Genomic DNA, 144,179 nt, shown 5'->3' with positions numbered 1-144,179 from the left:
CATTCTGCCAGTACCCTACGAACAGGCTGCAAAAATGCCAGTACCTTACGAACAGGCTGCAAAAACTGGTATGTTTTTCAGCCTCTTCAAAGTCATGCGAGTCAGATACCCATGAGCACAAGATTGCCTTCAATCCCAGAACCATGTCCTTCCCACCCGAATATGGAGACAACAGCACCCCTTGTGATATCTACTTTCTAGCTGGAGTTGTGAAAGATTTTTTTCTCTCTCTCCAGCTCAGTGCTCTGATAGCAACTGCAGCATCTCATGTTGCTATTGTGGCTCAGAAACGTGAAGAAGAATACAGATTAGATCTACAACTTTCCAGATCTTTATGCCTCGTCTTGAGTGACTTTGTCCATGAAGTCCCTGTCTGACCTTGTATTTTTCCGTTCAGTGTTTTCTGGCCGTCACAACACTGAACTGTTGTGAGTTAATTGTCTGCGTGGTTTCGACATTAATTATTGCCTCTATGGGAGCTATATGCCATACAACATCCAATGCCTGCACAACACAGATTTATCATTCCTTCTGCCCGGCACCTCTTGTTCAACCTGTCAAATTGCCTTTAAAAAGGGGAGATGGTTGACTGCATCGTGAAGGTGGATGCTTCCTATTACCTTCACTTATCGCAAAGTATTTTGTCGACAAAGTGATTCAGGACAGAAATTGGGAAAGGCGAAAATGATTTGCTTTGATTCAATATTGAGATTCCATTCTCTGGATCAAATTGTGAGCCCTGATAGCTGCGGGGCAGATAGCACATTGCACATTTTGATGCTGCTTGACACTGTTTCATGTCAAGGCCCCCTGTACATGTGGATTATCCATGGTGAATCTAAAGATCACTAGGGAACGAACAATAGGGCGTGCTAAACCCTGCTGAGGAAAATGATGACATTTGTCAGATTTATTTTGCCCTTTTCTCTCTCAGCTCCTTAAAGCTTTAACTCTTTCTTTCCACATGCTCCGGGCGAATAAATTTATTTGTGTGCAATACGCAAGTGGTAATTTTTCATGTGCGAAATGAAACATCAATGATCCAACATATGTCTTCAATTTGTGTTAGACTGAGTTTTGGCACAATTGAGAGGGAAATTTGGGTACAGAGCTGCAATGCCTGTCTTGTGCCTGTGGTGCGCGACCTTCGGTGTTCACATTCACTGAAATGAACATCTCCTGTTTAGCTCTGTTCTGATGGTGTTAAAAGCCTCTTTCTATATTAAGCATTATGCAGCAGTTAATTTAACGGACAGAGTCCTGCACTGATAAACGAAAGAACGTGAGTTTATGTCCCACCATAACTAGTGAATTATTAAGTTCAAGAAAAGCACAAATACATCGATTTAACAAAAGTTGGGCCTGCTTCTAACTTTCTGAGGACAAATGTGTGCGCGAAATGAACAAATTTAAATTGCGTAAAGTGAATTCTGCATGTCTCCCGATGCTATCACGCATGCGTGCAATATTGAGGTCGGAGGGTGTACATGTGGATCTAATTAAGAACATTAAGAAACGTATTGTAATTATTTTAAGCTGGCTGAGCATTTCTTCGCTCATCGCACAGGCAAAGTGGGTCCGTGCCCAGCACGTTTTCAATAATTGGTCAGGAGAATGTAGGATAAAAGGCCTCGGGAGCACAATCACATGAAGTTGATTTGCGAGTTTGTTACTGACATAGTTCAGAGTTATGCCTGATTTCCTTTTGATTTTGTGGCCTTTCAAGCCTGCCTAACTGTATTTGAGGTTCTCATCTTCTCTGGATGTTTTGCGTGAGGCTTGAAACACGGTGCACTGTTAGATACAAAGTGCAGGTCTTTGTGCATCTCACATAATGAGTGTACTCAGATGGTGGGATTTCCTCAGAAGTGAAAGAGATGAACAAGAGAGAGAAGAGGCCAGGTGTGCACAGGCAGCATCCCAGGAAGAGGCCTTCGAGAGGCGAGGCACAGGCTCAGTAAGTGCAGGGCTAGCAGGGAGGTCAAGACAATAGGGTCTGCAAATGACATCATTAATCAAAGGTTGTAGTGTACAGACAGCACTCCAACTACCTCCAAATGTCCAAGGTCCAGTACTGAAGGATTCTCCACTTCTCTAGGGAGACAGCGAAAGCAATATGCCAGATGATTGGGCCACAAGTCACCTCCAACTGCATGGGTAAACACCCCATTCCACTGGTTTTGTAGATCAAGGTGGCCCTCAACTTGTCCTCCACTGGTTCTTTCCAGGGTTCAGTGGGGCATCTGTGTCTATCAGCTGCACACGGTTTTTTAAAGTGCGTCACTGGCACTATCTTTCAGATATGCCCTCACGTTTATCCATAACTGGACAGACAAGACTAGCTCAGCAGAGAGCGCCAGTGATTTAGTTGTGATTGCTGGGATCCACCAGAGAATAATAGATTGCACTCATGTGGCCATGAAGGCACCAGTCGGTGATTCGGGAGCCTTTGTGAACCGAAAGGTCTTCCACTCAATAAATGTGCAGATCATCTGCGACTATAGGACTCCAGTCATGAATGGTGGTGGACTATTAAACAATGTAAGAGAACAGGAGGTTCCACAAACATCCAAATACTCAATAATGGAGGAGCCATCACCTTCAGTCAGAAGTGCCAAATGAATGATCTTGGTGATGGTACACCTCCTCCAGAGGTCCCAGCATTAGAGATGCCAGTCTTCAGCAAATTCAATTCATCCCACATGATAGCAAGATATGGCTGGATGCTTTGGATACTGCAAAGGCTATGGCCCTGGCAATATGCCAGCTGTGGTACTGAAGATTTGTCTTCCAGATGTGCTCTCGTCATAACTCTAGCCAAGCTTCTCCAGTACAGCGATAACACTGGCACTAAAACTGTGAAAAATTGCCCACAGATGCCTTGTCCACAAAAACGAGGACAAATTCAATTCAGCTAATTACTGTCCCATCAGGCTAACCTCAATCATGAGGAAAGTGATGATGACGTCGTCAATGTAGATGTGCACCCCTTCGATGCCCTCCATCATCTGTTTCATGATCCTGTGAAAGACCTCGGATGCCGAGATGATGCCAAACAGCATTGTGTTATAGCAGAACTTGCCAAAGGTGTTGAAGGTGCACAGCTTCCAGCTGGGCTGGTCCAGTTGGATCTGCCAAAAACCCTTTGAGGCATCCAGATTTGTAAAGATTTTAGCCTGGGCCATTTCGCTCGTGATCTCTTCCCGTTTGGGTATGGGGTAGTGTTCCCTCATTATGTTGTTGTTCAGGTCTTTCGGGTCAATGCAGATCCGGAGTTCGCCAGAGGGCTTCTTAACACACACCATGGAGCTGACCCATGGTGTAGACTCCATGACCCGGGATAGCACCCCTTGGTCCTGGAGATCCTGCAGCTGTTGTTTGAGGCAGTCTTTGAGTGGCGCTGGGACACTGCGAGGTGCGTGAATGACCGGGGTGGCGTCCAGTTTGAGTCGTATTTGAAGCTGTGCTCTGAATTCTGCATCCGGGAAGTCTGATGTGCCTTCTGGAGACAGAGCGTGGACCCGCTGCACGAGGTGGAGAACCTTGCATGCCTGTGTGCCTAGCAGGAGTCCTTTGATGATCCGACTATTTCGAAGGACAGTGTGTGTGTTGTGTGTCACCTGGAGCTGGCAGGATCCCATGGCCGGGATAAGGTTTCCATTATAGTCGACCATCTTGCAACGGGATGGCCGAATTGGTGGTTTGACCTTCATGGCGTAGAAGGCTGACCATGCTATTAGGTTGGCGGAGGCATCAGTGTCCAGACGGAATGTTATCGGTGATCGGTTGACCGTTAGGGTGGCACACCATTTATCACCCGAATTGACACTGTTCACTGGCATCGGCTGGTGGGTCCTGTCTGGAGACATCCGGTTCCTATCAATGACCGCAACACGAAAGGTGTCCCGGTCGTCTGTGTCACTGGGTTGGATATCGTCTGGGCACGACTCGTAGTACGGAGGCTGAATGGTCCGCACGTCCCTGCGAGGTTGTCGGAATTGGGGAGCATTGGCAGGTTGAGCTGCTCGACAGCAAGCAGCGTAGTGTCCCATCTTGCCACAGCGGATGCATTGTCGTTTTTTTGCCGGACATTGCCGCTTTAAATGTGCGGCTCCGCAGTTGCCGCACGTCGTGACGTCATGGCGTTCGTTGCGCCACCGCGCATGCATAGTTCGGTCTTGCGTCGAGCGCACCTGCGCATCACATCCCTCTGCGTCGACGTCTTTTTTGGTGCGCACAAACGCGGGAGGCCGCAGAAAGCGCGCGAAATGGCCGCCCTCGTCCGGGCTGCGGGCCGGGAGGAACCCGATCGCCTGGACCCGTTCGGCCTCGTAGGACTCCTGCCTTGTCGATTCGGGTGCGTAGGACCCCTGCCGCGCCGATTCGGCCGCCTGAAATTGGGAGTAGCAGCTGGTCGCGCTTTCATGAAGGACACAGGCTTCGATGGCGGAGGCTAGGGTGAGACCTTTAATTTTGAGGAGCTGCTGGCGTAGGGCGCCCGAGGTGACCCCAAAAACAATCTGGTCCCGAATCATTGAATCGGAGGTGGTGTCGTAACCGCAGGACTGCGCGAGGATATGGAGGTGTGTAAGGAAAGATTGAAAGGGCTCATCCTTACCCTGCAGGCGCTGCTGGAGGAGATACCTCTCGAAACTCTCATTTACCTCGGTGCTGAAGGGTTGCTCGAGTTTGAGAAGGACCGTCTTGTACTTGGTCTTGTCCTCACCTTCCATGAACACCAGGGAGTTGTAGACATGGATGGGGTGTTGCCCTGCCGTGGAGAGGAGGAGGGCGATTTTCCTGGTGTCCAAAGCGCTCTCCCTTTCGGTGGCTTCCAGGAAGAACTGGAAGCGCTGTTTGAACAGCTTCCAATTGAAGCTGAGTTTTCCAGCGATTTGTAACGGCTACTGCATGCGGACGGTGTCCATGGCGCAGGATGGCGTATTCCTGAGGATTCGTAGGTAGGTCTCACAGTTACCAGGTTCCAATCCTGGTACTATCTCGTGTTGGGTGCTCTGCTACACAGACGAACCAACACGGTTGCGGATGGTACAACTCAGTTTTATTACTAACAATATTTACAATGGTAAACTGGTTACTGTGGTTCGTTCATTACCCTTGAATCTGTGGACCTATCCCTAACACTATCTTGGAGTGGCACTCAGCACATGGTGGATGTCTGAGTGGCTTGCTGTGAGCTCTGTGCCTGAGCTGTCCCCTGCTGGAATGAGCGGGAAGTGTCGTGTTCCCCGTTTTATAGTGTGTATGCTCTTGCCTGTGGTGTTGTGTGTGTATTAATTGGTCCGTTGATCTGTCCATCAGTATGTATGTATGTTTGCACCATGATGTTTACCTGAATATCATGACAGATATGATGGAGACATTTAAGGGGCGGCTTGACAAATACATGAATAAGATGGGAATTGATTTGGACCCCGGATGTTTTTAGATTAGATGGGCAACATGGTCGGCTGAAGGGACTGTTTGTGTGCCGTACTTTTCTTTGTTCTTTGTTTGGCATTTTGCATGCTGGTCTATCCCAGTGCTCTCAGTGACCCTTGATCCCATTCACCCTGGCTCGTGGCCCAAACTGCTCGACCCAAAATCTGACAGGCTCCGAAATCTGGCCTGGCTTTGATCCTGAGGTTTGACGGTTTTGAGATATTGCACTTGCAGGAGAATGATTGCCTCAGATTATATTTTCCCTCCCGTTCATTGGCATCATCTCCCTCAAAAGGCTCCTCTGAATGGTAGTCCAAGCAAGCCCAAGGTACTGTGAGACGTTTGAATGATAAAAGTACAGGATCAATGTGAAGGATGATTCAAACTTTTCAGCATCCTATAAGCTTTGGACTGCTGAAGCAATTTGTGCAAAATGAAAAATCATTTGGTAAGACAGGTTTGGTGGAAATAATATTAATTAAGCACAGCATGCAAGCATGCTAATTCTTCATCAATATAAAAAGAGACAGTAAACACTTTCAAATGTTGTTCTTCTCTTGATTATTTGAGCTGGGGTATGAACCAATATGGCTTAAATGGGTTGATATTCACTTTAAAATAGTGTCCAAAGGAATATTTTGCAAAAATGCATTGCCGTTCTTCCTCGACTATCAGTGGCAGTTCTTTCTAACCTTCAGTTCTTTGACTGAATTCTTAAGTAGAGGATTTCTCAACAGTTATCAGAGGATGAAGATAATTCCTCAGGTAATATTTCATTATGTACTCTCCTATCAGCTGGTGCTATGGTTGGTTTGTTATGCAGTGACTGATCTTGCAATTGTTTGGGCAGCTCAGCACTCGCGCAGGGACCTGTTAGGAAATCAATAGTATTCCGGGGTGATGTTTTCCCATTATTAATGAGCTGTATCTGGCGACAGAATATTAATGTGCTTATGAAAAGCACTAGTGCTGTGTTATTTTGCAGCCTGGTGGAGGAAACCACGCTCATTTGGAAGATCAATGCACAATCTCCTCACTTACTATTCAACCTGAGGCCTAGATGGCTTCAACTCCCAGTCCTCATTTACACTTCTCTTCACTGTCCCCCATTTGAAGTAGGTGGGGATGATGTAAGAGTCAGCAAATTGGCAGTGGGAAATCTGGCAGGAGGCTGACGCCTCTGGGGAATGGTCTGGAACCAATCTAAGTAAGGAGGCTGGAGTGTCTGGGCAGTTCACAAAGCGAGAGAGTAGGGAGAGCAACCATGAGGAGAGTAGACCCAAGGTTTTCCTGTTGGACCAGGAGAAGCAAGTCTACGTCCACCTGGACTGCAAATAATGTTTTTAAAAGTTTAAAAACAAAACGTACTGTTGTGATAGTCTAATTGTTAGTATGTTAAATTAAATAATTTAAATATATATTTATGTCATCACCAGAAGTGATGCGATATCACATGATTCAGTTCTCTTGCGCAGTCTTAACATGGGCACCATCCATGGGGTGACCCAGTCAGAAGACCAGAGTAGTCAAACAGTTGGGCTCCCGGGGCAGCACGTGGCACGGTGGTTAGCACTGGGACTACGGCGCTGAGGACCCGGGTTCGAATCCCAGCCCTGGGTCACTGTCCATGTGGAGTTTGCACATTCTCCCATGTCTGCGTGGGTTTCACATCCACAACCCAAAGATGTGCAGGTCAGGTGGATTGGCCACGCTAAATTGCCCCTTAATTGGAAAAAAAATAATTGGGTACTCTAAATTTATTTAAAAAAAGAAAAAAAAACACTTGGACTCCCATGGGATTGGTACAACCTCCAGAAGTTGTGCCAGTTTGACACAATTGGGAATTTCCATGAGGACGTGGCCCTATATCTTACAGAAGGTACAGACCATGAATTGACCCACCGCAAAAATGCAGCATGCACATTCGAGATTAATTGAGGATGGAGTTAGATAGAATGAAAAACAAGGTATCATTTGATGAGTGCAACATCACATGGACTGGTGCATTACCATCACCACTGCAATTAAGAAGGATGGTTTAAATAAATAGCGTTATGGTTGTCACAGGACTCTAAGGTTGCTTATTCAGCTGGGAAGACAGCCGTACTAACATCAGTGTCCTTGAAGGAGCCAAGAGCACCAGCATTGAGGCCATGATCATCCAAAACCAACTTCACTGGGCCGGCCATCTGCTTAGGATATCAGAGGCGCGACTGCCAAAGCAAATCTTCTTTGCCCAGCTGAAGGGAGGCTTCCAAACAAGAGAAGGACAAAGGAAGCACTTCAAAGACACACTGAAGGCTTACCTCAAGAAATGCAACATCAACATCAATGCAAGTGATCGCCGAAGAAGATTAATATTATACTATATGAGGGTTGTTACGCAATGGATTGAAATGTTGGATGTTGTGATAGTGTATTAGTTAGTATGTTAAATATAACTTTTTAAATATACGCTTATGCTAATATGTTTGTCATCACAGGAAATAATGTAATATCATGTGATCCAATTCTCTTGCGCAGTCAGTTAGCACATGTAAGCTGAAGTAATAAATCTCTTTCAAAGCCCGATGTTCAATTTCTATGCCTGCTCTTCAGCTATGTTTGTATTAATCTGGAAAGAGATAGTACAACATTGAGCTGGGCTTCTTTTACTGCACGCTATTTACGGGTTGCTTGCCTTGCAGGTTCAGCGCCATGCAGGCACCCTGATGGTGGGAGTTAGAATGGCGTCCATGTCCTGATGATGTGTGTTCACGGTTCAGATGATGTCCTCACTCCTCTGGGATAGGCAGCCTTTTTGTGCTTGATTTCAAGTAAGTTAATGGATGGTTTGGAAGACCCAGAAGGAAAAAGCAGTAAAACTGGTAAAATAATAAAACTGAACTGATCTTTTATATTTTAAGCTATTTGTGTTGTCTCACTTGTTGGGTGGTTGAGATTGTGTGAGGACTGACACTCATTTAATTAACTTGCGTCAGTTCAGACCCTGACTGAAATAATTGACAGAATAATATCAGAGAAACTGCCAAGCCAGCAGTCCTGGTTGACGAGTGATTCACGAAGATGAATACCTTGTTATAATCAACATAGTCATTGTTCCCATCAGGTTTGCTATGGTGGGCTATAATAATATTGATATTCTACACCATTAACTGTCTGTGTAATGCGGACATTAATTGTTGCCTCTGTCTCACTAAATGCACTGCATGAAAGCTGATGCCAGCAGATTAAAGATTTATTATTGCTTCTTCATGAACTCTCTGTTAAATTGGTTTGAATTGACTTCAAAATGGCTGAACGATTGGCTGTTCTGTGGAACTGGACACTTTCCATCATCTTTATTTAGAGTCATTCACACTGGGCCTGCCAAAAAACAAGGACATGAATTGTGGATGGCAGCAGATAGATCAACTTAAAGCGAAGAACATATTCTTTGATTCACTCCTGAGGCTAGGTTCTCGAAACTGAACTGCAAATTGCACCAGGCCACTGATGTGGTGGGTGTTCTGGATCACAAACAGGTCACCAACACTTGAAGTGGTGCAACTCTATTTTATTACAAGGTTAACTATTTAAACATACTTGAACTGTGGGTAAATACGACACCAGCTTTAACTATAGACCTTTGCCTAGTCCTAACCAGGTGATGCACTCAGCACATGGTGAATGTCTGTGTTGCAGGCTGCGAGCTCTGTGCTCCTTGCTGGCTGCTACTCGAATGACCGGGAACTCTGATGTCCCCTGTCTTTATGGTGCGTGTGCTCTCCCTGGTGATTGGCTGCGGTGATGTGTCTGTTGATTGGTCCCACTGTGTGTCCATCAGTGTGTGTGTGTCTGCACCATGATATACTGGTGTATATTATGACAGCCACGGGATGGATAGCACAATGCAAATGTTGATGATGCTTGACACTATTTCATGATGAGGTCTCCTGTACATATGCAATTCTCTTGCATTTTCATTCATTATCAGCGCAAGAAGTTTTATTTTTATCATTGTTCTGAGGGAAACAGTCATTTATATGTCAAAGGTAGTTGTGATTTCTCCCCCCCCAGGCTGAATTTTCCTGACTTTAAAAATATTCGAGAGGCAGGACTATTTACAGGTCCTGTTGCTGCTGACTGCTGGGGCATGTCGACCTGCTTAAACGTACAGGAGGCAGCCAATTAGCCGACCACCTCATGTTCGCCTTCCAATTAGGGATGGTGGATGGGTTCAGGAGGCTGGAGGTGAATACAGTGCAGGCCAAGTGACGGTGCTGCTGAGGGTAGAGCAGCAAGAACAGCAGAGGAGTAATGGAGGCACTGTTATTGTCAGGGAAATATGTGCCAATTCATTAGTCCTACGATGATCAGAGACATCCAGCTCGGGGATATCCTCACTCAGCTGTACGGCTGTGACACAGGAAGACAGCAGCCTTGTCATTTTCTGCCGGTAACCATTAAACCTTCATCAGTTCTCACACAGTTTCTGCATTCCACAGTAAAGCTGCCTTGTCTTAGCCAATGGGATGCTGGCGCACTGAGAAGCATAATTGCCACTTGATGTGAAGTTTGCCCTTAATAAGTCCCAGACAAATTTAATTGGTGTCCAATGATGGACATGCGGGATCCCACAGCGCAGGAGACCATTCGGCCCTTTGATTCTGCACCAACCGTACCATGAGCACCCTACCTAGGCCCGCTCCCCTGCTCAATGCCGTAACCCCGTGACCCTGCCTAATTTGGACTTCTTTGGACATCAAGGGCAGTTTTTGGATTGTGGGAGGAAACCGGAATGTCCAATAGAATGCCGACATGGAGAGGATGTGCAAATTCCACACAGACAGTCAACCAAGGTCGGAATCGAACCTGGGTCCCTGGCACTGTGAGGAAGAAGTGCTAACCATTGGGCCACTGTGTCGCTCGATGCCAGTGTCAGATCCAGCCCATCAAAGGGAAAGGTGGCCGGAAACTGAAACTCAATGTCAAACTTAGCCGAATGCCATTTATTTTTCAGAATTAGCTTGCCCCCACCCCACCCGGTCTCCAGCGGTCTGGAAAAAAATCAGCCCAGAGATGCTGAGGTTCATTATCATACCTGACTGCCCTGCTACCCCCTCAGTGAGACCAGCTTGCTCGGCAACTGACAGAGATCAAGGCAAGTGACATTTTCTGATCTAAGTAACTCAGCGTGATGCATTTGCTATCTGAGGAGATCTGAAATTAACCTTTCCTCAGCCCTGTTCATCTCCACGCAGCCAAGTAGCTGAAATTTGTTTTCAATTCATGCACAGTTTTTTGCTTCCCATTGCAATTTTGATCATGTAATGTCACCTCTGGTACTGAGAGCCTCAGCCCAATAAAATCGAGATTTGGAATGATTCATTAGCTATGAGCTCTAATCCATTATTACTAAATTAACTTTGACTCTTCAGCAAGCCCAGAATCTGATTGACTGAGAAGCCTTATTAGCTCACAATTTGAGCACGGCAGTGGCCTCCTGCTGTGTTGCGTGTGGGATGAAAAGCAGTTAAGGCTTTCAGAAGTCAGTTGTTGCTTAGCCCAGGTTGTATTTGGAAAATGAAAGCTGCACAGTTAGTTCTTATTGAAGTGTTATTTGAGTTCCCATGAAAAAAAAAACTCGCGATACAGAGAGGCTTCCACATCATAAATTTCTGAAGTATTTTCACTGCATCTTGCCAGGAATTTCATTCAACCGAATCCCTGCTTATGCTCATAGGCAGCAGTTAATGCATACCCAGTCAGGATATGCCTTCTCCTCTTTATTTAATCAGTGCTCATAGCTCCAATTACCTGGCTTCTGGATCATAGAAAACACTAGATTTCAATACCATGCCAGCTCAGATATTTAACCGTGCTTAATCAGTATTGACTTATTAATCTGAACTTTTAAAAGCCAAGTAATATTAGACCTTGGTCTAATCTGAGAGAAGGGAGGGAGAGGGGACAATTTCTGCAGTTGGGAAACCCGGAAGAATTTATTAGCGTGTCCTGACCTGTCTCTGTTTCCCGATTACAGCTAATTAGATTGAGAAGCCGATTGACTATCCGGCAGGTAGATCATTGACATCAAGTTGCGACTGGAGAACAAGGAGGGAGGGAGAGATCAGAAAGGCTGGGGAGGAATACAGGCCCGAGTGGAGCCTGGACATCAGGGTTGAGTGAAGATTGGGGTTTGAATAAGGGGAGTTCAGAAGGGTCGGGTGGATTGTGGGGGATGAATGAAGCAAATAAACTGGATCTAGTAGGCTAGTGGAAAGGCATTTACCCTACTAGAGCCAGCAGTGCACACCTCTCTTTGGCAGCTGTGCTTTCTCAGGCCAGGGACGCAACCCCCAAGAAAACCAGAAATGGGCAGTTTGGGAGCAGGAATGGATGGAGTCAGGTTTCAGATTCGTAACATTCTTACTCAACCTACCCATTTTACAACACCAGGTTAAAGTCCAACAGCTTTGTTTCAAATCACTGGCTTTAAGAGCACTGCTGCTTCCTCAGGTGAATTCACCTGAGGAAGGAGCTGTGCTCCGGTAGCTAGTGATTCGAAACAAAGCTGTTGGACTTTAACCTGGTGTTGTAAGACTTCTTACTTTACTCACCCCAATCCAACGCCGGCATCTCCACATCATGGCTACCCATTTTGGGCAGAGAAAAAATTCCCTCACAGCCCTTATGTTTTGGAACGGTTCAGATAATAAGGGGATTATCATATTAAAAATGATTTGTGAGCAAAGTGAACTGATATCTCAAATGACCAAATCGATGGGGAAGGGAAATCGGTGGAGAAATCTGTGCTCTTTGACCTCAAGGGCCACCTCAGCGAGTAATAGAAAACTAGAGGGTGCCTGAAAGGCAGTGGATAAATTGAATACTAATCTGGGCAAATACTTCCATGAACAAATGGTAAATCAATGGGATACATTCCACTGGGAATCGGAGCAGCAATTACTTTTGATTTATTCCATTGCAAATCAGTGAGGTTTCTTCCATCAAATTTTGGGATACAGTACATGAGCTATTTCAGGTAAAATATGTGTTAAGTTTAGCAAGCTAGGAAGGAATAGATTACTTTGCCGTCATATGGTTCCACTGAGTTTTGATTGGATCATCTTTGTGTGTGTTGTAAATTAATTAGTCGATATTGATACCTATGCTTAGTAAACAGCTCCATTATTGTTCTATCACCGTAGATGGCAAACTCAATTGGTCCTGGTCTTTCACATTAGCCAATCCCTATGTTCCTATCACTGCAGTTGGTCAGAATACAGACCTTTTGTCTCTGAAACCTGGAAGGGCATGCAACCTTGTCTAATGAGCTCAGAGTATTCCTTTTATGACACATGTAAACATTTTGTGTGAACCAATTTTGGGCAGTTCCATATGAGAGAAATAGAAGGGTCAGATATTAATATTAACAGTGACTTGGTAGTACTGAACCTGAATCTTGCTGAAAAGGCAATATTGTCAAAGCTTATTGTCTTGCACTCACCAGGACAAATCCAAGAATACCAAATTTCAAACGATCACAACAACTGATACGACAAAAGTAAAGGTCTGATTATGGCCAAGACATTGCCACGAGAACTATAGGCAACTGCAAGATCCCTGGTAATTAAACTAAGGGTATGATTCTCTGGAAAGAAAGTGACAGAGGCATTAGACCAAACGCACCCCCCACCCCCAGACCTCACCGCCCCCATGGGAGCATCCGCCCTCCAACTCTCCATGCGACCCTCTAACCCTCCCTCTACCCCCCTCCCCTTCAACCCCCCAACCCTTCCTTCCTCCACACCCGCCCCTACTACTACTGTGAACCAACCATGTGGTTAATGATGCCCTCTCTGTGTCTCCTCAGGAAAAATTCTCCCACAACCGTTGGGGAGGGCCCAGACTGGCGGTGGTGTGCCGGACATCAGAATCCTCACTTCCTTCGAGGAGCGGCCCTGGAGGTGACCGTTGTGGCTGAGGACGGAGCGGTCACCAACGCAGAGGCTGGCGGACACCGCAGAAGTGAGGAACCACCGGACCTCAGCCGGTGGACCTGTCAAACATTAGGTGTTATTGCCTTACTGACTGACCCATCTCTCCCACTGACCACATGTTCACTGTCCCGCAGGACCTCCAACCGATGGTGCTGGCCCAGTCTCCCATGAGACTGCCTCGGAGGAAAGCTCCAAGAGTGTGACCATAATCGTCGCATCACAGCAGTCATCCCCACCCTCCACCAGCACAGATTCACACACCTCGTGAGAAATGTTAGTGGTCAGGCTTCTGGGGCACAATCTGGTGAGCAGCACACTGCTGCTGATGCACATCAGGTGGAGGCAGGACTTCAGTCAGAGGTCTGCTGCATCCCAGGATCCCTGGACCCAGCTGGTCCTAGCCAGATGCTGAGCCTGTGGACGAGGTCATCCCGGACTGATGGAGACATTAGGGCGCGGCCGGGACATTCAGAGGGAGATGTCTGCGTCACTCCAGCAGATCCACAGCCGCTTGGAGGAGTCCCAGAGGCAATGGGCGCAGGAGATGGCACCGGCAATGAGTGGCACCGAGACCAACAGTGCTAGGTGGTGACTGCAGTGGAAAACCTGGTGCACGACGTCGGCACCATTAGTGAAGGTGTCCAAGGCATCGTGCAGTCAGTGACGGCCATGGCTGAGGGTCTCGGCAGAATGTCTGACTCGCTGGGAGATGTCACCCAGTACCAGGCTGACCTTGGTGAGGTCCTGCAGGACATGTCCCGCTCTCAGATGGGAATGGCCAGACGCTGCGGTGCTTGTCCCAGTCGCATGTGGGTATTGCCAATGCACTGCAGAGCGTGGCCCAATCACTGAGGAGCATTGCCGGGGTCATCAACATGATGATGCAGAACATGGGGAACCGCCAGTGCTGGCAGAGCCAGAGGACGCAGGGGTAGCAGGAGTGCGAACCAGCCCATCCTCTGTCCCAAGGTGAAGCCAAGGCCCTATGGGCACCGAGTGGGAAGAGGTGGCGCTGAGTGCCAACCTAGACCAGTCCCATGGAGTGGCAATGGTGGCCACCAGCTGTCTCGTATTCCGTCCCTCTGGTGAGGCCACGTCTCGCAGCCAGCAAACAGGACAGGCAGCTCGGCTGTGCATGTGTCGCCAACAAGTGAGCCAGGGCCCTTTGGCCCCAAAGCCCCCAGAGGACATCTGCCAGGGGGATTGAAGGCCATGGGACAGGGTAGGCAGCTGGCTGCCTCCACCTCAGAAGTGCATCCTCGGGAAGCACCGAGAAATAGCGGTAGAGGTAGGAAGGCAATGCACATCGAGGATTACTGAAGGCACCAGTGGAGGTGGGGTGGGGGGCGGCACCTTAGGGAGAGTGGGGAATTGTAAAACACAATAAACAACATTGTGCACAACCAGTCTAATGCCTCTGTCACTTTCTTCCGCAATGTGGGCCAACCTCCGAACCCTTGGCCTATCTCTCCAGGCATTCCCCTCACCTCCCTGGCATACTGCGTGTAGGTGATGGGTGTGAGCAAGCACTCAGCAGACAGGCAGGGGTCAGACTATGGCATAAATTGAGGAGAACTGGTTCTCAGCTCTCTGCGGTTATCGTCAATCCCCTGTCCCCACTGACGGTGCCGACACAATCCCAGCACCCCGGAGCAATGTGACACATACCCTGGGAGGGTGCGAAATGGGAGTGAGGGGTGACAGACCAGGCCATGTCCAAAGTCAATTGGGCGAGTTTGAGTGCCTCCCTGGCCCTCTGGGCTTGCTGGACCTTCACTGCTGCCGCCAGCCTCTGGCTGATCCTCAGGTTCCTCCCCGGCCTCATCCACTAGTCCCTGCTGGTCCGGTGCCTCATCATCATTGTCGTCCTCCTCGGGGCCACATGTTCCTCATCACCAACCTCCAGCTCGTCGCCCCACTACTGTGCGAGGTTGTGGAGGATACAGCAGACCACCACAAAGCGGGCAATCCTCCGGGCGGTGTACTGGAGTGCACCACTGGAGCTGAGCGATTTTGGAATCACAACCGCAACTTGAGGAGTTTGATGCACCGCTCAATCACAGTCTGGATGGCCACATGACCTTCGTTGTACCAGATCTCCGCTTCAGTCTCCGGCGTCCGTATTGGAATCACTGGCCAGTTCCTCAGTGGGTACCCCTTATCTCTCAAGAGCCAGCCACCCATTCTGGGGTGGTCCTCAAAGAGGCAGGGGATGTCCAACTGTCCCAGGAATAACGTTGTGGACACTCCCCGGGAAACGTGCACACACGTGCATTATCTTCACCTGGTGGTCGTACATGAGGGAGTGGAACCCCTTTCTGTTGACGTAGGGCATTTCTAGATGGCCCGGAGAGCGCAGGGCAACATGTGTGGCATCTATTACCCCCTGGATCTGGGGCATCCCGGTAATGGCAGAGAAACCTGCAGTCTAGGCATCTTCCTGGGCTTGGTCCAGGTAAAAGATAATGTAGTTCTCTACCCAGGCATACAGGGCATCGGTGAGCTTCTTTACCTGTGAGCGAAGATGGCCATTCACCTCCTCAGCTCCCCATGGAAGCCCTTCTGCCAGGTTCACGTTTTTAAAAAGGAGTACTAATTGGTGCCAGCGTGACCACTTGCTGGGGAGGCCAATGAAAAAATGTAATGAAAATTGCTTATTGTCACAAGTAGGCTTCAAATGAAGTTACTGTGAAAAGCCCCTAGTCGACACAATCCGGCGCCTGTTCGGGGAGGCTGGTACGTTAATTGAACCCGCGCTGCCTTGGTCTGCTTTAAAAGCCAGGTATTTAACCCTGTGCTAAACCAGCCCTAATGACAGGAGGCCGTTAGACACGTAGTGGGTCCCGTTAATTGTATGGAAATAGGATTTAAATGGTGATAATTGCTTTCTCGCCACCCTACGGGGAGATCCCAATTTCGGCTAGGGGAGCGGGCCGATTGCATCGCAAACTGTTTGGCGCCTGGCGCGGTTCTCGTTTTTTGACTACACCTGCTATTCACCAGCCTTGTTTCGCTTGAGCAAGAGCACACAAGGCCGGAGATGCACCCTGAAGGTGCAAGGCTTGAACACATTTCGAACGTATATCGCTTTAGCAAGCATAATGCACGGGATTCTCCATTTAAAAATTAAGTGTTGACACCGGGACTGATTAGATGGACTTATATGACCACTAAATAGGCACAGGTCCCGGAGCAATCCATGATCCGTTAATGGGCTAGCATCATCGCGACTTGGAACTCGATCAATTCCAATGAAAAACTGGAGTCGGGATTGCCGCTCGGGTGGCCGACAAGCTGCAGCCACATAAGAGCATTACACTCCCCACACACACTCACCCCAGCCAACAAGATGGCAGCAGGAAGAGCAGTACCTCAGCTCTGGATGCAGGGCTCAAGACACTGGATGCGGTGGAGGAGAGGCAGGCCACCCTGTTTCCCGAGGTGCGACGGAGGCTGCCACCTGGCGCCCCACCACCAGGATTGACAGCAATGCAGGAAGAAGCTGCATGACTTTCTCAGGTTGGCCAGGGTGAGTCGACAGCAACCTGTCCCTGGCACCAACAGCCCATCCCACACACCCGTAACCCCCCCCTCCCACTGGGTTGCCCTGTTCAGAAAGGCCACCAGCTGCCCACCTCCCCCCACCGTGCTGCACGCGTCTGTGGTAGTCTGTGTAAAGGTATTATGGTACCTGGTAATGCTGGAACACCATTGGTAGATATTGTATGCTTCCTATTGGTCAAGCTTTATGGTAGCTCTGCGCTGCAAGGCAGGGTATAAGAGCCCGTGCCGCCCCAGCAGCCTTCATTCTGTACCTGAGCTGCTGGAGGAAACATCTAGCTTATTAAAGCCATCAGTTGGACTACAACCTCGCTTTAGTGGTCATTGATCATGCATCAATTTAATAAGCTAGATTTAAAAGGATGGAGCTCTGAATCGAGCTGGAATGTCTGCAACTCAGCCCCCACGCGGCGAACTCAGCGACAATCCTCAAGCACTGGCTGGCGTGTTTTAAAGGATATCTCGGAACGGCCGAAAACACACCCATGGGAGAGCAGAAAATGCAAGTCCTGCACTCAAGGGTGAGACGGAGATTTACACCCTCATCGAGGAAGCGGAAGACTTCGATGCAGCAATAGAGCTGCTAAAAGGACATTATATTCGGCCGGTAAACCAGGTCTACGCCTGACATCTGCTAGCAACGAGGGGAATCGCTGGAATAATTCTACCGGGCACTCCTGGTGTAGGGGAGAAACTGCAGCTGCCCGCACGTTTCGGCGAGCGAACACACAGAACTCTTGGTCCGGGACGCTTTCGTGGCAGGTATGCTGTCCTCCCAAATCCGCCAGCGATTGCTGGAAAAAGACACTCTAGGTCTCAAGGAGGCATGCGCCCTTGCAGGCTCCAGAAACGCCCGCACTTATGTTCCCGACCGCACGGCAGCCCTCGAGGCAGCGTGGAACTCCTCTGCAGCCGATCCCGAGGCATCCCCCATCCCCCCACAAGCTTGTGCTACAAGGCAGCCTGGCAACCCCGGGGGGGCCTCGCTGCTACGTTTGCGGGCAGGCCAAGCACCCCCGGCAGCGCTGCCCGGCCCGTGCATCCACCTGCAAGGGATGCGGTAAGAAGGGCCACTGCGTGGTGGTATGCGAGGCCCGTGACGTCGCCAAGTCTCCGGCAGCGAATGCGGACCGCCACCACAAACTTCGCCACGATCCCCAGGCGGCCAGCGGGTGCCGCCATCTTCCTACTCCAGGGCCACGTGCGGCCCCCGGGCGCTGCCATCTTGTCCCGCGGACGCCACGCTCGATGGATGGGCGCCACCATTTTGTGCTCGCCCAGCCATGTGCGACCAATGGGAGCCGCCATCTTGGATGGACTCCCAGGACCCCAGCTCGGCTGACCAAACACCGCCGAAAGAGAACACTCAACTGCTGAGATTACCCTCGGTGACCCTGGATCAGTCCCGGCCTCAAACACTCTCAACTGCTACAATAACTGTACTTATCAACGGCCACGAGACGTCGTGCTTAATCGACTCTGGGAGCACGGAGTGCTTCATACACCCCGACACGGTAAGGCGCTGTTCTCTCCTTGTCCACCCCGTTAATCAAAAAATCTCCCTGGCCTCCAGTTCCCACTCAGTTTAGATCAAGGGGTTTTGTGTAGCAAACCTCACAGTCGAGGTAAGTGAGTTTAAAAATTACCGGCTCTACGCCCTTCCCCACCTCTGCGTGGCCACACTCCTAGGTTTAGACTTCCAGTGTAATCTCCAAAGTCTAACTTTCAAATTCGGCGGCCCTCTACCCCCCCCTCACTGTCTGCGGCCTGACCCGCCATCCCAGTTTGTGAACCTCACCCCGAATTGCAAACCCGTTGCCACCAGGAGCTGACAATACACTGCCCAGGATCGGAACTTTATTAGGTCAGAGGTCCAAAGGCTACTGAGGGAAGGAGTAATTGAAACGAGCAACAGTCCCTGGAGAGCTCAAGTAGTGGTGGTAAAGACCGGGGAGAAACATAGGATGATCATTGACTACAGTCAGACCATCAACAGATTTACGCAGCTGGACGTGTACCCTCTCCCCCGCATATCCGACCTGGTAAACAGGATCGCGCATTACAAAGTCTTCTCCACGGTGGATCTTAAGTCCGCCTACCACCAGCTCTCCATCCGCACTAGTGACCGTAAATATACTGCCTTCAAGGCAGATGGGCGGCTCTATAATTTCTTAAGGGTTCCCTTCTGTGTCACCAACGGGGTCTCGGTCTTCCAGCATGAGATGGACCGAATGGTTGACCGGTACGGTTTACGGGCAACATTCCCGTATCTCGATAATATCACCATCTGTGGCCACGACCAGCATGACCACGACACCAACCTCCGAAAATTCCTCCAGGCCGTAAAGATCCTTAACCTTACATACAATAAGGATAAGTGCGTGTTTCGCAACGACCGCCGAGACATCCTTGGCTACGTAGTGCGAAATGAAGTTATAGGCCCCGATCCTGAACGCATGCGCCCCCTTATGGAGTTTCTCCTTCCTCACTGCTCCAAGGCCCTGAAGCACTGCCTCGGGTTTTTCTCTTACTATGCCCAGTGGGTCCCCAACTATGCGGACAAGGCCCGTCCCCTGATCCAATCCACAGTTTTTCCCCTGTCGATAGAGGCCCGTCAGGCCTTCAGCCGCATCAAAGCAGACATTGCAAAGGCCACGATACACGCCATCGACGAGTCCCTCCCCTTCCAGGTCGAGAGCGACGCATCTGACGTAGCTCTGGTGGCCACCCTCAACCAAGTGGGCAGACCCGTGGCCTTCTTCTCACGTACCCTCCATGCTTCTGAAATCCGCCACTCCTCAGTCGAAAAGGAGGCCCAGGCCATAGCAGAAGCTGAGCGACATTGGAGGCATTACCTGGCTGGCAGGAGATTCACTCTCCTCACTGACCAACGGTCGGTCGCTTTCATGTTCGATAATGCACAGCGGGGCAAGATAAAGAACGATAAGATCTTGCGATGGAGGATCGAACACTCCACCTACAACTACGAGATCTTGTATCGTCCCGGGAAGCTAAACGAGCCTCCTGATGCCCTGTCCCGCCGCACATGTGCCAACGTACAAGTGGACCGCCTTCGAGCCCTCCACAAGGACCTCTGCCACCCGGGGGCCACTCGCTTTTTCCACTTTATCAAGACCCGCAACCTGCCCTACTCCATCGTGGAGGTCAGGACAGCCATCAGGGACTGCCAAATCTGCGCGGAGTGCAAACCGCACTTCTACTGGCCAGAGAAAGTGCACCTGATAAAGGCTTCCCATCCCTTTGAACGCCTCAGCAAGGACTTCAAAGACTCCCTCCCCTCCACCGACCGCAACACGTACTTCCTGAACGTGATTGACGAGTACTCCCGGTTCCCATTCGCCATCCCCTGCCCCGACATGAACGCAACCACCGTCATCAAGGCCCTCCATAGCATCTTTGCACTGTTCGCGTTCCCCGCTTACATACATAGTGATAGAGGGTCCTCCTTTATGAGAGACGAACTGCGTCAATTCCTGCTCAGCAAGGGCATCGCCTCGAGCAGGACGACCAGTTACAACCCCCGGGGTAACGGACAGGTAGAGAGGGAGAATGGAACGGTCTGGAAGACCGTCCTACTGGCCCTACGGTCCAGGAATCTCCCAGTCTCCCCGCTGGCAGGAAGTCCTCCCGGATGCCCTCCACTCCATCCGGTCACTGCTTTGTACCACAACCAACCAAACACCTCACGACCGTCTCTTTTTCTTCCCCAGGAAGTCCTCCTCTTGGACCTCGCTCCCGACCTGGCTGGCAGCTCCCGGACCCATCATGCTCCGAGAACACGTGCGGGCGCTGAAGGCGGACCCTTTGGTCGAGAGGGTCCACCTTCTCCACGCTAACCCCCAGTACGCCTACGTGGCGTGCCCCGACGGCCGACAAGATACGGTCTCCCTACGAGATCTGGCGCCTGCCGGAGCCCCACGCGCACCCCAGCCACCAGTCCCACCCTCCCTCCCACCAGTGCACCTTACAGGAGGAACGGTCCTTCCGCCGGCGCCGTCTAGGCCCCCCCACCCACCGACGCATCCCGCAGACGCTCCCTTCCCAGGTCAACCGTCTTCCCCACCAGCACCGTCTAGGGGTGTTGAAGCTGCCACAAATACTGAGGCCACGCTCCCGGTGTCACAGATGCCCGAGCCTCCACCGGAGTCACCGCCGAAGCTTCGACGATCACAGAGGATGACCAGGGCCCCCGATCGACTGATTGCTTCATTTTAAAGTATATATTTAATTATAAATCATAACTTGTAAATAGTAATTAGAATTGTAAATAGTTACAAAATGCTGTACGGAGGTATTACGGTACCTCCATAACTATAATTTCTACCACGTTACCATGTTGTGATATCAGGCCACCACCCCGCCGGACTCTTTTTTAACAGGGGGTGAATGTGGTAGTCTGTGTAGGGGTATTATGGTACCTGGTAATGTTGGAACACCATTGGTAGATATTGTATGCTTCCTATTGGTCAAGCTGTATGGTATCTCCGCCCTGCAAGGTGGGGTATAAGAGCCTGTGCCGCCCCAGCAGCCTTTATTCTGTACCTGAACTGCTGGGGGTAACATCTAGCTTATTAAAGCCTTCAGTTGGACTACAACCTCGCTTTAGTGGTCACTGATCGTGCATCAGCGTCCAACTGCCTAACACTGGACTTTCTGTGTGCATGAGGGGCTGTCAGCAACCATCCAGCGCCTACAGTTGCAGTTGGAGGAGTCCAATGGCCTGCAGGGTCAAGCGACTGTGCCAACCATGCATGCTACCCAGGCCAACACTGCAGGGGTGGGGTCCATGGTGGAGGCCTTGGGGGTGAAATTGTCGGCCATGAGTCCAAGGCCTACGGCACTCTGTGAGGGTGGACAGGGCTGTCCTGTCACTGGCAACTATGTACCAGCGCAACCTGGACATTACAGCGGCACTCCAGAACTTGGCCCAGTCACAACGGTTTATGGCTGAGGTGTCAATGGCATTTCCACGGCACTGGCTGACCTGAGCCAGTCTCACAGGGAAGTGGCACAGCCACAGAGTAATGTGGACTGCACTGGAGCTCTGCCAAAAGAGACACTGTGACACAATGGATAGCCCTGCTGCCTCACAGCTCCAGGGACCTGGGTTTGATACTCACTTCGGATGACTGTCTGCGTGGAGTTTGCACTTTCTCCACATGTCTGCATGGGTTTCCTCCTGATGCTCTGGTTTCCTCCCACAGTCCAAAGATGTGCAGGATTGGTCATGCTAAATTGCCTGTCAGTGTCCAAAAAGGTTAGGTTGGGTTACGGGGATAGGGTGGATGCATGGGCTTAAGTAGGATGCTCTCTTCAAGGGCTGGTGTTGAATTGATGGGCTGAATGGCTTCCTTCTGCACTGTCAATTCTATGAAAGAGACAAAAATCAAACCTTTATTAATCCAAATTAAATAGATATCTTTGGAACAGTTTAGTTCAAGTGTCCTGCATTAAAATGTGTTGCTAAATGCTGTGACATCACAGGGATTCATCTACTGTTGAACAAACTCTATGTTTTATGTGTTGGACTTTAATAGGGTTAGTTTAGATTGCTTATCAGATGGCTATCTTCAAGAGCCAGTGCTTTATATATATAAAATTTAAAATTGCAGTATAATTGTAGAATTATACAAGTAGATAGCAAACTATGCCTGGTATTTCTGCTAAGGTGAGACACTGAATATGCTGCCTGCGTCAAAAATCTAATCAGCAATAGGGTCATCACAACTCTACTTGAAGTTGAAATAAAAGAAAGTACGTTGTAATATCTAGCGGGTATTTTTTTAAAAATTCAGGTCAGATCTTGCGGGAGTGGAAATTATAGGCACACACTTTGGTAGATTTTATTCTGCATCTTTCAGCTCCAAATTCTTTTGTGCTTTAAGCTGGAAGTGCAAATGACAATATTTGACAATGGGAATAGTGGAACCAATGGCGTGTCTCTGTAACTCATGAGATTTGAGGATTGCAGGAAAAAACCCCACAGGAGAAACAGAGAAGGAAATGGGATAAATTAGGTTCAAGTAAGCCACAGAAAAGGAAATGAATAGAGGGAAAGACCAGATTAAATTTTTTAAAAGACATGAGGCAAAAAGGAGAATTAAGAAAAAAAAATTAAATGCTAAATTTTACAATTTATGCACCTTAAGTGATCTATTTCTGGGCCAGAGACATTGATTGGCATTGCATTAACAATTACCATGTGTTACACAGGTAGTGACACATTTAATTACCTCATGTAACTTTCTGCGGTAAGTCTATGAGCAATTAATTTGAAAATCTATCAAAATTCTTAAATGGACCAGGGAGGCAAATGACAATAATAATCGCTTATTGTCACAAGTAGGCTTCAATGAAGTTACTGTGAAAAGCCCCTAGTTGCCACATTCCGGCGCCTGTTCGGGGAGGCCGGTACGGGAATTGAACCCGCGCTGCTGCCGTTGTTCTGCATTACAAGTCAGCTATTTAGCCCACTGTGCTAAACCAGCCAAGATGCCATTTATAGGAAACAAACCTTTGAGTGGCATATACTGACAGAAAGTTCTGGATGTTTGTTGCTCTCAGTATATACCATAATCCTCCCAACACACTGGCCAATTTTCACATTTCTAACAGTGACCATTGTTAATACATTGACATTTTTCCAGCAAAGTCCAAACTATTACGAATCACTGTTGTGCAGAGCTCCGTGGATTGTGTGTCTCCATAAAGCAGGTATGCAGGATAATAGCTTCAATAGGTTCTCACTGTTAGCAAAAGTGTTCTTGTCAAAAAGTTCAATATGTACGTCTTGCCGATGATATTGTAAATGAACCTCCTGTAAAATACATCTTTCTCAGACCACCTTCAAAATATCTGTTATTAACTCATTGTAATGATGCATTTTCACAGATTTCATTTTAAACACAAAAGACATTTATTAATTAGAAGGACTGTACAGCAGCCAGCAAAACGGCACCTAGTCCTCTCCATGTCTACTGCCGAAGAGAGGACTCTATCCCCTGAGGTGTTTCTGATCATGTGACAACATTTCTTCTCTTTCCAGCATTTCAATTCAGCATCTTTTTCACTCACCATTTTAGGAGATTGGTTCTTGTGCTTTTCCATTTGCGTGATCAGCAATCTTGTTCTGCCGTGCAATCTCAGTTTCTTTCTCTGTCTGAATTACTGATTCTGCTGCCAACATCAATGTTTTATGTCTTCAGTTAATTTCTCATTGCCAAGCTTCATTCTTCAAGCTCATATTCTCCTGATCCAATTCTTCACTGGACCTGTCCTTATTTTCTGGTTGATTTTTCATGGAGTTCAGCTTATTGTCTCATTAGTGTATCCTTCTTCTGAACTTTACTTTGTAAATGTTTGCAACTTTCTTTTCAAGTTTGCTGTCAGTCATTTCATCTTGCTGTTTGTCTTCTCTACAGTTTAATTCTTTTTTGCTGATTTATCCTTATGTTCAATCGTTCCTAGTTTATTTTGAAGTCTTTAATTTCTGCATTTCTTCCGAGGGGAACCAATCAAGTTCTTATTGGACATTTACATTTCACAATTGTCCACTTGTCTTAACTTCAGCCAAACGCTTTTGCCTTCATTGATTGTCAAGTTTCTGACGAAGTGTTGACTTGGTCCCATTCTGCAATTCTCTCTTAATCTTTCTTGTTGGGTCTTTCATTGCCCCCCTTCTGGGGTCTTTTAGTACCCTCATTCTGGAGTCTTTTAATGACATTTTTCTGAATATTTTCAGCTGTACTTGATCCGAAGTCGCAGCACAAGTGAATTAACCAAGAATTCTTAGAAAAAACCCAAAGTCTTTGGCCCTTGGCTGCCCAATAATTACAGTCACCAGGTTTGTGAATGTAAACAAAATTACCTTTTTTTATTAATAAGAAGAACTATAATTAAATATGCAGAGAATACAACTGGCTAACTACCATATAATTCCTAATTCTCCGCTTAAACTTGCCCCCACCCTCTCCACATGCACAAAACACAGGCAAACACAGAGAGGCAGAGAGGGGTAAAAATCATAAGTAAAAGGAAAAAGAATCTTTGTGTCAGATGGTTGTATCTAGCACCTTACTCCTTTTCAAACTTAGTTTTCAGTTCAAAGTCTTCACTGTAGATTCATTGAGGTGTCTGTAGTTTCAGAAATGCAGCACTCACTGTCGTTCTGGAGAGAGAGCGAGATCAGAGAAGAGAAGAGGAAACGGGCGAAATTCTCCCCCAATGGCGCGATGTCCACCGACTGGCGCCAAAAACGGCGCCAATCAGACGGGCATCGCGCCGGCCCAAAGGTGCGGAATGCTCCGCATCTTTGGCGGCCTAGCCCCAACATTGAGGGGCTAGGCCGACGCCGGAGGGATTTCCGCCCCGCCAGCTGGCGGAAATGGCGTTTGTTGCCCCGCCAGCTGGCGCGGAAATGCGGCGCATGCGCGGGAGCGTCAGCGGCCGCTGACAGTTTCCCAGCGCATGCGCGGGAGCGTCAGCGGCCGCTGAAAGTTTCCCACTCATGCGCAGTGGGGAGAGTCTCTTCCGCCTCCGCCATGGTGGAGGCCGTGGCGGAGGCGGAAGGGAAAGAGTGCCCCCACGGCACAGGCCCGCCCGCGGATCGGTGGGCCCCGATTGCGGGCCAGGCCACCGTGGGGGCACCCCCCGGGGTCAGATCGCCCCGCGCCCCCCCCCAGGACCCCGGAGCCCGCCCACGCCGCCTGGTCCCGCCGGTAAATACCAGATTTGATTTACGCCGGCGGGACAGGCAATTTCTGGGCAGGACTTCGGCCCATCCAGGCCGGAGAATTGAGCGGGGGGTCCCGCCAACCGGCGCGGCCCGATTCCCGCCCCCGCCCAATCTCCGGTACCGGAGACTTCGGCGGGGGCGGGGGCGGGATTCACAGCGGCCAACGACCATTCTCCGACCCGGCGGGGGGTCGGAGAATGACGCCCCAGAAGTCAAACAGCTCCCTGAGGTCTCATAGAATCATTCCACTGGGATAGGATCCAATCACCACCTGTTACCAGGCAGAGCATGGCCTTTTGACCAATTAATTGGCCACCAGCCGATCAATCAAACCAAATACCACCCCATCTCTCGCTCTGGTGCCAAAAAGTCTGAGGTCTCTTACTAGCAGGTTCAAACTAGCAGAGTGTTCTCTCCTGTAACATGTGAATCCCTCACTCGTCTAACTTCTGAATTCCTCACCCGTCTCTGCTGCTTAGCTTAAAGACACATGTCCAATAATCATCCATGGATCAAAAATAATAATGTCAAAATAAAAGAAAGTAGAAATAAGGGAATGAACGGGAATGACGCTTCCAGAGGTCTTGCGTTGCCTCTTCCTTGATGTCTTCATTTCTTAAGGACCCTTTTTGAGAGTAACCCTCTATCTCGAGTCTGCTCTAATTTTCCCATCCATAGTTATTTGTTCCTTCCAGTGCATTGCCACTTAAAATGCATTATCGCTTTAAGACTGACTTTTTTTACTAGCTGTCAGCAGCTTTCTTTCTATGTTGTTCCCATGTTTTTCATGTTTTGACACAAAGCTGGCTGCTCTTTTATGAATGTTTATAGCTTCTTTTCCTAAGAGCAGGATATTTCAGTGACTTCGGGAGGTTTTTTCTGTCTGTTTGGAGACTCCATGACTGGAATTCTCCGATCCCGCAGCCAGGTTCTGACGCCGGAGTCAAAAGCGGCGCGAGCGACACCGGTGTCAAAGTGCCTCCAGGCCCAGGCATTCCCCCCTTCCTAGGGGGCTAGTGCGGCTCCAGAGTGGTGTCCGCTTCTCTGACGCTCGAAATTCGGCACGCCACAGCCGGCGTGGGTCCCCGCATGCGCGTGGGTTGCCGTCTCCGCGCCGGTCCCCAGGCAATATGGCGGAGCTCTACAGGGGCCCGGCGCGGAGGAACATAGGCCTCCCATGGAATTAGCCCACCCACCGATTGGTGGGCCCCGATCGCGGGCCTGGCCACCGTGGAGGCACCCCCCGGGGTCGGATCCCCCCACCTGGACGGCCGCCGCAGCCAGAACTCCAAGGACCCGCCGGGTAGGACCATGCGTAAACCACGCCGGCAGGACTCGGCTGAACTCGGCGGGCACTCAGCCCGTCGAGGCGCGGAGAATCGCCGGAGGGGGGGGGGGGTTTGAAAGCGGCCCCCAACCGGTGCTGCCACGACCCCGCGGGCTGGATTGGCGCCGATTCTCCAGTCGCCAGAGAATCGGTATCCCGGCGTCAGAGCGGCGTGGCGCAATTGCCAAGCCCCCCCCCCCCCCCGGCAATTCTCCGACCCGGTGCAGGATCGGAGAATCCCAGCCAATTTCTTTCCTTCTTTTTGAATTGCTATTTTGTTTGTCAATTTTACTCAGCGACCGAGTGTTCTTGAGGTCCAACAGTCTGCTGTTTCCAAAATTTGTTGACATATTTTCATTTTAAACAGGATGAAAACTTCTCCTCTTGCTTGAAGTCCATCAGTGCAAGGATTGCTTTCATGAAATTTCTGAAGGCTCTACTCTGACCGGGAGCATATCAGTTTCAACCTTTAGCTTTTCCCATGCTTCTGGACACTTCGCTGCAGCTTACTTGGTGCAATTTTTTAAACTTAAAACACTGCTTTCTGTGTTCCCTTTTCTTTTTAAAAGAACTTTGCAACACACTTTTTTAACTTAAGTTATATATATATTTAAACTTAAAGCTATAGTTCTTGCTTCACAGACTTATTTTCTCTTGATTTTGTGTTCTATATGTTTCTAAACTTTTTGACTCTTTCAGCCAATTCAGGTTTCTTCTACATCTGTCACTTAGCTGCTCCAATGTACTCAGCCTTGCAGAGCACATCACCTCCTCATATACAATGTAAGTGGAGGTATGTTTTTGCATTTTGCTCACCCTTCTAGTGGATTCTGACCCATGGATCTTGCTGTGCTCACTCCATTACCCACAAAGCTTAGAACTGTGCATCTTTTCTGATTTTGCATTACTCAGGGTTCTCAACATCACAAACTCGGAATATCTCTTCACTCAAAGAGAAGCTTTCGGGTGAGATCCTTCTTTCAGACCTCATAGGTGTTGGGTCAGAGGCAGTGTCATAATAATTTTATCTTTATCACCAGATGCACTTTCGCAAGCTTCTTCGGAAACACAAAAGGCATTTATTAATAAGAAGAACTGTAGAGCAGCCAGCATAGCTGCACCTAGTCCCCGACATGTTTGCTGCCTAAGAGAGGACTCCACCCCCTGGAATGATTATCCACTCTGAATCCCAATTGGTTCTCCAAGCCAGGTGACTCTTACTCAGCTGTGTTGCCCTTAAAAGGACAATCACCATCAACCACAACAGCCATTTAACATAGTGAACTACTGTCCCATTTCTAATCTTCTATCCCTCATTCAGATTGTTGACAGCATTGTCATCTCCAACCTCTGTGTCCATTGCTTCCAAAACTCCCCTGCAGAACCCTTCCATCCTGGCTCGAGTTAACAAGCAATATTCTGGGTAACTGTGATAATGACACATTATCCCCTTCTTGTCCTTAAGCATTTGAGCCAGCAGACCATGAAATCCTTTGCCACCACCTCTCCTCCATTGTCTATCTTCTTGGGACTGACGTTGGGCTGGATTCTCCGCCACCTGCCGCTGAAAGCAGCATTCCCGATGTGGGGGAGAACACAGCATCGGGGAAAAAAAGGGATCAGTGCTTGTTCCGATGCCCTGTTCCCCCACTGGTGGCAGCATCAAGGTCCACACCCCACGCCAGCGGGAGGATGCAAATGGGTCAAATGTGGTCGAAGACAGTTCAGTGCTTTCTGCAGAGAAAAAGAGGAAGTGAGAAGACTTGTATGTGTTTGATATTGTCCAGGAGCTGTCAAACATAGCCAGATGATTATAAATATGACAGTTAGTTTCACAGCTGGCTACTTGAAATCCATTCATGAGTGAAGGGAGATGAATTAAACAAACCAGACAGTTGGGTGTGTGTGGAAGCTGTCAATCACAGCCTAGTTCAAGCAATTTCACATAGATATGAATGAAAGGCTTTGAGATATGAAAGGGTCTCTGATGGGGGTCTCTGTAATGGAGGTCTCGCTTATGGGGGTCTCTGGTGGGGGTTTGCTCACCCTCGTACAATGGGGGCGTGACTCACAAAATCCCGTGGTGGGGGAGGGAAACGGAAATTGCATTGTGGGGGGAGGGGGCCCAGCCGCCGGACCTCAGTACCCCACTGGCAACTCAAATTGGCTAGGGAGTCCTTACAATCCCCGCCATGCATAAATTTGAATGACAAGGGATAGTGAATCGCCTCTGGATTTCCACTCCCAGTGCAAACACAAATCAGAGATGATTCCTCTCTGGCAAGAGAACCTCGTCCCTAAATGGACAATTCTGCCCCTTATGTGATTCCAACTCCAGCTACTTGGAAACGACTGTGGCATGTGAACGATAGCTCCTGATTCCAATGCAGCACTTGACCTCCAGGTTGTTCCAGAGAGGTGGACATACCCAAACTCTTTTTTGTTTACATTTTGACTTGTAAGCTCCTCTGCAAGAAAAGGTCAATTGGTCAATGGGCCACTAACCAAAAGGTCAATGTGTGTCTCATATCTGGGGCGGGATTCTCCGACCCCCGCCGGGTCGGAGAATCGCCGGGGGCTGGCGTGAATCCTGCCCCCGCCGTGTCCCGGAGTCTCCGCCGCCAGAGGTTCGGTGGGGGCGGGAATCGCGCCGGTCGGTCGGCGGGCCCACCCCCGCCGATTCTCCAGTCCGCGATGGGCCGAAGTCCCGCTGCTGGAATGCCTGTCCCGCCAGCGTGGATTAAACCACCTTTTGAATGGCGGGACAAAGCAGCGCGGGCGGGCTCCGGGGTCCTGGGAGGGGGCGCGGGGCGATCTGGCCCCGGGGGGTGACCCCACGGTGGCCTGGCCCGCGATCGGGAACCACTGATCCGCGGGCGGGTCTGTGCCGTGGGGGCACTCTTTTTCTTCCGCCTTCGTTATGGTCTTCACTATGGCGGAGGCAGAAGAGACCCCCTCCCCTGCGCATGCGCGTGGATGCCGTCAGCAGCCGCTGACGCCCCCACGCATGCGCGGACCCGCATCGCCCGGCGAAGACCATTCGGCCCCAGCTGGTGTGGCGCCAAAGGCCTTTCCCGCCAGCCGGTGGAGCGGAAACCACTCCGGTGCGGGCCTAGCCACTCAAGGTGAGGGCTTGGCCCCTAAAGGTGCGGAGACTTCCGCACCTTTAGGGCTGCCCGACGCCGGAGTGGTTCCCGCCACTCCATTACGCCGGAACCCCCCGCCCCGCCGGGTAGGGGAGAATCCCGCCCATGATGCCCATCCTCACTCCCTATAATCAGTTTGGTGCCGATGACCACCTGTTGTTAGGCTCCAATGTTGCTTGACCACATGTCTACCACAAACTCATGGATCAATCATCGCACCTTAAGGAGACTTTAAGCCACCATTTCTTGCATCTGCAATAAATTGCATTATCTGGCAATTAATTCCATCCAGCTCCATGCGGAAGTGTGATGCATGACATCACCCCCACTTTCAATATAATGAGGCCAATATGCTTCCTGCGTCGATAATTTAAAAACACCCACTCACCAGAGGTCTTATTCCTAGAAATTCCTATAAATGCAAGTGAAGCACAAAAGGGACTTGAACTATATATGACTGGTCTCCAGGCTCTTTGTCCATTGTGACAAACAACAGAACTCGGCACTCTCCAGATGATAAGTAAGGAAATATCAAACTTCATGGACACCCTCCATGGGCAGCACGGTAGCATTGTGGTTAGCACAATTGCTTCACAGCTCCAGGGTCCCAGGTTCGATTCCTGGCTTGGGTCACTGTCTGTGTGGAGTCTGCACGTTCTCCCCGTGTGTGCGTGGGTTTCCTCCGGGTGCTCCGGTTTCCTCCCACAGTCCAAAGATGTGCGGGTTAGGTGGATTGGCCATGCTAAATTGTCCTTAGTGTCCAAAATTGCCCTTCGTGGTGGGTGGGGTTACTGGGTAATGGAGATAGGTGGGGTTACTGGGTAATGGGGATAGGGTGGAGGTGTGGGCTTGGGTAGGGTGCTCTTTCTAAGAGCCAGTGCAGACTCGATGGGCCGAATGGCCTCCTTCTGCACTGTAAATTCTATGAAAACCCTCAAAGTGAGACTATTCAAGTGTGCAGGCGTGTGTCACAGCAATTCCTCCATGCTCCTACAAGGTGCACATCAGCCAATCGAAGGAGGTTCTGCTGATTCGAGCAAAACATTGTGCAGTAATAAATCACCTTTCTTCGAACAATTACTTCATATCAGTGTGGTGTGAGCATCAAGAGAGTCAGCAAAACCAGACTCTGTCAAGCATAGCTATTAACATGGAAGGCGCTCAAGAAAGAGAGAGACATGAGTGCCTTGAATGTTTCAGTGATTATCCAATTAGTGAAGCGCCGACTTAAATAATCTCACCTCCAGTGCTTGTCCCAATTTTCTTTGCCAGATATTTCAGTTCACAGACATACCCTTTTGGTTCACAAGTCATTGGATCATGGCGACAGCCCTGGATTTAAATGTGGAGATCTCAGGGCAATCCACCTGTGGAAGACATTGCTGTTCTCTCTTGCAAATTGTCAAGTGTCTGCTTAGCATCCGTTAAGATCAGTGAAGGGAATTGGTAAGCTTAAGATCAATTGAAGTAAAACAGAATACATTGCAATGCCTGTGAATTGTTACCCTTCAGTGGTTCAATCACTCGGTTCTGCTGAATCAAGTACTGAGCAATTGTTGCTTTGTAAATGTTAAACATGCCATTGCCGTTCTAAAAGTATTAGCTCCTCTCTTGAAAAGTGCAGTTTGACCTTCAGAGATTCCCACTTCTTGCATTCTTCCTTTGGGGTAGAAGGTAGTTACTTGAAATTGTTATGGCTTAAAAGAAAATCAATAATGATTCAATCATGATCGTCAATGTCCCCTCAAAATTTAATTTTAAATTCAAATAGAATCAATGGATTTCCCTTGACATCCATGGGGAGTGATCTGAGACCTGAAGTGTCATGGGCATTGTGCTATTGTGTCCTGCAGCAGCCTACGTGTGAAAGCAGACTGTTCAATGCAGCAGTACAGTAAGTTTACTGAAGCAATATATTGCATGATTGACTCAAGGTAAAAAACTGCGCACACCCTTGAAACTGGAAGCTTACAGGGCTTGCAGAAATAACAATTGTCCACGTTCAAAAGTATGCTTAAAATGCAAGTAACTTTCCTTCTCCCTCTAAAAGCTCATCGCCAGTTATCCACATCATCGGTTAAGGAGTAAAGTGACAGCTTTTGACTTGCTGCTGGTACAGAGCTTAAGGCAACAAGAATATATCTCAGGAGACTGGGTTTGGAACTTGTAAGCCTACTTTGCAGCCTTACAGCTTTGTGAGGGACAAAAAGCAAATCCAGGGTAGCAATGTTCACCTTCGTAGCATGGGTATTTAACTGGTGGAATGGATTGGCCACACTTTGTAGAACACACCCACTCTCAGCCCACCCCATCCCATCCCCACAACTGTGTGAGGAGATTGTGGAGGCATTGGCGGTGATCTATCAGGAATCACTGGAGGCAGGGAGGGTCCCAGAGAATTGTAAACTGGCTAATGTAACACTCCTGTTTAAGAAGGGAGGGAGACAGGAAATGATAGGCCGGTTAACCAGACTTTGTCCATTGGTAAAATTTTAGAGTTCATTATTAAAGATGAGATTGCAGAGTACCTCGAAGTGCATGAGGCATGGTAGCACAGTGGTTAGCATTGTTGCTTTACAACGCCAGGGTCCCAGGTTCGATTCCCGGCTTGGGTCACTGTCTGGGCGGTGTCTGCACGTTCTCCCTGTGTCTGCGTGGGTTTCCTCCGGGTGCTCCGGTTTCCTCCCACAAGTTCCAAATGACGTGCAGGTTAGGTGAATTGGACATTCTGAATTCTCCCTCAGTGTACCCAAACAGGCGTCGGAGTGTGGCGACTAGGGAATTTTCACAGGAACTTCATTGCACTGTTAATGTAAGCCTACTTGTCACACTAATAAAGATTATTATTATGATAAAATAGGACTGAGTCAGCACAGCTTCGTCAAGGGGAGATCATGTCTGACAAATCTATTAGAATTCTTTGAGGATGTAACAAGGTGTTAGACAAAGGAGAACCAGTGGACATGTTCTATTTAGATTTCCAGATGCCTTTGACAAGGTGCTGTGTAGGGAGGCTTTAAATAAGTTAAGAGCCCATGCTGTTAAGGGTATGATCCTGGCATGGATAGAGAATTGGCTGACTGGCAGAAGAGAGTGGGGATAAAGTAGTCTTTTTTCAGGATGGCAGCTGGTGATTGGTGGTGTGCTTTAGGGATCAGTGTTGGAACCACAACTTTTCACAATTTACATTAATGATCTGGAGAAAGGAACTGAGGAGACTGTTGCTAAGTTTGCAGATGATACAAAGATCTGCAGAGGAACAGGTAATATTGAGAAAGCAGGGGGCTGCAGAAGGACTTGGACAGGCTAGGAGAGTGGGCAAAGAAGTGGCAGATGGAATATGATGTGGAAAAGTATGAGGTTATGCACTTTGATTGGAAGAATGGAGGCATAGAATATTTTCTAAATGGGAAAGGCTTAGGAAATCAGAAGCACAAAGGGACTTAGGAGTCCTAGTTCAAGATTCTCTTAAGATTAACGTGCAGATTCAATCGGCAGTTAGGAAGGCAAATGCAATGTAGCATTCATGTCGAGAGGGCTAGAATACAAGACCAGGGATGTACTTCTGAGGCTGTATAAGGCTCTGGTCAGATTCCATTTGGAGTATGGTGTGCAGTTTTGGGCACCATATCTAAGGAAGGATGTTCTGGCCTTGGAAAGGGTCCAGAGGAGGTTCACAAGAATGGTCGCTGGAATAAACAGCTTGTCGTATGAGGAACGGATGAGGACTCTGGGTCTGTACTCGTTGGAGTTCAGATGGATGAGGGGGATCTTATTGAAACTTAAGGGATACTGAAAAGCCTGGATAGAGTGGGCATGGAGAGGATGTTTCCACTAGTAGGAAAAACTAGAACCAAAGACCATAGCCTCTGACTGAATGGACAATCCTTCAAAACATAGATGAGGAGGAATTTTGTCAGCCACAGGGTGATGAATCTGTGGAACTCATTGCCACAGAAGGCTGTGGAGGTCAAATCACTGAGTGTCTTAAAGACAGAGATTGATAAGTTCTTTGTTGATAAGGAGATCAGGAGTTATGGGGAGAAGGCTGGAGAATGGGGATGAGGAACATATCGGCCATGATTGAATGGCGGAGCAGACTCATTGGATCAAGTGGCCTAATTCTGCTCCTATGTCTTATGGTCTTCTGGTTGAAAAATGAATGAGTTCATATTAGTCAAATAACCATTCAAATAGTGAAGCCAAAAATCTCCATGTGCCCGGCACACCCTTTCCAGTTCAAAATTGACAATATGTGCCCATTGTTACATGAGTCACTGCAACAGATTCAATATGTCTCTGGGTACCTTTCTGGCACTCCCACATAGTGGAACTGTTTGCTCCATATATTTTCTTATTTTAATAAAGAATTTGCATTTATTTAATATCAAACATACCCGTGCTTTAATATACCTTGTAGTGATAGCTTCATGACATCACTGGAAGGGAAGTGCACCATGTGATCCAGTTTTCGATTCACTTTTTCTTTTGATCAGAGCAGACGCACACAGCTCTACTGCTGAGGCTTCAAGCCTTCTATTCATGTATAGAGCACGATTTAACAGAACATTTTAAAGTATGATAGCGAGCGGGAACTGCCGTGGACTTCCCGATGCTTGACCCGGCAAGCCCATCTCCGCTATCAAATTGGTCCACTAAACAAAGTCCCAAGGGCTTCATGCCGCAAATTATGGTCCTGCCTGCTGATTCGCTGGGACCGTGCCCGTTAGCTCCCGGCTAACAATGGGGAGCTACGCTTAAAATGATCCCAAAGAGCAAACCCCGCACAGTATGCAGTCATACCACCGACGAGACAGCTCTTGGGAGATAAGAGGTACCCACTGAGGAACTGGCTAATGACATCAGTAGGGCAGCCAGAGACTGAGGCAGCAACCCGATACAATGAGGTCCATGTGGCCTCCCGGGCTGTCATTGAGTGGTGCTTCGGGCTGCTCAAAATGTGGTTCCGATGCCTCGATCACTCCGGTGGTGACTTGCAGTACGCTGCCCGGAGGGTGGCCCACTTTGTGGTGGTCTGTCGCATCCTCCACAACCTGGCGCAGCAGCGGAGGATGGCCATTTCTGAGAAGGAGGAGGAGGACGAGGATGATGCACTGGACCAACAGAGGCTGGATGACGATTCTGGGGATGAACCGGAGGACCAGCCGGAGGCTGCAGGACAGGCGGCAGGGGCGAGGGTCTGGCAAGCCCGGAGGGCCAGGGAGGCCCTCATACCCGCCCGATTCACTTCGGACGTGGCCTGGTGCATAGTCGTTACCTTCCCCGCCATCTGCCCCTGCCCCCTCTCCCCACATTTCCCACCCTCCAAAGGTATGTTTGACATCACTCCAGGGTGCTGGGACTGTGACAGCACCATTAGCAGGTCACTGTCGAGAGCAGGGGGGTGATGATAACCCGCAGAGAGCTGAGAGCTGGTGCTCTTCAATCTATGCCAGAGACTGATCCCAGCCTGTCTTCTGAGATCTCGCTCACACCCATCACTTGAACGTGGTGTGTTCGGGGTGGGGGTGGAGGTGGGGGCTGGGAATAGGGGGTGATGCCTAGAGAGATGGGCGAGCGGTTTGGATTTCGGCCCAGTGTCCAACATTGCCCCAATCTCCCGATGGTGACATCCCACTCTCCCCACCATCCCTTCACCTGCTACCCCCACCCTTACAAACCCCCCCTCCCCGCTGCCCTCAGATGTCCCCAAAGCTTAGCCTTCCTTGCTACTCCACTATGCCTAAGTCTGTTACCAGGATGCACATCTGAGATGGAGGCAGCCAGCTGCTTACCTCGTCCCATGGCCTCCGATGCCCCTGGCAGGTGTCGTCTGCTGGCTCTGGGGCCGGAGGGCCCTGGCGCACTTGTCGGCTCCACAGGCACAGCTGTCCCGTGTGCTGGCTGCAAGACATGGCCTCATCAGAGGGATGGAACCTTGGGGAGCTGGTGGTCGCTACCTCCACGTCATGGGTCGGGTCCGGGTTTGCACCCAGCGCCCCCTCCTCCTGGTTGGCAGACATAGGGCCTTGGTGTTTATATTGGGATGGAGGGGCAGCTGGTTCAAGCCCGGCTGCCCTTACGTCATCCGGCTCTGCCAGCCCTGGTGGCTCCCCGATATCTGCACCATTGCGCTAATGCCCTCGGTGATGTTCTTCGGTGATTGGGCCATGCTCTGCAGTGCCTCGGCAATGCCCACCTGTGACTGAGACAAGCTCCGCAGCAGCTAGGCCATTCCCATCTGAGAGTGCCTCAGCATCTCATCAATGTTAGCCTGATGCTGGGCCAAGTCCCCCAGTGAATCGGACATTCTGCCGAGACCCACAGCTATGACCGTCACCAACTGCGTGATGGCTTGGACGCCTCCACTAATGCTGCTGTCATCATGCACCAGGCTCTCCACTGCGGTCGCCATCCTAGCAGTGTTGGCCTCGGTGCCACGCATTGCTGGTGTTCCATAGGCTCAGCATTTGGCTGGAACCCAGTTCGGTCCTGGGATCCAGCAGACCTCCGACAGCTGTCTCATCTGGGTGTTACTGCCTCCACCTGATGTACATCAGCAACTGTGTGGTGCTGACCTGATTGTGACACAGAAGCCTGACCACTCATATTTCCCACTGAGGTGTGTGCACTCTTTGGTGGAAGGTGGGGATGACAGCTGTGACGTATTGATCGTGGCTTCGTTGGAACTCTCCTCTGAGGTGCTCTCATGGGAGGCAGGGGAGGGCGCCACCTGAGATGGGCCAGCCCTGTCGGCTGGAGGACCTGTGGGATAATGGACATATAGTCAGTGGGATGGATGGGTCAATCAGTATGGGAATAACAACTCATGTGTGACAGTCCATCTGGTTGGCCCGGTGGATCTTCACCTCTGCGGCACGCTCCAACCTCCACATGGGTGACTGCTGTGTCCTCAGTCACCTCCAGGGCCCATTCCTCAACGACCATGAGGATTCTTATGTCCAGCACCCCTCCGCCAGTGTGGGCCCTCGCACAGCAATTGTGGGAGAGTTTCTCCGGTCGAGACACAAAGAGGGCATCGTTAGTCGCACGAGTGGTTCACAGTGTTGGGAGGGAGGTGGTGAGGGATGGGTTGAGTGGGGTTGAGGAGAAGGGGTGAAAAGAGGGTTGGGGGCCACATGGAGGTTTGGAGGGAGTGGATGCTCGCATGCAAACAAAATAGTCTCAGGGAGGAGCACTTGTGACAACTCACCCGTGCTGCCCGTTGTAGATCGTTGACCTTCTTGCGGCACTGGAGGCCAATCCTCCTGGTCGCGCTTCCCGAGCATCGCTGCCACTTGCGAACTGAGTGGGGTTGGCTGTGCAAATGCCGTTAAAGTGCTGCTTGACGTTGTTAGCCAGGGGACTGGTGAGCGCGGTCCCGGTGATTCAGCTGGCGAGCCTTCATTTGCGGTGAGAGGCCTGTGGAGTCTCATTGGGTGGACCAATTAAGGTTGAATGAGCCTAATATCTGATTAAAATATGCTGATCTGAGTCAAGCCCAGTGAGGGAGAGATCCGGATCATGACGTCTCGTGCCACATCTTGAGCGTCGCAAATCCCGCGAGAGGCCTCTTGCAATATTCAATGGCCTCGTCGTAACACCAAGTTGGGAACGACGAGGCCATTTAATCACGCCCTATTACAACACAATGGTGCTGGGATCCCTCAAAGTGTCTCTCAGCCAATGGAATGCATTTGAATTGTAGCTGGTCTTGCTTTGCATGTAAATTAATTTGGAAACAATGTTTTACAGATTGCAAAAAGTTAAATGACCAATTGACTTGCTTTTGGTGATGTTAATGTGATAAATATTGGCCTGGACACTGGGAAATTTTCCCTTATCTTCCATGAATAGTGCCATGTGAAAGGAAAGGGTTAACCAAGATCTCGAGCATTGTTAATATTAGTCACCATAAAGACTTGCTTTGTTTTACACGAGTTTAATATGGATGCAGTGCAATAATCTGTTTCTGTAAGGACCTAATATTCAAAAAAATAGTTGTCAACAATTTTCACCGAAGTGTCGACATAAAAGGAATCAGTTTGTTTGTTCAGTCAAAGGAAGAAGATCACGAGATCTTGAAGGTAAGGCTTTGTCTAAGAATGACCACAGGAGAGCTAGGAAAGTAGTTAAATTATATTAATATACTGAAAGAAATAACTTAAAACTAAATTTGCCAAGTGACAAACTCATTAGAATTCACCTCCTACAGAATTGTATTGGACCATGGCATAGTTTGTCACACAGAAGAGTTGGCAAAAAGGTGTTAAAAGCAAACCTTGGAATACATATTATGGCTAAGGCCTGACCAATTAAATACACTGAGCTCAGAATTGTAATATGTTTGGGTTCCAGACCTAAACCACAAGCTTTGTCTTAAGTACTCTTGTTTATGTTTAATCATTAAATGCTTAATAAACCCATGAACAATTAATGATGCGGACACTATTATCTTGAGAAGTGAATTAGAAGTAACAGCCCCTTCCCCCTGCCCCCCCACCCCCCACCCCCCGCAACACCATGAGATCTTTTGTGTGTATCTACTAATCTTACCTGAGGAGGTAGACCAGTTTAATAGCTCATCTGAAAGACAGCACCTCAAAAATGGAGCACTCTCTAAGTGCTGGACTGAACATAGGTTCACATGCTGAAATAATAGAATAGAATCGATTGGAAAAGACCTTCATAAAAGTAGGAATTTGTCTTTGGCTTCACCCCCTCTGTAGCATAGAGGTTGAGCCTCCCTTTTACTAAATTTCAAAAACCGAAAAATTCTGAAATCCACACATTTTTCCGAGAGCCGATGTGACGTCACGATTGGGAAATCTCACAAGGCTTCTGGGGGATGCACAGTTCCCAAAGCACGCTGAACAAGCGCAGTTCCCAACGGTCCACTCATGCACAGTTCACAACCCATGCCACACATGCACAGTTCCCAATGCATGCTGCACATGCGCAGTTCCCAACGTTCCATTCATGCACAGTTACAAAGGCACGCTGCACATGCGCAGTTCCCAATATTCCACACATGCGCAGCATACTTTGAAATCCGAAAAATTCTAAAATCCCTTAAACACCCGGTCCCAGGCATTTTGGATAAGGGAAGCTTAACCTGTATAATCATAGTCATTAGTTAAAAACAGTAAATATTTCATGTAAACCTACATTCATATGGGTGCAGATATCACACACATCCAAACCATACCGACATAACACATTGCACTCTGCTATTAAATACTTACTGCAGCTAAAATAAATGAGAACAGCAAGTTAAATTTACAGTGTTTCAGTAAATTAGGCAGTACTTGTGGAAGATAGCGAGGAGGGTCGTGCTTTTTCAGCTCAATGAGCACAGTCAGAACTGAAGAGGATCAAAGGAGGACAAAAAACAAAATAAGGAGGACCGGGAGATAGGAAAGAATGGCCAGTGATTAAATAGGGGGACTAGAACTAATTAAAGACAGATAATGTGAGGGATTCTCCGCCGGGTCAGAGAATCCCCGAGGGGAGGCGCGAACCCCGCCCCGCCGCCTCGACGCAGGCTGCCGTATTCTCCGCCGCCGTTTTTCGGGTGGCGGCGGGATTCTTGCCACACCGGTTGGGGGCTGTTGACAGCGGCACACCCCTCCACCCCCCGGCGATTCTGTGGGCCCCGATGGGCCGAGCGGCTTTCCATTTTTGGCCAGTCCCGCCGGTGTGAATTACTCACCTCACGCACGGCAGGACCTGGCAAGTGAGTATGCCAGGTGGGGGGATCTGACCCCGGGAGGGGGGGGGGGGGGCGGCAAGGTAGCCTGCCCACCGATCTGCGGGCAGGCTTGTTCCGTGGAGGCACTTCTTCCTTCCGCACCGAGCCCCTGTAGAGCTCCGCCATATTGCCTGGGGACCGGCGCAGAGAAGAGAACCCCCCGCGCATGCGCAAAAATACGCCGGCCGCTCCGCACATGCACAAACACATGCCGTCCCTTCGGCGCCAGATGGAGCAGCGCCAACCCCTCCGGCGTCAACCTAGCCCCCTAGAAAGGTGAGAATTCCTCACCTTGGGGGACCATTGACGCCGGAGTGGTTGGCGCCGGTTTTCCCGCCGGCGTGGGGACTTAGTCCCCAAAAGGGAGAATCCCAGCCAATATTTGTGCATGCACAGGAAAGATGATTTCTCATTACTGATGCAGAGGAGCCTGCTATGCATTTGCAGCATTTTAAATTCTGAGTTCCAGCATTATTCTTCTAGCTGAAATTTTAAAGACTCTGCCTACTCTATTAGGTGGGTAATAATTCCACTGTACCATTTCAAAGAAGAACAAGAGAACTTGTTATCCCTCAAACAACATCAACAAAACAAATCAGATAATCTGGGCATTATCACACTGCTCTATGTTTGAGTTTGCTGTGCCCTGTAATCAACCTTATAACAGTGACTTCACTTCACATGTATTCACTGAGTGTACAATGCTTAACATTGAAACCATGACCAGTATGATATAAATGCACCCTATCCACCCCCCCCCCCCTGACCACTCCACTCTTTCCTCCCCCTATTCTCTTTTTCTCTCAACTTTGGAACTCTGCTTCAGAAGGCAGTGGAAGTGGAGTCATCGAATATTTTTATTTCAGTGGTAGATGGACTCTTGTTTGGCAAGGGAATCAAAGGTTATCAGGGGTAAATGGGAATGTGGAACTCGAAACACAGATGGATCAGCCATAATTTTATTGAACAACAGAATAGGTTTAGAGTGCCGAATGGTGCTATTTTGTATGTTTCTAAACAATTACCAGTGCCTCCATCATGATTGCATCGCACTCTGCTCTCAAATATACACCAAGACTTTCCGACGGCAGGGCAACGGGCTTTCCCACATCGAATGTGGCATTGCACTTAAATCGCCGTTCACTTCAGCGGGATTGGAAGGTCCTGCGACCTGCAGGGGCCAGAAATCCACAGCCATCAGCTCTTCTCAAGGCTCCACATCATGGAATCAACATGGTGAGAAATATGTGAATTGCAATTTAGGAATCATCGAACTTACAGTGCAGAAGGAGACCATTCGGCTCATCGAGTCTACACCGGGCCTTGGAAAGAGCACCCTACTTAAGCCCCACACCTCCACCCTATCCTCGAAACCCAGTAACCCCACCTACCCTTTTTTTGGATACTAAGAGCAATTTAGCATGGTCAGTCCACCTAACCTGCACATCTTTGGACTGTGGGAAGATACGGAGCACCCAAAGGAAACCCACGCAGACACGGGGAGAACATGCATACTCCGCACAGACAGTGACCCAAGTTGGTAATCGAACCTGGGACCCTGGCGCTGTGAAGCAACCGTGCTAACCACTGTTCCACCGTGCTGCCTATTTACATCCATTTGAATGAGTGCAGAAAATAGTGGAAATAACCCTTCCATTATTTTCTATCATTTAATTCAGACTTTTCTTACATAAGTTAGATTTGCTGAAATGCAATCAAGTGAGCATTTAGATTTCCTCTATTTTCTGATAAATTTACTCATGTCGGAGGAGCTGAGTTTAATTTTCAGAAACTGTCGGGTTAAGATTAAAACTTTCCAATTTTTGCCCCCACAAAGGATTGGTGGCTGCTTTATTCAGCGATGAACAGTCTTCTAAAGTCAAGTATATGTGTATCATCTCCTGCCAACACAGTGGCTGAGGAAGTTGTGCAGAGGATCTATTGTCCTGAATTATTAGCTCATTATATACTGACCAGGCACCCTTTCCAATCTGATTGCAATACTTGCATGGTTCAGCTACAGTATTCATTCAGAACACCTCGTATAGGTGTTTTCTAGGTCATTTTCTTTGCACTGTGCAAAGATATGTTAATTGGATTCCAACATGATGCTTTCCTGAATGTAATCAGAAATATTTTTTGCCTGAATATTTTAATAGAATGAATTCCTGAAACTCTAGAGCAGCAAGAATTTAAAACAGAATGGCTTAGCTACAAATTCGTCCTCAACATGGTATGATTTCTGAGCAGCACGGTGGCGCAGTGGGTAGCACTGCAGCCTCATGGCACTGAAGTCCCAGGTTCGATCCCGGCTCTGGGTCACTGTCCGTGTGGAGTTTGCACATTCTCCCCGTGTTTGCGTGGGTTCCGCCCCCACAACCCAAAAATGTGCAGGGTAGGTGAATTGTCCATGATAAATTGCCCCTTAATCGGAATAATGAATTGGATAATCTAAATTTACAAAAAGAAAATGGTATGATTTCAATTCTTCAGCCAAAGCTGGCACAGGGGTGTGCACAATGTGTTTTCTATCTCCACTCCCTAACTATGTGAGCCGGTGTTGCACAATTTAAAAAATATATCTATGCTGAAATTTTACCTTAAGAATATCAGTGAGGCTAACAGCACTCACCATGTTTGTGTGATAAATCAGGTACTGAATTCTGGAGTACACACATGCAAAGCGAAACATGACAATCCGGAAATTGCAATACCCTTCAATAGCCTACTCTGGAATCATGCCTCACCAATGAATTCTGGGTTGAAATCCATGAGTTAGCATACAGTTTCTGTTATCCCATTTGTTACTCACTAAACCTGCCACAAAATTAGAAGGCTGGTGCATTCAGCATGTGTTTTTAGTTAGTGTGATAAGTTACAATTACTACCAACAGCCTCTCTGGCACTGATAATTTTATTATACGACCCAGTTTTATATCAAAAATCAACCCTGTTTATTCAGTGGGCTGAACACACAGAATAAGTTTTAAGGAAAGACCAAAATGGCTGAATATTTACATAACTGTGACATTATATAAATGTACAGCATGTGAAGAGTTAATGTTATGTTAAGCCTAGCAAATAGGGGAAGCTAAGGGACAGTACTATAAATAGCACTGGCTCTTGGCTGGGGGAGGAGATTAGATCTGGAGCTGACAACAATAAGATTTATAGTGTTTTGCAGAGTTAGTTAAGAGATAATTGTTATAGTTAGCAGATAGAGATAGTGTTAGTGTGTGTAGTTTAATTCTTACAAGTATGTTTGCTATTCAGAATAAGTGTCAAACTCAAATTGAATAGTGTTAATAAAATTAGTTTAGTTCTTCAAAAGAGCTTTATGTATCTTTGTGATCACAACGCCTTCCATCCTGGAAACCCCTCACAAAGATCACCACAATAACTACACCTGACAATTTACAAAGGGAGCAGAATGGAGATGGGAGGTGGGATTCTCCGCCGGCGATATTCTCCATTTTGCCGGCGCCCGGGAGTTTCCTGACGGCATGGGGCTGCCCCACAATGGGAAACCTCATTGACTGGCTGGCATAACGGAGAATCCCGCTGGCGGGTCGAGGCAGAAAAGTGGCGCGGCAGGGTGGCAAATCCAGCCCGGGCTGTCTGGCGATAGCTCATCCATGACAAGCTAAAAGGAATGTGAATTGCCATCTCCTGAACTACTCCAAAGGCATTCAAACATAATGTAATTATTCAGGTGAATGAGGCCCAAGCATTAAACTCAGTCCCTCTGGAAAATGGACCCTGATTGAAATGGTCTCACCAACCATCGTGTAATCTGACCATTTTAAACCTGAAATTAGCTTGTTTTTTTAAATATAAATTTAGAGTACCCAATTCTTTTTCTTCCAATTAAGGGGCAATTTAGCATGGCCATACCACCGACCCTGCACATATTTTTGGGTTGTGGGGATGAGACCCACGCAGATACAGGGACAATGTGCAAACTCCATGCAGACAGTGACCCGGGGCTAGGATCGAACGTGGGTTCTCGGCGTGTGAGGCAGCACTGTGCCATCATGCCACCCTAAATTTAGGTTGTTATGACCATGTACGGTAACTGGCTAGTTTGTGAGAGAGGTCATGTGATAGCACGCTAACCCTTTATGGAAAAAGACACTGATTTCTGCGGTCAATACCGAAAGACTATGAATTGGGAATGGAAAGAAGAAGGTCCCTTGTGCTCTCTCTCGCCAGCCATTTTGCAAGTGTACTCTGCTTATATTTTGACCAGGGAAACACCACAGGCAGCATCTTTAATGGTACATAAATTCCTTTCGTATCCCTGACTTTAGTCAATGGTCCCGGAATTGTGGACGTACGGACCCATGTTGGATGCGTGCGGCGTTTAAACTCCCTGTCTGTGTTTTTAACCAGCTTGACTTCATGGGCTTTGCTGGTCGCATGTATTAAAAATACAGGGATAGTGCTGTCTTGATCGACGTACTCCAATGTTTACCCTTATTTGTGCTTTTTTCCCTCGGTCCAGGATTACCAAGAAGACAGAAGACAGCGGGATCCATTTTTTTGGTAGATTAATATTTTGATATTATTAGTGTTTAGGGGCAGCACGGTAGCACAAGTGGATAGCACTATGGCTTCACAGCGCCAGGGTCCCAGGTTCGATTCCCCGCTGGGTCACTGTCTGTGCGGAGTCTGCACGTTCTCCCCGTGTCTGCGTGGGTTTCCTCCGGGTGCTCCAGTTTCCTCCCACAGTACAAAGACATGCAGGTTAGGTGGATTGGCCATGATAAATTGCCCTTAGTGACCAAAAAGGTTAGGAGGGGTTATTGGTTACAGGGATAGGATGGAGGTGGGGGCTTAAGTGGGTCGGTGCAGACTCGATGGGACGAATGGCCTCCTTCCGCGCTGTATGTTCTATGTTCTAGAGTTTATGAATATGTTTAAAATGCAAATAAAGTGAAAGGTAGACTTTTTTTAACTTTAGTTTATCATGAGGCTGTTAATGTCATTAAAAATGTATAAAGTGGGGGCAGAGCGGTGGCGCAGTGGTAGCACTGCAGTCTCACGGCGCTGAGGTCCCAGGTTCGATCCCAGCTCTGGGTCACTGTCCGTGTGGAGTTTGCACATTCTCCCCGTGTCTGCATGGGTTTCGCCCCCACAACCCAAAGATGTGCAAGGTAGGTGGATTGAACATGCTAAATTGCCCCTTAATTTGCAAAAATGAATTGGGTACTCTAAACTTCATTTAAATTTTTTTTTAAATGTGCAGGATAGGTGGATTGGCCACGTTAAATTGCCCCTTAATTGGAAAAAATAATTGGGTACCCTAAATTTAAAAAGAAAAAAAAATGTATGAAGTGAGTTTGGAGTCACAGAAAGTGGAAGAAAGATTTTTTTTTAAACTTTGGTTTGTCATATGGATGTTATTCCATTAAAGGAATTATAGTGTAATCTTCGGCGATCACTCGATAATGAGTATGTTTGTCCACCTAAGGTACTCCATGCTACTGGTCACGGGTCCTTGTGTGGCTGATGAGCCCGGTCCTAGGGCCGCATCGTCAACCAAACACTTGGCAGGAGTTTTCAAAAGGTGGCATCGGTCCTTGGACGCTAAGTCGCGGGTAATCCTTTCTCAGGATCCTTTTCCGGGCTTCCTCTTGCCGTCGGGTATTGTCGAAGAATTGTGTGCCTTCAACCAGGAGGTTCCTCCAAATCGGTCTCTTCAGAGCAAGGATCCCCCAGGCATTGACGCATTTGTTCCATTTCTTGAGGTTAACCTTCAAGGTATCTTTGATGAGCTTCTTTGTCCTCCCTTGTTCAGGATCCTTCCTTGAGCTGGGTGAAGAAAATTTGTTTTGACAGTCGGACCTCTGGCATCCGCAGCATATAGGCAGCCCAGCAGAGTTGGATTTGGATGATCATGGCCTCGATCCTGGTACTATTGACTCTTTCCAAGACACTAATGTTAGCATGCCTGTCTTCCCAGTTGATTCAGAGTTAAAGTAAATTTTGCAATGTATTTTAAGCTTGTAAAGAGTCTCCCCTGCTGTAATGTTCATCCTTACAAGTCTCAGTAATTGCTTCAAATGCTTTAACAAAGTTTAATGCCTTAGTCGACATAGGCACGTTTCCTGTAAGCTAATGTGAACCATCTCTCTGAAAGGTATCTCATAATCCAGTGCAGATTCAAATTCTGTGGTCATGCTCCACGTCTGCTGGGGCATCATCCTTATAGCTTGGCTCCTTAAAATCCTTGAACTTGTTTTGAGGTGTCGACGCATGTGCAGGGATCATTAGAGAAGCGTCAGGCATCATCTTCACCTGGCTGAGGAAGCAAATCAATTATTCAACCCTAAGACTGTACAAAGGACATCATATGAAATTAGATGTGTGCCAGGAGACTGCGCTTCAGCAAGGAAGCAGGAGGACACCTTTGTGAAATGCTGAAGGTAGACCTGAAGCCAAACTCTAACTGCCACACTGCCTTAACAGTGGAAATGATACTCATGACAATGCTGAAATTTTTTGCATCTCCATCCTTTCAACATGGCATTAATGACATACGTAACATTTCACAGAATCCTGCGAGGACCTGCATTCCCCAGGTAATGAATGCAAATAATCTGTTAGAATCTGTTTCAGTGGTGGAGTAGCTTCGATGTGCCGAATGGCACACTCCTTTTCCTGGTCAGGAAATCAGTCCCAATCGAGGAACGCTACATAAATGCATTAATTCTGAAAGGATTATCACAAGTTCAATGATAAATGTAAGTCAGGCACACTCTCTTTTTGGTTATTTGAACAATGTAAAACTGAAGAAAGGTATTGGGAGGAATTCTCCCCCCCCCCCCCCCCCCCAACCCCCCCACGCCGGGTGGGAGAATCGCCCGGGTGCCGCGCGAGTCGCGCCACGCCGTCCCGACGCCTGCACGCGATTCTCCCACCCACCCCCAAACCGGCGCGGTGCGAATCACGGCTGGCCGCTGGGAGAATCGCCGCTTGCCATTGGTAATGGGCGAGCGCCGATTCTCCATCCCGGATTGGCCAAGCGGCCTGCCCAACACGACAGGTTCCCGCCGGCGCCATCCACACCTGGTCGCTGCTGCCGGGAGCTGCGTGGGAACGCTGGGGGGGGGGGAAGACTGTGGGGGCCGAGGGGGGTTCCTGCACCGGTGGGGGGGGGGCTCAGAAGGGGTCTGGCCCGCGATCGATGCCCACCGATCGGCAGGCCGGCCTCTCTGAAGGAGGACCTCCTTTCCTCCGCTGCCCCGCAAGATCGATCCACCATCTTCTTGCGAGGCGGCCGTGGGGAGGATGGCAACCGTGCAACGGTGACGTCATTTGCGCGGGGGACGTCATTTACGCGGCGCCGGTCGCGTCATTTACGCGGCGCCGCTTTTACGCGGTGCCAAGGCCCGGCGCGCGTAAATGATGCGGCGCCGCTCCTAGCCCCCCGGGGGCGGGAGAATAGGGGCTGGGAACGGCCTCTGACGCCAGAATGAAACACTCCGGTTTTCACTCCGCCGTCGGGACTTAGTTTCCCGATGGGAGAATTGCGCCCATTAACTTTTACGATGTTTACGCTAATCTACTAATTAAATCTGATAGTTTGCATTTGGCTTCACGAGACAACTGCTCGCATTTTTCCCCACTGTCAGTCTTCCCATTTTGATATATTCTGTGACTCACTCCTTTATTAATTCATAAAGCAGCAACCAATATCAAATATTCAAAGCCAAGCAATACTGATGTTTTACAAGCAAGGGGAGATTGAAAGCCATAAATAAAGTTGTTCTGATTTAATGAGTTGCTAATTCATTCAAAATTCCAAACAACATGAATTGCGAAAACAGAAAGAGTGCTTGTTCCTATTTTCTCATGACTGCTTGACTGCTTTCATGACTTCTCAAGTGGATTTAAAAGATCCCATGGTATTATTTGAAGAATAACTGAGTTCTTTGCGGTACCTCACCAATATTTGTCCCTCAACCAACATCCTTGAAGCAGATTATCTAATCATTGTCTCATTGCTGTTAATGTGACCATGCTGTGCGCAATTTTAGATGTTAAGTTTCTGACATTACAATGGCGCCTGCACTTCTGAAAGTATTTCATTGGCAATGAAGTGATGTGGGACCACTTAAGAGCTAGGAATACATAAATGCGAGTTTTTCATTCTATCGTTCTATCGATGCTTACACTACGAATTGACATTCCATCCATGCTGCCAAGTTGCTGAGGTTCAGGTCTGACCTTGGTGTAGTCACTGAGAAAATTGCCCAGTCAAATCACTTGAGCAGGATTGGGGATGAGAATACTTGGGAGAAAAGAACGTTTTTCCATAATTTAACCACAATGGCAATATAAATTGGGAAGAAGCTTACATTGCAGTTAAAATTCATGGCGACCAGCAGGATAAAGGCTACACTATATCCCTGCCTATCGCTGTGGAACAGAATTCCAAGCTCCATGAAAGCTTGTACATGTGATGCACAAAGCCCTGCTATGCTATATTGAATCAACCTACTTCCTTCCCTTCCTTTGAAGTATTTTACAAACCCATATTGATACCATATAGGAGTGAAATCCGATATTCTCAAGCCGCAGATGTCAATAGATAGCATCTGTCAACGACTCTCATGACACTAGAAAAGCAAAAGACTGCTGGTGCTGGAGATCGGAAATAGAAACAGAAAACAAGGGGGAAACTCAGTCCAAAATACTCTTCTTTGGAACCAGAGTCAGAAATGTCCTCGGTCTAATCTGTTGCAAAAAAAGGGAAATGGTCACGTGGAGCAAAATAGAAGGCTCGCTGAGCAAAAGTAAAAGATGTCCCCCACCTCCCCTCCATCCCACCCTGGTTGACAGGGCCTTCAACCACATGCAGTCCAGTTCCCAAACTTCTGCCTTCACCCCTGCACCACTCTCCCAGAACCACAATCGGGTTCCCCTCGTGCTCACTTTTCACACCACCAGCCTTCACACTCGAAAAATGATCCTCTGTCATTTCTCCCAAAGCCAGTATGAAGCCACCACCAACACATCTTCCCCTCACCAGTCCCTCTTTGACATCCTGGTCTCCTCCTTTACCCTGTTGCCATGCTCAAGCTTCACATTCACTGACAGGAGGACTCACCCTATCCCTTTAACTCTTCTCTACTCACCGGCCAAGCATCCAACCACTCCTTCCAGGCGAAGCAATGATTTTCTTGCACTCCTTTAAATTTAGTCTGCAGTAATCACTGCTCAAAATGCGGTCTCCTCTACATTGACGAGACAAAATTCAGACCGGGTGACTGCTTTGCAGAACATAATAATAATCTTTATTAGTGTCACAAGTAGGCTCACATTAACACTGCAATGAAGTCACTGTGAAAATCCCATAGGCGCCACACTATGGTGTCTGTTCGGGTACACTGAGGGAGAATTTACAATGTCCAATTCACCGAACAGCACGTCTTTCGGGACTTATGGGAGGAAACCGGCGTGCACGGAGGAAGCCCACGCAGACACGGGGGGGACACCGCACAGGCAGTGACCCAAGCCGGGAATCGAAGCCGGGTCCCTGGCGATGTGAAACACCAGTGTTAAACACAGTGCTACTGTGCTGCTCATGTTCATGGCACAATGGTTAGCACTGTCACTCATAGCACCAGGGACTCGGCTTTGATTCCAGCCTTGGTGACTGTCTGTGTGGAGGTTGCATGTTCTCCCACTGTCTGGGTGGATTTCCTCTGTCCGGGTGTCACGGTTTCTTCCTACAGTCCAAAGAAGTGCGGGTTAGGTGGATTGGCTAATATAAAATTACCCCTTGATGTGGAGGTTAAGTTATGGGGATAGGGTGAGGAGGGTGGGGGAGTGGACTTGGGAAGAGTGCTCTTTCAGAGGGTTGGTGCAGACTTTGGGTGGCAAAGTGGTTAGCACTGCGACCACACAGCGCAAGGTCCCGGATTTGATTCCGACCTTGGGTGATGGTCTATGTGGAGATTGTACATTCTCCCCGTGTCTGCGTGGGTTTCCTCCAAGTGCTCTGTTTCCTTCCCACTGTCCAAAGATGCGCAGATTAGGTGGATTGGCCATGCTAAATTGTGTCCCCTAGAGTCCAAATGTTTGGGTAAGGTTACGGGGATAAGATCGGTGCAGTCTCAATGGGCTGAATGGCCTCCTTCTGTGCTGTAGTGATTCTATGAGTCCGCAATCGTGACCTTGATCCTCTAATCCCCTGAAATTTCAATTCACCGCCTTGCTGTCATGTTCACATTTCTGTCCTCGGCCTATTACAATGTCCCAGAGAAGCCCAATGCAAGCTAAGGAACAGCATCACATTGTCCAATTAGACACCTTACACCTTTCTGGTCTCAACATTGAGTTCAACAATTTCAGACAATGAACTCTGTCCTCCATTTTGATTCCACCAACCGCACCCCCCCCCATCCCCCCCCCCCCCCAATTGCGCGCCACCCCCCCCCCCCCCCCCCCCACACACACACACACACACTTCCTAGCCGCCATCCACCCCCCAGGTGCCAGTCTGTACTGTGTTCTTTGATCCCAGACAGTGCTGACCTTTATACAGCTATTAACACCTACTCTGCACCAACATGTCAGACTTTAATACTATCTTTATCACTCTCTTTGTCTTTTGTTCCATGACGTCTTTGTAATTTCATCTCGCCTGCCAATTATCCAATCCCTGACCTTCTATTTTGTGCTATATGCCCCACCCCCTTTTCTCAACAGTCTTCAACCCTTTACATGTCTTCCTCTCTCCAGGTCCAAAGAAGATTCATATCAGACTCAAAACATTAACTCTGTTTCTCTCTCCACATGTGCTGCCAGACCTGCTGTGGTTTCCCATCATGTTTCGTTTTATTGCTCTCATACCATTGCTTGCATTATGTCCTGACCCTGAACTTATGTTTCTTTTCTCTTGAGGATGAAATTGAAATATAAACTACTTCAACACAGTCTGGAAACGGTGTGCATAGTTCCATTCTTTGCATTACAATGTTTAATATCAGTGTGTTATTTTTTAAGTATATAACCATGAAGACATCTCATAGAAACCACAGAATCCCTACAGAGCAGAAGGAGGCCATTTGGCCCTTCGAGTCTGCACCGACGGTACGAAAAAGCACCCTACCTCGCCCCACTCCTCTGCACTATCCACATAACCCCACAGAACCTGCAGATCTTTGGACTGTGGGAGGAAACTGGAGCACCCAGAGGAAACCCACATAGAGACGGGGAGAACATGCAAACTGCACACAATCAGTCACACAAGGCTGGAATCAAACCTGGGTCCCTGGTGCTGTGAGGCAGCAGTGTTTTCCACTGCACCACTGTGCCACCCAAAGCACTGTGCAACCAATGGACTACTTTATTTAATGGAGAGTTGCTTTTGGGAATGGAGTATTCATCTGAACGGTGTTTCTGTGACAATTGGAGGATTTTAGGAATATTGTGAAATTACACGCTGGAGTGTTTGGAATACACAGTGCTTGGAATGCACTTAACTCACTTTGATGTGGTCAATGTTTACACATATTGCGGTTTCACCACTTAGGCCACTGGACCGGGAAGGGAGATGAATGAATCAAAGTTGTAGATGGTTGGTAGAAGCTGACAATCACAGACCACTACAAAAAGCTATGAATGATTTGCAGCTAATTGATCTGTGGAACCTGGGGCGGGATTCTCCGACTCCCCGCCGGGTCGGAGAATCGCCGGGGGCTGGCGTGAATCCCGCCCCCACCGGTTGCCGAATTCTCCGGCACCGGATATTCGGCGGGGGTGGGAATCACGCTGTGCCTGTTGGCGGGCCCTCCCCCCCCCGGCGATTCTCCGGCCCGTGAAGGGCCAAAGTCCCGCTGCTGGAATGCCTGTCCCCCCGGCGAGAATCAAACCACCTCTCTAACCGGCGGGACAAGGCGGCACGGGCGGGCTCTGGGGTCCTGGGGGGGGGGGCGCGGGACGATCTGGCCCCGGGAGGTGCCCCCACGGTGGCCTGGCCCGCGATCAGGGCCCACCGATCCACGGGCGGGCCTGTGCCATGGGGGCACTCTTTTCCTTCCGCCTTCACCATTGTCTCCACTATTGCGGAGGCGGAAGAGATCCACTCCACTGCGCATGCGCGGGGATGCCGTGAGCGGCCGCTGACGCTCCCGCGCATGCGCCGCATGGCAAAGTCAATTCCGCGCCAGCTGGCGGGGCACCAACGGCCTTTCCCTCCAGCTGGCGGGGCGGAAATCTGTCTGGCGCGGGCCTAGCCTCTCAAGGTGAGGGCTCGGCCCCTCAAGAGGCGGAGAATTCCGCACCTTTGGGGCGGCGCGATGCCGGACTGATTTGCGCCGTTTTTGGCGCTGGTCGGCGGACATCGTGCCGATTGCGGAGAATCCCGCCCCTGATGCAGAACGCAGCTGTGTTCCTTCAAGGAATGGACACGTGGAGCTGCAAGGTAAGTGTTACAGCTATAATTCTTCTCACTGCCCCTGGCTGGACTACTCTCTAGCTTCCAGACAGGGGTCTCATGTCTGGGGGGGAGCGTCTGTGTGGGGGTGGTCTGTGGGGGTGCCCCCCTATTAAAGGGGTCTCTGTGGTGGGCACTCCTACTACAGGGATACCTGGAGGGGGTAAGAGTCAGGTCATCCTCCGTATTTGGGGTAGAGTGAATGCCCAGGCAATCAGGGTGTGCAGGGCTGCTGAGCGGTGTGGGAGACGGAGGACGCGGTTTTGCGGTCGATCTGTGATGTGAGTGGGTGGCCGGCAGTGGAACCTCACTATCGTACCGCCTGCTCGAAATGGTGGCCCAATAGCAGGATTTACTGCAAATCCTTCATATTTGCTCCACAGAGGGATTGTACACCACCAGCCGGTGGGAGAACATAGGAGCTGAATTCTCAGTTTCAGTGGCTATGTGCCGGCTGAAATGGAGAATTCCCGGGAGTTTTACGCTGGCAAAATTGGCGCCGAACCCTCACCGCTTCTGGGACCAGTGAGGGGCGAGCAGTGGCACCGCGTAAAACCCCAGGCTCCCGCGCCAAAAATGGTTAGAGAATGTCCGGGTCCGTGGCCGTGCATGCGCACGGTGACTACCTGCAGCGGTCACACCATACAACATGGTGCCGGCCGTGCGTGTACCTGACCTGCCAAATACTGTCCCAGAGGACACGCCCGGGCCACCCACCACTAATCCCCCCAGCCCTCGAGGAAGCCTCTCCCCCACCCCACCCCCCCACCCCCGGCCAGTGGCACGGCTCCTGGCCGGCAGTGGCGGCACTGGACACTGTCAGCGGTGGCCACACCAGGTTCCCGAGCGCTCAGACCATACATCAACCATGCAGTCGGGAACTCAGCCCATCAGGAGTGGAGCATCTAGGGAGGGCCTTCAGGTGACGCGATGGCGCCATTCCAACGGCTTGCGGTGCACGATGCGATAATGTCATTTTGGAGGGGGCAGAGACTCGACAACCGGCGTCAAACCAGCGGCACCCCCAATTTGGATGTCGAATGTGATTCTCCGCCCGCTTGCCGATTTTGATATCGGCGTCAGGCAGCGGAGAATCTCGCCCATAGTCTCCAAAATGGAGAATCCAGTCCAACATGTTTTCCATTTGGGGAGATGAGGAGACAGAAAGGCAATGACTTTGGGAAGCTTTGAGAGGGAGAGGAACTGAGCTTTGATCCGTCTAACTCTGAGTCTACAATTCATTCCAATTGGGAGAGTTTAAAAAGAGAATAATAATATTTTAAAGCAGAGCAGTCTTGTATGAAGGCAAGGAACAGGCTGAAACAACCTAGTTGAAGCCGTTATTTGAAGATATTCAGCCAGTCTGAAGGGACTCTAAACAGAGCCAGATCTGTTTTATAAAGCAGGTGTTACTCTATGCCCTGCTAATTTTAACATGGATTAAGAGTTGTATGTTTATTTTCAAGGATAGAGTCCCCCTCGTTCTCACATTTCACCCCACCAGCCTAATCTTCCGCCATTTTCGCCAACTCCAGCATGATGCCACCACCAAACACATCTTCCCTTCACTCCCTCTGTCAGCATTCTGCAGAGACCGGTCCCTCCGAGATAATTTAGTTCACTCCTCCACCATACCCAACACCTCTCCCATCACCCATGGGACCTTCCGATGCAATCGCAGAAGTTGTAAGACCTGCCCCTTTACCTCTTCTGTGCTTAACATCCCAGGCCCAAAACACTCATTCCAGGTTAAGCAGCGTTTCACTTGCATCTCTTCCAATTTGGTTGATTGCATTTGCTGCTCCCAGTGTGGTCTCCTCTATATCGGAGAGACCAAACGCAGACTCGGTGATCGCTTTGCTGAGCACCTTCGGTCTGTGCGCATTCAGGACCCTGACCTTCCCGTTGCTTGCCATTTTAACACAGGACGCCATGCTCACATGTCTGTCCTTGGCCTGCTGCAATATTTCAGTGAAGCTCAACACAAACTGGAGGAACAAAATCTCATCTTCCTGTTAGGCATGCTACAGCCTTCCAGTCTCAACATCAAATTCAACAACTTGAGATGATTAACTCGACCCCACCTCGACCCATTTGTTTTCATCCCATTTCATGTTAAATGTCTTTTACCATTTCTTTCTTCCTCGTCTTTCTTTATATGGGGACGGGGGGGGGGGTGGGTGGGGGGGAAGGTTATCCGATAATCAGCATGATGGCCGGAACCCGGCGCCAAAAATGGCGCGAATCACTCCAGCGTCGGGCCCTCTGAAACAGCGTAAATTCTCCGGCCCGGAATGGGCTAGCCTACCCAGGACATCACTACTCAGGACACCCCTAACCCGGACACCGCTACCCAGGACACCCCTACCCACGACATCCCTACCCAGGACACCCCTACTCAGGACACCCCTAACCCGGACACCGCTACCCCGGACACCGCTACCCAGGACACCCCTACCCAGGACACCCCTACCCAGGACATCCCTACTCAGGACACCCCTAACCCGGACACCGCGACCCAGGACACCGCTACCCAGGACACACCTACCCAGGACACTGCCACACAGGACACTGACACACAGGGGACGGGTGGACAAGGACCACCACGCCAGGGGACCATGGACTTTGGGTCGGATGGCGAGCATGACACAACACCACTGCTATCTCTTACACCCTCCACCATCGCAGAGGCACTCACCTCGGTTGGGCACTTTAGCGATGAGGCCTCTGGTACACTCACTGGTGCGCACAACACAGCCGTACCGGTATAGCAGGTGGAGATAGGAGCAGCCGAGGGGCCGGGCGGTTGGAGGGCAGGCTGGCCCCAGCAACCATTTGCCGCCCAGATGGATCCCGGGTTCCTGGAGTTACCACACCCACCCATAGACCCGATGCAGTCACGGACCCGTGGATGATCGAAGGGAGTGACGGCCGGCTTGCGGCAGCTGCAGACGCAGGTGGAGCAGTCGCCCCCGCGTCCAGGAGCAGCGAGTGGTGCCGGTCATGCGTGCCACCCAGGCCGAAACCGCAAGTGTGGCGTCCGTGGTGGAGGCAATGGGTGCGATGGTGTCAGACATGGGGAGCAGTATGCAAGGCCAGGGGCTTTCCGTGCAGGTGGCGTCTGCGGCCCAAGGACATGGCTGCCCTCTCACAAGAAGCCATGAGCCAAAACCAGCGGCAGATCGCAGAGGCGCTCAACGCCGTGGCCCAGTCTTAGCAGGCCATGGCCCAGTCTCAGCAGGCAGTGACCCAGTCTCAGCAGGCCATCACTGAGGGCATCGGCGCCATTGCCCAGGTGCTGGCCGGCATCGCCCAGGCACAGACAGGGCTAGCCAACTCCCTGAGCTATGTGGCTGCAAACTTGCAGACCCTTGTTGATACCAGGGCGGGCCTCCAGGACTGGCATGGCCAGGTGTCGGGGGGGGCGTCGGATGGTTGGTCCGTTCGCATCCCCGACCCATGTAGAGGCCCGGGGGCCATCGGGCACCGCAAGGGAGGAGGAGGTGCTGGGGCCCGTTCCGGGTCCCCCTGTAGAGGAGGGCCCGGAACACCACGACACCTCGGACTCCCCCCCCTTCCGTCCCAGGTGCATCTGGTGGGCAACGGGCAGGACAGGCTGGCAGCTCGCCATCCCAGTTGTCTGAGCCACAGCCTGGCCCATCTAGGCCGGGCCGCCCCAGGAAACGGCCGCCAAAGGGATCCCGAGTCACTGGGCAGGAATCACAGGAGTCCACCTCCAGCTCTGCTGTACCATCTAAACGTAGTCATAGGGCCCGTAAGGCCAAACAATTAGACCCTGAGTAAGTTGGCACGGGAGCAGGGCACAGATTAGTTCTGGGGCTAGGGCACGTGTATGAACTGTTTGTTATTAAAATCACTTTCACACCTACAGAAGCTGCTATTGTGCTCTGTCCGATGCGTGCGGGAGTGTGGTGTGAAGTGAGCGCCCGTGTGTGTGTGAGGGGTGATAGAACGTCGGCCTCAGGTGAGTGTGCCCCCCTCCCCCTGGGTCGCCCTCGCCATCCCACCGGGGAGACGACGGGACCATGCGCTGCAGTGTCACGGCCGCATGAAGGGACGGTCCGGGTGGAGGATGGTACTGTGGCCATGGGTCAGACATTGTCCAACGATGTGGAGCCCAGAGCTCATCGCAGGATGGGTTGTCATCATCCTGCATGGCCTCCAATGGACATGCTTCCACCGGCGACCGTGTGAGCCCGGCCCGTTGTGCCGCAGGTGGATGTGCAATGGAGGGATGGTGTGCATGCGGGTGGGGTGCGGGTGGTTGGTGGTGGGTGGGTGGCTGGGTGGGGTGAGGGTGGTTTGTGGTGGGTGGGTGGGTGGGGGGGTGAGGGTGGTCGGCTGGTGCCGTGGTGTGCAGTCTGTGCCCATGCTCGGCGATTCCCACGCCCCCTTTAGTCTGCGACCCGGGTGGCTATCAGCCTGTCCCGTGCCCGCTGGCCCAGCTGGTATTGGTGGGCAGCCTCCCGTCCATGTCCACCCTGTCTATACTGACCATTGCCCCCATCCTCCTCATCTGAGGAGGTCTGCGTCTAATCTTGCTGCTCCTCCCCTTCCCCTGCCTGCAGCACATCGCCCCCTGCTGGGTGATGTTGTGCAGGACGCAGCAGACCACAATGATGCAGCTGACCCTATCTGGCGGGTACTGGAGGGTGCCTCCAGAGTTGTCCGGGCACCTGAAAAGCATCTTTAGCAGCCCAAAGCACCTCTCTATCACACCCCTGGTCGCTGCATGGGCATCCTTGTAGCCGATCTCCACGTCAGTCTGTGGCCTCCGTATAGGTGTCATCAGCCACGACCACAACAGGTAACCCCTGTCGCCCAGCAACCAGCCCCTCAGCCGGGGGAGGCGTCCCTCGAACATGCCGGGGATGAAAGATTGCGCCAATACGAATGAGTCATGTACACTGCCCGGGTACTGGACGCAGACGTGCAGGATCATCATGCGGTGGTCGCAGACCACCTGGATGTTAATGGAATAGGTCCCCTTCCTATTCGTGAACACGGCCCTGTTATCCGCAGGTGGCCGCACGGCAACGTGCATCCCATCGATCACGCTATCCGAGCATCCTGGCTGGCCCGGTCCACAGGGAGCTGGATGTAGCGGTCCGCAATGGCATATAGGGCATCTGTCACTGCACGGATGCACCGGTGCACCGATGCCTGCGAGATGCTGGACAGGACCCCACTCGGTGCCTGGAATGATCCCATGGCATAAAAGGTCAGGGCCACCATAACCTTGACAGCCACGGGGAGAGGCTGTCCTCCCCCAGTGCCAGGCGGTGCCAGGTGTGCCATCAGGTGGCAGATGTGTGCCACGGTTTCACGGCTCATCCAGATTCTTCTCCCGCATGCCCGGTCCGGAAGGTCCTGGTACGACGAGCGGGGCCAGTACACACGGTGCCTTATCAGGCGTCTCCGTCGCCGTGGCACCACCTCTTCCTCCTCCTCTCCCTCCTCGTGCTCCTCTTCCTGCTCGTCCTGTCGGGCGGGCGGTCCTCCAGCCTGTGCGGCTGCCACCTGCTGCCCTGCAGCACGCTCCTCTGGGGAAGCCTCCGCCGCCTCCCTGGCACGCCACTCCTCCTGCTCCCCCAGGGGCAACATGTGGAAGAGCGGCTCCCGCCACGGCGGCCAACATCACTGAGTGATCACCAAACATAACGGCCTGCAGGGGGTGGGGGGTGGGGGATGGATGACATGTCATCATTGCCCCCCCCTGCCCCCAACCTCCCTCCCCCGCAGCCAGGTGCCATGGGCTGCATGGTCGCAACTGTTGGAAGCTGGCACCTGGCCAGATGGCTAACCTCCCCAACCGCCCCCCCCCCCCCGCTCTCCCGTCCCCGGCACTCGCCCTCCCCCATTCCCAGAACAATGCCCTCCCATCCCCGGCACTCGCCCTCCCCCATCCCCGGCACTCGCCCCCTCCTCCCCGGCACTGGCCCCCTCTTCCCCACATTGCCACCCCCCCTATTCCACCCCCCCCACTTCACACATACCCCCCCCACTCCACACACACACACCCACTCCACAGCTCCCCCACTTCACACCCCCCCCACTCCACACCCCCCCACTCCACACCACCCCCCACACTCCACCCCCCCCCATACTCCACACCCCCCCACTCCACACACACACCCCCACTCCACACACACGCCCCCACTCCAAACACACACCCCCACTCCGCACCCACCCCACTCCACACGCCCCCCCATTCGACCCCCCCAATCCACACACCCCCACTCCACACACCCCACTCTACAGACACCCCCCCACTCCACACCCCCCCATTCCACACACCCCCACCCACACAAAACACACACACCCCCACTCCACACCCCCCACTCCACACACACACCTCCCCACTCCATCTCCCGCCACTCCACACCCACCCCACTCCACACACACGCCCCCACTCCAAACACACACCCCCACTCCACACCCACCCCCACTCCACTCGCCCCCCCATTCAACCCCCCCAATCCACACAACCCCACTCCACCTCCCGCCACTCCACCTCCCGCCACCCACACCCCTCGCCACACACACACACCCACTCCATTCACCCCCCCCCCTCACTCCACACACACACACCCATCCCCACCAACTGCGGCCGCGGCGTCGCTTCTTCTGCGGCCACCCCACGCTGAGACCTACCACTGCGCTGGCCAGCGTCAACCATCACAACTGGTTGACGCCGTTAAATAGGTGGTTTAATTTACGCCGACATGAGCCGTCGTCACGTCGGTGGGACTTCGGCCCATCCGGCCGGGAGAATTGGGGCAGCCCCGGGGCCCATAGCGTCGCGCCGGTCCCCGCCAATCTCCGAGGCGGGCGGTGCGATTCACATCGGGCCGAATTTTTTGGGGGGTCGGGAGATTCGGAGGACGGGGGGGGGCGGCATTCACGCCGACCCCTGGCGATTCTCCGACCCAGCAGGTGGTCGGAGAATCCCGCCTATATATTTAGCCCCCCCCATCTTATCCACCTTTCCTTACCCTTTCTCCCCTTTGCTTCCCCCTTCCCCTCTCCCCACATCTACATCTGTCACAGTTTACCCTCTGATGTTACTTTCTCTGCAGTTTGACCTTTCACACCTTTTGTTCTCTCTGGGGACTGCCATTAGCACTCTTTCCCCTTGGTTTTTGTGGATATTCGCACCCCGTTTCCCTGGGTTTCTGTGGCTATGACTCATCTTTCATTCTTACTCCACAGTATAAATATTTCCCACTTTCTCTGTCTTTAGCTCTGACAAAGGGGCACCTGGACTCGAAACGTTAGCTCTTTTCTCCCCCTACAGATGCTGCCAGACCTGCTGAGATTTTCCAGCATTTTCTCTTTGGATGTTTATTTTCTTGTTGTTTAACAGGAAATTGTATAGTTGTGCTAAGGGATAATTATAACTGTTCCTTCCGGATGTGAAGTTAAATGTTTACTATTGCTTTCTAAGCAAAGTTTTGTTTTAGAAATACCAAAGCCCTATTTTTTCATGCAATCTCTCCTGGAGCGAATCATTCTTTACGCAGTCTTGAAATAAACTAAAATGTTGTGGTTTCAATCCAGCATCCTAACCATTGTTGGGGTCTGGTCTGGGATCGTAATAATATCTCACAATATTAAAATGTTAACATCAGTCGAAACATCTCAAATGTTTTGAAATGACACCCAACTAGACTCAATCTTGACCTTTGTACATCCTTCATCCGACCTCCATAGCAGGGCAGCGCCCTTGCATTTCCCACCTGCTTTGCATTGAATTGGTGGTGAAATGGAGGGAAATTAAGGGCAGTTGCCTATCTTTTTATGAATTGCTGCTCAGTTGTGGTCGAATGGCCAATGTTTTATCAGTGCCATGGGGCCAGAAGTCAAATTGGTGGAAGAGTTTCAGTCCTGTTCAACCAACTTCAGGCACCATATTTAGCCGCTGCAGGGTGAGGTTTTATTTTCATTTCCACCGACTCACCTGCCTTAGATGTGGATATAGCTGTTACAGTAGTTCATCGTGTTTGTACCTAATAAAGTCAAGGATTCACATAAATGTACAGCCCAGAGACAGAGGTCCTGCCAGCCAACACAAATGCCAGTTTTTAAGCAAAGCACACTCGTACTGCGGATTCAACTAATTACAGTATGTTATCTATCCTGTTCCTGCAAGCTGTGCCAACCATGCCAGCTGCTCCTCAATTATTCGGGGGTCAGACTCTTTTACAGTAATCCTTTGTACCTGGAAGATGTAAATAATGAGCTGGCTAGTTGGAGCTGATCTGAACGAGGCATAGCCTCAATGACACAATCACACATCAAGGATACACCAGAGGCTAAGGCTCATTCAACAATTATAAAGCTATTTGTGTGATATTCTTCTCCTGTGTCATCAAGGCGGCATTTCAGTTCACCCTTACGAAATACATCAGAACTGCCAACAGTCTGTTGAGAGATTGTGGAGGTTTAATCTTATCTCTCTGCCCAGTATGTTCAAAAATCTCTATTTTCACATCAATCAGGTTCAGTTGAAATAAACACGCGTTGTGTGATTGACAAGCATCAAAGTCTTTCTTAGTCCCGTGCCTGGGCATTTTGTCCAACCTGTTTGCCGATGCTCTCAGAATACTCAGCTGTCTACCTTACCCACATGCTGTTCAGATTTCCTGTGCATGCTCTGCTTACCTAATGCAATCTCACAGCCTGTTTCCAAAATGCCTTGACATGAGACAAACATACAGACACCAAGAAGAAATCTTTCTCCTGCACAATATGTTACCCATGTTAAAATAGTGATTAGAAATAAACTTTGAATCAGTGCAAAATGTGTTCGAATTCAGAAAGGTTGGAAGGATTCGGAGCATTGTGTCTATTCGAAATGCATGATATGCCATTTTCAAAACCATCTCCGATGCATTTTGACCAAGGTTGTGATGATCAATATGTATGGCATGGTATGACAGGAAAGCTGTGCAGCAAAATAAAATCATAATGTTGACAGTCAGGGCGGTATTTTCCTCTGGTTGTAAACTTCACTGACAAATTAATCCTGGTAACCAGAAGAGCAAGACTGGGAGAACGTGGTGACAGCCAAGACCACCATTTCCACTGTTTTGCTTCTGTTGCATAAATGTCTCTGAAAAATAGCCAAAAGATTTGATTAAAAAAAACTGCGAGAAACTCAAGCATTCAGGCCTGCGAGTTATCTGAATGAAGCAATTTTTTTTAAAAACCTCAGATCTAACAGGAGTAAATAATATGTGGCACATTTGACAGTGGAGATCAATGAATAAATAACCTTAATGGGATACACTAATGGGTTTAACAACACTCCAAACTTAGGATCCTCAACAGCTACGAATGTCTCATTTGTTCCTTTTGCATAGTGCGATGACGCCGATGGGTGGGGGAGGCGGAACTGAGGATTGCATAGATGGGGTGGAGTCCTCTCAGTTCAATAACACAGTTAACCAGAAACATTACAAAATTTATATTTATTTATTGGTCTACAGACACTCACCAAAACTAAAAGAAAGGAAATAAATACCTAGCTCTTTCTTGAGTCTAACTTTACACACAGTCCTGCACACAGTACACCCTGCACACATGAATGGTGGTGCGGGTTCCGGGGTTTAGATGTTTCAGTAAGCTCAGGGAAGGTGGTAAAAGATGCGGCGGTGTGGCATTGTTAGTCAAGGACAGTATTACGGTGGCAGAAAGGACGCTTGGTGAGGACTCGTCTACTGAGGTACTATGAGCTGAGATTAGAAACAGGAAAGGAGAGGTCACCCTATTGGGAGTTCTCTATAGGCCTCTGAAATGTTCCAGAGATGTAGAGGAAAGGATTGCAAAGATGATTCTGGATGGGAGCGAAAGTAACAGGGTAGTTGTTAGGGGGGTCTTTAACTTTCCAAATATTGACAGGAAACGCTATAGTTCGAGTACTTTAGATGGGTCAGTTTTTGTCCAATGTGTGCAGGAGGGTTTCCTGACACAATATGTAGATAGGCCAACAAGAGACGGGCCACATTGGATTTGGTACTGGGTAATGAACCAGGCCAGATGTTAGATTTGGAGGTAGGTGAGCACTTTGGTGATAGTGACCACAATTCGATTACATTTATTTTAGCAATGGAAAGGGATAGGTATATATCGCAGGGCAAGAGTTATAGCTGGGGGAAAGGCAATTATGATGCGATTAGGAAAGACTTAGGATGCATAGGATGGGGAAGGAAACTGCAGGGGATGGGCACAATTGAAATGTGGAGCTTGTTCAAGGAACAGCTACTGCTTGTCCTTGATAAGTATGTGCCTGTCAGGCAGGGAGGAAGTGGTCGAGTGAGGGAACCGTGGTTTACTAAAGTAGTTGAATCACTTGTCAAGAGGAAGAAGGAGGCTTATGTAAAGATGAGACATGAAGGTTCAGTTAGGGTGCTTGAGAGTTACAAGTTAGCCAGGAAGGACCTAAAGAGAGAGCTAAGAAGAGCCAGGAGGGGACATGAGAAGTCCTTGGCAGGTAGGATCAAGGAAAACCCTAAAGCTTTCTATAGGTATGTCAGGAATAAAAGAATGACTAGGGTAAGAGTAGGGGCAGTCAAGGGCAGTAGTGGGAAGTTGTGTGTGGAGCCCGAGGAAATAGGAGAGGCGCTAAATGAATATTTTTCGTCAGTATTCACACATGAAAAAGAGAATGTTGTCGAGGAGAATACCGAGACACAGGCTACTAGACTAAACGGGATTGAGGTTCATAAGGAGGAGGTGTTAGCAATTCTGGAAAGTGTGAAAATCGTAAGTCCCCTGGGCCTGATGGGATTCATCCTAAGATTCACTGGGAAGCTAGGGAGGAGATTGCACAGCCTTTGGCTTTGATCTTTATGTTGTTATTGCTTACAGGAATAGTGCCAGAAGAATGGAGGATAGCAAATGTTGTCCCCTTGTTCAAGAAGGGGAGTAGAGACAACTCCGGTAACTATAGACCAGTGAGCCTTACTTCTGTTGTGGGCAAAATCTTGGAAAGGATTATAAGAGATAGGATTTATAATCATCCAGAAAGGAATAATTTGATTAGGGATAGTCAACACGGTTTTGTGACAGGTAGGTCGTGCCTCACAAACCTTATTGAGTTCTTTGAGAAGGTGACCAAACAGGTGGACAAGGGTAAAGCAGTTGATTTGGTGTATATGGATTGCAGTAAAGTGTTAGATAAGGTTCCCCACGGTAGGCTATTGCAGAAAATACGGAGGCATGGGATTGAGGGTGATTTAGCGGTTTGGATCAGAAATTGGCTAGCTGTAAGAAGACAGGGGGTGGTGGTTGATGGGAAATGTTCAGCCTGGAGTCCAGTTACTAGTGGTGTACAACAAGGATCTGTTTTGGGGCCACTGCTGTTTATCATTTTTATAAATGACCTGGGGAGGGAGTCGAAGGATGGGTGAGTAAATTTGCCGATGACACTAAAGTCGGTGGAGTTGTGGACAGTGCGGAAGGATGTTGCAGGTTACAGAGGGCCATAGATAAGTTGCAGAGCTGGGCTGAGAAGTGGCAAATGGAGTTTAATGCAGAAAATTGTGAGGTGATTCATTTTCGAAGGAGTAACAGGAATACAGAGTACTGGGCTAATGGTAAGATTCTTGTCAGTGTGGATAAGCAGAGAGATCTCGGTGTCCATGTACATAGATCCCTGAAAGTTGCCACCCAGGTTGATAGGGTTGTTAAGAAGGCGTATGGTGTGTTAGCTTTTATTGGTAGAGGGATTGAGTTTCGGAGCCATGAGGTCATGTTGCAGCTGTACAAAACTCTGGTGCGGCTGCATTTGTTGTATTGCGTGCAGTCCTGGTCGCCGTATTATAGGAAGGATGTGGAAGCATTGGAAAGGGTGCAGAGGAGATTTATCAGGATGTTGCCTGGTATGGAGGGAAGATCTTATGAGGAATGGCTGAGGGACTTGAGGCTGTTTTCATTAGAGAGAAGAAGGTTAAGAGGTGACTTGATGGAGGCATACAAGATGATCAGAGGATTAGATAGGGTGGACAGTGAGAGCCTTTTTCCTCGGATGGTGAGGGCTAGCACAAGAGGACATAGCTTTAAGTTGAGGGGATTTTGGGACGGGAGATAGATAGAGGACAGGTGTCAGAGGTAGGTTCTTTATTCAGAGAGTAGTAAGGGCGTGGAATGCCCTGCCTGCAACAGTAGTGGACTCGCCAACATTAAGGGCATTTAAATGGTCATTGGATAAACATATGGATGATAATGGAATAGTGTAGATGGGCTTTATATTGGATTCACAGGTAGGCGCAACATTGAGGGCCGAAGGGCCTGTACTGCGCTGTAATGTTCTATAAGTCCCACACTCTTCCAAGGCCTCCTCCACTCATTCACACACTGAGTTTCTCTTCAAGCTGGGCTCAGTACTCTGCTTATACAGACTGATCAGGCTGCACAGCTGATCCTTGGTGTACTGATTACTCATCAGTCTGTCTTGTGACTCCCTGAGGCCATCTTGGTCGGGGAAACTGTCCGGAAATTGGAGTTTAATGAGAACATAGGGAGTCCACAGAGAGTAAAATAAAGAACTTTGATTTATTTACAATCACAGTATATACACTTCCCAGTAGATCCCTACCGCCTGTCTTTCTGGTCAGTGCTTTACTGGCCGACCTTTTCTACAAACTAAATGAAGTTCCTGCACCCCTCCACAGCGGGAACTTGTACTCCATGAGAACCAAGGGGAACATAATCATTCCCACCCCATTCGTCCCGTGTTGGATGTAACATAGAGGATGGTATGAGGGAAATATCACCCTTCCAGCACACAACCCATGGTGGCACCATAGTAGCTCAATGCCTCTACTAGAAGGAGCCACACCTGTTCTCCTCTTGGTCCTCTGCTAGTTGTATTGCTGAGATATGTAAGCTAATGTGCAGAATGATTTAAAATATGTGAATTCATCCAATTGTGTACTTTATTTGCCACACTTCTGTGTATGATGTGCAGTCTCCTGCTACTTTCATTTATCATCCCTTCCTTGCCAACATCCAACATTTCTCTGTCTGACAACAGTGTATCTTGTGGTACAATTTCAACTTTTCACTTCATCACCCTTATGTAATCTTTATCTCCGTAATAAGGCCGGGTGATTTGGCAATGGAAAATTCATTCATTTCTCTTTATGATTACTGTGGTTCCTTATTGACGCTTTGCACAACTCAGATTTAAAGGGCAGGTTATGCTCGACTAATTTAATCGAATTTTTCAAGCAAACGGCTGAGCAAATAGACTGAATGGAATGCGGTAGATAATATACATTTAGACTTTTAAGAAGGCGTCACTGAAGCACAGCAGAATAGACGTACTGCAAAAAAAATGAAGGCCTACGATAATAAAAGTAAAATGGAAGTATGCGTAAAAGGTTGTCTGAAGAATAGGAAGCAGGAGTCATGTACTCATGGATGTTTCTCAGATATGTATATATAGCTGGTGTTGTAGTCAGACATCCAACAAGCAAGATCATCACCCCCGGTTGGGAGGCAATGGCCACAATGGTGAGCTCACTCCATGAGAGGATGGGGCAACAGTGCTGGAAGAAGTTGACCTTCTTCATGCAGCCAAGGTAAGTCTGCCTCCTAATTTCTTCCTCTGTAGCCCTTTCAGGGAGGCCCCTCCTTCTCAACCTTGCCCCTCGCCTGAGGTGTGGTGATCCTCAGGTTAGATCACCACCAGTCAGTTCTCACCCTCAAAGGGGAAAGCAGCCTCTGGTCATCTGGGACTATGACAACTTTACCTTGACCTTTAACCCTTTACACACCATCACATCTCCATGGTGATCTCTCACCCAGCCACCTCACGAGTTCCGAACTCTTGTCATGATTCCCAACCCCTGTGCCCCCCCCCCCCCCCCGGCTACCCCTCTCCCCTTCGTTCCACCCACCTCTTACGAATGCCAGACTTCATTGACATCTGACCCGGCAGAACTCCCACGTACACTCTCCCCATCTGTCTCATTGCAGCACAAAAACAAGAACAACCGTTGTGAGCGGATACAGCTTTCCAGAGTCATGCCGAGCTGAGTGGAGAGAGCCAGCTCCTTGGTCTAAAAGGCTGACTTGAGTCCCATTGCCTTCTGGCTGAGGAGATGGTGCCATCACACCAATACAATGAGGCCGACTCTGCAAAGATGGTGTCTGCAATGGAGACCTGGTCGCAAGATGTACACTCCATGACAGGGATGTCCGCTCAATGGTTCTGCTCATGAGTTCCATGGCTGAGGTGGTGCAGGGCTTCAAGTACATGGTGCAGGCGGGAATCCACAAATGTCAGCGTCAGAGGATGGCGGGGCTTCTGAATTTCACTCCAGCTGTGCTCTTTTCCAGGAGCCCCTGGGCACCAGATGGGAAGAGGATAAGCAGGAGTGGAGCCCGCAGCCTTCCATGCAGCAAACACTGACAAGCCAATCTGACACCCCGCTTTCGCTGTGAGCGACATGCCTCAAACCCACACACTAATCCCTGACCACCTGGCCTCCATAACAAGTTGCCTTGAACTTCCATACAGCTCTTGTCCTCTGGCTTCACGGTGCTGCCTGAGTGTGGGAGTTCTTTCTCACTGCAATGGTCTTCCCGCCATGTGAGGAAAACTCCCCTTGTCAGAGTCCAGCATGCTGCCCATTCAGCCTGCCCTCTCATGGGACCCCACCCAAGAAGACTATGGGTTCAGTTGCTCCCACCCACTTTCCAGTTGCCACTCTGGAAGGACAATTCCTCAGCAGTTATATCGCCACAAGCCCAGGGAAGCCACCGCCTGCAAACTTGCCACTGGACCCCTTTAAACATAGAGGCTTACAGACATGAACGACCGCTGAGGCCTGTGAGCGACTCCAGCACCCGCACCCTGTCCACTGCCCCTTTGCGACTGCCATGCTCAATGGTAATGGTGAACTGAGTGCTCATGTCCAATATCCCCTTTGGAGGTGAGGTTAGCTGGTTTTTGTTTTCATACAGCTGCCGTAAGTCGCTCAGGCGACCGATGAATATTCATTGAGGGGGGGGGGGGATGTCATGTCAGGAGGGCTCGCGAATTATATAATAATGCATTAAAATGAGGTTCCTGGACTTCTGTGTCATTTTTCTCATTACATCATCAGCGAGGGGGCTGGAAAATCGGAAAAGGCAATTTCGACAGCAAAAATCGTGTTTTACATTCCTCGCCAAATTTTCCACCCGCATCACCATTCTCGCTAGCAGCTAACGTGGGCTTGAAATTGCAATCTAGGGATCTGGTGTCACATGTAAGCCAGGCTATGAAAGAACAGCAGATTTTCTTCTGTAAAGGGGATTCATGAAGAGGATTAGTCTTTATGCAAATCAGCAATAATTTCATGGTTACTAAGACTAGCAGCTCTCAATCCCACTGGAAAAAATAACTGAATTTAAACTCCTGCTGTGGTGGGATTCAAACCCATGTCCCCGGCTCATTAACCTGGGTATCTGGATTGCAAGTCGAGTGACATTACCAGCATTCCACCCTGTGCCCTTACAGAGGAGATAAGGGAGGTTGACACCATGGAAGGATTTGGGAACAAGGTTCCGAATCAAAATTAACGTAAAGACTAACTGGAAGCAAATCTAGGTCAGCGACCGCAGGAGTGATGTGTGATTGGGACTTGTGTGAAAAATGACAGGAGCTCCTGGATGACCTCAGGTTTATGGAAGGGACTTTGTGGGAGGCTGGCATTGGCATTGTCGAGCCTACAGGTAACAAAGGATTTTACCAGCAGATGAGATCAGGCAGGGTGGAGTCGGTCGATGTTATAGAGGTGGCAATAGACGGTCTTAGTGATGGCACAGATATGTAATAAATGTTAAGTTGTATATTTTGGGTGAAAAAGAAAAGAATTAAACTATGAGTGGAATTTTCGCTCCCACCACCTCCATGTTTTCCAGTTGCGAAGTTGGCTTGCCATTGGCTGGCGGCTGGATGTTCCAGTCCTACCGTTGTCTGCGGTATATTGCATGGGTCACCCATTCCGCTGCTGGCGAACCCACAGCAAGGGGTCACCTTCAGCAAGACCAGAAGATCTTGCTGGAAGGAAGGGCTGGAACATCCCACCCCATGTGACCGAGACAGTGACATTTTAAACTGCATTCATTGCCTATCCTTATTTGCCCCACCTTCTTGAAACTGCTGCAGTCCCTGAGGTGTAGGTACACCCTCAGTGCTGTTAGGGAGGGAGTTCCAGGATTTTGACCCAGCGACAGTGAACGGACGGCGATATATTTCCAAGTTGGGTGGTGAGTGACTTTTTTTTTAGAATCTTCATTGTCACAAATAACATTAACACGGCAATGAAGTTATTGTGAAAAGCTGGTACGCAGAGGGAGAATTTAGAAGATCCAATTCACCTGACAGCACGTCTTTCGGGACTAGTGGGAGGAAATCGGAGCACCCGGAGGAAACTCACGCAGACACAGGGAGAACGTACAGACTCCGCACAGACAGTGACCCAAGCCGGAAATCGAACCTGGGACCCTGGAACTGTGAAGCAACAGTGCTACCCATTGTGCTACCGTGCCGCCCAGACGGCAATCTCTAGGTGGTAGGGTTCCCAGATATGTGTTGCTCTAGATGGTCATGGTTATGGGTTTGGAAGGTGAGATGAAGAGGGAAAGCTAGGAACCCAGACACATCTTGGAAAACTGGGATGCATGTGGCAAAATGCATCCAAAATAAGCTCCTGCATATTATAGAGGTACTGAATACAACGACAAACAGTTATTTGACCATAGCTGGACTACTGCCTATATTTTTAAACACTTCATTATAGAAAGTGCATTGATGCCATGGAAAAGAAGCCATGCAGATGTGCAATGGCATCACCGGAGATGAGACTATCTAACTATTATAACAGCCTTGAAAAAATTGGTTGCCTTCAGAAGGACAGATATAGGTAATGGCAATGCAACAGAAATGTTCACAGCTTAGCAATGACAAATGAACTTGGAAGACGAGGATAGAAACTGAGGATTAGTAATAAAGGAATACGACATTTTTGATGGATAGGGTTCCTCAAACATGGAATGATTATCACAAAGTGTATCATGAAGTTTAGTCAAACCCAACATTCCAGAGGGAATTAAATAAACACTGAAAACAGATAAAATGACAAGAGCAGAGAAAATGGATTAGAGTCGATGGTTTCAATCTGAAGCTAACAGTGTTGTAGCATTACGTGCTAAGTGACCATCTTCTATCATCAGATTTCTATGATTCTGTGACCTGATCGTGTGTGCTTCATCATCACTGTCTTGTGGGTTTTCTTCTGCCTCACGATCTTATAATCTTGCAGAAATACCATGAGAATTGAGCTGGCCCGTGTTATACTGGCATACTCGTAGCAAGTGAAGCTAATTAATTATTTGCTTCAAGCTAGTTTCCCCTCCGATAAGTATTAGGATGTTTCCTTTTAAATTCTAGTCAGCGAAATGCACTTTTGTAACATTGTACAGGTGCTTTTCCCTCTGGATGTTCATATTTCATCACTGAGTGAATGGACTGGTATCATTTAGACTTCATAAATAGCTCATGGATTATTTGGAATGGATGATAGGGGCATTATTAGATTGATCAGATTCTTAACATTGAATTACATGTATTGAACTATAAAAAAGGGGCATTTTGGTATTTCATAGAATCATGGAATAATGCAGAACAGAAAGGATCCTTCGGCCCATCGCATCTATGCCAGTCAAAAACAACCACCTCATCATTCTAATCCCACTTTCCAGCACTTGGCCCATAGCCATGTATGCCCTGGGATCGCAAGTGCACATCTAAATACTTCTTAAATGTTATGAGGGTCTCTCCCTCCACCACCCTTTCAGGCAGTAAGTTCCAAACTCTGACCAGCCTCTGGATAAACGTTTTTCCTCACATCCCTTTAAACCTCCTACCCCTTACCATAAATCTACGCTCCCTAGTTATTGACCCCTCCACCCAGGGGAAAAATTGTTCCTGTCTACTCTATCTACGTCCCTCATAATTTTATACATCTCAAACATCCCCCCCTCAGTCTCCTCTGCTCCAAGGAAAACAATCCAGGTCTATTCAATTTTGTTTTAAAACTAACACTCTCCAGCCCAGGCAATATCCTGATAAATCGCATTTGCATCCTTTCCAGTTACATCACATCCCTCCGATAATGTGGATTCGAGAACTGCAAGCAATACTCTAGCTGTGCCTAACCAACATTTCATACAGTTCCAGCATAACCTCCCTGTTTTTAAACGCTATGCCTCAGTTAATAAATGCAAGTGTACCATATGACTTCTTAACCACTGTATTCACCTACTCTGCTAGCTTAAGGGACTGGTGTATATGCACACTGATGCACGATCAATGACCACTAAAGCGAGGTTGTAGTCCAACTGAAGGCTTTAATAAGCTAGATGTTTCCCCCAGCAGCTCAGGTACAGAATGAGGGCTGTTGGGGCGGCACGGGTTCTTATACCCCGCCTAGCAGGGCGGAGCTGTCATACACTCTAACCATTATAAAGCATACAATTTCCACCAATGGTGCTTTAGCCTATCAGGTACCGTAATACCTATAATAACACATTCACCCCCTGTTAAAAAAGAGTCCGGCGGGGGTGGTGGCTAGAAACTACAAAACATAGCAACATGGTATAATTAGTTATGGAGGTACCGTAATACCTCCGTACAGTGTTTAGTAACTATTTACAAGTTTGGTAGCTATGTACATTTGATGGTTTATATTTACAGATTGCAGTCAAAATGAAGCAATCAGTCGATCTGGTCGTCCTCTGTGAATTTTCGGAGATTGGTGTCGTGGTCCTGCTGGTCGTGGCCGCAGATGGTGACATTATTGAGATACGGGAATGTTGCCCGTAAACCGTACCGGTCAACCATTCGGTCCATCCCGTGCTGGAAGACCGAGACCCCGTTGGTGACACCGAAGGGAACCAATAAAAAGTGATAGAGCCGCCCATCTGCCTCGAAGGCAGTGTATTTGTGGTCACTAGTACGGATGGGAAGCTGGTGGTAGGCGGACGTGAGATCCACCGTGGAGAAGACTTTATAATGCGCAATCCTGTTTACCAGGTCGGATCTGCGGGGGAGAGGGTACGTGTCCAGCTGCGTTAACCTGTTGATGGTCTGACTGTAGTCGATGACCATTCTATGCTTCTCCCCGGTCTTTTCCACCACTACTTGAGCTCTCCAGGGGCTGTTACTGGCTTCAATGACCCCTTCCCTCAGTATCCTTTGGACCTCTGACCTAATAAAGATCCAGTCCTGGGCATTGTAGTGTCTGCTCCTGGTGGCGACGGGTTTGAAATCCGGGGTGAGGTTCGCAAACAGGGAAGGCGGGTCGACCTTAAGGGTCGCGAGGCCACAGACAGTAAGGGGGGGGTATAGGGCCGCTGAATTGGAAGGTCAGACTTTGAAGGTTACACTGGAAGTCTAAACCCAGGAGTGTAGACGCGCAGAGGTGGGGAAGGATGTAGAGATGGAGGTTTTTGATCTCCCTTCCCTGGACTGTGAGGCTTGCTATACAAAACCTCTTTATCTCCACTGAGTGTGAACTGGAGGCCTGGGAGATTTTTTGATTAACGGGGTGGATGAGGAGAGAACAGCGCCTTACCATGTCGGGGTGTGTGAAGCTCTCCGTGCTCCCAGAGTCGATTAGGCAGGATGCCTCGTGCCCGTTGATGAATACGGTCGTCGTAGCGGTTGAGCGCGTTCCACAGTCACCGAGGCTAGTCGCAGCAGTTGAGGGTTCTGTTCGGGCAGTGTGTGGTCAGCCGAGCTGGGGTCCTGGGTGTTCATACAAGATGGTGTAGCGCACAAAGACTCCGAGAGACGAATAGAGTGAAGTCGATGAGGCTTTATTAAGCGTGACTGTTTCCTCCGCAGTTCGGTAGTAGACTGCCTGCGGGGGTGGAATCCAGGTACTTATACTTCGCCTTCAGGGCGGAGCTAGAGGTCAACGTCCAACCAGGACCCGGGATCTGTCAGCCAATGACATCATGGCTGCACAGTCCCACATGACCCCTAATGCATACTACCACATTCACCCCTTGTTAAAAATGAACCCGGCGGGGTGATGCTTCGCATGGTGGTAAGGGTTTACAAGGCTGGTCCTGGGAGGAAAACTTTCACATGTTATAACAGTATGTACAAGGTTGCTTTTTTTTGTTTCAAACTATTTACAGTAATCGTCAGGAAAAGACAAAAAGTTCTCGTTAAAAGTCCACATTGTACTGTTAAATCGACGCCACGAGTCGGTCGGGCGGTCTGGTCGTCCGTGTCGATCGCCTCGGCCCCGGTGGTGGTGGTGCTTGTTCCGGTGTTGTCTTCTCCGGGAGCCTTACGGTTTCAGCTTGGGCTTTATTCCTGGTCGGGCCTGGGAGGAAGACTGATCCTCCTGGGAAGGGGGTGGTCGCGGGGTGCGGCGGTGGCAGGAAGGGGAGGGTTGGGTGATTGGTGTCGGGGGGGTGTGTGTGTTACCGGCGGGCGCCAGATCTCGCAGGGAGACAGTGTCCTGTCGGCCGTCGGGGTACTCCACGTATGCGTACTGCGGGTTCGCGTGAAGGAGGTGAACCCTTTCGACCAACGGGTCCGACTTGTGCGCCCGCACGTGCTTTTGGAGCAAGATGGGTCCTGGGGCCGCCAGCCAGGTCGGCAGCGACGTTCCAGAGGAGGACTTCCTGGGGAAGATAAGGAGGCGCTCATGAGGCGTTTGATTAGTGCTAGTACACAGTAGTGACCGGATGGAGTGGAGGGCGTCCGGAAGGACCTCCTGCCACCGGGAAACTGGGAGGTCCCTGGACCGTAGGGCCAGTAGGACGGTCTTCCAGACCGTGCCGTTCTCCCTCTCTACTTGCCCGTTCCCCCGGGGGTTGTAGCTGGTCGTCCTGCTCGAGGCTATCCTGTTGCTGAGCAGGAACTGGCGCAGCTCGTCACTCATGAAAGAGGACCCCCTGTCGCTGTGGACGTATACGGGGCAACCGAACAGTGTGAATATGGTGTTCAGGGCTTTAATGACTGTGGCCGCGGTCATGTCAGAACAGGGGATGGCGAATGGGAAGCGGGAGTACTCGTCCACCACATTAAGGAAGTATATGTTGCGGTCGGTGGAGGGGAGGGGTCCTTTGAAATCCAGACTAAGGCGTTCAAAGGGGCGGGAAGCCTTAATCAGGTGCGCACCATCCGGCCTGAAAAAATGTGGTTTGCACTCTGCGCAGATGTGGCAGTTCCTTGTGACTGTACGGACCTCCTCTAAGGAGTATGGGAGGTTGCGGGACTTGATAAAGTGGAAAAACCGAGTGACCCCCGGGTGGCAGAGGTCCTCGTGGAGGGTTTGGAGGCGGTTAATTTGTGCGTTGGCACATGTGCCGCGGGATAGGGCATCGGACAGCTCGTTCAGCTTTCCGGGACGATACAAGATCTCGTAGTTGAAGGTGGAGAGCTCGATCCTCCACCTTAAGATCTTGTCGTTTTTGATTTTGCCCCGCTGTGCATTATCGAACATGAAGGCTACCGACCGTTGGTCGGTGAGCAGAGTGAATCTCCTGCCGGCCAGGTAATGCCTCCAATGTTGCACAGCTTCCACTATGGCTTGGGCTTCCTTTTCCACTGAGGAGTGGCGGATTTCTGAAGCGTGGAGGGTTCGGGAGAAAAAGGCCACGGGTCTGCCCGCTTGGTTAAGGGTGGCCGCTAGAGCTACGCCGGAGGCGTCGCTCTCGACCTGGAAGGGGAGGGACTCGTCGATGGCGCGCATCGTGGCCTTTGCGATATCCGCTTTGATGCGGCTGAAGGCCTGGCAAGCCTCTGTCGACAGAGGGAAGGTCGTGGTTTGTATTAGAGGGCGGGCCTTGTCTGCGTACTGGGGGACCCACTGGGCGTAGTATGAAAAGAACCCCAGGCAGCGTTTCAGGGCTTTTGAGCAGTGCGGGAGGGGAAATTCCATGAGGGCGCGCATACGTTTGGGATCGGGACCTATTATCCCATTGCGCACTACGTAGCCCAGGATGGCTAGCCGGTTGGTGCTAAAAACGCACTTGTCCTCGTTGTACGTGAGGTTCAAGGCTTTAGCGGTCTGGAGGAATTTTTGGAGGTTGGCGTCTTGGTCCTGCTGGTCGTGGCCGCAGATGGTTACATTGTCGAGATACGGGAACGTGGCCCGCAAACCATGTTGATCAACCATTCGGTCCATCTCTCGTTGGAAGACCGAGACCCCGTTTGTGACGCCAAATGGGACCCTTAGGAAATGGTATAATCGCCCGTCTGCCTCGAAGGCTGTGTACTTGCGGTCACTTGGGCGGATGGGGAGCTGATGGTAGGCGGACTTGAGGTCCACGGTGGAGAAGACTTTATATTGGGCAATCCGATTGACCATGTCGGATATGCGGGGGAGAGGGTACGCGTCTAGTTGTGTGTACCTGTTGATGGTCTGGCTATAGTCTATGACCATCCTTTGCTTCTCCCCTGTCTTCACTACTACCACCTGTGCTCTCCAGGGACTATTGCTGGCCTGGATTATGCCTTCCTTTAGTAGCCGCTGGACTTCGGACCGAATGAAGGTCCGGTCCTGGGCGCTGTACCGTCTGCTCCTAGTGGCGACGGGTTTGCAATCCGGGGTGAGGTTGGCAAACAAGGATGGGGGTTGCACCTTGAGGGTTGCGAGGCCGCAGATAGTGTGTGGGGGTATTGGGCCGCCAAATTTGAAGGTAAGGCTCTGTAGACTGCACTGGAAGTCTAATCCCAGTAATGTGGGGGCGCAGAGTTGGGGAAGGACGTGGAGCCTGTAGTTTTTGAACTCCCTCCCCTGCACCGTTAGGGTAACTATGCAGAAACCTTTGATATGTGCGGAGTGGGATCCTGCAGCTAGGGAAATCTTTTGTGCGCTGGGATGGGTGGTCAAAGAACAGCGTCTTACCGTGTCGGGGTGGATAAAGCTCTCCGTGCTCCCGGAGTCGACTAGGCATGGTGTCTCGTGCCCGTTTATCAGCACCGTTGTCGTCGTCGTCTGGAGTGTCCGGGGCCGAGCTTGGTCCAGCGTTATTGAAGCGAGACGTTGTTGTAGTAGTTGAGCGTCTTCTTCGAACCCCGTGGAGCCGTCGACACTGGGGTCCGTTGTTGCCGTCCAAGATGGCGTCGGGGATGAACAAAATGGCTGCCCCATGCATCGCACATGACTGGGGGGTCACAAGATGGCGGCGGGGGTGGACAAAATGGCCGCCCCCATGCGTCGTACAGGTCTGGGGTGGTCCAAGATGGCGGCGCCCTTCCTCCCCTCGTGGTGGCCGGGACCCAAAATGGCGGCGTCTGCGGGTCGCACATGGGGCGCTGGGGGGGTTGGGAAGCGTTAGGAACGCGCCGGGCTCCCTCATCTCTGGGGACAGCGGTGGACGGGACCCAAATTGGTAGCGCCGGCGGGTCATACGTGGGGCGGGGGGGGGGGGTTTGGGGGGCGTTAGAGACGCGCAGAACTCCCTCTTCTCCGTGGAGAGCTGTGGTCGGGACCCAAAGTGGTAGCGCCGGCGGGTCATACATGGGGCGCGGGGGGGGGGGGTTGGGGAGCGTAAGCGGCGTGCAGGGCTCCCTGTTCTCCCGGGACCGCGGTGGTCGGGACCCAGAGTGGCTGCGCCGGCGGGTCGTACATGGGGCGCTGGGGGGGGTTGGGGAGCGTAAGCGGCGTGCAGGGCTCCCTGTTCTCCCGGGACAGCGGCGACCTCGCGGGACCGGCACACAACCGCGAAATGGCCCTTTTTCCCGCAGCTCTTGCAGATCGCTGCGCGGGCCGGACAGCGCTGCCGGGGGTGTTTCGCCTGGCCGCAGAAATAGCAGCGGGCGCCCCCGGTGCGACTTGGCGTTTGGACTGCGCAAGCCTGTGGGGTGTCCGGGGGGGCGGGGGTGGGTTTGTCGCGACGGGTACGTACGGAGCCCAATGGGCTGCCGCGCGGTCGGGGCCGTAGGCGCGGGTATTTCGCACGGCCACGTCTAGGGGGGCTGTTAGGGCCCGTGCCTCTGAGAGTCCGAGCGACTCTTTTTCTAGAAGTCTTTGGCGGATTTGGGAGGAGTTCATACCTGCCACAAAAGCATCGCGCATTAACATGTCCGTGTGTTCAATTGCGTTCACCGACGGGCAGCTGCAGGCTCGTCCCAAAATTAGTAGCGCGGCCTAGAAATCATCTATCGATTCTCCGGGACGTTGCGAGTTGATAGCGAGCATAGATCTGGTTTACTGGGCGGACATAGAGACTTTTCAGTGCTGCGAACGCCGTCTGGAAATCCTCTGCGTCTTCGATGAAAGAGAAAATCTCCGTGCTTAACCTCGAGTGCAGGACCTGTGGTTTTTGGTCTTCTGTGACCCGGCCGGTGGCCGTTCTGAGTTAGGCCTCGAAACAAGTCTGCCAATGCTTGAAAGCTGCTGCTGCGTTCACTGCGTGGGGGCTGATCCTCAGGCATTCCGGGATGATCCTGAGCTCCATAGTCCTTTTTAGGCACGCTTAATAAATTGTAGCGCACAAAGACTCCGAGAGACGAATAGAGTGAAGTCGATGAGGCTTTATTAAGCGTGACTGTTTCCCCCGCAGTTCGGTAGTAGACTGCCTGCGGGGGAGGACTCCAGGTACTTATACTCCGCCTTCAGGGCGGAGCTAGAGGTCAACGTCCAACCAGGACCCGGGATCTGTCAGCCAATGACATCATGGCTGCACAGTCCCACATGACCCCTAATGCATACTACCACAGATGGCGTCTCCCATTGGTCGCGCATGGCTGGGGGTGCACAAAATGGTGGCGCCCATCCCTCCAACAGGGCATCCACGGAACAAGATGGCGGCGCCCGGGGTCCGCACGTGGCCCTAGGATCTGGAGGTGGCAGTGACCGCTGGCCGCACGGGGCCCGTAGAGAGGTTTGTGGTTGCGGTCCGCATTCGCCGCTGGAGACCGCGGCAACCGCCCGGGCCTGGCATACCCCCACGAAATGGCCCTTTTTGCCGCATCCCTTGCAGGTGGAAGCATGGGCCGGGCAGTGCTGGCGGGGGTGCTTGGCCTGCCCACAAAAGTAGCAGCGGGGCCCCTCGGGGTAACCAAGCCACCTTGCAGCGCAGGCCTGTGGGGGAATGGGGGAAATCTCGGGGTTAGCCGCGGAGGGGTTCCACGCTGCCCAGGGGGCTGCCACTCGCTCGGGAACATAAGCGCGGGCATTCCTGGAGGCCACGTCCAGGGAGCCGACAAGGGCCCGTGCCTCCCTGAGACCCATGGTGTCCTTTTCTAACAGGCGCTGGCGGATTTGTGATGATAGCATACCTGCCACGAAAGCGACCCGGACTAAGAGTTCCATGTGTTCGCTCGCCGAAACGTACGGGCAGCTGCAGCTTCTGCTCAACACCAGGAGTGCACGGTAGAATTCCTCCAGCGATTCTCAAGGGGTTTGTCACCTTGTTGCAAGCAGGTGCCAGGCGTAGACCTGGTTTACCGGGCGAATATAGTGTCCTTTTAACAGCTCTATTGCTGCATCGAAGTCTTCCGCTTCCTCGATGAGGGTGTAAATCTCCGGGCTCATCCTTGAGTGCAGGACGTGCAGTTTCTGCTCTCCCATGGGTGCATTTTCGGCCGTCTTGAGATACCCTTTAAAACACGCCAGCCAGTGCTTAAAGATTGCCGCTGAGTTCACCGTGTGGGGGCTGAGTTGCAGACACTCCGGCTTGATTCGGAGCTCCATCCTTTCTTCTTAAAAAAAATTAGCTTATTAAATTGATGCACGATCAATGACCACTAAAGCGAGGCTGTAGTCCAACTGAAGGCTTTAATAAGCTAGATGTTTCCCCCAGCAGCTCAGGTACAGAATGAGGGCTGCTGGGGTGGCACGGGTTCTTATACACCGCCTATCAGGGCAGAGCTTTCATACACTCTAACCAATAGAAAGCATACAGTTTCCACCAATGGTGCTTTAGCCTATCAGGTACCATAATACCTATAATACCATACACACCAAGATCCCTCTTATCCTGAGTAATTCTCAGAGTCCTGCCGTTTATAGATGTAGACGTAGACATAAAATTTACAGTGCAGAAGTAGGCCATTCGGCCCATCAGGTCTGCACCGACCCTTGGAAAGAGAACCCTACTTAAGCCCACACCTCTGCCCCCAAACCCGTAACCAGCAACCCCACCCAACCCCTTTGGACACTAAGGGCAATTTGGCATGGTCAATCCACCTAACGTGTGGGAGGAAACCGGAACTCCCGGAGGAAACCCATGCAGACACGGGATGAACGTGCAGACTCCGCATAGACAGTGACCCAAGCCGGGAATCGAACCTGGGACCCTGGAGCCATGAAGCGACAGCACTACCCACTGTGCTACTGTGTCATCCATACTTATCATGTATCCCCTTGCTTTATTTGTCCTGCCCAAGTGCATCACCTCACACTTATCCAGATTGAATTCCATTTGTCACTGATCAGCCCATCAGACCAGCCCGTCAAATCCTCCTGTAATTGAAGGCTATCCTCCTCACTTTTTACCAATTTCCGTATTATCTGTAAACTTACTGATTTACCCTCCTACATTCATATATAAATCATTTATATAAACCACAAAGATCAAGGGCCCCAACATTGATCCCTGAGGAAAAACACCCCTTGACCATCACTCACTGCTTCCTACCACTGAGCCAATTTTAGATCCACATTGCCAAATTTCCTTGGATCCAAGGGCTCTTACCTTTGCTATCAGTCTTCCATGTGATGCCTTATCAAAAGCCTGGCTGAGGTCCAAGTAGACTACATCAAATGCATTTCCCTCATCTACACACCTGGTTACCTCTTCTGAACACTCTATCCAGTTGGTCAGACATGACCTCCCCTTAATAAAACCTGCTGACTGTTCTTGATTAATCCCAGCCTTTCAAAATGCAGATTAATTCTGACTCTCAGAATTACTTCCAATAGTTTCCCCGCCAGTGAGGTTAGATTGAGATTTCCTGGTGTATCCCTTCCTCCCTTCTTGAATAATGGTACCACTATCCTCCAGTCCTCTGGCACCTCTCCTGTGGCCAGGGAGGAATTGAAAATTATTGTCAGCGCCCCTGCTATTCTTTCCTTGCCTCACTCAGCAGCCTGGGATACATTCATCTGGCCCTGGAGATTTGTTTGCCTTTAAGCCTACCAGACCAATCAGAACCTCCTCTCTGTCAATGTTAACATCTTTAATTTTATTACAGTCATTCACCTTGATTTCTATACCACACTGCCCCTCTCATGAGTGAACACTGACACAAAGTATTCATTTAGAACCCAAGATACAAGACTTCCGGGTGCGGCTATGCAGAGCTAGGTCGCATATTCGGCAGCTCCTGCTTGGAACGGACTATTGGGCTCTTTTACAGGGCCCCCACGGCATTTGTTTGACATTTCCCAGTGTGGGAAGAAGGCTGCAATATTCCCTCGACAGTGTCCCCCAGGAAGGGTATGTCTCTGGGTTGCCAGACACGGCAGAAACAGTAAAAGATTTGGCTGCAACTGCAGGATAAACAGGGCCTCTTCCAGCATGCAGGCGGGGGAAGGGCAAGCTTAAAGCTGCAAGCTGACCTGAGGGCCTGTATCAAAGGTGAATTCTAGCAGCAGAGGGAACAACTGTGAAAAGACCTCATCAAGGCCACTGAAGGGACTTCCGGTTGCGGTGATACCTAGCTAGCCGCACGCTTCGGCGGCTCCAGCTCCGACGGACCTTCGGGCTCTTTTAAGAGCCCCAACGGGGAATTTTTCGACGACGCAACCCGGTGTGGGGTGTGTGAGAAGGGAGTCCCCCCCAAACGAAGGAGGAAAAAACCGGCGGCGGCGGCTGCAGCGCGAGGAATCGTCGACCAAAGGGTCAGAAAGAGAGAAGTACAAGATGGCGGCGGAGAAAGCGCAGGCGACATGGGGGCCTGAGCAGGATGAAATTGTGAGACGGTGCGTGGAGCTGCTGAAGAGGGAGGTGCTGACCCCGTTGCTACAGGCAATTGAGGGGCTCAAGGAGACATTAAAGACCCAGGAGACAGAGCTCCGCGTGGTGGAGCAAAAGGTGACAGATATTGAGGACGAGATCCTGGGCCTGGCGTTTAAGGCACAGACGCACGAGGCACTTCATAAAAAGTGTACTGAAAGGATTGAAGCCCTAGAAAATGGAGCGCGAAGGAAGAACCTTCGGATACTGGGTCTCCCTGAGGGTGTGGAAGGAGTGGACTGTGGAGCGTACGCAAGTACGATGCTGAGCTCACTGATGGGTGCTGAGGCCCCTACGGGCCCCTTGGAGGTGGAGTGGGCAAATCGGATTCCGGCGAGAAGACCAAAAGCGTGAGAACCACCCAGGGCGATAATCGTGCGATTTTACCGCCTTAAGGATAGAGAAGAGGTCCTGAGATGGGCTAAAAAGGTGCGGAGTAGCAGATGGGAGAATGCAGTGGTACGGGTATACCAGGATTGGAGTGCGGAGGTGGCGAGAAGGAGGGCGAGCTTCAACCGAGCCAAAGAGGTGTTGCATAAAAGGAAGGTGAAGTTCGGGATGCTGCAGCCGGCAAGACTATGGGTCACGTATCAGGAGAGACACCATTATTTCGAGACGGCGGAGGAAGCATGGACCTTCATCAAAGAAGAGAAATTGGATCGGAACTGAGGGACTGATGCTGCAGGAAATGTTATTGTTAATGTTATGGTTGAAGTTAATTGAGAAGTAAATTGGGAAGGGGGGAGGCATTGGGGAAATGTGGGCGCCGGTGAGGGGGGAAAGGCGGGACATAGTTGGAGAATGGGGAAGGGGAGTGGGAGGGGAAAGGGAGCTGCGCCATAAGAGGCGGGTCAGGTAAAGGGATGTTCCCGCGCCAGAAAGAATAAGGCAGGAAGACAGGCGCAAGGCGGATGGGAGTTCCCCACACGGGGGGATCGAGGAGTGAGCAGGAGTAGCCGGGGTCAGTTGAAGTCAGCTGACTTACGGAAGTAATATGGGGGGAGCAATCATGCTAGAAAGAGATCTAGCGGGGAGGGGGGGAGGGAGGGGGAGGGGGGGGACAACTGGGTTGCTGCTGCGGAAATCCAAAAGGAAATGGCTAAAGAGTGGATGGGCGGGGATGGTGTGCGATGCTGGGGGAGCGGGCGGGAGCGCGGAGGCGGGATATGGGACTGGCCTAGAGAAGGTAATGGCTAGTCGACACGGGAGGGGGGCAGGTAGCCCCCTAGTGAGGCTGATCACGTGGAACGTGAGAGGCCTGAACGGACCGATAAAAAGGGCCCGAGTGCTCGCGCATTTGAAAGGACTAAGGACAGACATGGTTATGCTCCAAGAGACGCACCTAAAGGTGGCGGACCAAGTTAGGCTAAGGAAAGGATGGGTGGGACAGGTGTTCCACTCAGGACTGGACGCAAAGAATAGAGGGGTGGCCATTTTGGTGGGGAAACGGGTAGCATTTGAAGCAAAGAACATCGTAGCAGATAGCGGAGGTAGATATGTAATGGTGAGTGGCAGGCTGGAGGGAATGGAGGTCGTGTTGGTTAATGTGTATGCCCCAAACTGGGACGATGCGGGATTTATGAGACGGATGCTGGGGCGTATACCGGACCTGGAGATAGGAAACTTGATTTTAGGAGGGGACTTTAATACGGTGCTGGACCCGGGGCTAGATAGATCCAGCTCAAGGACCGGAAGGAGGCCGGCAGCGGCCAAGGTACTTAAGGGGTTTATGGACCAAATGGGGGGAGTGGATCCATGGCGATTTCTTAGACCTAGGGCTAGGGAGTTTTCCTTCTTCTCCCATGTCCATAAAGTGTACTCCCGGATAGATTTTTTTGTTTTGGGAAGGTCGTTGATCTCTAGGGAGGAAGAAGCTGAGTACTCAGCCATAGCGGTTTCGGATCATGCCCCACATTGGGTGGACCTGGAATTAGGAGAGGAAAGGGAGCAGAGAACACTCTGGCGATTAGATGTGGGACTGATGGCGGATGAGGGAGTGTGTGCAAGAGTGCGGGGGTGTATTGAGAGATACCTGGAGGTCAATGACGATGGCGAGGTCCCTGTGGGAGTGGTATGGGAAGCACTAAAAGCGGTGGTCAGAGGAGAGCTGATCTCCATTGGGGCCCACAAAAGGAAAACAGAGGCCAAGGAAAGGGAAAGATTACTGGGGGAGATTTTAAGGGTGGATAGGGAATTTGCAGAGACCCCGGAGGAGGAATTGTACAGGGAGAGGAGACGACTCCAGACGGAATTTGACCTTCTGACCACCAGAAAGGCGGAGGTACTGTGGAGGAAGGCACAGGGGAGGAGGTATGAATATGGGGAAAAGGCTAGTCGCCTGTTGGCTCATCAATTGCGAAAGAGGGCAGCAGCGAGGGAGATAGGAGGAATTAGAGATGAAAGGGGAGACACGGTGCGAAGGGCAGGAAAGATAAATGAGGTGTTCAAGACCTTCTATGAGGAACTGTATAGGTCTCAACCCCCAGAGGGAGAGGAGGGGATGCGGCAGTTCCTGGACCAATTGAGGTTCCCGAAAGTGGAGGAGCGGGGGGTGGTAGGCCTGGGGGCACCGATTGGGGTGGACGAGGTTATTAAGGGACTGGGAAGCATGCAAGCAGGGAAGGCCCCAGGACCAGACGGGTTCCCGGTGGAGTATTACAGAAAATATGTGGACTTGTTGGCCCCGTTGATGGTGAGGACGTTCAATGAGGCCAGGAAAGGGGGGACTCTACCCCCGACGATGTCGGAGGCGACGATATTGTTAATTTTGAAGAGGGATAAAGATCCGTTGCAGTGCGGGTCCTATAGACCCATTTCATTATTGAACGTGGACGCCAAATTGTTGGCAAAGGTACTGGCATCGAGGATAGAGGACTGTGTCCCGGGGGTGGTGCACGAAGACCAGACAGGGTTCGTAAAAGGGAGACAACTGAATGTTAACGTGTGACGACTATTAGGGGTGATAATGATGCCCCCAGTGGAGAGGGAGGCAGAGATAGCGGCGGCAATGGACGCAGAGAAGGCATTTGATAGGGTGGAGTGGGAGTATTTATGGGAAGTGTTAAGGAGGTTTGGGTTTGGGAATGTGTTTATTAGCTGGGTTAGACTTCTTTATGGGGCTCCAACGGCAAGCGTAGTTACAGGTCGACATAGATCGGAGTATTTCCGACTATATAGGGGAACAAGACAGGGATGCCCGCTGTCTCCATTGTTGTTCGCGTTGGCAATTGAACCTCTGGCCATGGCGTTGAGAGACTCCAGGAAATGGAGAGGGGTGATTAGAGGGGGAGAAGAACACCGAGTCTCGTTATACGCGGATGACCTATTGTTATACGTGTCGGACCCAGCGGGGGGGATGATAGAGGTTATGCGAATTTTGAGGGGGTTCGGGGATTTCTCGGGGTATAGGCTAAACATGGGGAAGAGTGAATTATTTGTGATACATCCAGGGGACCAGAGTAGAGAGATAGAAGGCTTGCCTCTAAGGAAAGTGGAAAGAAACTTCCGATACCTGGGGATTCAGATCGCTAGGAGCTGGGGAACCTTGCACAGACTTAATCTGACACGGTTGGTAGAACAAATGGAGGAGGACTTCAAGAGGTGGGACATGCAGCCTTTATCGCTGGCGGGCAGGGTGCAAGCAATTAAGATGATGGTCCTCCCGAGGTTCTTACTTGTATTTCAATGTCTATACTAATCACCAAGACCTTTTTTAATAAAATAGACAGGAGCATCACAAGCTTCGTGTGGGCAGGGAAAGTTCCGAGAGTAAGGAGGGGGTTCCTTCAGCGTAGTAGGGACAGAGGAGGATTGGCACTACCGAACTTGGGCGATTACTATTGGGCCGCCAATGTGGCAATGATACGTAAATGGATGATGGAGGGTGAGGGAGCGGCGTGGAAAAGACTGGAGAGAAAGTCCTGTAAAGGGACGAGTTTAGAGGCACTGGTGACGGCGCCGCTACCGATCTCACCTAAAAAGTTTACCACGAACCCGGTGGTGGCGGCAACATTGAATATCTGGGGACAGTGGAGGCGACAGAGAGGGGTGCGGGGAGCCCTGGTGGGGTCCCCAATCAGGAACAACCATAGGTTCGCCCCAGGAAGAATGGATGGAGGATTTCAGAGCTGGTACCAGTTGGGAATTAGGAGGGTGGGAGATTTATTTATAGATGGGACTTTTGCGAGCTTGGGAGCATTGGAGGAAAAGTATAAGTTGCCCCGGGGAAATTTCTTGAGATATATGCAGGTGAGGGCGTTTACTAGACAACAGGTGAGGGAATTTCCGTTGCTCCCGACACAGGGGATACAGGACAGGGTGCTTTCAGGGGTGTGGGTCGGAGAGGGCAAGGTGTCAGAGATTTACCGAGAGATGAGGGAAGAGGGGGAGGAGTCGGTGGGCGAACTAAAAGGAAAGTGGGAAGAAGAACTAGGGGAGGAGATAGAGGAGGGTATGTGGGCTGATGCCCTAAGCAGGGTAAATTCCTCTTCCTCATGCGCCAGGCTTAGCCTGATTCAATTTAAGGTGCTACATAGAGCACACATAACGGGAGCAAGATTGAGCAGGTTTTTTGGAGTGGAGGACAAATGTGGGAGGTGTGGCGGGAGCCCGGCAAACCACGCACATATGTTTTGGGCGTGCCCGGCACTGGAAGGGTATTGGAAGGGAGTGACGGGAGTGATATCGCGGGTGGTGAAGGCCCGGGTCAAACCAGGCTGGGGGTTAGCTCTATTTGGCGTTGCGGAGGAGCCGGGAGTGCAGGAGGCGAAAGAGGTCGACATTGTGGCCTTTGCGTCCCTAGTAGCCCGGCGCAGGATCCTACTCATGTGGAAGGAGGCGAAACCCCCCGGACTGGAGGCCTGGGTAAATGATATGGCGGGGTTCATTAAACTGGAGCAGATAAAGTTTGCCCTGAGAGGATCGGCTCAAGGGTTCACCAGGCGGTGGCAGCCATTTCTCGACTACCTAGTGGAACGTTAGAGGGAAGACAGATGACCAGCAGCAGCAACCCAGGGGGAAGGGGGGGGGAGGGGAGAGGGTCTCTTCCGCCTCCGCCATTGTGGAGACCGTGGCGAAGGGAAAGGAAAAGAGTGCCCCCACGGTACAGGTCCGCCCGCGGATCGGTGGGCCCCGATCGCGGCCAGGCCACCGTGGGGGCACTCCCCGAGGCCAGATCGCCCCAGGACCCCGGAGACCGCCCGAGGTGGTTTGATTCTCGCCAGCGGGACAGGCATTCCAGTAGCGGGACTTCGGCCCATCGCAGGTCCGCCAACCGGCACGGCGCGATTCCCACCCCCGCCGAAAATCCGGTGCCGGAGAATTCAGCAACCGGCGGGGGCGGGATTCACGCCAGCCCCCGGCGATTCTCCGACACGGCTGGGGGTCGGAGAATCCTGACCCCGTTAACATCCCCTTATTGCTCTCCTAATTTCCTTTTTAAGGTCCCACTTGCACATTCTATACGACTCTCGGGCTTCTGCTGTTTTGAGCCCTTGATACCGTTGATCAGCCTCTATTTTTCTATTTATCTAATGCTGTATATCCCTTGATATCCAGTGTTCACTGGATTTGTTGGTCCCACCTTTTTTCTTGATTGGAACATGTTGGCTCTGTACTCTCCCTATTGCATTCTTGTGACAGATTTACCTAAAATTGTCCACTCGCAGTCCACTTCGGACAAATCATATTGATCTTATTAAAATTGGCCTTGCCCCAGTTTAGAACTTGGATCTGAGGTGCATCGTTGTCCTTTACCATAACAATCTTGAATCTAATGGAGTTATGATCACCATCTGCAAAATGTTCCACAACTGATACTTAAACCACTTGCCTGGCTTTGTAAAAGAAAATGAAGTCTAGGACCACCCCCTCCCTTGTAGGTCCTTCTACGTCCTGGCTTAAAAAGTTGTCCCGGATGCATTTTAATCAATCCACTCCTTCTAAACATTTCACACTTTGGCTTCCCCAATTAATATTGGGGAAGTTGGAATGCCTCATTATCACTACCCTATTAATTTCACTTCACTGAAATTTGCCTACATATCAGCTCTTCTATTTTCCTCAGACTGTTTGGGAGCCTATAGAACACACCCACCAATGTGATTGCTCCTTTCTGGTTTTTAAGTTTCACCCATACGGCCTGAGTTGAAGAGCCTTCTAAGATGTCATCCCTCCTTACTGTTGTAATTTATTTCCTGATCAAAATTGTGGTATTCCCTCCATTTTTACCTTGATCCCTATCTTGCCTGAAGATTCTCTAGCCTGGAATATTTAGCTGCCAATCCTGCCCCTCTCTCAAACATGTCTCAGTGACAGCAATGACATAATATCCCCACGTTTGAATTTATTCCATCAATTCACCCACCTTGTTCGTCAGACACCTCGCATCAAAATCAATACCATCCAATCTTGCCAAACTCCCTGGTGACTTAACTGGTCCAGACATTCTATTCCTCCCTGTCTCACTTGATGTCTCCTCTAATTTTGGTTGTACATCTATCCCTGTTGAACATTCTCTCAGGATCCCAGGCCTCTGCCAAGTTAGTTTAAACCCTCCCCGGGGACAGCACGGTGACACAGTGATTAGCACTGCTGTGCCTCATGGCGCTGAGGACCCGGTTTTGATCCCAGCCCCGGGTCACTGTCTGCATGGAGTTTGCACATTCTCCCTGTGTTTGTGTGGGTCTCACCCCCACAGCCCAAAGATGTGCAGGGCAGGTGGATTGGTCACGCTAAATTGCCCCTTAATTGGAAAAAAAATTGGGTACTCTAAATTTATTTTAAAGAAATAAAGAAATAGTTGAAACCCTCCCCAACAGCACTAGCACACCTCCCTGCAAGGACACTGGTTCCATTTTGGTTCAGATGCAAATCGTCCATCTTGTACAGGACCCCCCCCCCCCCAAATATGGTCCCAATGACCCAGAAATCTAAAGCCCTCCCTACTGCACCATCTCTCCATTTCCATGGATAAACATCTGATTTCTATACTAACCAGCATGTGGTACCAGAGAGTACTACCTTCTGGGTCCTGGTTTTTAATCTACTTTCTATCTCCCTAAATTCTGCTTTCAGGACCTCATCCTTTTTCTGCCTATATAGTTCGTACCAGTAGGTACCACAATATATGTCTGTTTGCCCTCCTCTTTCAGTATTCTCTGCAGCCGTTCAGTGACGTCCCTGACCTTGTCATCAGGTAGGCAACATACCATCCTGGAGACTCTTTTGCGGCCACAGAAATGCCTGTCTGTTCCCCTTACTATTCCATCCACTACAAACATAGCCCTCACATTCTTATTCCTCCCCTCTTGTGCAGCAGACCCACCCATGGTGCCATGAAGTTGGCTGCCACTGCTTTCTCCTACTCAGTCGTCTCTCCCAACAGTGTCCAAAACAGTATATCTGTTAGAAATGGGGATGGCCACAGAGGACTTCTGCATTACCTTCCTTCCTGCATTCTGCCTGGTGGTCAGCCATGCCCTCTCTGCCTGTTCAATCCTCACCTGTGGCGTGACTACCGTCCGTCACTGAATGTGCGATCCATGACCTGCTCAGCACTGCGGATGCTCCGCAGAAAATCCACCCTCAGTTCCAGCGCTCAAATGTGGTTAGCCAGCAGCTGCAGTTGAACACACTTCCTGCCCATATATTTCTTCCTGAACATGTGTGGAGTTTGTACGTTTTTCCCGTGCCTGCATGGGTTTCCTCCGGGTGCTCCAGTTTCCTCCCACAGTCCAAAGATGTGCAGGTTAGGTGCGATTGGCCATGCTAAATTGCCCCTTCATGTCCAGGGATGCGCAGGTTAGGTTAGCGGGACTGCAGGGATTGCTGGGGGAGTGTAAATGGGCAGCTCATACGAAGGGCCGGTGCAGACTCGATGGGCCAAATAGCCTCCTTCTGCACTGTAGGGGTTCTATGAACATCCATGACTTAGGAATTACTTAGTATGATTATCAATGGATGTGCCTGCATTTACTTTTTATCAATATTTTAATGGATGGATTAAAGATGAGTTCTGTTTCTAGTCAATGGCAACCCACAAGATGTTGATGGCAGGAAAATGTAGTGATGGTAATGCCGTTGAATTTCAAGAGTGGATGGTTAGGTTCTCCCTTGTTGGAGATGATCATTATCTAGCACTTGTGTGGTGCAGTTGTTACATGCTGCTTATCAGCCCAAACCTAGATTTTGTTCAGATCTTGCTGCATATTGAGGAGTTGCGAATGGAATTGAACATTGTGTAATCATCAGTGAAGATCCCCTCATCTGACCTTATAATGGAGCAAAGGTCATTGATGAAGAAACTGAAGATTGTTGGGCCTATACAATACTATCACGAGGAACTCCTGTAGCAGTGTTCTGGGACAGAATCACTGAATTGTTATGGCACAGAAGGAGGCCATTCGGCCCCTCGTGCCTGCACAAGCTCTCCAAATGCGCACCATGACTTAGTGTTTCCCTGCCTTATCCCAATACCCCTGCAGTTTGTTTTTATTCAACTAATCATCGAATGTCAGCTTGAATACCTGGATTGAACCTGCCTTCACCAAACTTCCTGGCAATGTATTCCAGACTTAAACCACAAGTTGCGTGAAAAAGTTTTTTCTCACAGCATATTTGGTCCTTTCGCAAGTCACCTTAAATCTGTGCCCTCTCGTTCTTGATCTTTTCATGAGTGGGAACAGTTTCTCCCCATCTTCTCTGTCCAGCCCCCTCGTGATTTTGAACATCTCTATCAAATCTCCTCTCAGCTTTCTTCTCTCCAAGAAGAATAGTCCCAACCTCTCCAATCTGTCCTCATAACGGATGTTTCTCATTCCTTGGATATATTCTTGTGAGAACTTTCTGCTGATTCGCGTTGACTCCAGTTTTCCTCAAATTCCTTGATCCCGCCCTCAGTCAAATGCTACCTCCATTAAAACAGCAGACAGAGAAATGACATATGGATACATCAAGAGTTTGGTGACAGTTCAAGACTTGCCAGAACAGATCATTTATGGGACAGATGGGGCTGTATGCCACCATGTTTAAGGGCTATGAGGATCCCCAATGCTCAAAAACGGGGTTCAAGGTCTACGTTCAAATGTCCGATAATGAGTTTGCTGGATGCCACCTTGGTAAAGGTGATGGCCTTTGGCAGCATGCAGAGCAGGCAAATTATTAATCAGTATGCAAGGTTGATTTAACGCCAGCACTGCCAGTTTCCAGATAACAGCCTATCTTGGTCTCATAAAATTGAACATGTTAACCAGAATAAAGGCACCCAACTCCCTACACCAGCACTACTGAAAGGAGTCATGAACCACTTCGAGGTTAGTTGCTGGGTTATTCAGTCTGACTGCCGGGGCAATTGTGCATGTTTTTGGAGCTTGGTAGTGTGGCTTTAGCCTGATGTGCACAAATGCGTTGGTCCTGAATTAGCAGTTGAAGCTGAACATTCCACAGAAAGTGGTCTGCCTGTTGCTGATGACCAATTTTTATTGATTTGAAATTGTGCAGGAACAAGTTGCCGGCTGGTAGAATGCTTCCTCTAGAATTTCTACGTGATTGGAAAAATAAAAAGGAGATCACGCAAACCATAACAAACTGCAGGGAGAGGGAGGAGGAAGAGAGTGCTCTCAGCAGGAGGACACAACAGCCAAAGATCTCAAGGGATGAATTCTCCTACCTCACCTTCATCATGGACCAATCCTCGAGATGTCTTCACTTCAAAGAGTTTACCAGCTGCTGCAGACACAATTGCAACCTCAAAGTAGGACATCTCCTGTGACTGTCAATATGAATGTGTCTCGAACATCTGGCTTGCACCAGACTGATGCTGGAAATATTTCTCACTTTGCAGTATGCTATTGTATAATGGAGCCCACAGTGACTCTGCAAGCACAGAAAGACAGCATAATTGCATTCCCTCTTACCAGAGACCGGCAAGCCATGTTAGCACAAGGGTTTGCACTGTTTGCAGCATTATGGTGCAAAGTGCCACTGCCTGCTTGCAAATTCCTTTGCATAAGTCTCCTGTGAACCAAGCAATTGCCATAAACCAAAAAGGATTCTACTCCCTCAGTGAGTAGCTGGTGTATAATCTTCAGCAGTGCAATATCGTTATTTTGGCAGTAGCTGCAATTCATTCATTCTGTGGCAGTCCACTGTGCCAGCCATATTTGACTCACAATGGCAATTCGCAGCCTGGTTACTATGTGACAAGAGTTATCCATTCACGACCTGGCTCATTGCTATAAACCAGAATACATACACATCAGTCCATGCTGTGACAAGGGGTAGTTTGCACACACTATTGGCACCCTCGAGTAATTCTAGTGATGCCAGACCATTCTGTAGAAGCTTTACAGCACCTAACTGAGCATTTATCAAGTTTAGTTGAAATGTGTTACATGTTAGGCCACCTGTCATTATGAAGGGACGAGCCTTTATCACCATCTATCAGGCAGTAGCTGAAAAGCAGGAGCTCAAGGAAGATGAGGAGGAGGAAGAAGTGGAAGAGAAAGTGTCTGGGGATGCAGATTTCTGGATAGCCATTTGGTGAACATTTGTTTGCAACTATGATTGGGGAAAATTAGAGTTTTATTATCATACACCAACAATTAGTTTACATTTACCCTGAATATGCTAACAGAGAACTCGTAACTGCTCATACGCAACTCATGTAAGTGAGCTAAAATTTGGAAACCTCTTTTTGAATTGTGTTTCAACAAATTGCCTGCAGATGATTTGCTCCACTGATACAACTGAATGTGACTGCAGATGAATGTGGGACTTCCTACCAAATGATGAATAGCTTGGATGTCTTTATGTTAGCTAATATGTAAAAGATAAATGAATTTAAGGATATGCAGATAGGGGGTCTTGATTCCCCAGTTCTGCCACCCACGTGCATTTCGGCATCGCGCCGTTCGTTGGTGGATGCCGAGAAGCATCTGTCTTCCCGTTGCTTGTCAATGTGATTTCTCATTGAAGCCACCCACGCTCACCAGGAAATCCAGGGATGGGAATCGCAACAGCCAGAGAATTCTGGCCAGGATCTGATGAAGTGGAGTGGAGGAGTCCAGTTGAGCTAAATGGTCTGTTTCTATGATGTGTGACAAATGGAAGATCTTAGAAATATTGGCTTCTAAATATTGGGGCAATTTAAGGGTTAAAAGCCAAGGGTTATAGTGTGTTTGATTGCAGTGGCCATGCTTTTAAAAAGGATTTGTTTTGTAAGGCCTGGGAGCTTGTAGGAGCCAGATGGTAAAACAGACCAGCGGAATGTCTTTGTCAGTCTGGGCCAATGCACTGTGGTTTGACTAGGGAAAGCCCCTGGGGAGTTAATGTGCTTTCAGCCTGCAGAGTTAATTTGCTTTTGAGCTTGGGAAGATGATGCCATTGCTGGGTGGATCCAAGGGATGCAGAGAGACATTTTAGAAAAGTTTTGGTGAGGAGTTGCAATATGCCCTATTTGACACACTGTCTACAATTCACAGTGGGGTAGTTCGGAAAAGTGTAATAATGTTTAAAGCTGAGCAGGGTTGTCTGAGGCCAAGGAAGAAGCTGAAACACGCTAGGTGAACAAATTTCTTTGAAGATATTCAACCAGAGCCTGAAGGAGTTCTAACAGGAGCCATATCTGATCTGTAAAGCAAATATTACTCTATGCCATGCTGATTTTAAAATGGATTGAGAGCTGTATGTTTCTTTTCTTGTTGTTTAATGGGGTACTGAGTAGTAGTAATTAGGCGGTAATTGTAAGCTGTTCTTTTCAAGTATGAGGTTAAAGGGTTTAACATTGTATTCTTAATAAAGTATTAATTTAAAAATCCAAATTCCTATTTCTTCATGCAATCACTCCTGGAGCAAATCATTCTTTTGCACAGTCTTACAAATAAAATAAAATATTGAGGTTTTAATCCAATATCCTAACCACTGTTGGGGTCTGGACTGGGATCGTAATATATGACTATTCTGTCTAAATTGAAACTTAACTGGAAAGCAACCTGATTAATGAAGATCAAATTTTCATAATGTGACAATACTAATTCCATGATTATTTTCAAAAGTTTACCAATGGAAAAAAAAATTAATTTAATCTAATCAAGAGTCCACAGGAAGCAATTTTTTTTCCACTAGTTGTGTTAGGTTTAGGATGAAGTCCAGTTTTGTGACAACTGCATGTTTCAGGCATGAATTCACTTATAAATTTAAATATAAGCTAATAGCTGGAAATGAGTACGCAGATATAAACAATGACAGATGGTTGCCAGGATATACAAGGGAGCAATTCAGCTGAGGATAGTCTGGCATAAAGCATGAAACACAATATTCAATTACTGTTCCAGACTCCCTGGCAGACCATTTCCTATTTGTTATGCTGTAAAGTCTAATATTTGTAGGATCAGGTACGCTCGTTGTCAGTGAGTTTTTTCCTCCAGTAGAAAGTTCCAGGAAAAAAAACAGTAGCACCTCCAGGATGATATAAAATTTAATTAGATCCTTCATCTGATCTTTGGGAGATGCTTTTTGTTGATATTACATTGAAAATGGGAGAAGGTAAAGAATCAGTGGAATGTCAAAACAGACAGAAATCAGACTGCTTACTGATAATATTAATTAAATGCTGAGGCAAGAGTGGGTGGTGGAATTCGTAGGACCAAATAACCTCTTTCTATGCTGTAGAACTCTATGACTCTAAAGCAGGGTGAGTGGGGGGCACTTAGTACATGGAAAATGAGGGAACTGGGTACAGAAATCCATTACATGTTATGCTGGACACCAAGTCTGATGGATGTCCATGAAACCTGGGGCTGGATTTTCCACTTTTCGGTGCCGGAAACGCAAATCGTGATCGCACAGATAATCGTGGGTAATCCAAAAATCGAGGTTTGCGCCCGTTGCCAATTACGACGCCATGCTCCGGTCCCTCACTGGAGGCGATATCGATGTTTGTACCCCACTCCAGCGGATCCATGCAAAACTGTCATTTGCATGGATTTCAACATCATTAGCAGCTTGGGCACAGTATGCTCCACCCTTCTGCGATGCTCTGCCCCTCTTTGGTTATATTCTTGTGGGCGCAAAGTAGTTTATTTATTTATTTGTTTTTCCAATTCAGGGGCATTTTAGCGTGGCCAAATGAGCACTACCCTGCACATCTTTGGGTTGCGGGGGTGAGACCCACGCAGACATGGGGAGAATGTGAAAACTCCACACGGACAGTGACCTGGGGCCGGGACCGAACCCGGGTCCTCAGCTCTGTGAGGCAGCAGTGCTAACCACTGCTCCACCCTGCCGCCCTCTACTGTCAATTGTCATCAACATTTCTTTTAAACTCTGGGGTGACCATTGGGACCAATCCTCTCAGGATTTGGGTTAGCAGAGGGACAAATGTGTGAAGCACGGATTGGGTCAGTCAATGACAATTACAGTCAAGCATATACCTGAAAGTGAACAACCCCTTGGAGGTGTGCTGCGATGCTGGTCTGAGGGGGTTTTTACCAGTGAGTGACACACAAAGTCCTTCTCACATTTATTTCATCCAGAAACACCTCAACTTTAACTTCTGATTCTGACAGTTTACTGCTCACTCATTTCCGACAGACTCAGACTTGCATTCAATACTCCTCCATTTTCTCCTACTTCGTAATACCTTGCCTTTCCCCTTGGAGAAGCCAAGTGTTGCAATCCTTTGTTGAGATTTTTCAAAGGCTTTTTATATTTTTCTCTGAACATTTTTTTCCTTTTTCTTGCTCCAAGTGGACATTTTGCTTCAAGCAGTATCGGTGTCCTCGGCCCTATCTGGCATTCAGTCAATGAGCCTGTACTGGAGAATTAAACATGCAGCTTTTCACCACTTTTAATCATTTTGAGCTGCCTTTAATGTGTAGATGTAAATTTGCTCCCTAGTTAAACTTTAAAGAGTCTTGTGCCATTGCAAAAATTCTCAGGTGGGATTCTCTGGTATCCGGCGGGCGGGCCGTGCCAGCGCCAAAGAGTGGTGTGAACCACTCCGGCGTCGGGCCGCCCGGAAGGTGCGGAATCCTCCGCACCTTCGGGAGCTAGGCCGGAATTGGAGTGATTGGCGCCGCGCCAACCGGCGCCATACGGCCTCTGCCGGCCGGCGCGAGTTGGCGCATGTGCAGGGCCGCCAGCGTGTTCCCAGAATTGCTGCCGTGATTCCTGCGCATGCGCAGGGGGGTTCTTCTCTGTGCCGGCATTGGCGGACCGTTACAGTGGCCGGCGCGGAGGGAAAGAGTGCCCCCATGGCATAGGCCCGCCCGCAGATCAGTGGGACCCGATCGCGGGCCAGGCCACTGTGGGGCCCGCCCCTGGGGCCAGATCCCCCCACGTCCCCCCGAGGACTCTGCAGGCCGCCCACAGAGCCAGGTCCCTCCGGTAAGGACCTTGTTTGATTTACGCCGGCGGGATTGGCCGAAAACGGGCAACCACTCAGCCCATCGCGGAGCGGAGAATCACCGGGGAGGCCACTGCCAATGGCCGCCGACCGGTGCAATGCGATTCCCGGCCCCACCGAAAAACCGGCACCGGAGAATCCGGCAGCCGACGTCGGGGCGGCGGGGCGGGATTCACGCCGCCCCCCGGCGGGGGGTCGGAGAATCCAACCCTTCATCTCTCTATGTCATCCGCAGCACTAATGTCATTGGCTTCTGAAATCTGTCCCACTTGTTCCTCATAACGTCCAACTATGCCAATACTTTGGTGGAGACAATGGCGTAGTGAATAGCAATCCAGAAACCCAGTGTAATTCCCTGGGGACCCAGCTTCGAATCCCCCACGGCAGATGGTGAAATTTGAATTCTATAAAATGTCCAATAATGAGCATCAAATTATTGCAAAAACCCATTTGGTTCATTCACAGGAAATTTGTCATGTGGCCTGTAGGTGACCCTGGATCCACAGAAATGTGTCTGATTCTTAAATACCCTCTGAAATGGTCCAGTAAGCCACTCAGTTCAAGGGCAATCAGGAATGGGTAATAAATAACTGCCCAACAATTGATGCTCACATTCCATGAATAAATAAAAGAAAATGCCAATGAGAAGCGCTACTCACTGTCTTTTCAGTGTTGAAACCAAACTGATTGATTCTCATTGGAGCTCATTGTTACTTGGGACCAGAGAACACTATGGGGTGGATTCTTCATTGCCCAACACTGGTAGCGGGTTTCCCGATCCGGCAGAGAGTGGAACGTTGGCCAAAAAATGGGATCAGTGTATTGGGTGCCAATCCTGTTCCGATGAGCCCGTCCTCTGCCAGATGCGGCAGCAAGTCTCAAGTCCTGCGCCAGTGTACCCGTGCAAATTGGTCATTTGCACCCATTTTCATCCAATGAACGCCCCCCACCCCCCCCCATCCCCCTGTGATGCTCCAGCCCTCTTAGCCAGGATTCACACAGGTGTGAATTGGTGCTAGTTTTCCCAAGCATGACCCTGATGTGGTGGATACCATGGTGAGTCAAGGGGGTCAATGCATAACGGAGGTGCCCAAAGTCCATTGGAAGGGCCCTCTCCCCCCACAATCCAAATCCTGCCCGCCTGTCTGGACCCCCAGCCCCTCCACCTTTTGCACTTAATGTATCTCCATTACCCTGCTTTGACGCTAACCACGATGTTTACAAACACTCTTTCTATGATTGACAGTTCCTCACCACACTGAAAGCAGCTAAGTGCTTTCACTTCCTGTTTTTCACAACAGAAAGTATTTGTTAGTGGGGGTGGGGCACAGATTTACATTGTTGCGTATAAAGCAGTCCGCCACGGAACTCGGTATCAGCCCACCCGCTTAAAATGATGGCCCGATACCGAGATTCCCACAGAATCCCGTGAGATCTCCTCCATGCATAAATTAGCATGGAAAAGGAGAGGGAATCGCACCTGGGTGCCATTCCTAGTGCATACAGAGACCAGTTGGGTGTCTGCGCTGGAGGAAGCCCTCAGTCGCCAGCGCTTTAACTCTTTTCAAACTCTGTCTTCACTTCCTTTTAATCTACGGATTTTGAAGATCCAAATTTGGTTCCGCAAACTTACTATTGCTCGGCTATCACTACATTCTCTCTAACATTTTCCTGCATGGTGAACCTCGCTGTGACAATATGTGTCTTGTAAGAATAATGAAGGGTCAACAATTTACTGTAACCACATCCAACCACGAGATGGTGATCAATTGCATACACGTGCATACTCTTGATTCGGGGAGACGGTTGTTAGGCGAGATAGAGAATAGTCATGTTATCAGGGGCTCCGTAGATAGAATCACAGTTTTAGTAAATCTGTTATCTTCTATATCCTAGCAAGCAAGTCAAATCTATTTAGGTCTAGTGTCAGTAAATTAGCTTTGTTCAAAACTTAGCTTGATGTTCTTTGTGAGACATTACACTTCAAAGCCACCGTCACTCAGAAAGCAAATACATCACATGGTACCAGGACTGGACATCAGAAGGCACCAGGCATGCATGCTGAAGGTAAGTAGAAAGATACAGAAGGCAAGAGAAATTTGCAAGTAATTTTTGCGAAAACATTTCTAACCAGAGTCTCACTTCAATGATGGTAGCAAAGCAAATCCTAGTCAAAGCGAGATGGAAGGGCTGCAAAATCCACGGCAATTTCATTCTTCAGGTAAAGTAGACATTAATTGACGCAATTTAAAGCAGCAGTTTGAATTGTATGTCTCAGCCCTAGACCTAGAAGTAGACAACAGCCAGCACAAGATAGCACTGTTTTTAACAGTGGCAGATTGGCAAGCCACTGAAAACTTTAACTCATTCCGGTTTGAGGATGAGGCATATAGAAAAAGTACGACAAAGTTATTGAAAAATTTGACAAGCACTGCCAGTTGCAACAAAACGAAACATTTGAATGGTAGGTGTTCAGGCAAAGAGTGCAAAAAGCAGGTGAAACGCTTGAATGCTTCATAACAGATCCAAGACTAAAAGTGCAGACATGTAATTTTTCGATTCTCCGAGACTCACTCTTGCGAGACCAGATAGTTTCCGGAATAAAAAGTGACAAACTGCCATTGCGACAGTCTGATTTGATGTTAGAAGGCACAATCAGTATGTGTAGAGCAAGCGAACTTGCCAGAAATCGGGGACGGGATTCTCCGGTCGCGACGCCAAAATCACGTTCGGCGATCGGCCGGCGAATCCACGTTTGCACTGAAATCGAGGCGGCGCTGCTTTTGTGATGCTCCACCCCCTCAGAAACGGGTACCGCCTGCCATCGGGACGCCCTCAGGCCGCCACCTGAAACCCTCCCCCAATGCTTTGCCCCTAATGGGCCGAGTTCCTGGAGTGGAACACTTAAGGTACTTTTTTTGTGGACCCCTCATCGCGGCTGTGGACTGTGACCAGCACCACCACAGTCACGGGGGAGCCATGCCGCTGGCTGGGATGGCTTCATGGGGGCTGGGGAATGGGTGATCTGGGGGTGACGAGTGGGGTTACTGGGGGACATTATTTGGCAGGCAGGGTCTGGGCGCGGCTGGTGCCATATTGTATGGCTTGGCCACCGCAGGCCAGGCCACGGACCCGGCCATTCTCCGGCTGTATCCGCAAGTAAAGCTGGGGGCTTTACGCTGCGTGGCTGCTAGCCCCCTCCAGACAGAGGATCGGTGCAGATGTTGCACCATTTTTTCTAGCGTAAAACGCCACTGCTCACATGGCAGCGTTTGCACTTCGTCTGCAAATCAGAGAATCCAGCCCCCGTTTTCTGAAATGGTAGTCGGAGAAAGTGGCATAAAACCTAACAATGTGGCTGACGCCTTTAATGCTGTGGCCCCCCCCAGAAAAAAAACATGCTCCAGATGGCAGCCATTTTAAGAGTGACAGCAGCCATTTTAGGCATGACGTTGCAAGTGTCATGACGTGTAAGAGGTGTGGCAACACGCATCAGATTAAAAAATGCCCTGCATTTGGAACAGCCTGTGCTGAATGTCACAAGCTAAACCATTACGCATCTCAATGCGGATCAGGAACAAATTTGCAGCAGTTTAAAAAGCTCAGTAAGGTGAGCAAAGGAATAGCTGTGCAAGAAGTAAGGATGAAAAGAAACGTTAAACAGGAGATCAAACCTGACTCAGAGACAGATGATTTTGACTTTGAAGGTTCTGGGCGGGATTCTCCGACCCCGCGCTGAGTCGGAAAATTGCCGGGAGGGGGGGGTGCGAATCCTGGTATGGGGAGGGGGGATCCGACTCCGGGATGTGCCTGCATTTACTTTTTATCAATATTTTAATGGATGGATTAAAGATGAGTTCTGTTTCTAGTCAATGGCAACCCACAAGATGTTGATGGCAGGAAAATGTAGTGATGGTTATGCCGTTGAATTTCAAGAGTGGATGGTTAGGTTCTCCCTTTCTGGAGATGATCATTATCTAGCACTTGTGTGGTGCAGTTGTTACATGCTGCTTATCAGCCCAAACCTAGATTTTGTTCAGATCTTGCTGCATATTGAGGAGTTGCGAATGGAATTGAACATTGTGTAATCATCAGTGAAGATCCCCTCATCTGACCTTATAATGGAGCAAAGGTCATTGATGAAGCAACTGAAGATTGTTGGGCCTATACAATACTATCACGAGGAACTCCTGTCGCAGTGTTCTGGGACAGAATCACTGAATTGTTATGGCACAGAAGGAGGCCATTCGGCCCCTCGTGCCTGCACAAGCTCTCCAAATGCGCACCATGACTTAGTGTTTCCCTGCCTTATCCCAATACCCCTGCAGTTTGTTTTTATTCAACTAATCATCGAATGTCAGCTTGAATACCTGGATTGAACCTGCCTTCACCAAACTTCCTGGCAATGTATTCCAGACTTAAACCACAAGTTGCGTGAAAAAGTTTTTTCTCACAGCATATTTGCTCCTTTCGCAAGTCACCTTAAATCTGTGCCCTCTCGTTCTTGATCTTTTCATGAGTGGGAACAGTTTCTCCCCATCTTCTCTGTCCAGCCCCCTCGTGATTTTGAACATCTCTATCAAATCTCCTCTCAGCTTTCTTCTCTCCAAGAAGAATAGTCCCAACCTCTCCAATCTGTCCTCATAACGGATGTTTCTCATTCTTTGGACATATTCTTGTGAGAACTTTCTGCTGATTCGCGTTGACTCCAGTTTTCCTCAAATTCCTTGATCCCGCCCTCAGTCAAATGCTACCTCCATTAAAACAGCAGACAGAGAAATGACATATGGATACATCAAGAGTTTGGTGACAGTTCAAGACTTGCCAGAACAGATCATTTATGGGACAGATGGGGCTGTATGCCACCATGTTTAAGTGCTACGAGGATCCCCAATGCTCAAATTAGTTTATTTATTTATTTGTTTTTCCAATTCAGGGGCATTTTAGCGTGGCCAAATGAGCACTACCCTGCACATCTTTGGGTTGTGGGGGTGAGACCCACGCAGGCATGGGGAGAATGTGAAAACTCCACACAGACAGTGACCTGGGGCCGGGACCGAACCCGGGTCCTCAGCTCTGTGAGGCAGCAGTGCTAACCACTGCTCCACCCTGCCGCCCTCTACTGTCAATTGTCATCAACATTTCTTTTAAACTCTGGGGTGACCATTGGGACCAATCCTCTCAGGATTTGGGTTAGCAGAGGGACAAATATGTGAAGCATGGATTGGGTCAGTCAATGACAATTACAGTCAAGCATATACCTAAAAGTGAACAACCCCTTGGAGGTGTGATGCGATGCTGGTCTGAGGGGGTTTTTACCAGTGAGTGACACACAAAGTTCTTCTCACATTTATTTCATCCAGAAACACCTCAACTTTAACTTCTGATTCTGACAGTTTACTGCTCACTAATTTCCGACAGACTCAGACTTGCATTCAATACTCCTCCATTTTCTCCTACTTCGTAATACCTTGCCTTTCCCCTTGGAGAAGCCAAGTGTTGCAATCCTTTGTTGAGATTTTTCAAAGGCTTTTTATATTTTTCTCTGAACATTTTTTTCCTTTTTCTTGCTCCAAGTGGACATTTTGCTTCAAGCAGTATCGGTGTCCTCGGCCCTATCTGGCATTCAGTCAATGAGCCTGTACTGGAGAATTAAACATGCAGCTTTTCACCACTTTTAATCATTTTGAGCTGCCTTTAATGTGTAGATGTAAATTTGCTCCCTAGTTAAACTTTAAAGAGTCTTGTGCCATTGCAAAAATTCTCAGGTGGGATTCTCGGGTATCCGGCGGGCGGGCCGTGCCAGCGCCAAAGTGTGGTGTGAACCACTCCGGCGTCGGGCCGCCCGGAAGGTGCGGAATCCTCCACACCTTCGGGAGCTAGGCCGGCATTGGAGGGATTGGCGCCGCGCCAACCGGCGCCGTACGGCCTCTGCCGGCCGGCGTGAGTTGGCGCATGTGCAGGACCGCCAGCGTGTTCCCAGAATTGCTGCCGTGATTCCTGTGCATGCGCAGGGGGGTTCTTCTCTGTGCCGGCATTGGCGGACCGTTACAGCGGCCGGCGCGGAGGGAAAGAGTGCCCCCATGGCATAGGCCCGCCCGCAGATCAGTGGGACCCGATAGCGGGCCAGGCCACTGTGGGGCCCGCCCCTGGGGCCAGATCCCCCCACGTCCCCCCCGAGGACTCTGCAGGCCGCCCACAGAGCCAGGTCCCTCCGGTAAGGACCTTGTTTGATTTACGCCGGCAGGATTGGCCGAAAACGGGCAACCACTCAGCCCATCGCGGAGCGGAGAATCACCGGGGAGGCCACTGCCAATGGCCCCCGACCGGTGCAACGCGATTCCCGGCCCCACCGAAAAACAGGCACCGGAGAATCCGGCAGCCGACGTCGGGGCGGCGGGGCGGGATTCACGCCGCCCCCCGGCGGGGGGTCGGAGAATCCAACCCTTCATCTCTCTATGTCATCCACAGCACTAATGTCATTGGCTTCTGAAATCTGTCCCACTTGTTCCTCATAACCTCCAACTATGCCAATACTTTGGTGGAGACAATGGCGTAGTGAATAGCAATCCAGAAACCCAGTGCAATTCCCTGGGGACCCAGCTTCGAATCCCCCACGGCAGATGGTGAAATTTGAATTCTATAAAATGTCCAATAATGAGCATCAAATTATTGCAAAAACCCATTTGGTTCATTCACAGGAAATTTGTCATGTGGCCTGTAGGTGACCCTGGATCCACAGAAATATGTCTGATTCTTAAATACCCTCTGAAATGGTCCAGTAAGCCACTCAGTTCAAGGGCAATCAGGAATGGGTAATAAATAACTGCCCAACAATTGATGCTCACATTCCATGAATAAATAAAAGAAAATGCCAATGAGAAGCGCTACTCACTGTCTTTTCAGTGTTGAAACCAAACTGATTGATTCTCATTGGAGCTCATTGTTACTTGGGACCAGAGAACACTATGGGGTGGATTCTTCATTGCCCAACACTGGTAGCGGGTTTCCCGATCCGGCAGAGAGTGGAACGTTGGCCAAAAAATGGGATCAGTGTATTGGGTGCCAATCCTGTTCCGATGAGCCCGTCCTCTGCCAGATGCGGCAGCAAGTCTCACGTCCTGCGCTAGTGTAACCATGCAAATTGGTCATTTGCACCCATTTTCATCCAATGAACGCACACCCCCCCCCCCCCCCCATCCCCCTGTGATGCTCCAGCCCTCTGAGCCAAGATTCACACAGGTGCGAATTGGTGCTAGTTTTCCCAAGCATGACCCTGATGTGGTGGATACCATGGTGGGTCAAGGGGGTCAATGCATAACGGAGGTGCCCAAAGTCCATTGGAAGGGCCCTCTCCCCCCACAATCCAAATCCTGCCCGCCTGTCTGGACCCCCAGCCCCTCCACCTTTTGCACTTAATGTATCTCCATTACTCTGCTTTGACGCTAACCACAATGTTTACAAACACTCTTGCTATGATTGACAGTTCCTCACCACACCGAAAGCAGCTAAGTGCTTTCACTTCCTGTTTTTCACAACAGAAAGTATTCGTTAGTGGGGGTGGGGCACAGATTTCCATTGTTGCGTATAAAGCAGTCCGCCACCGGACCTCGGTATCAGCCCACCCGCTTAAAATGATGGCCCGATACCGAGATTCCCACAGAATCCCGTGAGATCTCCTCCATGCATAAATTAGCATGGAAAAGGAGAGGGAATCGCACCTGGGTGCCTGCAGAGACCAGTTGGGTGTCTGCGCTGGAGGAAGCCCTCAGTCGCCAGCGCTTTATCTCTTTTCAAACTCTGTCTTCACTTCCTTTTAATCTACGGATTTTGAAGATCCAAATTTGGTTCCGCAAACTTACTATTACTCGGCTATCACGATATTCTCTCTAACATTTTCCTGCATGGTGAACCTCGCTGTGACAATATGTGTCTTGTAAGAATAATGAAGGGTCAACAATTTACTGTAACCACATCCAACCACGAGATGGTGATCAATTGCATACATGTGCATCCTCTTGATTCGGGGAGACGGTTGTTAGGCGAGATAGAGAATAGTCGTGTTATCAGGGGCTCCGTAGATAGAATCACAGTTTTAGTAAATCTGTTATCTTCTATATCCTAGCAATCAAGTCAAATCTATTTCGGTCTAGTGTCAGTAAATTAGCTTTGTTCAAAACTTAGCTTGATGTTCTTTGTGAGACACTACACTTCAAAGCCACCGTCACTCAGAAAGCAAAGACATCACATGGTACCAGGACTGGACATCAGAAGGCACCAGGCATGCATGCTGAAGGTAAGTAGAAAGATACAGAAGGCAAGAGAAATTTGCAAGTAATTTTTGCGAAAACATTTCTAACCAGAGTCTCACTTCAATGATGGTAGCAAAGCAAATCCTAGTCAAAGCGAGATGGAAGGTCTGCAAAGTCCACGGCAATTTCATTCTTCAGGTAAAGTAGACATTAATTGACGCAATTTAAAGCAGCAGTTTGAATTGTATGTCTCAGCCCTAGACCTAGAAGTAGACAACAGCCAGCACAAGATAGCACTGTTTTTAACAGTGGCAGATTGGCAAGCCACTGAAAACTTTAACTCATTCCGGTTTGAGGATGAGGCATATAGAAAAAGTACGACAAAGTTATTGAAAAATTTGACAAGCACTGCCAGTTGCAACAAAATGAAACATTTGAATGGTAGGTGTTCAGGCAAAGAGTGCAAAAAGCAGGTGAAATGCTTGAATGCTTCATAACAGATCCAAGACTAAAAGCGCAGACATGTAATTTTTCGATTCTCCGAGACTCACTCTTGCGAGACCAGATAGTTTCCGGAATAAAAAGTGACAAACTGCTATTGCGACAGTCTGATTTGATGTTAGAAGGCACAATCAGTATGTGTAGAGCAAGCAAACTTGCCAGAAATCGGGGACGGGATTCTCCGGTCGCGACGCCAAAATCACGTTCGGCGATCGGCCGGCGAATCCACGTTTGCACTGAAATCGGGGCGGCGCTGCTTTTGTGATGCTCCACCCCCTCAGAAACGGGTACCGCCTGCCATCGGGACGCCCTCAGGCCGCCACCTGAAACCCTCCCCCAATGCTTTGCCCCTAATGGGCCGAGTTCCTGGAGTGGAACACTTAAGGTACTTTTTTTGTGGACCCCTCATCGCGGCTGTGGACTGTGCCCAGCACCACCACAGTCATGGGGGAGCCATGCCGCTGGCTGGGATGGCTTCATGAGGGCTGGGGAATGGGTGATCTGGGGGTGACGAGTGGGGTTACTGGGGGACATTATTTGGCAGGCAGGGTCTGGGCGCGGCTGGTGCCATATTGTATGGCTTGGCCACCGCAGGCCAGGCCACGGACCCGGCCATTCTCCGGCTGTATCCGCAAGTAAAGTTGGGGGCTTTACGCTGCGTGGCTGCTAGCCCCCTCCAGACAGAGGATCGGTGCAGATGTTGCACCATTTTTTCTAGCGTAAAACGCCACTGCTCACATGGCAGCGTTTGCACTTCGTCTGCAAATCAGAGAATCCAGCCCCCGTTTTCTGAAATGGTAGTCGGAGAAAGTGGCATAAAATCTAACAATGTGGCTGACGCCTTTAATGCTGTGGCCCCCCCCAGAAAAAAAACATGCTCCAGATGGCAGCCATTTTAAGAGTGACAGCAGCCATTTTAGGCATGACGTTGCAAGTGTCATGACGTGTAAGAGGTGTGGCAACACGCATCAGATTAAAAAATGCCCTGCATTTGGAACAGCCTGTGCTGAATGTCACAAGCTAAACCATTACGCATCTCAATGCGGATCAGGAACAAATTTGCAGCAGTTTAAAAAGCTCAGTATGGTGAGCAAAGGAATAGCTGTGCAAGAAGTAAGGATGAAAAGAAACGTTAAACAGGAGATCAAACCTGACTCAGAGACAGATGATTTTGACTTTGAAGGTTCTGGGCGGGATTCTCCGACACCGCGCTGAGTCGGAAAATTGCCGGGAGGAGGGGGTGCGAATCCTGGTATGGGGAGGGGGGATCCGACTCCGGGGGGAGGGGGGGGCCTCCACGTTGGCCTGGCCCGCGATCGGGGCCTACCGATCGGCGGGCAGGCTTATCCTGGGGGAGGCCTATGTTCCTCTGCGCCAGGCCCCAGTAGGGTGCGAACTCGCGCCTCCCGTGCTGGCGCCCGTATCGGCAACTGGAGCTGCGTGAAGCGCTTCAGTGCCATGCTGGCTCCCTGTGCGGGGCAGGATCGCTGCTCCTAGGGGCCAGATGATGCCATCGTAAAACGCTCCGGTGTTTACGAAGGCGTCAAACTTAGCCCAGGATCGGAGAATCCCACCCTCTTTGTTTGTGAAATAGTGGAAAGCATAGAAAAAGCACAACAGAAAACTTCCGATTCGGAGATTTCAAAACAAATTTCCATCGTTCATAATACTGATGATTGGACGATTCCTTCAATCATAAATGGAAAATGGAAATCATAAAGCTTAAATTGGATACCAGAGCAAGAGCTAATCTCATTAATCAGACAGAAATAGCTGGGTTAAGAATTAAACCAGTGATTGATGACAATGATTGTCAATTGAGAGATTATAATGGCAATGTAATAACTACAATGGATATTTGCTACTTAACTGTCGAAGTTAAAGATAAAAAAATTCCAATCAAATTCGAGATTGTTGGACCAAACAAACCAACGTTACTTAGTGTCCAAGCATGTGAGATGCTGCAGCTCGTGAAACGCATTTACAGCTCGGACTGGATTTCATCCTACTGCAATGACCAGATTAAAGCGATTATTCAGAAATTTCCACACATCTTTCATGGATGGGAACACTACCATTTGAATACAAAATGCAGTTGAAAGCAAATGCCAAACCAGTATTTCATGCACCAAGCAGGGTACCAACTCCTTTCCGGGAACCTTTAAAAGTAGAACTTGAGCGTATGCAGCAGTTGAGAATAATCGTCAAAGTGGAGGAACCAGCTGACTGGGTCAGTTCTATGTTTGTGTGAAGAAAGCCAACGGTGACCTGAGAATCTGCATTGATCCCAAGGATATGAATCAAAATATTAAGCGGGAACATAATACGATTCCTAAAAGAAAGGAAATTACTAGCGAAATGTCAGGTGCCAAGATCTTTGCCAGACGCGTCCAGGGGCTTCTGGCAACTACAGTTTGATGATGCAAGTAAAAACCAACACAGAGAATGGTGTCGACACAGCAGTAAAGAATGAAACTTCAACAGTATGATTCTGAGCTAGTCTACATGCCAGGAAAGGAGATAATTGCAGCTGATGCGCTATCACGTGCAACCGATGATCCAGGGACGACAGATATTGTACAGATCATTAAAGCTTAAGCAAACACTCATTGAAGAGAACCTAACTGTGCCTGATGAGAAGTTGAAATTGATCAAAGAGTAAACAAGGACGGACAAAACTATCCAACAAGTGTTAAAATACACACGGGATGGTTGGCCCAAAAGAACTTGATCCAACTACCGAAACATACAAACAGAAATAAGCAGTGTCAATATGTTCCTGCTCAGGCAAAATCGTATCATAATACTGACTTCTTTACGGCAAATGATCCTCAGCAAGGTGCATGAAGGCCAGCTGGGGATGGAAAAATGTAAAAGAAGAGCTCGTGAGTCCGTGTACTGGCCGGGAATAAACAATGACATTAGCAACCTCGTTCCACAGTGTGAAACATTTCAGAAAAAACAGTCCCATCAACAGAATGAAGCAATGACAATGCACAAAATCGTGGTCAAAAGTAGGCATTGATCTGTTTTTCATTCAAGACAATGAATACTTGTTAGTCATTGACTATTTTTAACCTGAGGTAACCAAGCCATCCAACTTAAGTTTGAAGGCAGTCATAAAGGTTAAAAAATAAACATTTGCTAGGCATGCATCCCATTCACAGTAATGAGTGACAATGGACCGTGTTTTGACAGCATTGAGTGGTCTGAGTTTTCCAGACAATTTACTGTAACCACATCCAACCACCAGATGGCAATCAAGCGCATACACGTTGATCACATGATACTCTTAATTCTGGGAAAAGGTTGTTAGGCGTGTCAGAGAACAGTCGTGTTATCAGGAGCTCTGTAGTTAGAATCATAGTTTTAGTAAATCTGTTATCTTTTATATCTGAGCAAGCAAGTCAATCTATTTAGTTGTAGTGTAACTCAATTCGATTTGTTCAAAACTTAGTATGATGTTTTTTGTGAGACACTACACTTTGAAGCCATCCTCATTCAGAAAGCAAAGAACATCACACTTGATGTTTTCAATATTTTGCCTGAATGCTATATAATGTATAACTACTTTTGCAAACAAGAGTTTCAGGTAATCACTTCTTTATTCTCACAGTTTTTCTGAATTTTCATTTCATAGTGTAGCATTGTTTCCCCCCATTCCAAGCTGCCTCTTATTGCAGCAGTTATAAGAATATGCATTTTGCTTTCTCTCAGAACATTTAAATGTAAATCAAACTCCTTGCAAATCCCAAAGGCCTGCATCTATTAATGGCATCACCTGACAAGAATGAAAGTGGGACATTCTTTATCATCAGAGCATTTGTGATGAGACAGCGTGTTGGGAGGTTTATTCAGTATATTACAAGCAAATTGTATTGTATCTTATTGTCATTATGATGATGGCGTTGACAAGAAAATAGCAAACATGTTGCAAACTCTGGAAAAGCAGACAGCTGACGGGTAAAATGTATTAAACCCAGTTAATTGTATATATGATCGTGGGGAGAGTAAACCCAAGGTCATTAAAATTGCCGTTAGAAAATATCATCTGACACTATATAGCATCTGGGCATTTTACTTTTTTCCTCAGCATTGCTCATTAATGCTCTCTGGAAATCCTGTTAATTATAATATCCACGTCACTTGGTAAAACAATGAGATTTCATATTTATTTGCTATCCGATCAGTAACTCTATGCAATCATAATGACTTTAAGATGTTGAAAGTACATGTATGTGCAGTTAGCATTTTGTGTCAATGATACAGTGAAACGGTGGCAAGTGGTTAACATTGCTGCCTCACAGTGCCAGCAACCCAGGTTCAATTCCAGCATTGGGTGACTGTCTATGTGGAGTTTGCACGTTCTCCCCAACTCTAAAGATGTGCAGGCTAAGTGGAATGGCGACTCTAAATTTCCTCTTAGCGCCCAACGGTTAGGTGGGGTTACGGGGTTAAGGGAACAGGGCGGGGGAGTGTGCCCAGTTAGGGTGCTCTTTCAGAGGGTCGGTGCAGACCCAATGGGCTGAATGGCCTTTTGCACTATAGGGATTCTATGATTTCTATATGCAGGCCATAATATTTGTCATTATCTACAATACCACAGATGCAGTTCCCTTCAATTTGACTTCACAATGATTTTGATGGCATAACCTGTGAGTAACTGTTGTCTGGGAACCAACAATGACAATGGCCCTGCAATTGGAGGCAACTACATCCAGGCAGCAGTTACTCAAAGTAATGGCATCAAAATCATTGTGAGGTGAACTGAGTATAAACTTTAGTCTGAGGTCAAAAGTTTAATCTCATTATGCATGTAATTGTTAGTTGCTAAATTTGAGAGCACCAAGTTTCAATTTGCATTTTATTAATAGTGGAACCCATGGTGACTAATGGATTTGCTGTGTGACATACTGCAAATGGAAATCTCTCATTTGTATGATCATCAGGTTCTATCGGGTAAAGGTTAATGAAAATGAGCTTCGGAACTTTGCTTTGTAAGGTACTTTACTGCTTTTCGCTGTTAACAAGAGAACCAGACTGTTCTTTAAAAAGAGCACCCAATGGGCTATTGGGCATGGCCAATCCACCTAACCTGCACATCTTTGGACTGTTGTAATTTTATTTCTGAAAAGGGACACATTTTGCCAAAGCTTTTCAACACTCTTTTACCCTATAGTATAAATTGTTCTGATCTTTGGAAATTTGGCATTCTCCCATCTGCCCTGATGAGAGCAAAACAAAATATTCAGCTAAACCGCCCCCTTTTCAGCAATATTCAACATTTTCTGTTTTGTGTTGGTTTGACCTACCCCTTTACATCTCGGTTACATCATGGCCTTGATCCTCATCTTTACAAGCTGATGCTTTGCTTATTGTGTTGAACTATTTTCTGACACAAAATTCTGGACAGGTCTCTGACAGGAACTGCATTGACAATGGAAGATGCTTTGGAAAATATCAGGGACTGGATTCTCCGCTTCCCGCCGATGGTAGGTGGTAGAGGGGTCCCTGATGCAGCAGAGAATGAGGGGCACCGGGCGTCGTTCCTAACACGATATTCTAACCCCCCATTGGCGACAGGACCAAGGTTTGCACTAATGCACCAATGGGAGGATGGAACAACCCATTTGCATCCATTTAGCAGGTCCGGCACCCTATTCTCCAGCCCTCTGTGATTCTCCATTCCTCTGGACTCGGAAACACCTGGGCGGTGGTTACTACAGGTCTCACCAAATGTGAGCATGACATGGTGGACCCCGCAGTGGGCCAAATGGGTAACTCCTGAAAGTCCATCTGGGGGCCACCCTCTCCACCGCAAAGCACTACCTGCCCACCCTTCTCTACAAGACCCCCCTACGCCCTGCCCTCAGAGACCCACAAAATGGTAGAACCTCCCCAATAGACTCCCTTAATAGGGAGACCCCCCAGGACTACCTAACCAAAGGAGGGACACTCAACTAAAGGCACCCCACCACAGAGACCTTCTAACTAAAGGACCCCCCCCCCCATAGAGATACCCTAACTAAATGGACTCATTCACAGAGTCCCCAAACTAAAATAACCCCCCACAGGCGCCCAACACAGACCCATCAGAAAAGAGACTCAGCTGGAAGCTGGAGAGCAGTCCTGACAGAAGCAGTGAAAATAACTACAGCTTTAACACTTATCTGGAAGCTCCGCCTGTTCATTCCTGGAAGGAGAACAGCTGTGATTTGTGTTTAAACATCTCAAATCCATTAGCTACAAGTCTTTCATTAATTTCTAGTAGTGGGCTGTGATTGACAGCTTCCACAAACCAGCTGCAGACTGGATTCATTCATCTCCCTTCATGGTTGAGTGACTCTCAAGTGCTGAAACCCCAATGTTTACAAAAGCCAGCACCATCAAAGAGCAAAACATGCATTGCAATCACACGCTTGAGCAATTGGAATACACATAGTGACTGAAATGCACTTACCTCTTTTCGATGTGTTTAACTTTTGTAAATATTGGGGTTTCAGTACTTATTGACGGTTTTCAGACTCGAGAATTATAACGTCATTAGAAATTTAACATCCCCAGAGGCAGGTACGAAGTTGTTTGATCAGTTAGTCACATTAGTGAAAGGGAATTGCACCTCAGACGCTGCAACTGTATAAAATGTAATACGGTCATCAGGGACTCAGTGGAGACAATTTCTGCATTTCTACTAGAAATTAATGAAAGGCTTTGTCAAATGGCTGAACACTACGAATTTGGCTCATCATTAAATGACATGCTACACAATCGTCTTGTTTGTGGCATTAACAACCTCAATATCCAAATAAAGTTATTAGCCAAAACAAAGGTTTCCCTGGATAAAGTGATAAGAGATAGCTCAAGTCACTGAAAAGGACATTTCTCAGCTACAATGCATTCAGGAAGGCAAGGTGAATCAACTTTGGAATGGAATGGCTGCTAGATGAGGATCCCAAGTGACAGTTGTGGAGGAGGCTGAAATGAGTTTCCAGGAACAGGATCGTGGACAGAAGCAAAAAAGAAAAAGTGGCCGCAAGCCCAGGAAGCTTGGTGATTTTTACAGATGTGGGCAAGGCCATCCTCAAGAGATGTGCCATTGCTGAGAGTTTGTTTGCTTGAAATAGGAAAGGCCCTACTCAAGCACATTGCCCCGCAAGGCAGGACGCACCCAGTTAAAAAAACAACTCACCGAGACTCCAGTACATAAAGTGGAAAAGATTCTTGAGGGATTATCCAAAATTTATTAGTTGAACATGGTTAAAGTGAGCAAGCCGTCTCCCATCAAGATAGCATTTATGGTTAACGGCCGACCATTGAGCATGGATGATGACACAGGTGCTTCAGCCACGATGGCGGATGAATAGACCAACTTCGGTCATTAGTAAGATTTTAGAGTCCATTATTAAAGATTAGATTGTAGAGTACTTGGAAGTGCGTGATAAAATAGAACAGAGTCAGCATGGCTTCGTCAATGAGAGGTCATGTCTGACAAATCTGTTAGAATTCTTTGAGGAGGTAACAAGGGGGTTAGACAAAGGAGAACCAGTGCATGTGATTTATTCAGATTTCCAGAAGGCCTTTGACAAGGTGCCATATAGGAGGCTGTTAAATAAGAGCCCATGGTGTTAAGGGTAAGATACAGGCATGGATAGAGGATTGGCTGACTGGCAGAACACAGAAAGAGTGGGGATAAAGGGATCTTTTTCAAGATGGCAGCCGGTGACAGTGGTGTGCCTCAGAGATCGGTGTTGGGACCACAACCTTTCACAATATTCATTAGCGATCTGGAAGAAGGAACCGAGGGCATGTTGCTAGGTGTGCGGATGATAAAAAGAGTTGCAGAGGGACAGGTTATATTGAGGAATCAGGGGGCTGCAGAAGAACTTGGACTGGCTAGGTGAGTGGGCAAAGAAGTGGCTGATGGAATACGATGTGGAAAGGTTTGAGGTTATGCACTTTGGGAGGAAGAATGGAGGCATAGACTATTTTCTAAATGGGAAAAGGCTTAGGAAATCAGAAGCGCAAAGGGATTTAGGAGTTCTAGTTCAAGATTCTCTTCAGCTTAACATGCAGATCAGTCAGCAGTGAGGAAGGAAAATGCAATGTTAGCATTCATATTGAGAGGGCTAGATTTCAAGAGCAGGGACTTCTGAGGCTGTATAAGGCTCCAGTCAGATGCCATTTGGACTATTGTAGGCAGTTTTGGGCCCCGTATCTAAGGAAGGATGTATTGGCTTTGGAAAGTGTCCAGAGGAGGTCCACAAGAATGATTCATGAATGAAGAGCTTGTCATATGAGGAGCAGTTGAGGACTCTGGGCCTGTACCCATTGGCGTTTAGAAGGATGAGGTGGGATCTTATTGAAACTTATAGAATACCGCAAGGCCTGGAAGTTTCCACTCATCGGAAAAACTAGAACCCGAGGATACAGCCTCAGACTGAAGGGACAATCCTTTAAAACTGAGATGAGGGGGAATTTCATCAGCCAGAGGGTGGTGAATCTGTGGAACTCATTGCTGCAGAAGGCTGTGGATGCCAAATCACTGTGTCTTTAATACCGAGATACATAGGTCTTGATTAATAAGGGGATTGGGATTATGGGGAGAAGGCAGGAGAATGGGGTTATGAAACGTATCAGCCATGATTGAACGGCGGAGCAAATTCGATGGGCTGAATGGCCTAATTCTGCTCCTATGTCTTATGGTCTAAGTATCTGCGAGGAGGAGTCCAACGCCTGAGACTAAGCAGCATGGCTGCTAAATTAGCAACTTATGCGGGAGAAACCCTAAAGATATTAGAAACTACGACTGCACCAGTATCGTATCAACACTAATATGCTCAATTACCCATGATCATTATGGAAGGTCAGGGGCCATGCCTCATGGAGCAGGACTGGTTATGACAGATAATGCTACATCAGCTAGAAAGTTTTAAAATATCAGATGGTGCTTTTCAAGAGATCCTGTGCAAGTACAAAGCCATTTTTCAAAATGAGCTTGGCTGGATACAAGGGGTGAAGACCAAATTCTACATGAATCCCCATACCACACCAAAAATCCTCACCCCTCGACCCATCCCATACGCTTCAAATCACAAGATTGATGTTGAGTTAACATTATCCTCACAATGCCACAAAATGCATTTTCCAGTGAGCTACTGTGTTCATTCCGTAGTGCACACATTGGCGTCCACATTTCCTACTGTTCATCAGCAACTGTAAAGCATTTATAATTGTCTTGGGGTTATGACAGGTGCTAGATAAATTCAAGTTCTTTCTTTCCAACTGATTCAATAGCATTCTTCAAAGGAGGCATGAGCTGCTTCAGGCATATGCACTTACGTTTTCTCTGCCAACCAATAACAAATTAAAACTTATTAACTGATCATTAAGCTCACAGGGACATAACAGTAGGCCGTTCACACCCTCTGGCCTATTCATTAAATCATGGCTGTTCTGCAACCTTACTCTACATAATGGCTTCTTGTTGTTTGTGTGTCATAACAGCTGCAGAAAAGCTGCTGTGCTTGTCTTCATAACAAAAGCCATTTTGCATTAAAAATATATATTTTTATGGGCAGTACTATATAGAGATCACAATGAATAATTAGCATCTGTGTTTTTTTAACCATGATTTTATAGGAAAATACTGAAAAATCTAGGGTCGCTCTTCATTTTCTGAACATGACATCTATACACAGAATGTCCTTTAGATACAGTTAAGAGAAATCAAAAGACCTGTCCACAATAAATCATTGTAGAGACGTTGAAGTTGAAAGAAAATCTTTTGAATGAAGCCATGTTAGCTGGAACCATATCTTAAAATGGACAACCAAAACATATTGCCAGCAGATGGCAAATTCTTTTAAGATAATGAACGACCTGTATAGTTCATTCGGGCCTACTTTATTTTGTTTATGAAGATGGACATGTTCAAGATGAACATAATGTTTCTACCGAGTTGTAGCCTCGAAGCCAACCTTTGAGGGATGTCGAAGAAGAAGAAGCAAAGATAATGAAATAAAACATATTTTCACAATGTTGTGAAATTTCTCCTCCATTGATTGCAGTTGGTTGTAGGATTTTTTTTTTATTCAAGGGACTCCAGGATAATCCTGGAGGGTTGGTAATCCTAATGCTGCATTGTATCTTCTATTTCCATCCTTCTGACATCTTCATGAATAAAGGCACCGCGGAATGAACCCAGTGGCTCACTGGAAAATGCATTTTGTGGCATCGGGCTAAGCACTAATCATGCTGCAGAAGAAGATCCCATGGTATGATCATAGTTAGACCGATAGAGTTCTACCAAAGTTATGGCGATTAATCCCTCGATCAATGCCTTCCAAAAGGGATTGATAATGTGACATTACTGTTTGTGGTATCTTCCTGTCGACACATTTGCCTACATAATGGTCTGGATTCTCTGTCCTCGCCACTGGTAGCGTGGTTCCCGATGCGTCAGAGAAGCGTCAATCCCGTTCCAATGCTCGGGAGCCCCATTGGCATCGGGTTGGAGTTGGCACTGGACCAGGCACCATATTCTCTGGGCTCTCATGATTCTCCAGTCCTCTGGGATGGAAATCACATGGACGAGAATTGGTGCAGATCTTGACAAACGTGGCCTTAATTTGATGGAACTCACAGTGGGCCAAGGGGAAATTTCTTTAAGGGAGTTGCCCCCAAAGTCTATCCGAGGACCACACTCCCCCCCCCCCCCCCCACAATGCAAGACCTTCCCACCCCACTCCCACCAGATGCCCCCACCACTCCCCCACCAGAGACCCACTAATTTGAGACCCTCACCAGAGACTCTCCAATTAGAGAGACCCCCACCAGAGGCCCCTAATTAGAGAGACCCCCACCAGAGAGCTAGAGACCACTTAATTAGAGAGAGCCCCACTAGAAGACCACTTAATTAGAGAGAGCCCCACTAGAAATCCCCTAATTAGACATACCCCTGCCTGGAAGTCTTCCATAAGAGAGATGCCTGGCTGGGAACCTCATAAGAGAGATCCCTGCCTGGAAGCCAAAGATCTGTCCAGACAGAGGCAGTGAAAACATCACTGCTTTAAAGCTTGCCTGTACAATACAGCAGTAGGCTCAGGCAAAGGAAGCAGCACCTGTTAATTCCTGGAAAGAGTAAACCAGTCAGCTGGGTTTAAAGCCCTTTGAATATTTGATTTGCAAGCCTTTCATTCATTTCTCTATGAAATTGGTTTCACAAGGCTGTAATTGGCAGCATCCATATGCACCCAGCTGTCTGCATTGATTCATTAATCTCCCTTCATGTTCGAGTGGCTTTGGAGTACTCAGCTGAAACTAACAAAACACACTTAACAGTCTTTGATGTGGCCCAGGAGCTGTCAATCATAGCTAAATGTTGATAACCATTATGGTTACTTTATGGTTACCACAGCTGGGTACTTTAAAATCATTCAATATGTTTAAATATATTCAAGCACTACCAAGGTTTGATGAGAAAGATGCAAAAGCCTTTTTCATCTCATTTGAGAAAGTGGCGAAACAATTGAAATGGCCAAAAACCACGTGGGTAGTGTTGGTTCAAACAATATTCGTAGCAGAGCTAGTGAAGTGCTTGCATCACTATCAGAGGAGGTATCTAGGGATTAAGGTGAGGTGAGGAAAACCATATTAAGTGCATATGAACGAGTGCCAGATGCCTAGACAAAAGTTCAGAAATCTAGGGAAAGAACTAGGTCAGACATATATAGAATTGAAATGAATTAAACAAAATAATTTAGATAGATGGATAAGAGCATCGAAAATAGACGAAACGTATGATGCTCTCAGTGAAATAATGATTTTAGAAGAATTTGAAGAGTCACTTCCTGTTGTAGTGAGGATTCATGTGGAAGAGCACAGAGATAAAACTGCGAGATAGGCCACTGTAATGGCTGAAGATTTTGATTTGGTTCATAAAGCAAAGTTTGATTTTCAACATTAATTTCAATCGGTGAAGGATAGAAATTGGGGAAATAAGAAATTCACAGGTTGGCAATGCAAAGGAGGTTTAGTTGGTGAGGATAACGAGAGTGTGATTAAGAGTAAGAAGAAAACCAATGATAGTGGTAGAGAGATAAGGAAAGCTAAGTGCTTTCATTGTAATAAAGATGGGCATATGAAATTGGTGGTTGAAGAAAAGTACTGGCATGACAGACTGACTGAAACAGGATAAACCAGTGGGGTTTATTAAAGTGGGAGGATAAACCATTGTTGTAGTAGAAGAGTTGCTACAGAGTGTATAGCCTGCTCAGAGGTCGGTGGATAAGAAGGGGCCACAACTTTTGATGGATTTTATTTGTGAGGATAAGGTTTACTCTTGTATGCAAGGTGGAGTAGGATCTTAAAGGATATCGGAACAAGTCAATCTCTAATGGTGAGAGATAAGGAGATATGTAGCTTGGAAGGAGTACTACCAGAACAGATGGTAATATGTGGAATATGTGGTGAGAGCAGTAGTGTGCCATTATGTAATGTAAGGTTAGGGAGCCCATGAAAAGTAGTGAAGTGGTCGTCGGAGTTACTGAAAAATTACCTTTTTTAGGGGTACAAATTTTCCTAGATAATAATATAGCTGGATCACAGATGGGAGTGTAGCCTACTGTGGGTTGAAAACCCACTGGAAAGTCAAACAACTGAAATGTTGCAAGAAATATATCCGGGAGTATTTCTTGATTGTGTGGTAACCAGACAACAAAGCCACAAGTTGAGACAGGAGGAAGATAACTTGATGAGTGCCAATAGGGAGAGTTGTCAGAAACCATGTTTGATCAGATGGTTAGTAAAGAACAAGAGCAGATGGTGGATGAAGTAGATATCTTTAGTTCAAGCAAAATCGTTGAACTACAACAGACAGAAAGATGCAGAGATAAAGTAGTTATATCAGAAAGCATATATGGAAATGGAATCTGAGTGTATACCATTGTGTTATTACATTAGAAATAATGTATTAATGAGAAAATGGAGACCTTTACACACCCCGTAGCAGACAGCCAAAAGCAAAAGTAAAAGCAGACAGACAGCCCAGCTCCACCCACACTCTGACATCACTGATGAACACCCATTTCTTAAAGGTACATTCACTACAGCTATTTTATAAACACCCATTTCATAAAGGTACTCTCACATGACACCTCCCCCCCAAAAAATAAACCATCAACTTCAAGATGGTTTCATTTTTCACCTTTTTCACTTTCCTTTACGAAATATGGACAGTGAATATACATTTTTTTTGAACAAAACAAAACACGCAAACATTTACTAATAACATAGTCCATTTGAGGTCTTCTTCCTCCAACTGGAATCCTTCTTGATTGACAGTCTCTTTGGACAAAAAGGTTTCTGCACGATCCATCCATTTCTCTACGGCTTGGCATTTCTCTTTAAAGTCAGATACTTTAGTTCAATCTGATCACAGAGTCCCTTGGAATTCTCCCACACAGGAGCATTGGTTAGCACAGCTTTCAGGCAGTCAAATGCTTGTTGAAACTCTGCTGCCCACTGAAATTTTCGACGTTTCTTCAGCAAGTCCATCAGTGGAGCAACCACGCTACAAAAATTTGGCACAAATGTTCGATCAAATCCACTCATGCCAAGATATCACATTATTTCTCTTTGTGTCGAGTGTATTGGAAACTCCCCAGTAACTTTTGTTTTCACATTCTGTGGGACCATTCGACCCTGTCCGATTGTATGATCAAGGAAAGTGACTTGGGCTTTTCCAAATTCATTTTTGGCTAGGTTTATCACCAAACCCGCCTCCTGAATTTGATCGAATAACTCCATCAGATGCTTTAAATGTTCTTTCCATGTCTGGCTGAAAATTACCAGATCGTCGATGTATACCGCACAATTGGGTAATCCTGAAACAACTTTGTTAGTTAACCGTTGAAATGTGGCTGGGACGTTTTTGATGCCAAATGGCATAACTTTGAATTGATACATGCCATCTGGAGTCACAAATGCTGAAATCTCCTTTGCCCTTTTGGATAAAGGTACCTGCCAGTAACCTTTAAGTAAATCCAATTTGGAAATAAAAGCTGAATGTCCCACTTTATCAATGCAATCCTCCAAACGTGGGATAGGAGAAGAGTCCGTTCCTGTAACTGCATTAATCTTTCTATAGTCCACACACAACTGTTGGGTACCGTCTCGGTTTGGTACCATCACTATGGGTGAGCTCCATTGGCTGCAACCCACTTCAAATATACCATTTTTAAGCATACTTTCAATCTCTTTGTTAACCTGTGCCAATTTTAAAGGGTTAAGCCTATATGGATGTTGTTTAAATGGAACAGCATTTCCCACATTTACATCATGTATAGCCATTTTAGTACTTCCCAATTTATCTCCATAAACTTGCCCATGTGATATCAATAACTCTTTCAGATCAGTCCATTTTTCCTCTGGAAGGTAATTCAACAATTTATCCCAATTTTTAAGAACATCCTCGTTATTCAATTTAATTTGAGGTATGTCAAATTCACAGTCATCTGGATTTGGTTCGTTACTTTGAGTTAGAATCATTAAAACCTCCTCCGTTTGCTCTCCTTCCCTTTCAAGGTAACTTTTAAGCATATTCACATGGCACACTCGATGAGTTTTCCATCTATCTGGCGTTCTTACCACATAATTCACCTCACTTAATTTCCTTTCAATCTAATAAGGTCCACAAAACCTTGCTTTTAAAGGTTCACCTATCACTGGTGACAATACTAAAACCTTATCTCTACTGGCAAAACTACGAACTTTGGATTTCTTGTCCGCTACCCGTTTCATCACATTTTGTTCAATTTTTAAATGCTGTCGAGCCAATTAACCTTCTCTATTTAATCATTCCCTAAAATTTGAAACGTAATCCAGTATTGTAAGTTCCGATTTCTCACTCACCAATTTTTCCTTAATCAATTTAAGTGGTCCCCTTACCTCATGACCAAAAATTAGTTCAAAAGGACTGAATTTGGTTGACTCATTAGGTGCATCCCTAATTGCAACAGTACGAATCAAATTCCTTTATCCCAATGCTATGGATAACCTTGACAATAAGCCCTCAACATTGTCTTTAATGGATGACTTCCGGTGACGGCGGGCGGGAGGCGGCCGCACAATGGAGGGTTCCCGGTCGGCAACGGCATTTACGGGGCTTTAAGCCCGGTCCCAGGGTCCGCAAAGGCGGCAGAAGAAGGGAGAAGGCACGGAGGAGGCACAGTGGAGACACAGGAGGAAAAAAGGAACAAAGAAAAATGTCGAGGGTGAGCAAGAAAACGGCCGGAAAAAAAACAGCTGGAGGTCCGTCGGGGAGTGGAAAGGTCACCGCGGGGTCACCAGGAAAAATGGAGGCTGGAGCACCATGGAAGGCCGCACTGCTTACGGCTGAAGAAATTACTAAGGTGATGGCTGCGGAATTTGAAAAGCAGTTGGCGCAGATTGCGAAATGCATGGAGATGGTGAGGAAGGAGATGAGGGAGGTTTTGAGTGTGCTGGTGGAGGAGGCGGTTTCCCCGGTGAGGACGACGGTGGTGAGCGCAGTGGCGGAGGTGCGAGAGCAAGGGGAGGCGCTGAAGGAAGTGGAGGAGACGTTATTGCAGCACGGTGATCAACTTGCCTCGATGGGGAAAGAGAGGCGGAAAGTGATGGATACTAACAAGGATCTGCGAGGAAAAATGGAAGATCTGGAAAACAGATCCAGGCAACAGAATTTGAGGATTGTGGGGCTGCCCGAAGGAGTTGAAGGACCGAAGCCGACTGAGTACTTTGCCGCGATGCTGGCAAAATTATTGGGGGAGGGGGAGGATCCCTCCCGATATGAACTGGATCGGGCTCATCGGTCGTGGAGGCCTATACCAAAGGCGAGTGAGCCACCAAGGGCAGTGACTCTGTGCTTCCGTAAGTACAGGGTGAAGGAGAAGGTCCTGAGCTGGGCTAAGCAGAAGCGGGTGGTGCAGTGGCCTGGAGCTGGTATACGTGTATACCAGGACTTTACTGTGGAGCTGGCAAGGAGGCGGGCTGAAGAGGGCACTGTACATTAGCAAGGTGCGGTGCGGCATTGTCTTTCCAGCGAAGCTGAGGGTGACTTACAAGCTCAGGGACTTTTATTTTGGAACGGCGGAAGCAGCGGAGGAGTTTGCGAAAGCATAAGGACTGTGGCAGAACTGACAAATTGAGGAATGGCCATGTGCCGATGTAACCTCATGACTGTAATTTCTTCTTTTTTGTATCGCTGCGCGTGGGTGTAGAGATTAAAGGAGCCAATGTGGTATATATTTGGACAAGGGAAGGGACGGGACTTTCACTCGAAATGAGAGTTCTTTGGAGTGTAGGTGGATATGTGGGGTTTGTGTGCTAAAAGGGGATCTTTGGGCTTTCCTAGGGCCGGGCAAGTGGGAAAGGGACCCGGGCGGGGGCCTCCACGCTGGCCGGTTTAAGCCGGCCAGTGAATGGGAGTGAGGTGGGGGGAGGGGCTGCGGCCATCGGAGCCTGGCAGAACAGGGTCCGAGTGGTCTAGCCGGGGTGGAAAGTTGAGGCGAAGGAACCGAGGTTGGGAGGAGTTTTACAAGAGGCAGTGGACAGGAGGAGCTGGAGACCTGCGGGGGGGGGGGGGGGGGGGGGGGGGGGGAAGAGAGCTGTGTAAGATTAAGGGTGACTACGAATAACCCTGGTTCCTTTTTGCCATTTGTTTATGTAAACATGCGGGTTGAGGTTTGGGGGTTGGTTGGTAGATGGGCTCGTTGTTATTATGGGGACTGACATATCTTGCTGATTATTGTTTATTGTTGATGGATGTAAATGTGGGAGAAAATGTGAAAAAGTAGGAGAATTTTTTTAAAAATTTGAAAAAAACATTGTCTTTAATGTCTGATGTCACCTTTCTTACACTCCCTGCGATTCTAGATGGTATGCAGTTGATTTAAATTGTTTTATTCCTAAGCTATCCATAACTTCTTTGAAAAACCTTGATCCTTGATCTGATTGTATTTCTGTGGGTAGTCCATATCCAGTAAAGAATTTAAGTAACTCTTCCACAATCTTTTTAGCTGTAATATTACGTACTGGAATGGCCTCTGGAAACCTAATAGACACATCCATTATAGTTAAAAGATATTGATTCCCACTTGGCAATGTTTGGACATATTTAAATAGATCCCCACCAGGCCTTCGACTATGACGCTCTATCTCACTATCCTCATCACTCTCCTCCAACTGTACATTTCCCTTTATGTCAGCCAATTTTAACTGACTGTCATGTTTCATGGCCATTTTTGAAGTTCAAACTCTCTCTCTTTTTCCCTTTTCTCTCTCTCTTTTTCCCTTTTCTCTCTCTCATTTTCTTTTTTCCTGATATGTACCTCCCTTTCTCGTTCTTTTTGTTCTGTTAGGGCTATTCTTTCTTTTTCTCTTTCTTCTCTCTCCTTTTCTTTTTCCCTGATCTGTATCTCCCTGTCTCTTTCTTTTTGTTCTGCTAGGGCTATTCTTTCTTTTTCTCTTTCTTTTCTCTCCTTTTCTCTTTCTTTTTCTCTCATTGCGTATTCAAGCTGCTTTAATTCTTTTTCACGTGCAAGTTGTTCAATCTGCAACTGGATCTTTACCATTTCCAATGAGTCAGATTGTCTCTCAGGCAATTTTAAATGCTCAGCTACCGCAGTAAGTACACTATGTCTAAGTGGTATTACCACCATTTTTAAATGGTGTCCCGATCTCTGGAGCCCCCAAAGTGACCCCCAACCGCGAAGCCCCAAAACACTATGGGAGGGTACGCAAACCACCTCCCCCAACCCCAACAACTCCAACGCAGGGCACTATTAGCCCAATCACCACCATGCAAAAAATGCTGACTTAGTAAGTTGGCAGTGCCAAATTAACACACTTGCAGTGCCAGCTAGGCACCTTGGCATTGCTAGGCTAGCACACAGGTGGCACTCCAGGGTGCCAGACTGGCAGTGCCAAAGTGTGACCAGCAGTGCCATGGTACCACCCTGTCCAAAGGACATGCACTTAGGGCCCTCCAATCCCCTGGGAGACTCCGTGACTCCCCATTTGTGGAGACAAGTGCTGAATGCACACGCCCGAGATCTCCGAGGCAAAAAGGATAGATCCCAATGCTTCAGGTACCTCAGGAAACTGCAATATTAAAGTGAAACTAACTGTCTCGCTTTAATATGCAGATTTGGGAAAAAGTTATCCGGCCCACACTGGGTGGTATTTACATTGCAACGTCTCACGCGATCGCGTTAGATCTCACAAGGCATTACAAGCCGTGTAGATCCTGGGTGCAGGCGCCCCGGCTTCTACCGGCCACGCTGCGCTGCACTGCTTTTTGGGCACAGCATGGCCATTTTATCGCACCCATAGGAAATGCTATTTCCATTAAACACATCCACACAGGCTCAATCCACTAAAGTTCGCACTGGTACAAATGGAGATGGCTGATTTATGTAAATGCTGAACAGAACTTCTTGACAGAGTTAATGAAGAGCTGAAGGCTAGGGAACAGCTGGCATTTGAGCCTCAGCAAGCACAAGGTATCGGTGATGGATTGGATTCATTTTTTGTCGTGTGTACCAAGGTACAGTGAAATGTTTTGTTCTACATGCAGCTCAAACAGATCATTTCGTACATCAAAAGGAAATACATAATAGGGCAAACATAAAATACACAAGGTAAATACATTGACACAGGCATCATATAAAGAGATCAGGTCAGTCCATAAGTCCATCAGTCCATAAGAGAGTCATTTAGGAGTCAGGTAACAGCGGGGAAGAAGCTGTTTTTGAATCTGTTAATGCGTGTTCTCAGACATTTGTACCTCCTGCCCATTGGAAGAAGTTGGAAGAGTGAGTAAGCCGGGTGGGAGGGATCTTTGATTAAGCTGCCCACTTTCCCAAGGCAGCGGGAGGTGTAGACAGAGTCAACGGATGGGAGACGAGTTTGTGTGATGGACTGCGTGGTGTCGATGACTCTCTAGTTTCTTCCGGTCTTGGGTTCAGCAGTTGCCATACCAGGCTGTGATGCAGCCAGATAGGCTGGTTTCTACGGTGCATCTGTAAAAGTTGATAAGAGTCAATGTGGACATGCCGAATTTCCTTAGTTTCCTGAGGAAGTATAGGCATGATTGTGCTTTCTTGATTGTAGCATCAACAGAGGTGGACCAGGACAGATTTTTGGAGATGTGCACATCTAAGAATTTGAAACTGTCAACCATCTCCACCTCAGCCCCATTGATGCAGACAGAGGTGTGTACAGTGCTTTGCTTTGTGAAGACAATGACCAGCTCTTTAGCTTTGCTGACATTGAGGGAGAGATTGTTGACGTTACACCACTCCACCACGTTCTCTATCTCCCTCCTGTATTCTGTCTCAGCGTTGTTCGAGATCCGAACCCACGATGGTCATTTCGTATGCAAACTTGCAGATGGAGTTGGAGCCAAATTTTGCCACACAGTCATGTGTGTATGGGGAGTATAGTAGGGGGCTAAGTACGCAGCCTTGCGTGGCCCCGGTATTGAGGACTATCGTGGAGGAGGTGTTGTTGTTTATTCTTACTGATTACGGTCTATGGGTCAGGATGTTGAGGATCCAGTTGCAAAATGAGGATCTAGTGCTAGGTTTTGGAGCATTGATATGAGCTTGGCTGGGATTATGATGTTGAAGGTGGAGCTGTAGTCAATAAATAGGAGTCTGACACAGGAGTCCTTTTTGTCAAGATGCTCCAGGGAAGTGTGTAGGGCCAGGGAGATGGCGTCTGCTGTCGACTGGTTGCGGTGGTATGCGAATTGCAGTGGATTTAGGCATTCTGGGAGGATAGAATTGATGTGCCTCATGACCAACCTCTTGAAGCAATTCATTATGATCGATGTCAGGGCTACCGGACGATAGTCATTGAGGTATGATGCCTGGTTCTTCTTTGGCACTGGTATGATGGTGGTCTTCTTGAAACAGGTGGGGACCTTGAAACAAGAAGGGAGAGGTTGAAGATGTTCACAAACATATCTGCCAGCTGGTCCACGCAGACTCTTAGTGCACGACTAGGGATCCCGTCCGGGCCCATCATCTTCTGAGGGTTCACTTTCAAGAAGGCCGATCTGACTTTGGAAGTTGTGATGGGTGTGTCCAGGGTTGCTGTGGCAGGCGACAGCGGTTTGATAGTTTTCTGCTCGAACCGAGCATAGAATGCGTTGAGTTCATCAGGGAGGGGTGCGCTGCTGCCGGCGATGTTGTTCGGCTTCGCTTTGTAACCCATTATGTTGTTTAAGCCTTGCCACAACCAACGAGAATCTGTAACGCTAGCCTGTGACTATAGATTGGTCTGATATTGTCTCTTGGCATCTCTGATGACTTTGCGGATGACGTACCTGGATTTCTTGTATCGGTCAGGGTTGCCTGACTTGAACGCCTCAGACCTGGCCTTCAGCAGCACGTCAATCACCCGATTAAGCCATGGTTTCCAGTTGGGGAACGTACGTACTACTTTCTTTGGCATGCAGTTGTCTACACATTTGCTGATAAAGTCTGTGACGGTGGTGGCATGCTCGTTTAGGTTTGTCGTGAGTTCTTAAATATGGACCAGTCCATTGACTCCAAGCAGTCACATAGGAGCTCCTCTGTTGCCTTGGACCAGAACTGCATGACATTTTGGAGCCGATTCTCCTGCTTCAGTTTCTGCTTGTATGCTGGGAGAAGGAGCACCGTCCCATGGTCTCATGATCCAATTTTCCGAAGTGTGGTCGGTGGATGGATCGGTAGGCGTCCTTGATTTTTGTGTAGTAGTGGCCGAGAGTGTTGTCGCCCTTGGCGGAATTTTGTGTTTGCGTTGGTGGAATTTTGGCAGTACACTCTTGAGGTTGGCCTTGTTGAAGTCCCCGGCCATGATGAATAAGGCCTCTGGGTGTTCTGTTTCGTTGTTGTTTACAACTGTGTACAATTTGTTCAGAGCCTTCTTCACTTCTGCCTGGGGTGGGATGTAGACCGTTGTGATGTTGGCTGAAGTGGACTCACATGGAAGGTAGTACGAGCGGCACTTCACAGTCAGGTATTCCAGGCCCGGGGAGTAGTAGGTTGCCAGGTTTGCCATATTCGCGCACAGGAGGAGTTGATGAGGAGGCAAACCCCTCCATCCTTTGCTATGTCTGATGATGCAGAGCATTCCGGTGTATTAAGAAGTCTTCAGGTTGTATGGCACAGTCTGGTGAGGCAGGGGTGAGCTAGGTCTCTGTGAAACAGAGCACATAGCAGTCTCTTACTTCCCTCTGAGAGGTAAGTCTAGCGTTTTCATCCAGCTTGTTTTCGATCGCTTGGACGTTTGCCAGGAGTATGCGAGGGATAGGAGTCTTGAAACCGCGTTGCTTCAGTCTCACCTGCGGACTGCCGGATTTCCCTCACTTCCTCGATCGATGGCTTGATGTCTTGATGGACCCGAGATCTGATGAGAGAAGACTGACATTGTGGAAAGTAGGTGGTTGCGTCTGGAAGGGGCCAGGGCGCTGGGTTTGTTTTCAGGGTCGCGTGGTTACACAGAAGAGAAAGCTAGCTTGGAAACGTAGATTCAAGAGAAATCTGAGCTTGAGCATCAAATTGCACAGGAACTCCAGAATAACAGCAGTCGACTGCATGAGTTAGAAGAGGAGCGACATCAACTTCAACAAGAGAGGTAATTAATCCCAAGACAACAGGTTGCAATGAAAGAAAATGCGGGAACTATGGAACTCCAAGAGCAGTCAAATTCCTGTCATGGTTGTGAAAAGGAGGTGATGATACTTGCATCTGGTCAGGAGGGACAAATGAATGACTGGAGCTGTCTCACCTTTTCACAAAGAGCATCTTCAGTGGTGGAACACTGGATCTGGAGGCTGAAAAGCTTGAACTAAATGTGAGACTCCATCAGCAAGTAGCTTTAGAAAAAATTCTGGAAGCTATCACAGAGACCAGGGGCGAAATTCTCCTACCCGCCCCGCCACATTTCTGCGTCGACCGGCCGGCGGGAGTCTCCGTAACACCGGCCGGTCAATGGGGTTTCCCATTGTGGGGCAGCCCCACGCCGTCGGGAAACCCCCCGGTGCCGGCAGAACGGAGACTCCCGCCGGCGGAGAATGACGCCCCAGCTATCTGCTTGATAATGCCAGGATTATCAGACGGAACTTATGCGAGAGTCTGTCCGAAAGACTGCTGATTGCTGATGCTTCATCAATACTATAACCTGTGTAGAGTATAAGTTGTATGTCATCCTAAGAAATATTTCATATTTAAAAGGGTTTTAGAAAAATGAAGCCATCTGTTCACATTACTGGCTCATTTTTTTTTTAAAGGGGGAGGTGTGATGATTGGAAACTTTATGAGTATTGGATTTGAAATATTGGGCAATTTCATGGTTAAAAGCTTGGGGTAGAGTGTTTTTGACTGCAATGGTCGTGTTTTTTTTGTAAATCATTCTGTTTGCAGGGCCTGAGTATTTTAGCACTCGGAGGTTAAAATGACAAAGGAATGTGCTTCACTCTAGGCTAATGGACTGTGGTTTAATTGGGAAAGTCCCTGAGGAGTTTAAGTGCTTGTCAGCCTGCAGAAATCATGGGCTGGATTCTCCGTTTTCTGGGACTATGTCCCCGTCGTGTAAATTGTGGTTTCGGGATTCCCCAAAATCCTGGCCAAGTGTTGACGCCGGCGTAAACACCGGAGTGGTGTTCTTCGGCATCAATGGGCCTCCTGGCCCAGAAATTCACCAGTGTTTAGGGGGCTAGCAATGCGCCAGAATGCTGCGCGCTGCTCCAGCACTGAAAGGCGGCCCTGCACGGGCAATGCGGGCCCGCGTATGCGCACGCCGGCTGTTTCCGTGCCTGCGCATGCACGTGGTTGCCGTCTCTGAGCCAGAGCGGAGCAAGAAGTCGTAGATCTAACAATGGGCCCGTGCGGAAGGAGGTAGGCCCCCTGCAGATCGCGGCTGCCTGCCGATCGGAAGCGCCCGATCGCAGGCCTGGACCCCGTGGAGGCCCCCCCGGAGTCAGATCCCCCCCCCCCAACCAGGACGTCCACAGCAATCGCGGGTCCGAGCTCCCGCTGGGTGGTACCAGATTTGAATCACGCCAGCTGGACTCGGCGGGAGTTCGGCCCGTCGCCCGCGGAGAATCGCCGCTGGGGCCTATTTCAGTGGCCCCAGACCGGCGCCACAGCGACCGCACGGGCACGATTGGCGCTGATTCTCCGGTCGATGGAGAATTGGCGGCCCGGCATCGGAGCAGCGTGGCGGGAATTTTCCGCGCCCCCGCCGATTCGCCGACCCATCATGGGCTTGGAGAATCCCCATCTTTACAAATGACCACAGATTCACCAACCTGCAGGGGGCTAGCAGGCAGCTGTCATAGAGCTCACAGCTCTCGCTACTAATACTGCCCCCGCACCTCCGGGTCAGAGGCCGCGCAAGCGTACGGCAGTGGCCTCCAGCGGCTGCGCCGTGCTCAATGGCGGACGCAGCCCGCGGACCTGGACCGCCAAAATAGTGCCCCACATCGGCCGCTCGCCCACCCCGGACCGCCCGCACACATAGTCCCCAGTCCCGAATGAAGCTCCCCCTGCCCTCCGATTGGCCCTCCCACGACTGAGGCGGCCCCGGACTGAGTCCGCAGCCGCCACGCGAGGCTCCCGATCAGCAGGACCATGTTAGATCCATGCCATCAGGAATTCAGCCGGTCGGGGACGGAGAATTGCGGGGCGGGTCTCAGGCCATGGTCTGGAGGCAGTGGATACTCGGCACAGCGTACTCCCCGAGTACACCGCTTTTCGGGGGGCGGAGAATAGTGAATCCTGCGCCTGTCCCAACTTCATACGCGATTCTCCACCCCGTCGTCGAACGCAATTTCAATGTCGGAGTGCGGGGAATCCAGCCCCATTTGTTTTTCAGCTTGTGGAGATGAGGCCATTGCTGGGTGGAGCCAAGCACTGCAAGAGACATTTTAAGAGGCTGTGGAGAGATGCAGCTTTAGAGAAAGCTGTGGAGGCAGTTGTTTTGGAGAAAGGGTTTTGGAAGTGACGTCTGTTCTAGTAACTCTTATTTTTAGACCACAAGAGGGGCAGCACGGTGGCGCAGTGGTCAGCACTGCAGCCTCATGGCGCCGAGGTCCCAGGTTCGATCCCGGCTCTGGGTCACTGTCCGTGTGGAGTTTGTACATTCTCCCTTGTTTCCGTGGGTTTCACCCCCACAACCCAAAGATGTGCAGCCTTAGGTAGATTGGCCACACTAAATTGCCCCTTAATTGAAAAAATGAATTGGGTACTCTAAATTTATTTAAAAAAAACATTTTTTTAGACTATAAGTGATAGTTTAAAAAAGAGTAATGATATTTTAAAAGCAGAGCAGTCTTTTCTGAAGATAAGAAAGAGGCTGAAACAACCCAGTTGAAGCAGCTATTTGAAAATATACAGCCAGAGTCTGAAGTGGATCTAACCAGAGCCATAATCTGTTCTGTACTGTAGGTTTGGTCTACGTCCTGCTGATCTTTAAGCTGGATTGAGACCTGTATGTTTCTTTTCTTGTTGTTTAATGGGCAATTGAATAGTAGTGTTAAGGGATAAGTAGTGTAAGCTGTTTTTTATCGGGTGTGAAGTTAAAAAGTTGAATATTGTGTTTATAATAAATTTTTGTTCTGGAAATACCAAAGCCCTATTTTCTTCATGCAATCACTCCTGGAGGGAAGCATTCTTTCTGCACAGTCTTAAAATGAACAACATTTTGGAGTTTCAGTCCAGTATCCTAACCAATGTTGGGTTCTCATCTAGGATCATACTACCTGTCCAAAATTGGTGCTAAATACAAACTTTGAAACCGTCCTTATTAGGAGCAAAACCATTTAGTGTCTGCGTTACCCAACAAAATAATATTCCAATACTGTCTCTGTGCTTCAATGGCCCATAAACCTCCTCTCCAGTCAGCGAGTTAAACCGCTGGTCCACCGCACATGCGTGGCGTGATGACTCGGAAATGCGGGTGTAAGAGCATGCGTGCTGGAAGCATGCAGCCTTTAAACACCCGGTCTTTTTTTTTCTCTGCTTAAAGCCTTGCGCTGGAGCTGCTCAATGAAAAATGCAGGGACAGCATTAACTTGGTCCCCTTGTCCCAATGTTCTGAGACCTTTTTATTTGCACTTTTATTTTTCGGATTAGCAAAGGCAGGGGCCATTCTTTGGTAGGTTGATGTTTTATATTATGAATGTTTAGTGTTTATAAATATGTTTAAAATGCAAATAAAGTGAAAGGAAGATTTATTTTTATTTTAAAACTTTGATTTGTCATGAGGCTGTTAATTCCATTAAAAGGGTACTTTGCTGCATAAAGTGAGTTTGGAGTCACAGAAAGAAAGATATTTTTAAAACTTTGGTTTGGCATGAGGATGGTAATTCCATTAAAGAACCTATAATGGATAGAATGTGGGAATCACTCACTAACGGGTATGATTGTCCACCAAAGATACTCAGTGTTGTTGGTAATGGGTTCTGTGGGTCCTTGTGTGACAGATGAGATTGATTCTAGAGCCTCATCTTCAATCACTCACTTGGCTGGAATTTCCAAATGGTGGGATCGATCCTTGGATGCTAGGTCGTGTGTATTACTTTCTCAGGCTCCTTTATCGGGCCTTGTATTGCCGTCGGGTGTTCTCAAAGAATTGTGGCGCTTCGGTCAGGAGGTTCCTGCAAGTAGGTCTCTTCTGAAAAAAGGCCTCCCCGGCATTGACGTCTATGTTCCATTGCTTGAGGTAAGCCTTCAAGGTGCCTTAAAGAACCTCCTTTGTCCTGTTCTTATTCGGGATTCTTCAATGAGCTGGGTGAATAAGTTTTGCTTTGGCAGTCAGGACTCTGACATCCTCAAAGTGTGGGTGGCCCTGTGGGGTCGGTTTTCGATGATAATGGCCTTGATCCTGGTGCTATTGACTCCTTCAGAGTGACTAATGTTAGCACACCTGTCCTCCCAGCTGATTCAGAGCTAAAGTATACTTGGATTTCACAATATATTTTAAGCTGTGTTGTTTCAGAGTCTCCCTGATATAATGTTCATCCTTACAAGCCTCAGTAATTACTTCAAATGGTTTAACAAGGTTTTATGCCTTAGTTGACATCTGAAAGCCTCCTGTATCCTACCTGGGTCCACACAGACAGCTACCCAAGGCCAGAATTGAACCCGGGTCCCAGGTGCTGTGAGGCAGCAGTGCTAACCACCGTGCCAACATGCCGCCGCCGTTTCCTCCGGATGCTTTGGTTTCCTTAGGTAGATTGGCCATGCTGCATTGCCCCTTTGTGTCCAAAGGTTAGGTGGGGTTACGGGGATAATGAAAAAATGAATGAAAATCACTTATTGTCACAAGTAGGCTTCAATGAAGTTACTGTGAAAAGCCCCTAGTCGCCACATTCTGGCGCCTGTTCGGGGAGGCTGTTACGGGAATTGAACCGTGCTGCTGGCCTGCCTTGGACTGCTTTCAAAGCCAGCGATTTAGCCCTGTGCTAAACAGGAATAAGGCAGGGGGTGTGGGCCTAGGTTGCGTTCTCTTTCGGAGCATCGGTGCAGATTCGATGGGCCAAATGGCTTTCTTTTCTTTAATAAATTTAGAGTACCCAATTATTTTTTTTCCAATTAAGTGGCAATTTAGTGTGGCCAATCCACCAAACCTGCTCATGTTTGGCATGTGGGGGTGAAACCCATGCAGACACGAGGACAATGTGCAAACTCCACACAGACAGTGACTCGGGGCCGGGATTCGAACCCAGGTCCTCAGTGCCGTAGGCAGCAGTGCTAACCACTGTGCCACATGCCACCCTAGGTCAAATGGCATTTTTCTGCACTGCAGTAATTCTAATAAACATAATTTTTTGAAAAATCAGATGTTACAAGGACAGTGACGGCAAAAAGCCCCAGGGTACTTTTAAAACCTTATGACCATAATCTAAATTAAGATTTTACATGCCACATGTAAAATTATACGATTGCATGGTGCAGGTTTAAGTAGTTTCACAGATTTAAAACAAATAACCAAACCAATGTTCACTTATAAATAATCACCTTTAATCATAAAAAAAATTACTTTCAAAGAACCAAGAACAAAAAGAATGCCTGTATCAAAGAAAGACAAAAAAGAACACTTTAAAAACTTCTACATAGCTTTAAAATACTTATTGAATGTGTTACCTGTTGTCTTGAATATAAATTTGCTGTTTAAATGCCTGCCCTCAATGGGCGTTCCCAAGCTGACCCCATCATAAGAGGTGGATCTACACTCCTCTTGCGCTGCACTGGAGCCTACGCGGACTGGGGCATTGGAGGCCCGAGGTTGCCGCATCGAGAGGAAGGTTGGACGCGATATCCGAGCGCAGGTACTTGTGCAATCTGTCCATTTAAAATTGGCGGACTGTGGCTTGCCACCGCTCGCCAGAAGTTATAGGCCAATGTTTAAGCAATATCTTTTTATTGACAACAGTGTACTTCACTGGTCTTATTTAAACAGTAATTATTACTGCACTGATTGAAAACATTGGATTCATATGATTGTTGAGGCTACAATTGATATTTTTCAACTGATATTTTCATAACCTTGATTTTGTCCTTGGCAGCTGCTGTTATCTGTTACTGTGATAAATCATATTGGAGCGAGACTTCAAAATTGTATCCCCTGTAACATATTCAGGTTGTCAGAGCAGTCTGTATAATTCTCCTGTTTACAATTAACAAAGAGTTCTATGTGTAGGCTTTAGGAATTTATTGTGACTGCTGCTCATGCTTTGTTCCTGTTGTATTTTGGGCCCAGATCTTCCAGTCTCCCACTGCTCATACCGTTGAGGTATACAAAAAGATGCTCTGAGAGACCATTCTTGGAGTGCAAGGACTCCGTTGGAATTGTTTGGAAGGTTTCAACTTCCGATGGCCAATTCCCATGCATCCAGAACTCTCCGAAAATGAGCCGGAGTTAGAGTTGGAGCTTCAGACAGTTCCAACTCGCTTACCAGAACAGTTACCCATTAAATGTTTGACTGAAAATAACATATCTAATTCCTGGGTGACTATACAACTGACAACACCCCAACCCCACTCCATGCCTCTGCCCACAGCCCTCCAATGCCTTGACCCTCTTATCCTGAGGACACCAAACCCTGCAACGCATCCTACCAACCCCCAACCCTCCAGCTCCCTTACTTACAGTCCTACAATCCCCCATTCCTCCAACTCCCTTCATCTGCCTGATTTGACCTCACCACTCTGCCACCACTCTATGTAGCTGACATACCAAGCAACTTGCCACAATACCCCAGCTAGCTTATTACCCACAAAAACATCCTGATACCCACCATCTACCACCCTCTCCAGCTGGCACCCTACTACGCTGACACCTAATTCATCTTTCCAAACTACCCATCCTGCCACCTACCACCCTAGCAAGTACCACCATACCACCCTCCTACCCTACCCAGCTGACACCTTCCCTACACTACCATCTTACTCGCCCTACCCACTTATCTCACTCACACCATTCACTAACACAGTGAAAAACTATTTAAATATCCCAAAGTTTTGCACTGTGTTAGTGAAGGAACATTTACCAAAATAATAATGGCATAAAAAGAGTTTGTGGCTTGGCATGCCTGATGACCCTGCCCAACGAAGAAGTACTCCCAGGACAGGTATGCACCACATTTCTGCAGAGACCCAGTTCAGTATTCCAGGCGAGAAATGCATAGAGGCTCATAACGTCTGAGCTCTGGGATGTCATAAATGAGGGGTATTCCAAAGAGGAGGTCGGGGAAGTGCCACCTCCCCTCCCCACACACACACACACCCTCCCCTACATCCGGATGTCCCAAGGTGAGGATTCTACAACAATTGACAGGAAGTTCAAACTTCCATGGGCACTTGCCCTGAAATTGGAAGAGTCCAAATATAAGATATAAATCGCCAACTTTGGATGGTTCTGACTTTATAGCCACTCCTAACTCCTGTGTAACAATAATACTGACCCCCCCACCCCCAGCCTACCCCATGTGACTCCATCCCCAAGCCTCAACTAACACCCCTACCCCCCCACTGGACTCCATCCACCATCTCAACCCCTCTATGTGAGACTAGACTACCCCCCAGAATGCACCGGGCTACCCCCCAAGCTCCTATGATCCTGCATGGGATAAACCGCACCCAAGATCCCTCTGCTGCGCACCCAACCTCCACTCCCTCAATCACCTGACACCTGAACCCTCGACAGCACACAGACCACCTGACCCCCAAGTCATGGTCACACCCTCCCACTAGCCATCCATACCGGGAATCACTCAACCCATCCCTTCTCTCCCCCTCACCCCCTCACCATGATTACCAACCCCCACCTCCCTGGCTCTTTAAAGTGACTGCACTTTTAAATGTAGCTCCTTTACAGCAGCTAGTGATATACAAAAGGGACATTGTTTCCTCGCCTGACCTGAGACGGAAGGTTGGGAGGGGGGGGAGGAGCTAGACTTTAAGGGAAGAAACTAGGAATGGAGTTCAGGGCCAGTATATTTGGGTCAATTTCTAATACTTTCTGATACCATTCAGGGAGCAGACTATTACAGACCTGGTAATGTGTAATGAGACAGGATTAATCAATAATCTTATAGTAAGGAAGCCTTTGGGTGAGAGAGATCATAACATAATGGAGGTTCATATTCTGTTTTTGAGAAGGATTCATCATTTCTTGCTAAATCATTGAAGGATAGTATCAATTGAAAAAACTGCACAATTCTGCATAGATTAGTGATAGGTCAAATGATTGGTCAGATTTTCAGAATGATCAAAGGATGATGAAAAAATAAAGAGAGAAAAATCAAAGTATGAGAGAAAGCTATCACGGAATATAAAACCAGAGGGTAAGAGTTTATACAAATATTTAAAAAGGAAAAGACTAACTAAAGTGGATATTGGTCCTCTGGAGAGTGACCTTGGCAATTAATAATGGAAAATAAGTAAATTATGGAAGTGTTGACTAGATGTTTTTTGTCTGTCTTCACTGTTGAAGACTTAGAAAACTTCCCAAAGATGCTTAAAATTCCAGAGGTGAAAGGGAGGGAAAACAATTCCCATGACCAAGGAAAGGGTACTGGGAAAACTATCAGACCAAAAGGCGAACAAATTCCCAGGACCTGATAGTTGTAAAATAAATTTTAGAGATAGTAGAGGCATTGGTTATAATCTTCCAAAATTCCTTTGATTCTGCAAATGACCCAGAAGATTGGAAAATAACACCTTTATTCAAGACGGGGGAGACAGAGAACAGGATAATGTCGATTGATTGTCCTAGTGTGTGCCATGGGAAAAGTGTTAGTATCTATCTTCACGAGGTTATAGTAGGATATTTCAAAATTAAAAGTGGGGTTAACTGGTTTTGTTAAAGAGAAATTGTCTTTGAATAATTTATTAGAGTACTTTGAGGAAGTAACAAGCAAGGTGCGAAATTCTCCGGAAACGGCGCGATGTCCGCCGACTGGCGCCCAAAACGGTGCCAATCAGATGGGCATCGCGCCGCCCCAAAGGTGCGGAATGCTCCGCATCTTTGGGGGCCGAGCCCCAACATTGAGGGGCTAGGCCGACGCCGGCGGAAATTCCGCCCCGCCAGCTGGCAGAAACGGCCTTTGCTGCCCCGCCAGCTGGCGCGGAAATGACATCTCCGGGCGGCGCATACGCGGGAGCGTCAGCGGCCGCTGACAGTTTCCCACGCATGCGCAGTGGAGGGACTCTCTTCCACCTCCGCCATGGTGGAGACCGTGGTGGAGGCGGAAGGGAAAGAGTGCCCCCATGGCACAGTCCCGCCTGCGGATCGGTGGGCCCCGATCGCGGGCCAGGCCACCGTGGGGGCACCCCCCGGGGTCAGATCACCCTGCGCCCCCCCCAGGACCCCGGAGCCCGCCCACGCCGCCTTGTCCCGCCTGTAAGGTGGGTGATTTAATTTACGCCGGCGGGACAGGCAATTTATCGGCGGGACTTCAGCCCATTCGGGCCGGAGAATCGAGCGGGGGGGGCCCGCCAACCGGCGCGGCGCGATTCCCGCCCCCGCCGAATATCCGGTGCCGGAGACTTCGTCAACCGGCGGGGGCGGGATTCACGCCAGCCCCCGGCGATTCTCCGACCCGGCGGGGGGGGGGGGGCGGAGAATGTCGCCCAAGATGTATAAAGGGTAACCTGTAGATGTATTGCACTTGGGTTTTGAAAAGGCTTTTGAGAATTTGCCAGTTCAGAGGTAATTATGCAAAATAAATGAATGTAGTTGAGGGGGTAACATATTGGTATGGATCGGGGACTGATTAGCTAGTAAGACAGAGTCAGGATAAACTGATTGTTTTGGGCTGTTAAGTTGTAATTAAGTGGAGGGCCATAGGGATTGGTGCTGGGGCCTCAATTTTTTACAACCTATATTGGTGAATTGGTTGAAGTGACTGAGTGCATGGCAGCTAAATTTGCTGATGTCACCAAGATAGATGGAACTGTAAGTTGTGAAGAGGAGGTTCAGCTGTTTAGTTGTTAAGAGGAGGGGGCTGGTTTAGCTCAGTTAACTGGGCAGCTAGTTTGTGATGCAGAGCAAAGCCAACAGCGCAGGTTCAATTCCCATACCGGCTGGCTGAGGTTATTCATGAAGGCCCCACCTTCTCGACCTTGCCCCTTGCCTCAGTGGTGACCCTCAGGTTAAATCGCCACCAGTCAGCTCTCCCCCTCAAAGGGGAAAGCAGCTGATGGTCATCTGGGACCATGGCGACTTTATTTCAAGAGGAGGTAAAGAGTTACAAAGGGATGAGTGAGTGGGCAAAGATTTGGCAGATGGAATAGTGTGATGAATGTAGAAATTTTGGACATATTGTATGATAGGTATTTGGCGCAGTATGGTTAAACACCTGGGTTAAGGCGTTTTTAAAAATAGTTCTGGTTTAAAAGGCAAGAGGTGCAATTAAAGCATCGGAAAGGCTTGGGCAAATGCATTTTTGTTTGGATTAAGAGTGGAGCATTTAATTAGAGACCTTTGTGTTCGGGTAGGAAGCTGATGGAACTGATGGGAGGAGCTAAAGTATCAGACGTATTAGCTGAGAAGCAGAGATTGTTCAGTAGGTTTCTGGAAGTCAAACCATGAAGACAGTTTCTGAAGACTTCAACTTGGGATCCTGCATTGCTCTGACAGGATTCAGGTTGTTCTCTTAAAACATTCTCATTGAACATCTCGTCAGCAAGTACTCCCTGGCCTGCTAATTGTATTTACAAGTAGATTGAGATCTGAGATGGTTCTGTTGTTTGAGCAGCAATAAAGATAGCAGTTAAGGGTCATTGTGTCACTGTATTGATTAGCATTGTTTAAGGGGTAATTTTTCTTTAAGCTATTTTTCTTGTGTGATCTTAAAGATATTTTAATGCTGTGTTAGTAATAAAATTTGATTTAATGTATCCTTATTTTGCGTACCCCTGATCCAGGAGCACGCAAAATCACTCCTTTCCTTACAGTCTGACAAATGTTATGGGCCACAGTTTAGAGAACCCCAAAATGTATCATGGAGTTCACCTGACCCACAACATTTAATAGATTGTGGTTATGGGGAGCCCATGGGCCTACTTTACAGGTGTGGTGCAACAGAGAGCTAAAGTACTTTTAAATTAAAACAATGTTTATTTATGAATCCAGTTAACACTTTATAAACCCTCAGTAAACATCTTAACAACTATCAACACCAATCATCTCCAGAGATATAATATTCTATAAGTAACCCTTAATCTTTCCTTGCAGCATCCATATGACAAATCCCCCTTCAACACAGACATCAGGTTTAAATTCTCTACTGAGAGCAGTTATCACTTTTAAATTAGCAAGTGTTTTGAAGACATCCCTTTCATGCAGAAAGAAATCAGAATTACACCTGGTTTTGCTGGATGCAGCTCCTAATCTGCAAACCAAAACTAAACACACCCTGTAGCTGCCTGCTCAAATGCGAAAGTGAAAGACAGACAGCCCAGCTCCACCCACACTCTGACATCTCTGCAGCTATCTAACAAACACCCATTTCATAAAGGTACACCCACGACAGCTATTTGATAAACACCCATTTCTTAAAAGTACTCTCACATGACACAAAATTAAAATAAAATATTGGTGTTTCTGTCTAGTATCCTAGCCACAGTTGGGGGTCTGGTCTGGGATTATAATAGTAGAGAGTGGGAAAATGTGAACTTGTCCATTTTGGCAGGAAGAATAGAATAGCATTATACTATAAGATTGCAGAACTTTGCACAACAGAGGGATCAGGGTGTCCTGGCACATAAATCACAATAAGTTAGGATGTCTACACACCAAGTGATTAGGAAGGCAAAAGGAATGTTTATATTTAGTGCAAGGGAATTGGAATATAGAGGTGGGCAAGTTTTTTCTCTGTAGCTGTACAGAACCTTGGGAGTCCTGTCCTGGTTTTGTCTCCTTATTTGAAAAAAGGTATAATTGTGTTGCCGGCAAATCAGAGAATGATCATTTGACTCATTCCTGGGATGAAGGATTATCCTATGAAGAAAGGTTGAACAAGTTGGGTCTTTACCCATTGAAGTTTAGAAGAATGAGAGGTGATCTGAGTGAAACATATAAGATTCTAAGTGGGAGTTGACCAGGTGGAAGATGCTTCCTCTTGTCGGGGAGATGGGTCCGAGCGGACACCATTTAAAAATAAAGAAGTCTCCCATTTAAAGCGGAGATGAGGAAAATTTATTTTCACTCATACTTTCATTAGTCTGTGGAGGCTGGGTCATTGAATTCATTTGAGGTTGATGAGATAGATTTTGATAGACAAGGGAGGCAAGGAATATGGGGAGCAGACAAGAAAGTGAATTTGAGACCACAATCAGATATTCAATGGCAGAGCAAGCTCAAAGTGCTGAATGGCCTACTCGTGCTCTTTAGCCCGATGCTCCAACACTTTGTAAAAATTAGGTGCAGAGTGGAATTCTAATGGTAGCTGTCACTGAGGGCAGGGTTGTCTCTTTGTTTTGTCCTTTGAATGTACTACTTGACACTATGTGAGTGTTTTGGCATCAACTTAACTTGATTAAGACAGGAAGTCTTTTTTTCTGAATTTAGTTAATACCTCCTTGAACCTTTTCAAAACCTGTACTTCACTGATTCACTGCCATCTTAAAATTAATTAATATTGAAAGAGACAGCGTGCATTGATACAGCAGCTATGAAGACCTTCAGGATATCCCAAAGTGCTTTAAATCCAATGAAGTGGTTTTGAAGTGTTGATTATTCATCTCTTTCAAGCAATGTTGAGAAAGCCTTTTATAACTATTCTCACCATAAATTAAATCAGTTAACACCTTTTTAAAATTGAAGGGCAGTGGAACATCATATAAATGTGCTAAATGAATCAAATCATCCCCAACTAATATGTGTGTTAGATTTCCATGATGGCCAACAAATCATCAGAAATATTTTAGGTTCAATAAGTGATTCTGTTTCCCACTTCTAAGCTAAATTAGAACATTCACCCCACCCCAGGAGCATATCTCTGTGAAGCTTCAGGTGAAACATCCAACAGACACCCACAGCTGGATGTGATATCCCATGACATTACTGAAAGAATTTCCAGGAGTTCTCATATTTTACTAGACAATATCTATTCCTCAGCAAACATCATGAAAGCAGACTATCTGATGGGTCATCTCATTGTTATTTATGGGACCTTGTTTCTGTGCTTCCCTACATTACAATAGGGACTACACTTCACAAGTTCTTCATTGGATCAGCATTGTTCGGGATACCTTGTGGTTTGTAAGGCAACATCGGAAGTCACATTTGTTCTTACTTCTTCATAATCAACATAGCCCCAAAATTATTGACTATCCTGAGCATATATAAAATCTGACATAAAATGACTGTATTGCCGAAGTGGTCGAAGGAAGCTTTCGAAGGGAATCTCTGGTGTTCCACTCATGTGACAGCAATATAAATGTAACACGAGAGCTATCCCATAAGTAAGCCTGTGGGGACGTCTGATCCAAGTTGACCAACAATGTACAAATTAATTGCTTATTTTCACCGCAAGTTAAAATCAGAGAGCCTGTGGTCCAGCTAAGCAATTTAGTGACATTGTCTCCATGCCATTGCAATGTAAAGGTGCCAGCATAACTAAGATTAATGTGAAATTTCTAAATAGTTAATACTACCAATAAACGGTTCACGTTTAAACATGCACATCTCAAGATTTTATCATTGGGACATGTAAAGAACCCATATTACAACATGGATGGCGGCAGTGGGATCATCATAAAACATGGTGATTAGCAGTGTTATTAAAGATGGTATTCTAAACAATGAACCCAGAACTGTAACTGTATCCCAAAATAATGGGCAACAAGAGACCCAGAAAGTGGGCAACCTGCAAAAAAACAGTGAGAGCAACAAGAGGCCTCAGAGAGAGAGTAGCTCCCAGTAAAGTACTGAGAGCAACATGAGGCCTCAGTGAGAGAGAGACTCCCAATAAAGCATAGAGAACAACATGAGGTCTCCGAGAGAGAGTAGCTCCCAATAAAGCATTGAATTTAACAAAAGGTAGCTCCCAGTAAAGTACTAAGGGCAAAAAGCGGCCTGAGAGAGAAAGCAACTCCCAACAAAGCACTGAGGGCAACAAGATACCCCAGATCGAGGGCAACAATTCCAGAGTGAAGAAACCAAAAGTTGCAAGAACGAAGAAGACTGAAGAATCCAGAGCGAGGGAGACAATACTCATGTAAACTACAAGATAGTTGCCGACCATGCCAGTGCAATGAGCTAGAGAGTTTATTGTAGAAGAAAGAAATGACTGAGAGGCATCTGAGAGAAAAAAAGAGTGCCTTGAACGTGCTGACAAAGCACCCAAACTGGAATGGCAAATAACAGTGCAGAATGCGCAGAAGGCTGTGAGTGAAGGAATGCTACCTCAGGTAACTCAAAAGACTCAAAATATGCAAAACGAAAATGAAGCTGTTCTGCAGGAAACTGTTCACATCGGAGCTGAACTAGAACGTCGAAGCACAAGATTCAAGCTGAGTCAACGAGATGATGAATTGAAACCAGAGTGAGTTGGCAAGAGGTCAACAAGGAAATAAATGGTTGGGAAAGCAGCTGTTGTCCTTCAAAGTTCAATCGCAAAAGTAATGCATGACCATTCAGCAACATGAAGAAATGGAGACCGTCTTAAGCAGCAGAATGGATGCTCGACAGAAGAAACCTGAGGAGACTGCTAAATTACAGGAAAAGCCAAGTTGAAGCAAGCAAGCTTTGCAAAGGTGAGGAAAACCTGTTGAAAGACCTTCAGAATTCCTTGGGTAAAAATGTATTCCTCTGGAAAATGATGAAGAGAAGCAGAATTAATTTAATGGTACTCAGTTGGCAGAGAAGATTCAGTTCTATATTCCAGAAGGTGGCCAAAAGCTGTAAGATACAGACTGAAGACCTGAAGAAGCAAAGGGAGGCATTGAAAGAAAAAGCCAAAACCTTTCAAGCTGGAGGCAAAAAGACCTGAAATTAAAAATCCAATCCTGATGCGCAAGGCACTAGAACCATAGAATCCATACAGTGCAGAAGGAGGCCATTCAGCCCATAGAATCTGCAGTGAGCCTCTGAAAGAGCACCCTATGTAGGCACACTCCCTCGCCCTATCCCCATAACCATGTAACCCCACCTAAACTGCTTTGACTGTGGAAGGAAACCGGAGCATCCGGAGGAAACCCACACAGATGCAGGGCTAACGTACAAACGCCACACAGGCATTTACCCAATACCTGAATTGAACCCTGGTGCAGGGAGGCAGCAGTGCTAACCACTGTGCCAGTCGTAGAAGGAAAAACACTGGGTGCCTCAGACGTGCTGAGAGCCATTGAGCTGAATGATAGATTCATAAGTTTGCAAATGTTTGGCTGAAATTGTGAAAAAAGTGGAAATGAATTTCACATTTGCGAAAGACAGATTCCATTCAGAACATAACAGACGCTAAAGAAAACAAAAATGTGCATCAACTCTATAGGAATGAACGGAACACGCATTCCCTCCAGAAGGAACGGGAAGGACCCACAATGTTCGAAGGATCACAAAAAGCAAATAAAATGGAGGTGGCCAAGTACCAGAAACTCAGAATACTACCACCATTCCCCAAAATGTATCAGACCAAGATGTGCAGGAACTGTCACGTCTCAGACATTTTGAATTTGTAACATCAGAAATTTGAGGTGGAAAGAAAGGATAGCAAGTAAATATTGACTGGGGTTTCCTGGCCTTCCCGTGACGTTTTTCTGGTGGTGGAAGTGGCTCACCATAGGCCGGAGATGGGATCTTTTGGTCCTCGTGAAGCGATTGCCATTTTCAATGACTCGCTTGCTGCGCCGCTGGGGAGCCTGCCAGCCAATGGCGACCTGCCTCGGCTGCCGGAAAACCAACTGCCGGGAGGGGTCAGAAAAATCTGACCATTGTATTGTAGTGCTCTATTGGAAAGGAGGAAAGATTTCTCTGGAGAACAAAGGGGGATGTTATGATATTATATGCATGCCATTGTAATGTACGGGTGCTCAGCAAAGCAATGACTGGGGAATAGAATCGCCCATGGTATGATTATGATGTATAGTGTCATGTGGTAAGACACTCCGAGAGAACACTCTTTTATAATAATCTTTATTGTCACAAGTAGGCTTACATTAACACTGCAATGAAGTTACTGTGAAAATCTCCTAGTCGCCACACTCCAGCGCCTGTTCAGGTACACAGGAAGAATTCAGAATGTCTAAATTACCTAACAGCACGTCTTTCGGGACTTGTGGGAGGAAACCGGGGCACCCGGAAGAAACCCACGCAGACGGGAGAACGTACAGGAACGTGCACAGACAGTGATCCAAGCCAGGAATCGAACCTGGTACCTTGGCGCTGTGAAGCAACAGTGCTAACCACCTCTGGAAGCCCACCTGTATGGAGAAGCAGCACCATGCATGACAGTAACCTGGAAACTGTGTGTAGTTAAAAAATAAATGGATCACATTTAAATGTACATGTCTCAAGACCTCATCATTGAGACATAGAACATCGAAAAATACAGCACAGAACAGTATCTTCAGCCAACCTTTGTCCTAGATTAAGAACAAATTAATCTGCACCCTGTTATGAGTCCGGGTTTACAGAACCCCAAAGTGTTTCATGGAGTTCAACCGGCCCACAAGTTTTAATAGGTTGTGGTGTGGGAAGCACACGGCGTACTCTCCAGATGTGATACAGCAATTATGGACAAATGGTTTTTAAACCAAAACAATATTTATTCTATGAACTCAATTTAACCTTTTAAAAACAAACATTGAATATCTTAACACCCATTACTTCAAAGATAACCCCAAAAGACTACAACACTAAATACTCCTTCAAACTGTTCCTTTAAACATCCCAAAGACTTCAAACCTTCAAAAACAAACATGAGGTTACATTCAATATATTGATTGTCTTTGGATTTGCAAACATCAACAGACCAGCTCTGTGTTTCCTTCCTGCAGCTCTCAGCAAAACACAAACTGAAACCAAAAGCAGAAGTGAGCCCAGCTTCCCCACCCTCTGACATCACTTCAGCAATAATATGATCAGCTCCATTTTTTAAAGGTACATTGCTTAAACATCCATTTCTTAAAGGTACTCTCACATGACACCTCCCCCCAAGAAAAAAAAATAAACCATCAACTTCAAGATGGTTTCATTTTTCACCTATGCACCATCAATTAAGAAATGCACACAGTAAAAACACTTTACTGGTTCAAAAAACAACACAGGCAAACAGGTATAATAATGTAGTCCATTTTTTTTTTCATTCTTCTTCCTCCAACCAAAATCCTTCCCGATTGACAGTCTCTTTGGACAAGAAAGTCTCTGCACGATCCATCCATTCCTCTATGCCTCGGCATTTCTCTTTAAAGTTAGATACTTCAGTTCAATCTGATCACAGAGTCCCTTGCAATTCTTCAATACAGGAGTATCGGTTACCACAGCTGTCAGGCAGTCAAATGCATGTTCAAACTCCGCTGTCCATTGAATTTGTTATGTTTCTTCAGCAAGTCCATCAGTGGAGCAATCACGCTACAAAATTCTTGCACAAATGTTCGATCAAATCCACTCATGCCACAAAATCAAATTATTTCCCTTTGTCTTGAGGGTATCGAAAACTCCTCAAGGAAAGGTACCTGGGCTTTTCCAAATTCACTTTTGGCTAGTATTATCACCAAACCCACCTCCTGAAGTCGATCAAATAACTCCATAAGATGTTTTAAATGTTCTTTCCATGTCTGGCTGAAAATTACCAGATCGCCAATGTATATACCATCTGGAGTCACAAAAGCTGAAATCTCCTTCGCCCTTTTGGATAAAGGTACCTGCCAACCTGTAAGTAAATGCGATTTGGAAATAAAAGCGGATTGTCCCACTTTCTCAATGCAATCCTCCAAACGTGGGATAGGATAAGAGTCCGTTCTTGTAACTGCATTAACCTTTCTATAGTCCACAACCATTGGGTACCATCTGGTTTAGGTACCATCACTATGGGTGAGCTCCATTGGCTGCAACCCACTTCAATTATGCCATTTGTAAGCATACTCTCAATCTCTTATTTAACCTGTACCAATTTTAAAGGGCTAAGTCTGTATGGATGTTGTTTGATAGGAACAGCATTTCCCACATCTACATCATGTGTAGCCATTTTTGTATTTCCCAATTTATCTCCACAAACTTGCCCATGTGATATCAATAACTCTTTCAGGTCAGTTTGTCTTTCCTCTGGAAGGTAACTCAACAATTTATCCCAATTTTTAAGAACATCCTCATTTTTCAATTTAATTTGAGGTATGTCAAATTCAGTCATCTGGATTTGGTTTGTCACTTTGAGTTAGAATCATTAAAATCTCCTTTTTCTCTCCTTCCCTTTCAAAATACCTTTTAAGCATATTCACATGACACACTCGGTGAGTCTTCCTTCTATCTGGTGTTTTTACCACATAATTCACCTCACTTAATTTCCTTTCAATCTGATAAGGTCCACAAAACCTATCTTTTAAAGGTTCACCTGCCACTGGTAACAACACTAAAACTTTATCTCCACTGGCAAAACTACAAACTTTGGAGTTCTTGTCCGCTGCCCGTTTCATCACATATTGTGCAACTTTCAAATGTTGTCTAGCTAATTCACCTGCTGTATTTAATCGTTCCCTGCAATTTGACATGTAATCCAACAGTGTAACTTCCGATTTCTCACCCACCAATTTTTCTTTACTCAATTTAAGTGGTCCTCTTACCTCATGACCAAAAATTAGTTCAAAAGGACTAAATTTGATTGACTCATTAGATGCATCCCTAATTGCAAACAGTACGAATGGAATTCCTTTATCCCAATCCTCTGGATAATCTTGACAATAAGCCCTCAACATTGTCTTTAATGTCTGATGCCACCTTTCTAATGCTCCCTGTGATTCTGGATGGTACGCAGTTGATTTAAATTGTTTTTTTCCTAAACTATCCATAACTTCTTTGAATAACTTTGAGGTAAAATTTGATCCTTGATCCGATTGAATT

Source organism: Scyliorhinus torazame, chromosome 21 (genome assembly GCF_047496885.1).
Source record: "Scyliorhinus torazame isolate Kashiwa2021f chromosome 21, sScyTor2.1, whole genome shotgun sequence".
In the NCBI taxonomy this organism is placed as follows: domain Eukaryota; kingdom Metazoa; phylum Chordata; class Chondrichthyes; order Carcharhiniformes; family Scyliorhinidae; genus Scyliorhinus; species Scyliorhinus torazame.
The sequence above is the reverse complement of the archived record's forward strand: the minus strand, read 5'-3'. Positions refer to the sequence as shown.